The sequence below is a fragment of the Alnus glutinosa genome, chromosome 6 (genome assembly GCF_958979055.1).
Source record: "Alnus glutinosa chromosome 6, dhAlnGlut1.1, whole genome shotgun sequence".
Taxonomy (NCBI): Eukaryota; Viridiplantae; Streptophyta; class Magnoliopsida; order Fagales; family Betulaceae; genus Alnus; species Alnus glutinosa.
In genome coordinates this window covers 7345209-7489387 of record NC_084891.1, presented here as the reverse complement: position 1 = coordinate 7489387, position 144179 = coordinate 7345209, and the positions used below count along the sequence as shown (strand labels likewise).

The 144179-nt window shown below is 36.0% G+C and overlaps 9 protein-coding genes, 1 long non-coding RNA gene, 5 other non-coding genes and 3 pseudogenes across 19 annotated transcripts; 7 read left to right on the top strand and 11 right to left on the bottom strand.

Annotated features, from left to right (window-relative positions):
- Window positions 1-6389: 6389 nt before the first annotated feature.
- LOC133871472 (disease resistance protein RUN1-like) lies at window positions 6390-14449 on the top strand. Its single transcript, XM_062308915.1, has 5 exons — window positions 6390-7106; window positions 10475-11573; window positions 12134-12391; window positions 12564-13430; window positions 13739-14449. Exons 1-5 carry the CDS (start codon window positions 6688-6690, stop codon window positions 14327-14329), a joined length of 3234 nt encoding a protein of 1077 aa, XP_062164899.1. The 5' UTR covers window positions 6390-6687; the 3' UTR covers window positions 14330-14449.
- A 1721-nt stretch (window positions 14450-16170) lies between these two features.
- Window positions 16171-16764, bottom strand: LOC133871470 (uncharacterized mitochondrial protein AtMg00810-like). Its single transcript, XM_062308914.1, has one exon. The coding sequence runs from the start codon at window positions 16762-16764 to the stop codon at window positions 16171-16173; it is 594 nt and encodes a 197-aa protein (XP_062164898.1).
- A 4368-nt stretch (window positions 16765-21132) lies between these two features.
- On the bottom strand, window positions 21133-21818 carry LOC133871469 (blue copper protein 1b-like). Its single transcript, XM_062308913.1, has 2 exons — window positions 21656-21818; window positions 21133-21452 (listed from the first exon to the last, which is right to left on the bottom strand). Exons 1-2 carry the CDS (start codon window positions 21816-21818, stop codon window positions 21133-21135), a joined length of 483 nt encoding a protein of 160 aa, XP_062164897.1.
- Window positions 21819-39315: 17497 nt separating this feature from the next.
- On the bottom strand, window positions 39316-40934 carry LOC133871468 (probable plastid-lipid-associated protein 8, chloroplastic; annotated as a pseudogene).
- A 1968-nt stretch (window positions 40935-42902) lies between these two features.
- Window positions 42903-45176, top strand: LOC133871125 (uncharacterized). Of its 4 annotated transcripts, none has more exons than XR_009900824.1 (4): window positions 42903-43028; window positions 43311-43705; window positions 44369-44570; window positions 44682-45176. XR_009900824.1 is itself a non-coding variant. In XM_062308501.1 (3 exons), exons 2-3 carry the CDS (start codon window positions 43400-43402, stop codon window positions 44964-44966), a joined length of 591 nt encoding a protein of 196 aa, XP_062164485.1. In that variant the 5' UTR covers window positions 42903-43028; window positions 43311-43399; the 3' UTR covers window positions 44967-45176. The 4 variants fall into 4 exon arrangements, 1 of the variants encoding a protein (XP_062164485.1); XR_009900823.1 differs by having other exon boundaries at window positions 44369-44589; XR_009900822.1 differs by having other exon boundaries at window positions 44369-45176.
- Window positions 45177-60137: 14961 nt separating this feature from the next.
- LOC133871467 (uncharacterized) lies at window positions 60138-63485 on the bottom strand. The gene is made up of 4 exons (XM_062308912.1): window positions 63421-63485; window positions 61847-62286; window positions 61617-61705; window positions 60138-61460 (listed from the first exon to the last, which is right to left on the bottom strand). Exons 1-4 carry the CDS (start codon window positions 63483-63485, stop codon window positions 60138-60140), a joined length of 1917 nt encoding a protein of 638 aa, XP_062164896.1.
- Window positions 63486-66401: 2916 nt separating this feature from the next.
- Window positions 66402-66614, top strand: LOC133872142 (small nucleolar RNA U3). The gene has a single exon (XR_009900985.1). It is a non-coding gene; the product is annotated as a small nucleolar RNA U3 (small nucleolar RNA).
- A 4748-nt stretch (window positions 66615-71362) lies between these two features.
- Window positions 71363-71433, bottom strand: TRNAC-ACA (transfer RNA cysteine (anticodon ACA)). Its single transcript has one exon. It is a non-coding gene; the product is annotated as a tRNA-Cys (tRNA).
- A 9286-nt stretch (window positions 71434-80719) lies between these two features.
- On the top strand, window positions 80720-83764 carry LOC133870986 (probable plastid-lipid-associated protein 8, chloroplastic). Its single transcript, XM_062308308.1, has 4 exons — window positions 80720-81009; window positions 82063-82186; window positions 82812-82991; window positions 83405-83764. The coding sequence occupies exons 1-4, from the start codon at window positions 80782-80784 to the stop codon at window positions 83593-83595; spliced, it is 723 nt and encodes a 240-aa protein (XP_062164292.1). The 5' UTR covers window positions 80720-80781; the 3' UTR covers window positions 83596-83764.
- A 3384-nt stretch (window positions 83765-87148) lies between these two features.
- Window positions 87149-87309, top strand: LOC133872082 (U1 spliceosomal RNA). The gene has a single exon (XR_009900932.1). It is a non-coding gene; the product is annotated as a U1 spliceosomal RNA (small nuclear RNA).
- Window positions 87310-90361: 3052 nt separating this feature from the next.
- LOC133872139 (small nucleolar RNA U3) lies at window positions 90362-90573 on the bottom strand. Its single transcript, XR_009900982.1, has one exon. It is a non-coding gene; the product is annotated as a small nucleolar RNA U3 (small nucleolar RNA).
- Window positions 90574-94221: 3648 nt separating this feature from the next.
- LOC133871058 (uncharacterized) lies at window positions 94222-97804 on the bottom strand. 2 transcript variants are annotated; one of them, XR_009900819.1, is made up of 4 exons: window positions 97613-97804; window positions 96937-97339; window positions 95030-95157; window positions 94222-94847 (listed from the first exon to the last, which is right to left on the bottom strand). It is a non-coding gene; the product is annotated as an uncharacterized LOC133871058 (long non-coding RNA). The 2 variants fall into 2 exon arrangements; XR_009900818.1 differs by having other exon boundaries at window positions 94222-95157; window positions 97613-97803.
- Window positions 97805-102755: 4951 nt separating this feature from the next.
- Window positions 102756-106858, top strand: LOC133871466 (protein FAR1-RELATED SEQUENCE 5-like). Its single transcript, XM_062308911.1, has 11 exons — window positions 102756-102834; window positions 102928-103946; window positions 104043-104238; window positions 104290-105113; window positions 105220-105306; window positions 105394-105462; window positions 105739-105800; window positions 106289-106350; window positions 106458-106477; window positions 106609-106759; window positions 106842-106858. The coding sequence occupies exons 1-11, from the start codon at window positions 102756-102758 to the stop codon at window positions 106856-106858; spliced, it is 2586 nt and encodes an 861-aa protein (XP_062164895.1).
- An 11505-nt stretch (window positions 106859-118363) lies between these two features.
- On the bottom strand, window positions 118364-118574 carry LOC133872140 (small nucleolar RNA U3). The gene has a single exon (XR_009900983.1). It is a non-coding gene; the product is annotated as a small nucleolar RNA U3 (small nucleolar RNA).
- Window positions 118575-120692: 2118 nt separating this feature from the next.
- On the top strand, window positions 120693-125325 carry LOC133870279 (putative RNA methyltransferase At5g10620; annotated as a pseudogene).
- On the bottom strand, window positions 122035-123186 carry LOC133871465 (uncharacterized). The gene is made up of 2 exons (XM_062308910.1): window positions 122940-123186; window positions 122035-122801 (listed from the first exon to the last, which is right to left on the bottom strand). The coding sequence occupies exons 1-2, from the start codon at window positions 123184-123186 to the stop codon at window positions 122035-122037; spliced, it is 1014 nt and encodes a 337-aa protein (XP_062164894.1).
- Window positions 125326-125412: 87 nt separating the features above from the next.
- LOC133871463 (uncharacterized) lies at window positions 125413-140773 on the bottom strand (annotated as a pseudogene).
- Window positions 125460-126907, bottom strand: LOC133871464 (uncharacterized). The gene is made up of 5 exons (XM_062308908.1): window positions 126830-126907; window positions 126612-126746; window positions 126373-126457; window positions 125678-125802; window positions 125460-125492 (listed from the first exon to the last, which is right to left on the bottom strand). The coding sequence occupies exons 1-5, from the start codon at window positions 126905-126907 to the stop codon at window positions 125460-125462; spliced, it is 456 nt and encodes a 151-aa protein (XP_062164892.1).
- Window positions 140774-144179: the final 3406 nt, after the last annotated feature.

The window sequence follows — 144179 nt, the reverse complement described above, 5'->3', positions numbered from 1 at the left end:
TTGGAAAACAGACTTTGTCACAAGCAACCTTAGCTTTAGCACTAGTATCCTTCCCACTCCACAAAAATCTGTTAATTTTCTGTTCAATAAGCTAGATAACTTTCTTAGGGAGAATGAACACTCTAGCCCAAAAAACTTGAAGGCTAAAGAGGATAGAAGAGATGAGCTGAAGTATCCCTGCAAAAGATAAATGCCGCACCAACCAAGAATCGATACGACCCGCAATCTTAGCCACCAAAGCATCACAGTCCATAGCCGATAGTCTTTTAGTAATTAGAGGAACTCCCAAATACCGGACTAGCAAAGACCCCTCAGGCATCTGTAGGACCCCTAAGAAAGCTAGCTTATCATCTCTATGAATTCCAGCACAAAAGAAAGCACTTTTGGCAGGGTTAGCTTTGAGACTAGATAAAACTTCAAACTTAGCAAGGACATCTTGGACAGTTTGAATAGACCCCATATCAGCTTTAGAGAAGATGAGTAAATCATCTGCAAAGCACAGATGAGTTAATTTCAGCTTGCTGCACTTATGATGAAATCTGAACCTCTCTGGATTAGAGGAAGCTTCCGTAAGTAGCCTGGACAAGATCTCCATGGTAAGCACAAAAGGTAAGGTGAGATCGGGTCACCCTGTCTCAAACCTTTCTTGCCTTTAATATAACCCACTAAAGAACCATTAAGAGCCACTAAAAAGAGGGGCTAGTGATACAAGCTTTAACCCAAGAAACATACTTCTTTGGGGCACCAAAACAGACCAGGTAGTGGAGGATAAAATCCCAACTTATTGAATCATAAGCTTTCATTAGATCAATCTTCAAAGCACATCTAGAAGTCCCCTTACTTTTATGATAATCATGCACAATTTCCTGGGCCAGCAGAATATTTTCTGCAACGCTTCTCTTTGGAATGAAGGCTCCTTGGTTATTGCTAATTATATCAGGAAGCCCCAGCAGCAACCGATTAGCAAGAATCTTCGTGATGGTCTTGTAGATAAGATTGCAATAGGAAATAGGCATGTAGTCACCCATGACAGACGGGTTCCTTTTCTTAGGCACAAGAGTGATGATGGTGGAGTTAACTTCCTTAAGGAGAATACCAGAAGAGAAGAATTCCAACACTGCCTCAGTAACCCCATCACATATAATAGGCCAAAGCCTTATGGAAAAACCTTGCAGAAAATCCATCAGGGCCGGGAGCTTTATTAGGCTTCATAGAGAAAATAGTTCTACGAACTTCATCTCTAGATACAGTAGCTCCCATACCTTCAATGCATGTAGCAGAAAACTGTCACTGAATGAGTTGTGCAACTCTATCAGCTTGAGTTTTAGAGAAAACGTGAGTAGAGCAACCAAGAAGGTTCTTGTAGAAGTCAATAGCCATCTCCTTAATAAGCTTTGGATCTGATATAGAATTCCCCTGGTCATCCTTCAACATTTTCACAAGATTGGAAGCATTACGAGCTTTGACAATCTTGTGGAAAAAAACAGAGTTGCTGTCCCCAAGATTAAGCCACTGATTTCGTGACTTTTGTTTAATAAAGTTCTCTTCAACTGTCATAAGAGAAAGGAATTGATGCATACACTCCTTTTCCTTCAGATACCACTCCCTACTACCACAAGAGTTTAAAAACCCTCTCTGAGTTAAAGCAAGATCCTGTCTGGCCCTCTCTACCTTCAGCCCTAAGCCACCAAAAACTTCAACATTCTTTTTTTTTGTATTTTTCTACTAATTGCGTTTGGGTATCGAATATTTCGAATATAAATAATATTCTGAATCTGATCACGAATTTCAAGGCAATGAAAATGTGTTTGGATGTTGAATATAATTTAGATTCTTTTGAATATGTGTTTGGGTGTTGAATTTGGAAGATTGGAAAAAAGTGTTTTATAATAATATAAAGTGATTGGAAATGATTGGATTGTATGAAAAGTTGTGTATAATGATTGGTATGGTAAAAAATAATAATAAAAAATATATGATGGGTTTTAAAAAAGTGTTTTATAATAGTATAAAATGATTGGAAATGATTGGATTGTATGAAAAGTTGTGTATAATGATTGGTATGGTAAAAAATAATAATAAAAAATATATGGTGGGTTTATTCAAACTTTATTAAAGTGACCCATGGGTTTTATTCAACTTGGATCCGGGTATGGGTTTTTGAATAAAAACCCGGTTCGAATATTGAATAATCTTACGAACCAAACGCACCATTAAATACAAACAGTAATTTTGATTTTTCAATGATTAAAATAAGGTATTTTTGAAATATTTTAGTCAAATTTGATTTTTCATCTAACATAATGGTCAAGACTAACGGATGAAACTAAGTTGTAATAAATTAGTAATTTGAAAGGTTAAAACATAACATTTGTCTGATCTTAATACCTTCATATAAAAATGACTCTTAGTTGAAAAGGCTAAATTATATTTAACCCATATAAAAATTTTGAGAGCTGGTTGTGGTATTCAAAAATAACCATTAATTGTGCTCTAACTCATATGATATTAATTAGAAAAGAAAAAAAAAAAATCCAATGATATCACCGATTTTTCCACATCTATTACCTAAGTTTGACTGATGCCAAGAAAAGAGAGAGTTCTCAATGAAGACATTGAAGATCAACACTTGTCTGTTTATTTCAGCTTTTTGCTTCTTGGTCTGTTCAACGTGATAAAACTGAAGCAAAACGGGTTCATCGCTCTTGGGTCTGGCGAAGAAAAGAAGTCAAAAAGATTGGAGGCCACCATGACTTTACAGAATTACAGGTGAAATACAAGTCACACATCATAAAAGTATATATATCTTTACTTCTACTTGAATTTCCATCGTGTCTTTGCTGTTGGGTTTGTTTGATAAAGTACTATGCGGTAGAGGATAGTAAATTATTAATTTTGAAGTTAGTAAAAAATGATAAATGTGATATAAAGTAAAATGAATTTATATAAAAAGGTGAAAAAAATTTATATTGTAGTAAATTTTTTTATTTGAATAGTAATAAAAAAAATTAATGATGTGATATAAAAAATGAAAAATGTTAAAATGCTTTGATGTTAATTGTTTTTGAAAAATGTAAAAATAAAGTGAAATTTTTTATGTTGTTTGCCAAACGCTTGCTATAAATTTTCTCATAACGTCTCTCCCAACATTTTTAAGGATAAGTACAAACTACAAACACCAATTAAGCCCAGACAATATTTAAACTTGGAAATAGAAACTAGCTTAATCAACATGTTCATTTGATTTTCGGCGATAGGAATCTTCTTCAATGTGATATTTTCATGTGTGGTAACATGTATTGTGCTTTGGCTATCACAAAACACAATAGTCTCATTGTACTGCAAACCTAGATCATTGACCAAACTTGTAACGACACAGAAAAAAGCACTAGCCACATTTACTATCAGCAAAAAAGAACTAGTCAATTTAAAATTTCTTTATAATTCCTAACAAAACCTAGTTTTTCATATGGGACCAATATGTAACAAACTTCTCTCTTTAAATTTCTGACGTTTCGTCAAGGCTCTAGTACTATTTGTAATGATCCATGAAAAAACAATAACTACATTTGCATTATCATCCGTAAAGAACTAGTCAATTGAAAGTTTTCTTAAAATTCTCTATAAATTCAAGTTTTACTTAGCAACTAGGCAATGTGAGACTTAACACTTATGTGTATATTTATAAACTACTTACTCTATGTGGGCTACTCCTTATCTTCTTAATATGGGATCAAGGTATTACAAAACCTCTCAGCCAAATTGCGTCTTTCACTTCTTCAGCCGTTGCCATATACTTTGTCTCCGTAGTGGACAAAGCAACTATTGACTGTATTATCGCCCTCTAACTAATGGCACACACTAGAAAGTGAAAACATAACATGTCGGAGATTTTCTTTTATTAGATGACGACCATATGACCAATATAATCTGAATCGGCATACTCAATGCAACCAAAATGCTGACAGATTTCATTAATATATCACATTATATTCAATTATATAACAACACATATCACCCATAATAAAAATTATATAAATACATAAAATATATTATTATTTTTTTAAAAGATGGTGGCCGAGCTACCCTTTAAACAAATGGCGGGTCAACCATTTTACCACCACCAAAACCACAATGCTAAAAAAAATTCAGCATTATAAACCAAGTGGTGAGGGCAGGGACATGAACCGGCCAACGCCTAAAGGACAGATAATTAATTCAACAAATGTTTTGTTTTTATCTTTTGTTTATTTTCATATAAAAAATGAGCAAATTCATCTTTGAATAAATTAATTTACAAAAATAAAATAAAATATAATTTATTTTATTTTATTTTTAAAATAAAAAAAGAAAAAGAAAAAGAAAAAGAAGAAGAAGAAGATGAATATGTGTCATATGTGAAAATGAGTATCACTATTAAAAATGGTATCCGCATCCCATTTACAAGACCCGAAATCTACATCCAAGTCCACCGAAAAATATCGCCAAAATATCCTTTTAAACCCGTGGCTGGGCACGCTCATGTGATGTCATCCAAAAATATCGGAGGAGGACTTTGAGAATCAAAATGATCCTCCAAAAGCGGTGGATCCATCCAACAACGCAAAATCATCTTGTCCTTCTTATATTTTAAAATTTGATAATAGAGAATTTATTTATTATTTTTGCATACCATAAGAAGCTCTTAGAACATTTTTATATCATATCAAACTTGTTGGCTTATTGTAAATCAATGTGATCACATGGACTAATTTCAAATATTATTTTTTAAAAAAAAATAAAAAGAAAAAAGAAAAAGAAGAAGAGCAAGTTGAATTCTATTGCGTTTTTTCTTTGCAATTCCAATCCCTTTAACATATGAAAGTCATTAAATCATCTTACAAAAAATTTAATTAAAAAAAAAACCCAAAAGCTAAAAACGTACACCGACAAATTAAACACATTAACAAATTAAATCATTATAACTGGAATCTTATTATAAAATTACGGTCTCAGTTTGTTTAAGTAAGACGTAAAATAATTAAATTATTCCTTTAAATGACAAAGGGTTTTACAAATAATAATAATAAAAAAATTATCAACCCTATTCTCAAGTATTTCTTTTATCTATTTTTAACATTTTTATATCTAAACAAAAGAGAGTCCTTGCTGTTAAAATATGGAAGTTTTCCACATTAAGTTTGTCTTTACCATTTAGGCTTGATCGTTCATTATCATTCTTGTATTTTCTGTACTTACCACAGTTTTTCTATAAATATATATAAGTAATTTATACTGTAAACACATCATATAATAAATGCACAAATGTACAATATAACCCTTACGAAAAATTTAATTGATTGTGGAAATATGCCGCAAGGCACTCTAATTATTACTTTTTTAAGGAAAAATTACAGTTGAGCCCTCTAATCTGTCAGCTGTTTTGCAAGTAGCCATATGAACTATCAACACTTGGACTCTGGCTCTCCAAACTACAAAAAAGTTTAAAAAAAAACTTATTTTATTGAAATATGCATATAATACTCCTATCACGTGTCATTTTTTAATTAAAAATAATAATAAAATTTTAAAAATAAAAAAAAAAACTAAAATTTTATTTTTTATTATTATTTTACTTTTTAAAAAAAAGATGGGTTTTTGGGGGTGGCTGCCATTTCTTCATTTTATTTTTTATTTTTAAATTTAAATTTTATTATTTTTAATTGAAAAATGACACGTGGCAGGGGTATTATAGGCATATTTCGATAAAATGGGCATTTTTGAAATATTTTGGTAGTTTAGGAAACTAAAATCTAAGCGTTGATAATTCGTGAGATTACTTAAAAAACAACCGACAGTTTGAGGGGCTAGTTGCAAAAATGATGGCGGAAGAAAAATTGATGGAAGTGCAAAATGGCAAGGATAGGTTTGAGTGTCAATCACGTCAACAACTTTGATGACTTTCTTATTAATCACAAAGGATTTATGTGTGCATGCTTTGAAAAAATGCAATGAAGGAATTGAGAGTGCTTGTCTTTTCTCTAGCTAACGTCTTAAGTCTTAACACGGCCACAAACTTTTGACTTTCTTGACATAAATGAATTCAAATTGATCAGAGACGCGTTAAAGAATTGAAAGAAATTCATTTTTTATTTCCCATTTAGCTTTCTTTGTGATAAATGAAATTTTGCTCCCATAAGCTGTCAGCAATTTATTGGTCCAATCTGAACACAGGAAGAAACCGTGTTGAGATTGGATCAATAATGATGATGTGTTAAGGGATGATCGCACCATAACAATTGTGATCACCCACACTATTTATTTTCATGGAAAGTGAAAACTTTCATGAAAATTAAAGGAAATTTGGTGCAACTCTCTATCTATATATAAATAGTCAAGGGGTTGGAGGCTGAAATTCATTCAGTTGTTCTTTAACTATTTCTCTTTTTGTTTTCCTCATAAATTTCCACCTTAACAGGATAAATCCTTCCAAACACTTGCATTCATTTTACATTGAAATTCCTTCAAATAAATGATCTGCAGGATAAAAAATCAAGTCTTTGGGAGTTGATTTTCCAATTCTCACCTTCTCCCCCTTGGGCCATAGCTGTTGGAACATCGAGATCTCCTAAACCCTTCTTCTCTTCATCTTCTTCCTCCCATTCCAACTGCATTTACGACGTGTTCTTGTGTTTTAGAGGTGAAGATATGCGTAAGAACTTCACTGACCACCTCTACTTCGCTTTGAGAGATGCCGGAATTAAAATCTTCAAAGATGACCATGAGCTCCAAAGAGGTGAATATCTTGCATCTGAACTGTTACGGGCAATCCAAGGATCCAAAATCTCTATCATTTTTTTTTCAAGGAACTATGCAGCTTCGAGGTGGTGCCTAGAGGAACTTGTGGAGATCATGGAGTGCCAAAGAAGTATGACGCAACTATTTCTGCCTATATTCTATGATGTTGAACCCTCGGATGTGAGAAACCAGACGGGTAGTTTTGCAGAAGCATTCGCAAAACATGAAGAGCATTACTTGTTGGACATGGACAAAGTTCTTAGGTGGAGAAGAGCTATGTGTGAGGCTGCTAATTTGTCAGGATGGGATCTAAGAAAAACTGCAAACGGGTAAGTTCGTATACGCAATAGTTTTTTCTTTAACCTACAATATTCTATTTTAGTACATTTATAGTATCACATTACAATATGTTTTCTATAAGGGAAAAATATAAAAAAGCCCCATGAACTAACAACCGGTTTTAGAATAACCCCCTTAATTTTCAAGTGCGCTAACGTAACTCATCAAAGTAACCAAAGTGTGCCAAAAATGCCACTTTTGTCGAAATATTCCTATAATAACATTTATTCTCTTAAAACCTAAAATAAAAAAATTAATTAAAAAAAGTATTCTTTTTTTAAAAAAATTTTAAAAAATATTAACATAAAACTAAAAAGTTCAAGAAATTAAAAACTTAAAAAAATATGTTTTTCAATTAAAAATTAAAAATAAAAAACAACAAGAAAAGGGGTGGCTCGGCAGCCGCCCCAATTAAAATTTTTTAAACTTTAAAGTTTTTAATTTCTTTTAATTTTTAGTTTTATATATATATATATATTTGACAATGACACGTGTCGTCATTTTATTGATGATAACGTGGCACACTAACGGAATCCATCAAGTGTTTTTACAGAATTTGACTGCAGGGAGTAATTTAGTTTTATAAATGTATATTTTTAATATATTGATATTTTTTTAGTAAGAGTAACACATGTCATTATTTTATTGGTGTTGATGTTAATACTAACAGAATCTATCAAGTATTTTGACAGAATTTGACTACAATGACTAAATTGTTATTTTTTGCCTACCTTGAAGACTTTTGAATTATTTTTTAGGAAAAAGTATAAAAAGCCCCCTGAATTCTCAAGTGTACTAATTTGACCCAACAAACTACCAAAGTGTGCCAAAAAAGCCACTTTTGTCGAAATATTCCTATAATACCCTTATTCTCTTAAAAACTAAAATAAAAAATTAATAAAAAAACTATTTAAAAAAATAAAGAAATTTTAAAAAACTATTAATGTAAAACAAAAAAGTTAAAGAAATTAAAAACTTAAAAATTAAATTTTTTTAATTAAAAAAAAAAAAAGAAAATAAAAAGGAGAAAAAACAAGAAGAAAAGGAGTGCCTCGACAGCCACCCCAATTAAAAAATTATAGTTTTTTATTTTTTTTAATTTCTTTAACTTTTTAGTTGTATAAATTTTTATTAATAGTGGCATGTGTTGTCATTTTATTAATACTAACGTGGCATACTAATAGAATCTGTTAAGTGTTTAAAAGGAATTTGACTGGAAATAATAGTTTAGTTTTATAAATGTATATTTTTAATGTATTGATATTTTTTTAAGTAAGACTGACATATGTCATCATTTTATTGGTATTGATTTTGACACTAATTGAATCCGTTAAGTATTTTGACAGAATTTTACTACAATGACAAAAAAAAAAAATTTTCCTACCTTGAAGACGTTTGTATTATTTTTTAGGGTTAAATACTCCATTGGTACCTGAGTTTTAAGAGTTTTTAAGTTTAGTATTTGACTTTTCATTTGTATCATAGGTGGTACCTGAGTTAGAGGAAAAAGTTCATTTGGTGCCTCTGTTAGATTTTTTGTCAAAATTTTAACAGCTCGCCACGTGTCAACTGCTGAGGTTGACACGTGGCACTATATAAAAATAAAATCTTTAACAAAAATAATAAAATTAAAAATAAAAATTAAAAATAAAAAAAGAAAGAAAGAGGAGAGGGGTGGCCGGCCACTCCCATTTTAAAGGGGAGTGGATGAGCCACCCCCTTGGCCGATCTGGGTTTAGGGTGGTTCGGCCACCCCATGGCAGAAAAGAAAAAGAAAAAAAATGATGGGTTTTGGACCTTGGGGGTGGTCGAACCACCCCCATGGGCAAACCCTCAAATATTTTTTGATGGGCTTTGGCCCATAGGGGTCACCGAATCATCCCCTAGGGCCACGAGAGTGGTTTGGCCACCCCCAGACCTGCCGACCAAGGGGTGGCCGAACCACCCCGTGGCCTATGGGGCTGGTTCGGCCACCCCCAAGGGCCAAAACCCATAATATTTTATTTTTATTTTTTATTTTATTTTTTCTGCCACAGGGTGGCCAAACCACCCCCCATACTGGCCAAGGGTTGGCTTAGTCACCCCTCTTCCTTTTTTTTTTTCAATTTTATTATTTTTAATTATTTTTTAAAGATTTTTATTTATTTTTTATTTTTTATATAGTACCACATGTCAACCTCAGCAATTGACACGTGGCAAGCCGTTAAAATTTGGACAAAAAATCTAACAAATGTACCAAATGAGTTTTTACCTCTAACTCAGGTACCACCTATGATGCAAATTAAACTCAGGTATTAAATTTAAAAATGCTTAAAATTCAGGTATCAATGAGGTATTTGACCCTATTTTTTGTTCCGTAATGAGCGATTTATAATTTAGGTCAACCACATGGATTGATTTTGCATTTAATATTTAGTTTAGTTTTTAAGAGAATAGGGGTATTATAGGAATATTTTGACAAAAGTAGCATTTTTGGCACACTTTGCTAGTTTGATGGGTTACGTTAGTATACTTGAAAATTTATGGGGCTATTCTAAAATCGGTTGTTAGTTCAGGGGGCATTTTGATATCTTTCCCTTAATTTTAACAGTAAAGTGGTAGAGGGACTAATTTAAAACTTGTGTAAAACTTAAGGACTAAATTCTTAAAAATGAAATTTCAAGGACTAAATTCAAATAAGATGAAAACTTAGTGGTTAAACAAGGCCTAGAGTCGTTGTACTAGAGAAAAGGAAAATGAAGAAAACCTTTTGCAATTGTGACACAGAAAAAAAAAAAAAAAATCTTACTTTGGTAGCTGTACTACAGGGTTGAAAAGAGTGTTACTTAGAAGAAAAACACTACTTTTTGCCATAGAATTAAAAGCAAGAGTAATTCCTTTGGTCTTGTGTGAGAGAATGAGGTTTTGAGTGTATTGCATTTTGGGTTTGAAAGATATTTCATTGCCACTCTTTTGTACTCCAATTCTTTGGGTAATTGATTTTTTTTTTCTAGTCTTCTCTCATGGACATACCTTAAATCGAGAGCATCATGAAATTCTCTTGTACTATTGTGTGTGATCATTTTGTATTATTTATTGTGATCATGATCTGTTGCACAATATAAACTTTATTGGCTAATTAACCAAGTGATACTCACTTATTTTTTTTATGGATTCACGTACTTATAACATAATTCTATGGTACAAAAATTTAGTTTATTCAAACTTTGCCCTAGTAGTATTGTAAATGCTAATGAGTTAAGGATAATGGCCAAAACTAATGTGTTCTATGTTTTTACATATTCGTGTATATGAAACTTATATTTCAATTCTCTCTTGTATAATGTGACTCTACCTAACTTCTGAAAATAATTTCTAGGCATGAAGCAAAGTTTATCAGGAAAATTGTTAAAGAGATTACAAGAGAATTGAACAGCAACCACTTGTTTATAGCACTCTACCCAGTTGGAGTAGATTCTCGTGTTCAAGACATAACTTTTTTGTTAAATGTCGGAGTTAGTGATGTTTGCCTGGTAGGAATCTTGGGTATGGGCGGAATTGGAAAAATAACCATTGCTAAAGCTATTTATAACCAATATTTCCATGGATTTGAAGGTAAAAGTTTCCTTGCAAATGTTAGGGAAACTTCCAAGGAACCTAGGGGCCAAGTTCATCTCCAACAACTTCTTTCTGACATCTTGAAGACAAGCGAGATAAAGATAAGTAGTGTTGACAGAGGAATCAATATGATTAAAGAAAGACTTTGTAATAAAGCAATACTTGTGATACTTGATGATGTAGACCATATGGAGCAACTGAATGCCATATGTAGAAGGCGTGATTGGTTTGGTTCGGGAAGTAGAATTATTATAACAACAAGAGATGAGCACTTGCTAAAGGAGCTAGAAGTGAATAATGTATATACAGTTTCAACAATGAATGATAGTGAATCTCTTGAGCTCTTTAGTTGGCATGCCTTTAGGAATAGCTATCCTACTGAAGATTATACTGATTTGTCAAGAAGTGGCATTGCTTACTGTGGAGGATTGCCACTAGCTCTTGAAGTTTTGGGCTCATTCCTTTTCTCTAGGAGCATGCTAGAATGGAAAAGTGCATTAGATAAATTGAAGAGGATTCCTCATGAGCAAATTCAAAATAAACTTAGAATAAGTTTCGATGGACTAAGTGACAATACTGAAAAGGATATATTCATTGACATCGCATGTTTCTTCATCGGAATGGACACAAAGTATGTTGTAAAAATATTGGATGGTTGTGGTTTTTTTCTAAAGATTGGAATTAGTGTCCTTATTCAACGGTGTCTTCTTAAAGTTAGTGGGAGAAACACGTTTACCATGCATGATTTGTTGCGAGACATGGGAAGAGAAATCGTTCGTGAAAAACACCCAAACGAACCTGGGAAATGGAGTAGATTATGGCGGCATGAGGATGCATTTGATATATTGACAAAGCGCGAGGTAATAAGAACTTTCTCAATTGAAAAAATTGAAAGAAAAATAGAGCAATTTATTTTCTAATACATGTGTTATTTGGGAAGCAAATGCATATATACCAATTCATGCTGATTACATGCCTTGAGAGTGTAAATCTTATATTTCTTATTTGAAAATAGGAATAGTTGTTTTCTTTGCTAACATCATTCTTTTGTTTTTGTAGTTGCAAACATGATTACATTATATTAAGCAAGGCGAAATAAATGAAATAATTAATTAACAAGAAAGCATGTTGGTTGACCAAAATTGTTAACGCCACCACCACTTATAAGAAATAATGAATTTAATCACTTAATTAATATTCTAAGACTTTAATATGTGAGCCAATACATCGAATATGTAATAGAAATGGGAGGTGAATTACGAAGACAAGGTTCAAGCTCAGAACCTTTGCTGTCATACCATATTAGATCATCAATTGCCCCAAATGCTTGATACTGTGTTAAATCATCAATTATCCTAAAAGCTTATGTAATAAATCTGGATATTCACTTGTCTCATGCAATTTTTTATTTTTTTTACAGGGAACAAATGCAGTTGAAGGACTTACTTTAGAATTGCCAAGTCTAAGTAAGGTGAATTTCAATTCAAAAGCATTTAGAAAGATGCAGAGATTAAGATTACTCCAACTTGATCACGTACAATTCACTGGAGCCTATAAATATCTTTCCAAAGAATTAAGGTGGATTCGCTGGCATGGATTCCCTCTAAATTTTATGCCCAATGACTTTTATCCAAAAAACCTAGTTGTGTTGGACTTACAATATAGCAATCTCAAAAGAGTATGGAAAGTTCCTCACGTACAATAATCAATAATTTTTTTTTTTTTTTTTTTAATGTTCTAGGCTCTAATATTGTGATTTCCTTCATTTTTCATTGTTTATTTTTCTCATTTGTTTAGCAGTTGCTTGAGAAGATGAAAATTCTAAATCTTAATCACTCTCATTATCTGAGGCAGACCCTGACTTTTATAAACTCTCCAATCTTGAGCAATTAATACTCGAGGATTGTACGAGTTTGTTTGAGGTTCACCACTCCATTGGAGATCTTAGTAATCTTGTTTTGGTGAATTTGAAAGATTGCAAATTTCTTAAGAGTTTGCCAAGGAGTTTCTATAAGTTGAAGTCTTTGGAAACTCTTATTCTTTCTGGGTGTTCTAAAATAGACAATTTGGCTGAAAACTTAGGGGAGATGGAATCATTGACAATTCTTCTTGCGGACAGAACTGCTATAAGGCAAGTGCCTTTTAGTTTAGTGCAACTAAAGAACCTCAAATATTTATCTCTATATGGGTGTAAAGGATCATTGTCCGAGCCATTGCCTTCACTCTTTTGGTCCTGGATATCACCAAGGAAAAGTCTCAAGTCAGTCAATCTACTGCCAATAGTGCTACAAGGCTTGAACTCACTAACACACTTATGTCTCTGGGAGTGCAATTTATCAGACGATGCAATTCCTGCAGATCTTTGGAATTTATGTTCTCTTCAAATTTTAGATTTAAGATGCAATAGTTTTGAAAGTCTATCAGCAAGCTTAGGAGGTCTTTCGAGGCTTCAAGATCTCAGATTGGATCGTTGCAAAAACCTTAAATCAATTCCAAATTTACCAGAAAGCTTGATTTTTTTAGATGTAAAACAATGCACGACGCTAGAAAGAATGTCGGATTTATCAAAGCTTTCAAAGATGAACGGTCTATACCTTACTAACTGCCACAAATTAGTGGAAATTCCAGGTCTGGATAAGCGGTCAAATCCCATTGTATCTGTTGGTATGGAAGGGTGCATAAATCTGACAAATACTTTTAAGCAAAACTTCCTACAGGTACATGTTTCTCTCTCTATGATATAGGACCTCTTCTATGATATTTGATTAAATCTATGAGTAATGTTATAAGGAGGACTATACTCCTTGAGTCCTCTCAAAATTGATGTTGCTTTTAAAATTATCATTCGATTTTGATCCAATGGTGATTTATCACACATCTAATGGTAATTAGACCACATCAATTTTGGGAGGACTCAAGGAAGACATGAGTCGTCCTTGAATAGAGCATTACTTTAAATCTCCACTTCTCTCGCATTATTTAATTAATACTTTAACACACATCATCCTCCTTCCTTATGTAACAGGAATGGGCTACGCGTGGAGTTGGTAGTGTGTTTGGCATTTTCCTCCCTGGCAATCAAATTCCTGATTGGTTCACATATCAGTGTGAGGGACCCTCGGTACATTTTGAAATACCTATTGGTGATCCCATATTGAAAGAGTTTGGTGTATGCGTTGTCTGTTCATCACATGTTTCGATATTATCTTCATATAAAGGTAGCATGTCATTTATCAACCATACCAAGAATACTATTTTGACCAATCTGGCAGAAACAGCCGGTGGCCCATTCCCTCTTGGAGATCACTTATTGCTACGCAATATTGTTCTTACCAATGATTTTAAGTATGGTGACGAAGCGGAGGTTGTTGTAGATTGGGGACCTGAAATCATTGTTAAGAAGATAGAGGTCTATCTAGTATACGAAGGGGTTGTTGATGAAAAAATTATTCATTACGCCTCTACATCAAATGAGGATGCCATTGTTGTCAGTGACGATGAGGATGCCAATAACAATAGACAAAGGAAAATGAAGGATGCACATATTTTGCTGCAAGAGAAAAAGCTCAAAAAGCTTACTACAGAGGAAAATGAGTATTCTTTTACTCTTTTATGACGAGATCTCAAAAGTTTCATTTTGGATAGTTCTAAGATATATGTAATCTTGTCTCACATGTATTGTATAATTATTGAAATATGTCATTGCCCCAAGCGAATGTCAATGCAAGTTTCCTCATCTATAGTCTCCATATGCTCTCATGCTAAATTCTCCTAGCAAAATATTTATCTCCAAGTTGAAGTTTCGTATCTGAGGGAGTTTTTGCAGTTGGGTTATTAGTGTTTTTCTATCAGATATTGATATTGTGTTGCATAATCCTTTTCAATCTCTATCGGGATTCAAATGTGGAGTCCATGACTGATGGTCATGATAACATGACAGCTTATGGCTGCAATGATGTCATTGATGAACCTACAATGGGATGGGCTCGATATGCTCATATGATGCAAATTTTGATTGTGTACCAATCGAGTTTATAGGGAGCCAAACTCTGGTATCAGACAGTTTTTCATGAGGAACTAGTCTATTTTAGGTTTACCTTTCACATCCTGCAGGGTAATGCATGATGGGCTTCACACTTCAAGAGTGTGAGGCAAGATGCTAATTGACCTGATCGAGCAAATTCAAACCAGTAATTATTAATCATGCAAATTACCAGCAAGAATGAAGGCCATTGTGGAATTTTATGTTAATGGGAAGAAAGATGCATTGAAACCCTTCCCTAATGGTTCAGTTTTGTTTGTATAGGGATTATTAAGCTTTAGTGTTTTACTATAACTTTTCTTTGTAAAGTTTTCAATTGTTTTGTTCAATGAAGGTTACTCATTCATATAAAAAAGAAAAAAAAATGGAAAAATAAAAGAAAAATAAGAGAATTGATATGCAGAGGAAACTATTAGCTTAATTTTATTCCAATGCTGAAACCATGAATATATACTGATATACATGAGCAGAAAAAGGCAAGTCTAATTTACAATCACATAACACTAATTGGCAAATGACTCCTTTATTCTTTCCTTAGATGTAGTGTAATCCCTTTATGTGCGGCTGTTGTTGCTCATCAGCAATGTGCTTGATGAGCACGGCAAGCATTGACTTCCTGATTGAAGCAATGCTTGCCTTGCACGATTATTTGGATTGCCTTTGATGGCATGTAGGCTTAATGAGTATCTTGGAATGCCTTTGATGATATGTGGACTTGATGAGGATCCTGTGTATGGTTGGACTTTATTGATCATGAAAGAATCAACAATGCAAGGCAAATATTGATTTCCTAATTCATGCAATATTTGCCTTGCATAGAACATTTGTTGTTGGGGTAAGTTTCCTTTGATGGTATGCAGCCTTGCTGATTGACATGACAAATTAGTTCGGCTTGAGTGATTTGTTGCAGTCAACTTTATTGGCAAGTATTCCTTGTCAATAGCTGTCGTTGCAGCTGTATTACACATGACATCAGTCATGTCATGCATAGCATTCTTGCTGGCAGTCTTAGACACGTCCTTGGCATGCATGGCATGCTTAGTAGCTGCTTGAGCAGCATCCGTGGCAGTGAGTGACACATCACTATGTGATATGTTACTAGGTAGTTTAACATCCCCTCTCAAGTTGATAGGGGATGGAATCACCTTCAACTTGGACTTTAGGAAGTGAAAGCTGGAAGTAGAGAGCCCTTTGGTAAAGACATCTGCAACCTGATCAGTAGTGGAGATGGATGATATCAGGATTTCCCGGTTGAGAACCTTCACTTGCACAAAGTGGTAATCAACCTCAATGTGTATAGTATTGGCATGGAAGACTGGATTTGACGCAAAGGCAAGGGCACTGACATTATCACACCACACCACAGGAGCAACCGGAAGAGGAGCTTGAAGTTCACAAAAGAGCATCCGTATCCACTACAACTTAGCAGTAACAATAGCTAATGAGCGATATTCAGCTTCGGTACTGGATCTAGACACCACTAGTTGCTTCTTGGCACTCCAAGAGATCAAGCAATCACCAAGAAAAACAGCATAGCCGGAAGTGGAGTGGTGATCATTCGGATTGCCAGCCCAATCAGAGTCATAGAATGCATTGAGTTGAAGTGTGTTCTTGGAGTTATATAGGCCATGGTCAATAGTTTGCTTGAGGAATCGTAAAACTCCCTTGGCAGCAGTCCGGTGAGTAGAAGTAAGGTGATGGAGATGCTGACACAATTGATTCACTGAGTAAGCAAAATCAGGATGGGTGAGAGTACAATACTGCAGGACACCAACAAGGCTCCTATACTCATTGGAATCGGGCAAAGGTTCACCATTCAAACGCGAGAGTTTGGAACCAAAAACACATGGAGACTTGGCAGGTCTGGCTCTTGTCATGTGGGTTCGAGCTAGAATATCATGCACATATTTAGATTGACACAAGTGGAGGCCTGCTGATGTACGTGTAACCTGAATACCAAGGAAGTAACTCCGAGGGCCTAAGTCTTTGACTAGGAATTCCTGCTGCATTTTGTGAATAAGGGAGCTGATAATGGAAGAGTGAGTGCCTGTAACAATAATATCATCCACATAGATGAGTAAAAACACCCGAATGTGACCAGAGATATGATAGAATAATGAGGTATCTACAAGAGATGCCTTAAAGCCAATTTCAAGCAGAAATGTGGATAATCTGGTATACTAGGCCTGAGGGGCCTACTTCAAGCCATAGATAGCTTTATGAAGCTTGCACACATAATCGGATTTCTGCTTGTCAACAAAGCCCTTAGGTTGTTCCATGTAAACTTCTTCAGTTAAGGATCCATGAAGAAAAGCATTTGAGATATCAAGTTGCCGGATGGGCCAATCTCTAAACATAGCAATAGCAAGAATGAGCCGAATGGTAGAGGGTTTGATAATTGGACTAAAGGTCTCAGTAAAGTCAGTGCCTAATTGTCGTTCAAACCCTTTAGCAACCAAGCGAGCTTTAAACCTTTCCACTGAGCCATCAGCCTTTCTTTTGATCTTATAGACCCATTTATTGTGAATCACATGTTGATTGTGAGGTCTAGGACAGAGATTCCATGTGCCATTGGATATGAGAGCTAAAAGTTCAGTACTCATAGCAGCCTGCCATCTAGGATCAGGAGAAGCCATTCGGTAGCTGGAAGGTTCAATTTTTGGTGCAACTGAGAGACACCCAAGTAATGGATACTTGGTATGGAAGAACTGGTAACCAGGAAACTACTTAGGATGAAGGCTTCCAGTTTTAGACCTGGTAAGCATAGGATGACTAGGAACAGGAGAGGCTGGATTGATAGCAGATGAAAGGGAAGTGTTTGGGGTATCGGCAGAGAGGTTAAGAGGCAGGGCTACCAAGGAATCAGACTCGTGAAGTGGGTGAGAGGTTTGCATAGTTGGAATTGAAGAAGACTCAGCTGGGAGTGATTCTGTCAAGGTGGGAGATGGTGGAACAGTAAAGGGATCCTGCACAGAAGTGTGAGGTGGAGTACCAAGGGGTGATGCAGCAGTCGAGTCTGAAGGAGGCAAGTTAGAAGGTGTTGTAGAGGATAGAGATGAAGTTCTTGAAATAGAAGATAACAAAGGTAAAGGAAAAGAGACATCACCTGTAGATGGAAGCTGAGAAGATAAGAGAGAAGTAGCATGATCCTTGGCGGGGAAGGAGGTCTCATCAAACACAACATGTCGAGATAAATACACCTTGCAGCTAGTCGGATCTAGGCATTTATAGCCTACATATTGGTACCCCAAGAAGATACAAGGTTTGGACCTATATTCAAGCTTATGTAGACCATAAGGACGCAAGAGAGGGTAGCACAAACATCCAAATACCCTAAGTCTTTGGTAGTCAAGAAGTTGGTTATAAAGTTTCTCAAAATGAGACATGTGATTAAGGGTGGCAGTAGGTAACCTGTTGATAACATGGACAGCAATGGGGAAGGAATCATGCCAATATTTGTTGGATAGATGTACATGGGGTAGCAGGGTCAAACCGGTTTCAAGTATATGTCTCAGTTTTCTTTCAGCAACCCCATTTTGGGGAGAAGTGTATGGGCAGGTCTTTCTATAAGCAATGCCATGATTGGTGAGAAAGGATTGAAATTGGAGAGATGTAAATTCACCTCCTCCATCAGATTGTAGTTGTTTGATATTGGTGGAGAGAGTATTTTCAACAAGACATTTAAATTTAACAAAAGTCTCAAACGTTTCTAACTTGGTGTGAAGTGGATATATCCAACTGAATCTTGAGTAGCCATCAACAAAAACAACATAGTACTTGTATCCACTCATGGATAGGACAGGAGAGGTCCAAACGTCTGTGTGAATTACTTCTAAGGGACATGTAGAGATGTGGGTGGATGCATGGAATGGAGGTTTCTTCCCTTTGCCCAATTGACAGGAACCACAAACAACATTTTTATTAAAATCAAATTGAGAAAGAGGCAGTTTATTTCCCTGCACTACTCGGGTTACAACATCGGAGGAAGGGTGTCTTAGTCTAAAATGCCACACTAGAGAGGAGGTCTTTATTCCTAGCATTGTTGTGAATGCTTTGCTACCTTTGTGAGACTTCTTCTCAAATCTGAGAGTATACATGCCATTTTCACTCCTCCCTTCCAACAAAGCTTGTGAGTCTGGAGATCAAAGACATAGAAGTGAGTGGCAGTTAAGATAAAATAGTAGTCATTATTAAAAAGCTTACTATAGAGGAAAATGAGTATTCTTTTTACTCTTTAATGATGAGATCTCAAAAGTTTCATTTTGGATAGTTCTAAGATATATGTAATCTTGTCTCACATGTATTGTATAACTTTTGAAATATGTCATTCCCCCAAGCGAATGTCAATGCAAGTTTCCTCCTCTATAGTCTCCATATGCTCTCGTGCTAAATTCTCCTAGCAAATAATCTGTCTCGAGGTTAAAGTTCTGTATCTAAGGAAGTTTTTGCAGTTGGGTTATTAGTGTTTTTCTATCAGATGTTGATATTGTGTTGCATAATCCTTTTCAATCTCTATCGGGATTTGAATGTGGAGTCCATGACTAATGGTCATGATAACACGACAGCTTATGGCTGCAATGATGTCTTTGATGAACCTACAATGGGATGGGCTCGATATGCTCATATGATGCAGATTTTGATTGTGTACCAATCAACTTTCTAGGGAGCCAAACTCTTGGGATCAGACAATTTTTCATGAGGAACTAAATTGTTTTAGTTTTACCCTTCACATCCTGCAGGGTAATGCATGATGGGCTTCACACTTCAAGAGTGTGAGGCACGATGCTAACCTAATCGAGCAAGTTCAAACCAATAATCATTGATCATGCAAATTATCACCAAGAATGAAAGAAAGAAAGATGCACTAAAACCCTTCCCAAATAATTGAGATTGGTAACATGTTTCTGCTCCTTAGAAGCGCGCATTTTGGTGCTTAATGATGAGTTCAACCGAAATGTAGTATAAATGTTCCAAGGCACACGTGGAAGTTACAATTAAGAGAGATTTCATCTTTTGTGAGCAATGTGAGTTATGCTCTTTTTCCCATAGTTAAAATAAAGTAATAAAGAATAAGAAAACTTAGATAAAATTCTCAATTTCTCTGTGTATTAAACCGTGTATAGAAATGACCTATTTATAGTTGAATACGACCAGTTAAAATATGGAAAACATTCAAGAAATTAAAGGAAAATATTACAAAATAAAATCAACTTACACAAGAAAATATAAATCAGCAAAACAAAAACGGTGAATTACGGTAAATATCAGAATATCATAATATATTCTAAATATATCCTAACGGCCATATTTTAAATCCGTGAATTACTTTGGAATATCTTCCCTCTGCCATAGGAACTGTGATGATATTGTGTGATCGATGTCTACTTTTTCCAAGATAGCATCCAATACAACTTTTTATGAACTTCTTTTTCTAGGAAGTGAGTTCTTTTTCTAGCAGTTTGATTAGTATTGGTCCTATTGGACTAGCTAAAAAACTTTATTTATATGTTAATTATCCACTTTTCAAAAATGCCTTCCACTCTCTAAATTTTTCTTTACTCTATTAAAATATTCTTTTTAATAATTTTATATTTATTCTTTATTTTAAAATGATTAGAAAGATGATAAAGACGTTGAATGTAGATTTGATAGGAAAATCATTACCCTTTCATGAATATTATGTGATTAGAATCTTCATTCAAGTTGCCAAAGTTTATCCCATTAATTTTGGATTGGAATTTCAAATTTCAACCGGTCCGACCCTGCATGAGAGAAGGCCTCAATAGAGTTTACCTATTTAAGTAAATGCTCGGATAGCCTAAGATTTGTTCGGGCACATGAACTTTATTGGGCCATTTTCTCAACTACCTGTCCAAATTAGCTACAATCCGGATAAATGGCACTAAGGAATCACAATCTATCAATTTTAGGTGCTTAATTGACTAGGTAGGATTTTAGTGCCGCTTATGTTTTAAATAGGAATTGAGATTCACTAAAATTAATTTATTCAAATTTCACTGAAATTCGAACAATCCAAGAGAGAAAGGTTGTGCATGGGATTGAGTAGGGAATCTATACCTTAGGTTGTCCGAAGAAGGTGAGCTCTGCAGCCTCTTCTAAAATTTAGATAGCCTATTTATATTGGATTCTCCTCCTTTTAACTAAAAGCAAACATTTGTAATTTTATATATATATACGCTCAAACATAGTATTTGGGTACTAATAGTCTAATATATAATAGAGCACAAGTGGTTTATAATTCAGAACGTAATTACTACTATAAATCAAATAAATTCAGATCCAATACAATGCAAACAATAAATTAAATACACTCCACAAACATAAAAAGAGAATTTAACTGTAGTACTGATCTAACTTTAAACCGCGACCATCACAAAGATGCCAAAAATAGTCATCATCCACCCATAACATATAGGTGTAATGCTTCTCTTAGCTGCTGAAACTGGAGAAGGTGTTGGAGACATTGTTTGAGGCAGCACTGTTATGACAAGCTTTTGGTTTCCAATCTCACATTGTTTGGCAACACCACAAATGTACCATTTTCTTCCGAGAGTTGATAGGCTAATCACATCATTTCCACTAATCAGGGCCTCAGTTCCGGCCAGTGCCGCACATTGTTGGAAGTCAGTTCCATTGACTTTAAAAATATTGTGGGCACCCTCTTTATACTTGAAAACTGCACAAAGAAGATGATTTTTCCATCATCAATCAAACTAAAAAATAATTATATTTACAAGAAATTTATTGAAAACTCAATGAGAAACAACCCCTTAAAAACAAGACGGCCTCAAAGTCGGACAGAACTTATACAAGCAAGCGTCTTCAAGAAAACAAACACGGGCAAATAAAACTAAAAGATTAGAAAAGAAATATATATACCAAGTGTGTCACCCACATGGAACTCCTTTCCCTGAGCCCAAGCTTGGTAATCAAGGTTAATGGTCCAACCCTTGTCATCACCAACCCCAAACTTTGTGGCCGAAACTGAAGGGACAAGAATTGCTACGATTGGAAGGATGAAGAAATATTGGGAAGAAGGCATTATAATCAGATTGATTTTCTTTTGTTGTTGGCCTTGTGGAAGTGTTTAATTGTCTCAAAAACTAGAAATCGTGCCTATTTATACATATTGATCACCGTCTATGCACGGCAACGCCGAATGGCAGAATTAATTTTAGTTGTTGGAGATGTTGAATAGGCCTTTTCTTATACAGTTTGGACCGCTGTCCGACTTTAAGTTTCAAATTATTGCTGCCCTTTGTGTTAAAATATTAATTATATATAATTTTTTTTTTGTTGAGAAACAGTACACATACCCTTCTCAAACTATCACCTAATTGTGAATGTCCCCCTAAACTACCAAAAAATATCAACGTCCACCCCAATGACAAAAATACCCTTCATAAAATTATAAAAAAAAATTAAAATAGAACGAAAAAATAAATTTAAAAAACGGTTTTTCATTTTTTTTTTTCCTTTTTTTCTTTTAAAAAAGATAGATTTTTTAATATAATTTTCAGATTTTTTTTTCATTTTTTTATCAAAATTTTAATTCTTTTTTTTATTAAAATTTTTATTTCTTTTTTTAAAAAAAAAAAAAATTAGTTTAATTTTTTTTTTTCGAACTTATAAGGACGTTTTTGTCTTATTGAAAAAAAAATTAGGGTCATTTTTTGTCTTTTTGTTGGTCTTGAGGGACATGGACATTTTTTAGTAGTTTATGGGAGACAACAATTGGGTAGTAGTTTGAATCAGGGGGATATATGTAGTTTTTTTTCAATTTTTTAGATAGTGGTAATTTAAGGTAATATTAGAGATCATGAGTTCAAATCCTAACTTAATTTGTGTGTTTCCCTACAATTCAATTAAATATTCAAAGTATTTTGTTTTTTAGTTTCTTTGATTTGGTTTATAGTTTGTAAATAAGTTTGCATCGTGTGATAATTAGGCTATTAATTCTACAATATGATAGTGAAATTTGAACTTTGTGTTAACGGTAGGTGAATATAAGGTTCCTATAAAATGAGAAGATGATGAGCTTGAGAATCACCTATTTCAAATCAAGATCTATACTAAATTGATGAGGAATTGAAGCATAGAATAATATGGCTATTAATATCGGATTAGGAGAAATTGAAAGGATTCATTTCATGATTAAAATAAAAAAAATTCACATCTAGTAATGCAAATGGCGTGTCACTATAAACATTGTTAGATGCAACAAAAAATAAAAATAAAAATAAATGTTGATCGTGAAATGGATTTGAATCTCATTCCATTTATATCACGCAAAAATTTCTATTAAATAAATGAAAATTTGGTTCAATCCCATAAGGGTAAGCCCTAATTAGGGCTAATCTCCAAGATAGTTTAGGCAGTTAAAACTAGAATAATGTAAAACTAGCCGGGAGAGGTTTTTGGTAGTTATTTCATCTTGTTAGTCCTTTATACAACATTAGGAAATTAAGCCCTTAAAGGATGCCATTACATCTAACCCTCGACGGATGCCATAACACACCGTGACATGGCAATTTTTAATATAACTCATGAACTTGATATAAAATCAACACGAAATTAGTAGGTTAGGGTTGAGGAGTCAAGGATGATCTATATATTCTTATACCCATTCCTCAACAAGACCCGAACTCGACACGCAACACTAGGGTTGTCAATTTTTGTTAAGAACCGCGAATTAAACACGAACCCAACACAAGATTATGGGGTTAAGATTGAGGGGTTTGACCTGTTTAATTAAATGGATTTATTTAGGATTGACATATATAATCTTATATACATGCTTCGACATAATCCGAATCCGAGACGCGAACAAGAATTACCACCACTACAACCAACCTATCAACCCACGTGATATTTCCCAGCTATACATGTAGATGACCTCTGCTTTTTATGAGGAAGGATGCCTTTGAGAGAAGTGTTAATTATTCCATAAAATTTTCCTTTCCAAAATAGGAGAAAGCAAGCTTGGGCACAACACACATTGGCAAATGGCAAGAAATCTATAATTGTGCAGTTCCATATGATAGGCAGGAGTAATGCTAAAAGAAATATTTATGTCTTTTTTGAGTCTTCTTAAAATTGATGTGGCTTTTAAAATCATTATTAGATGTGTAATAGATCACTATTGCATTTTGATCCAATGGTGATTTTAAAAGCTCATAAGTTTTGGAAGAACTCAAGAAGGACATGGGGATTTCTTTTAACATTTCTCGATAGGCTGATAGCCAACTACTACTTAAAAGCTGTGAATGACAGGGATCGAAATAAGAAATTAACTCTAGAAGAGCGGACTGCATTGAAATTGTTTTTAAGGGCCAATAAAGAATGATATTTTGGTTTCCAAATTTCATTGAAAATTGTTGGGAATAATCCCAGCCAAACCAACCTATCCAGAGTGCCATGGGCTTTCGGGTTAGAACCAGCCTAATAAGAGTTAGCGGTTGTAAAGCCAAGACAGTGGTGTTCCTGGGTTGTCCTGTCCCGGGAGAAAGGTGCCGAGTCAGTAGGGCCCAGGACAAGCGCGTCCCTGGAACTCAAGAAGCATATTGCAATGCTTTGTGCAAAGCGCCAGTGACAGTGCAAAAAGGAGTAGGCACTACAATGTCTCGTGCAGAGCGCCAAGAATATCTTGTCTCGTGCAGAGCGCCAAGAATATTTTTCTCATACAAAGCGCCATAAATATCACTTTCTGGTACAGTACAATGACAAGACATTAAGATGCCTTTCTTAGTAGGAAATGAAGGCTGGAAACAATGAGTCATCCCCGGGTGTGGATCCCAAGGGGTGACTCATTACTAAGTAAAGTCAAGGCTATAAATACATCATATACCCCAATTAAGTATGAATGGGACACTCATTTTAGCATAAAAAGATTACATTTAGTTCACCCTAGCTGACTTAAGCGTCGGAGGGAGGAACTCTGGCCAATCCTCGGTGTACCCTCTTCACCTAGCAGGTATTGCAGCACCCTGACAACAAGTCCACTGAGGAGCAAGAGTGAGAACCCTGGAAGGGTTTTGCTGACTCTACTTGTCTTGTAGGATCTTTGAGGAAAGCTTGAAGAACACTCGAAGGACGTGCTGATTCACACCATACCGAAAACTGTACCAACAGTTTGACCCCATCTATGGGAACGATCATTAATTTCTCATGAAAAAGAAATATGTCATGGTGGTGAACAAGCATTCTGGAAGCCAAGCCAATCGGCTAGGGAGGTCCTTGCCGAGGCAGACTGTTCAGTACAACCCGAATCCAGGAGTTCAGAACAATCCACAGCCTCCACCATTCCCTCCCCCAGGGAGTGGAGACCAGGATCGCCGGGAAGGCGAGCCCCCAGAGTTACGCTACGATAGGGATAATCGAAGAAAGGGCCCAAGAGGAGCTACCATTTCCTTCGCAGAGCCGCCTAACAACTTGGACAGGAAGGTAACTAAATTGGAAGGAGGTGTGCCAACATGGATCGGGAGATGAAAATGAAGGACAAGGGCAAAGCTGCTGAAGTGGACAAACTCCTACCGGGTACCGATACCCCGTTCACCCAACGAGTGATCGAGTACTGCCTGCCCGAGAAATTCAAAGTCCCCCAAATCCAATATTATAACGGGACTGGGGATCCTGTGGAACATCAAGAAAACTTTCGAGTCCATCTGGACCTCCACGGAACCCCGAGAAAGGTTGCTTGTCGGGCTTTCCATTGACTCTGACAGGGAATGCCCAGGATTGGTTCAGAAGGCAACCTCCGGGATCGGTTGACTCATTTGAGGAACTGGGCAGAGAATTCTTGGGGCAATTTGTGGCGGCACAAGTGCACAAGAAACCTTTAGGGTACGTGCTCACGTTGCAACAGGGAAGCGGTGAGATTCTCAAGGACTTAGTGGCCCGCTTCAATTCAGAGAGAAATGACCAAAGAGGATCTGACCGACGATATGGTCTACGTAGCCCTCTATCAAGAGTTGTCACCAGAAGAGGCACTTATGAAGAATTTGGCCAGGAAACAACCGAGCACCCTACGAGGCTTGATGGATAAAGTGGAGGAATTTATCAATCAAAAGGAGACGCTGAGGGCGATGGCCAATTTGAGGTCATCCCAGGAGGGATCCCTAGAAAGGAAAAAAAAAAGAGAGTTCAGGAAGTAAAAGTCTCTTGGCTAGTCTCACACTAGGAGCAAGAAGAAAAGTCTCTTGGTTAGTCCTACACTGGGAGCAAGAAGACGAGTCTCCCAGATCAGTCCTCGCCGTGAGCCAAGGAGACAACCTTGGAAAAAAACCAGACAGGACAGCAAGACCCTCAAGTGGTGCTTTAACAACGGGGGGACACAGTAGCAAGACCCCCTAAGTGGTGCTTTAGTAACAGGGGGTAGCAGTAACAAGACCCCCTGGTGTTGCTTTAGCAACCGAGGTGACTTAGTAGCAACACCCCCCAAGTGGTGCTTTAGCAATCGGAGGAACATGGTAGCAAGACCCCCCTAGTGGTGCTTTAGCAACCAGGGGGACACAGTAGCAAGACCCCCCGAGTGGTGCTTTAGCAACCGAGGGCACATAGTAACAAGACCCCCAGGTGGTGCTTTGGTAACTAGGGAACATGGTTAGACTGTAAACCTCTATAAAAAAAAATAATAATAATAATAATAATAAAAAAAAGGCTAGAGGGAAAACCCTGCGGAAAAAATAAGAAATTTCTCCCAGTTAGTCCTACAACGGGAGCAAGAAGCTAGTCTTTCAGGCAATCTAAACCCGGGAGCCAGGGAGACAACGCTGCGGAGAAAACAAGAAGGAATGGGGGGTCGGAGCTGACCCCCGAGTTTGCGGTTTTCAAAGTTTTAGGAACCACAAAGACATCATGCAATTCTAGAAGGAGCCAAGGCTCGGGTTTTCCGGAACACAGAATTCCCATTTTCTGAGTAAGCCTCAAAAAAGGGAATTGCGGGGTAATCCTAGCCAAACCGGCCCTCCAGAGGGCCCTGGGCCTTCGGGTTAAAATCAGCCCAAGAAGAGTTGGCAGTTGTAAAGCCAAGACATCGGTGCTCTTGGACAATCCTGTCCAGGGAGAAAGGTGCCTAGTCAGCAGGGCCCGGGACAAGCGTGTTCTGGGAATTCAAGAAGCATATTGCATTGCTTTGTGCAGAGCGCTAGTGACGGTGCAGAAAGGATGTAGGCGCTGCAATGTACAAGTCCACTGAGGAGGAAGAGTGAGACCCTCGGAAGGGTTTCCTGACTCTACTTGTCTTGTAGGATCTTTGAGGAAAGCTTGAAGAACACTCGAATGACATGCTGATTCACACCATATCGGAAACTGTACCAACAAAAATAATGGCATTAGCTATAAAATTCACCATGAATTTAATCATCCCCGTGCGAAAAACATAGCCAAAGAGACTTGGAATTCTCATTTTGATCAAGCAATTCCATTCAAAATCAACACCCAATTGAGAACCAAGAAGTACCTCACTAAATTAGAAGAAAAGCCAAGAGCTACTAGATCTTATAGAAAGGTCAATCACAAAAAACCCAGCAATGAGAAAATAAAACCAAAAGTTACATAAAGTAATTGATGCTTTCACTCTTTGATCTACAACCTTTTATAGAGAGAAGTGCAGCTTTGTAATTTTCTTTCTTTCTTTTTTTTCAATAGATAAGTAAGAACAAATACAAATGAACGACTGCTAAGCGTTGAATGTTGCACATTCAAGCCCCTTAACATATATATGTTAATTCCTTAGCATTGTTATTTGTTTGATTTTGTGTTGTTTTAATGTTTTCAGGTTTTAAATAAAGATGCAATTAATTCCATTAATTTTGGCCTTAAAACACACTTTGAGAAGACCTATAAGATATGTTTAAGCTTAACCAATCATAATAGAAGACCTATATGATGTGGTTAAGTTTAATCAAATCAAGCGAAGGATTAAATCAAAATTTCTTCACTAAGAGTCAAAATCGGATTGGGTTCAAATTTGGATTCTGCACATGTCTCAGTGTTTTGATCATAACTTTTGGCTCAGATATTAGATTGAAATAAAATTGGTGGTTTGGAAAGCTAATACAAAATGCAACAAATATGTCAGAAATAGATTTTCCCTAATTCTAACGTTTACTATGCCAAAATTGTCTCGCAATAAAAGACCGCAATTCTAGACGAATTTGGGATCCCTTTCCTACTTGGATTGAAGTCTCAATCTCTTACTTGAACTAAGAAGACTCAAGAGACGATTTTTCTGGAATTCCAAGAGCTTCTAGGCCTCTCCTAGTCTCTATAAATAGACCCCTAAGCTTCAAAAGAAGGTGTGCTTGTATTTGTGCTTAGTTTTAGACATAAAATTCTTCTTAAAGGCTTGAAGAGTTGAAGAGAAGTAATCATGACAGGAGGCCATTGCAACAACGTCATGAGCAGCTAAAAACCTTTGTAGGGTATTGATATAGCCCTATCCAAGCACAATGGTTTGATTCTATTTTAATTTAGAGAATTTTAGTTTATGCATGTTGGTTGTATAATTATGAGAATTGCTACAATTTGATATTGTTATTCATCTTTTAATGCAATTGTTCTTCAATTCATAATCAATATTGGTAGAATTCTCCTCTTGTCTTAGAAAGCTTTTTACCTTTATTGAACTCAAATCATTCTTATTTTCTGTGATTATGAGAATGATGATTATACAATGGGTTTAATTGACATATGATCAAGAGGATTAGATAGGCCATGCCTAGGGAAGACGAATCGTACTACACCCTAGTTTAGTGTAATTTAGGTAGACGATTCGTACCAACCGAAGATGGGTTATATTTTTCCATTGATTGTATGTATCCTATTAAAGACGTAGCTAATCCATGCCTAGGGAGGACGGGTCGTACCGCATCTTAGTGGTTAGGTGGACGGTCCGTGCCAACCGAAGATGGATTATACTTATTCTTTAAGATGGTAACTTCTCGTTTATTTATAGCATGCATAGAATGGATTTCTCTAATTAAATATGATTAACCATTGATGTGCAGATAGCGGTAAAGTCAATACTCTACTCTTTCTCTCTCTTATATTTCAATTCTCTTTTACGTTTATTTTATGCACTTTAGTTAATTTCAAGTTCAACAATCTTTTCTTTAGTTATTTTTAATCTTCACAAACTTGATAGCAATACCCCTGCAGTCCTTGAGGTTCAACACCCTCTTTATAGCCTTATTCTACAAATATTCGTCCTATTGCGAGTGGTTATTTATTATTGATATATTTTGGTAAACAAAAGACCACATCAATTTTTGTATGATAAGCGTCGAATGTTGCACATTCAAGCCCCTTAACTTATATTTGTTAATTCCTTAGCATTGTTATTTGTTTGATTTTGTGTTGTTTTCAAGTTTTCAAGTTTTAAATAAAGATGCAATTAATTCCATTAATTTTGGGCTTAAAACACACTTTGAGAAGACCTAGAAGATATGTTTAAGCTTAACCAATCATAATAGAAGACCTATATGATGTGGTTAAGTTTAATCAAATCAAGTAAAGGATTAAATTGGAATTTCTCCACTAAGAGTCAAATTCGGATTGGGTTCAAATTTGGATTCTGCACATGTCTCAGTGTTTTGATTATAACTTTTGGCTCAGATATTGGATTGCAATAAAATTTTTGGCTTTGGAAAGCTAATACAAAATACAACAAATATGTCATAAATAGCTTTTCCCTAATTCTTACGTTTACTATACCAAAATTGTCTCGCAATAAAAGACTGCAATTCTAGATAGGGCTACATCAATACCCTACAAAAGGTTTTTAGTCGCTCATGACGTTGCTGCAAATGGCCTCCTGCCATGATTACTTCTCTCTTCAACTCTTTAAGCCTCCAAGAAGAATTTTCTGTCTAACGCTAAGCACAAGCACAAGCACACATTCTCTTGAAACTTAGGGGTCTATTTATAGAGACTAGGAGAGGCCTAGAAGCTCTTGAAATTCCAGAAAAATTGTCTCTTGAATCTTCTTAATTCAAGTAAGAGATTGAAACTTCAATCCAAGTAGGAAAGGGATTCTAAATTCGTCCAGAATTGTGGTCTTTTATTACGAGACAATTTTAGCATAGTAAATGTCAGAATTAGAGAAAAACTATTTCTGACATATTTGTTTCATTTTGTATTAGCTTTCCAAAGCCACCAATTTTATTGCAATCCAATATCTGAGCAAAACGTTATAATCAAAACACTGAGACATGTGCAGAGTCCAAATTTGAACCCAACCCGATTTTGACTCTTATTGGAGAAATTCCAATTTAATCATTCACTTGATTTGATTAAACTTAACCACATCATATAGGTCTTCTATTATGATTGGTTAAGCTTAAACATATCTTCTAGATCTTCTCAAAGTGTGCTTTAAGCCCAAAATTAATGGAATTAATTGCATCTTTATTTAAAACCTGAAAACATTAAAACAACACAAAATCAAACAAATAACAATGCTAAATAATTAACATATATAAGTTAAGGGGTTTGAATGTGCAACATTCGACGCTTATCAACGACATTGTTGGAAAAACAAAAATTACAGAATCAAAATGCAAAGACCAAAAAGAAAACTCAATCTTGACAGTAGTCCAGGCTCCAGCCACAGCTCCAAAGTGGATCAGAAGAAGGCAATTGAAAATGCTGCCAGCAAAGTTGATTATAGTCGTCCATGATGGAGAAAAGTGCAGCTTATTCTAACAAAATTGTCCTAGGCCGATCAAGCACCCGAACTTTCAATCTCATGTAATCCTCATACAGATGGCTTCCATAACAGTTTGTCAATTCTTTTAAGTAGCCTTGAAAGCTTTGTCATCTCTCTGTGTTTACCACCAACTTTCTTCAGTCGGTGTTCACCACCATCAACTGTAGAGAAAAAGAGAAGTCGAACACGAAGTGAAAAGGGATGGAGAGGAGAAGGGGGCATCTGGGGAGCAAAAAAGGGAAGCGGGCGGTCCTCTACATGCTTCAGAACTAGAAAAAGTGTCACTAATAACATCATCATCACCATAATTCCCCTCTTACCATTTTCATCCATTGTTCTTCTCCCTCTCTTAAGATTGCTTATTTTTTGGAACTTCGGGATGAATCCATGCATGATCTATAATATATCAAGCTCTTATATACAGGAGTTATCAAATATTTTGAAATTATAAAAAATTCGTTTGAACTTAAAAAAATAAATAAATAAATAAAAAATTGATTTTATTTATCTTTTAAGCATGGTGACCTCGAAAAGGTTTAATACCTTTCGGCTAACTGATAAGCTACAATTAGATAGATAGAAGGGTTGTGAATGAAAGTAGAAGCGAAATGACGAATGTGATTGATAAGTTTTCCACTTGAGGTAGGAAAGCACTATACACACCAATTTGTTTGTTTATATCTTTGATACTCTTCCCTTGGCTATTCCCTTCCTTAAATAGATGACTACTCCTACTGGGCATGAACAACCCATCTGCTGTGAAACACTACTCTTAACAGAATGCTAAACCTATCCAATCACAAAGAAACAGAATCTTAAACATAGCCTATCCAACAACAATGAAACATAATGATAAACATATTTAACTAGCTACCCAACTGAGAAGTGACAAGGATCAGCTTCTCAGTTTTATTCTTGTCCACGTGGAAGCTTAATCCAAGTAACTTGGGTTAGGCTTCCTATTCCTATGGACACGATTCCTATCACTAACATAATTTTTGTTAAGGTCATGTCTCCCAACTCTTGATTTTTTATTGAAGTATTCATCTAATAATTTGTAAGAGTTCTTTTTTTTTTTTTTTTTTGGCAAAAGTCATATCTAATCCAGCATGGAAATTGTATTTGAATTTAGGGAAAAATGTCAAATTGGTCCCTCTCATTTAAGGTTTTGGCCAATAGGTCCTTGAGGTTTATAAAGTTATTGAACACTCTTAGGGTAAGCAGGGAAAAAAAAAAAAAAAAACATCAGAAAAAAGCACAATGTGACATATGTCACTTACAATAAAAAAAAAATGAGGGGTGGTAGTATTTTTTTTTTTTTTGGGGGGGGGGGGGGGGGGGTGGGGGAGGGGAGTCATATGGGAGTGGCCAAACAACCCTCATGGCCATTATGGGTGGCTCGGCTACCCCCCCCCCCCCCCCCTTTTTTGTCCATTTAGGGGTGACCAAACCACCCCAAGGTTTAGGGTTTATTTGGCCACCCCCAACTAGCCAAAAAGGGTGACTCGACTATCCCCTCTGTTTTTTTTTTTTTTTTTTTTTTTTTAATTTTCTTATATATTTTTATATTTGTGTTTTTAAATATTTTTTTATTGTAAGTGACATGTTTCACAATGTGATTAGTATTGATGTTGCTAATTAACAGATTCTGACAACTTTTTTTAACAACATGGACCTTTTTTCTTTTCTTTTTTGCTTACACCCAATAGGGTGTTTAGTCACTTTTTAAACCTTAGGAAGCTATTTGTCAAAACTTTATATTTTTCCCTTGAATTTATTTAAGAGGAGAGTCTTTTAAGCATGGTGACCTTGAAAATGTTTGATAGCTTTTGACTAACGTAAATTTTGGCTAAGGTCATGTGTCCTAACTCTTGAAATTTTATTATATTCATCAGTAGTTTCTAAGATTTATTTCTTGGCAAAATTCAAGTCTAATCGAGCATGAAAGTTGTATTTGAATTTGTTTAAGCTAAGAGTTATTTAAGCAGGGTAACCTTGGAAACATTTGATGACTTTTTACAAATGTGAATTTTGGTTAAGGTCATGTTTCTTGACTCTTGAGTTTTTATTATAGTCATCAGGGAACCTTTTTTTTTTTTTTTTCTGCAAAAGTCCTATCTAATCGATCATGAAAGTTGTATTTGAATTTGTAGGAGAGGATGTGGCTTTAGGTGAAAAGTTGTAGTCTAATTGTTTAATTTCATATACATTTTTAAAGGATACGTGAAAAAAAAAAATGTTGGCTTCAAAAAAGAGATATAAAAAGGGGTATCAAATTATTTGAATAGCAAGCTATGACATAGAAATATGAAAAAAGACATGTCATGATTAAAGTCTCACATAAAATTGACTTTAAGAATTATGAATCGAGTTATATAAATTGTAATGCCCAAGATGTTAATTAGGTATTAAAAAAATGAATTAGACTAATTAAGTGAGAAATTAGGAAAAATATGAGAAAAACACTAAGAAAACGTTCATAGGTGACTTTCTGAGTAGCGCGTCCGGATGGACCAAAACGTGTGTCCGAACGGACTTGGCAGAAACCTTGTGTCCATTGTCGTGCCCGAACTGGCCTGCAGACAGAACTCCCAATGAGTTCTAATTCATGTGTGTATCCGGACGAACCATTTTCGTGTTCGGATGTCTTCCAGAAAGTACATATCTGTGATTTTACATGCGCGTGTCCGGACGAACCATTTTCGTGTCCAGATAGGTTGCATTTTAAGACACCAATGAGCTCATTTATCCGGTTTTTCTCTCACACAATTTTTCTCTTCTCTCTCCTAGGGTTTTGAGACAAAACCCTAGATCCTAGTATATTGAAGCTTCCAAACTCAAATCCGACTTCGGAAACGTGATCCTCGATGCAAGATCTATGTTTTCACCTATTGGTTTGAGGAAAATCTGAAAATCCTAGTTCCTCTAGATTTTGTGTTATTTTTGGGAGTTTAAGTCTAATCTTTCAATTTTCTCTAAGTATTGTGTGTTTTAGAGTGTTCTTGATCAACTCCAAGCATTGGGTTTTATTTTTGGTGAGAAATCAATGTAAATCCCTAAACCCTAGTTTTTGTCTAAGTGTTGTAATTTGGTAGTTTTTCTATCTAACCCTAAGATAATCTTATGGGTTATTATTGTGAGTTAATGGGTTGTCAAATGGAGCCCTAGAAATTTATGAATTTTCCATGGGTCTTAATTCTTGAACAATTCAAGAGTTAAGTTGGAATTTCGAGTTAGAAAATATTATATGCTAGTATTAATTGTCATCACAATGTATTGTACAGTGATACATTGCACGACTTACAAAAATGATTCCTTCATAGCCAAATTGTCAAACAGTCAAAGTGAGTATTCTACTCACTGAGAAAAGATATTAAACTTTCGATGATTTTGTTGGCACAAAACGATATAGAATTCTAAATTCGAGCCAATGTTATTTTATAAGGATATATGCTTGTGAATACTTTCAATTATGTTGAGAAATATTTTGAGGATGATTTATGTGTTTTGAGATATGTTTATAAAGTGATGTAGTGAGATATGTTTTTATGGGCTTTATGAGAAGTTAAGTTTTCATGGTATGTTTGAAAAGAGTCTATGAAGAACATGATGTTATTTGAGTATAAGAGTATGAAAGCATGAAGCATGAGGATGGTTATATATAAAGAGATTAAGGAGCCTAATTTGCCTCCATAGTAAAAGTAAAGGGAGCCGAAATTGTCTCCATAATGAAAGTATAGGAACCAAAGTTGCCTTTATAGTAAATAATATGAACCAAAGTTGCCTCCTATTATGATGAAGTGCATTATATGAGTTTATGAAAAATTTTGATGATTTTTATGAGATATTTCGTGCTAGTCGTATTAATATGCCTATGAGTCTTAATGGGAAAGAACATATGTCTATTTCTATCGACTAGATTGCATATGATGATTTAAGTAATATCATGGTTGGTGTGCCTGTATACCTATATTCTCCGAATTAGTGAAATATGTGTATGCTTATATAACCAGGTTATAATGTCAATGGTTTTCGTATTTGATTGAGCGATATCAAATTTGGACGTGCATGTATACCTATATTCTCCAACCTATATTCTTGTAAGTAGTGGAATATTTGTATGCTTGTATAACCAAATTTTGGATGTCATTGATTTTCATGTTTGGATGAGCATGTATACTTGTCTTCTCCGAGGTAGTAGAATATATGTATGCTTATATAACCAAGCTATGAGGTCACTAATTTTTATACTTAGAGATGCATGTATGCTTGTGTTCCCCGAAGTTGTGGAATGCATGTATACGAGTATAGCTGAGTCACTTGATATACATGTATAGTGTATAACGTAGTAAGAATTCTCCTGTTTATATGTGCATGTGTTTACCCTTATCAGTTACGGAACGTTTTAAAAACAGAAACTTCATGATTATAAGTGAGAGTCACAAAACTACCTCTCATTCAGGCAATTGCTGACTGGAGGAGGACTCATGGAGCTTCTAAATACATCTCTAGCGCCACTTTCTCTCCCCTTACTCATTCCCTTAAGAATACCAAAGATTTATGAATAGAAGTCTTATTACTTATGAAATTTGTACATAAAGCTATGGTAAACCAAGATATAATGGTTAATATTTTTATTTTATTTTTACAAAAATGATTAGCAAAGAATTATAAATAGATTATCCAACAATGTATAACTCATAAAAGATGTTGCATTGTATTATCATCTGGTAACATGGTGTTGGGTACTTCAGGCCAAGTGTGGAAGCTTTTGAGATATTTGAATTTCCTTAAAATCATGTGTCTTTGCTTGTGTTATTAGTTTTTCTTATTAATTTAAAATTTTAGAAAAATTGATTATTTATTGTAAACAAGAAAGTTAATGAGTACAATGTAGCCCTTATGACTAATTCATAGTGGTAAACGTAGGTGTCTAATACCAAACCACCCGTAAATTTTGTGTCATTTTCTCTTTATTGCTTCTGCTATTATTCCACTTTTATTCTCATACATTAGATTTATACACAAATCTCAACATGGTATCAAAGCCACTTTCTTATGGCATTCAATAAACGTCCATTAACGTTTTCCAATCTCCTTCGCGTGGTGACCCTCCAGAGTTCCTACCGGTCCATTCATCCACTACTTTACACAAATTTCTACCATCCAAGCCTTTGGTCACACTGTTCAACACATGTACGGAAAACTTGGAGGCCAATCTACACAACCCTGCCAAAATCAGCAAAAACGGCCATATCACGTGCTCCAAGAAGGTTTTGCTCAACAAGCCATGCACTGTCAAATCCCTACCACGCGCCTACACGTGCCGCCACACGCCTCCATGCTCCCAAGCTCATATGTCTTGCTTCTTGCGCGTCAAACACTACTCGCAGTTGCACCAGTGTGTGCATCACACCGGATTGCAGCCTGCAGGTCTATCCTCCTTCTACTGTGCGCGCCTCATTGGATCACAGCCTTGGGATCCTACTCTCCTTTTGATGGACTCACCCACACTAGATCATGCCCATTAACCATGCTCACAAGCTCTTATGCACTCGCCCACACCACATCAAAACCCAAATCAGCCAAGCTCGCAAGAATTATAGTGTACCTGCATGCACCAAATCTGAAACCACCTGGTGGATTCGAAAAGAAAAAGAGGAAGAAGAGAGAAGAGAATAATATGTGGATCGCATCCTGCGCGAGTCAAGTTTGGTGTGCCAACTTGACAACAGCCCAGGTAAGGCACACTCATTTTTTTCCTTAGGCCCGCAGTAGGCCCCTTTTTGGTTCTTGGCCCACAGTGCCTACCAATTAAGGGTGTACAACCGGTTAGGGTTGCGGTTATTTCCTCATAACCACAACTGCAACCGGGGTACCTGATTATTCACTTCTAAATAATCGCAACATACCCCAGTTGCAGTTATTAGCAACTGGCAGTTATCCAGTTATTAACTGGTAACTAGTTTTGGGAATTTTGTATAGTACTATGATCTATTTTATGGGTTCAACTAATCGATTAGGGTATGCGGAGTACTAACCTTATATTGTACCAGCTGCCACATCTGTACATTCCTTTTATTCAGTACTACCTGGGGAAAGTGAATATACTCATACTGGAGCAGGATTTTGTTGATGTGATCCATTTCCTTGCGGGCTTGATCCTCCAGTTAGATTCATAGGACAACTCCTCTGGTCGTGACCAAACTCACCACACTTATAACAGATCGAGTTTGCCTTCCTACATTCTCCTTTATACAGTTTTCCACACGTTTTATAGGGAGGTATCTACTTCCTTGATGCTAGCAGATATCTTATGCCTATGGTTGGCTTGGAATTGCTTCATATTGCTGGCCTTTTTGACGGTTGCGACATTTGCTGCATTGATTCATTATCGCTATTTTCATAGCGATGTGTCTCTTGGTTGACATCGCATAGGAGGCGGCGTCTAGGTGGCATGGTTAGTTATGTACCAAAGCATCTAAACTTTATTAAAGAATGTGTATTCACTCTTTTCTTAATAATCCAATATCCAGTCACTTATCCAATGATTTAAGAAGAGTAAATAAATACAATCATTTATAAGATTACAAGTCACATATACATAAATCAAATATGTTTATTTAATAACATAATCTAGAGTAGCACTACGCATTATTTTACACATTTCAACATGTATAATATTAGTACATATTTTTAAAAGTTTCTACTCGCATTAAATGCTTTTATCGTATCTAGACATTATCTTACAAGCGTTGTATTTAAAAGTTTATACTCAAAATATTTTTCTAACTTCAAAATCATTCTTTCTTTTGTAGTACTATCTTTTATTTAACACACAAAGCACGTCAATATGTTTTCTATCATGCATAACAAAGAAACATATAATCATTTTAAAAATTAAAAAATAAAAAATCATCTAGTGCACATATTCATAAAAGTATAGATAACCATATTTAAAAAATCATAACTGTAATTAACAGTTAATAATTTCATCAGTTATAAAAATTCACACAAAGTCTTTTATGGAGTTTATAAAAAGTTATTTAGATTACCTATATCTCTTGTGTTATTTCTAGACTTCTAATGTCAAGTCTTAAGGTTATCAAAGCAAACCGCTCTGATACCAAATTGTAACACCCCGCTTTTTACAAAAAAAGTGTAAGTGAAAATTTCAATTTTCACGTGACATTACGACATCATCAGAATTGAGAATTGACAGCGGAATATATTTTTTTATCAAAAACTTGAGAATATAACACATCAGAGCTGACTGAATTACCTCAATGCATAATTAATATAATTTTGTTTTCTCTCATAGTAAATACAAACAAAGCATAAACATATGTGCCACATGCGGCACTGATAATACATAACCATTGTTTTAAACCTAATAACCATAGAATATTACATATTAAAAACATCATATAAAAGTCTCATTCATAAATATCAGCATAATAATCCTAGAGGTTCAGATCTTCCTCCCATCCTGCATAAACACATATGTGATTGTGATTATCACCACAATCACATACTGTAATAAAGTGATTCAACTGACTTCAATAATATAATGAAATATTGATCTATTTAAAAGTACACTATGCAAAACAATATGATGACATTTACATATACTTATGCACAATCTCATTAACAATTCCATTTGTATAGTCTCATTTATTCGTGTAGATGAATAGATAGATGTCATAAGATTTTAACTCATAATACGGTCTTATCATTGTCATGGGTATTTTTACCATCTACGGTCTTACCATATATAGATGGATTGATAGATGTTGTGGGATTTTAACTCATGATACGGTCTTATCATTGTCGTGGGTCTTTTACCATCTCCGGTCTTATTTATATTGTTTTGTGAACTTTAACCACCAATTTTCCCTTAATTGGTGCCGTGGGTCTCTAACCAAACCGGTCTTATCCAGGGTTTATTTATTCATTGGTGCCAAGGGCCTCTAACCGAGGGCCTTTGTCTTATTACTTTAACCTTCGATCTTACTGATTGCTTAATAGATTCATAATCCATGACAGTAAAATATGCAATGTCAATTTAGCAGCAAGTTCATAATCCATGATAGTAAAATTGGCAAGGTTCCAAACCAAACATGTTCCAAACAACTCACATATAATTAAATAAAGCAGAAATCACAACATTATAGAAGTCAACCACGTATTATCCTCAGTGAGTAGAATACTCACAATTCTTTCTTGCTTCAGAAAGTAATCACACACAAATATTTACCGCAATATAATTTAGTACAAGTGATATTGAATTAGTATGATTCACTAAAAATTCATCTTAACACTATTCTCATTTTTGAATTCTAAACCTTAATATAATTTCCTAACATTGCTTAGACATAATGACATATAAAATTAGCTTATTTTATTAGCACATATATTTTATGTAGACATTATTACGATATTTATTAATGTCCTTAAATATTAAAACAAACCTCATAATAGCATTAATATGCTGAAAGCATAATATCCATTTTATAAAATAGATATAACAGTTAAAATTACTGAACTCACAATAAAGTTTTGCAACCCAAAATAACTGAATCTTTAATTAGATACTTTTAAAGCAAGTATTGTTTCAATTATTCTAACTAAAACAATGAGATATCAAAATAGGTTTAAGCCAACATATGGCTTATTTTTATATTAAATAAACATAATAACTCTTATTTTGTTTATTATGTTTAATTATTTAATATCAAAATAGGTTTAAGCCTACAAAGAAGCTTGCTCATGGTGGAAAACCATTGATCTTACATTAGGTAGTGAAGGAGAAAAATGTTCCCCTTCATGGCAAACATTTCATACAGTTTAATTGAGTCTTTGGAAAACAAATAGAGAACCTCTCGAGCCCTTCCCCAACCTTATCTTGTCATCTATGTATGTGATTTGGAGTTTAACCTCACTCTGACCACCATATCTGAAATCCAATACTCCTACCTTCAGTTCAGGTGCCTCAAATACAACTTGCATATACCCATTTATCATCCAGAGCCTTCAGTGTTCCTGTTCATGTACATGTGAAGATACAAAGCAAAGCTATATATATATATATATATATATATATATATATATATATATATATATATATTATTTTATTTTAAGGGGTACAAAGCAAAATTATTGGCATTGAAAAGATGAAATAACTGTAGATAGAAAATACCAACAAATTAAATAACTTGTTCATGGTAGGCCAAGCCATAGACAGCCCGTACTTACGAAATGATAAGGTTTTAATTTCATTACAAAGAAGATATGTACAATGGTACGATTATGGCTTCTTCTTTTTTTTTTTTAAATGATGTGGAACCTTCAACGTAAAGCCACTTTATGACCCATCCTTGTTGAGTAAACCCCAGGACACGACCATCCATGAAAGAATCATGTATTAGTTGAGTGAGGACTCGAACAGCCGATCTCGTAATATAATTAACCAAATCGAGCTGACTTTCACAGGCAGTACAAACGATTATGACTTTTCCCTTTCAAACAATAAAATTGCTGATGGCATACCTTTCAAAGAGACCTCTCCATCCAGAAACCCAAAAGCAGAAAAGGAGACCTTGTTCCTAACAATGTCGGGAGCTTCAACAACCTGTATCATTTCCTTTGTTCTAAAAACAAGGCGGCCCAATGCACTCCGGTAGCCACCCCCAGGTGATGTTGGATTTGAACAGTACACCACATCCCACTCTGAAAAGCACTTCTATTGTCAGCCCATGATACAATGAACAATAAAAACCATCTTAGAAGCAGCAAGGAGCAAAGAACTACTCCCAAATAGATGACTGTCACAGGGAGGCTCTCCTGTAAGCCATTGGCATAAACTATGGTACTACAATTCAGCCAAAAAAAAAAAAAAAAGCATGTAATTTGCTATCTCCAGGCACCAATGGTGGATTTATTGTAAACATGAAGTAAAATAGAACATCTCTGGGATCCAAACTTCTGGTTTAGGAAGCATTGTTCATATCTCATGCACCTTGTGGATAGATGGAGACATAAAACATAATGAAACATGATAAATTGTTTTTTGATTGGTAAGTTACAGAAGCATCCAGTGGCTCTTGAACCTAAAATCTCAACTTCCAACCTACTCTTTTGCCAAGAGAAGAAGGTACCATTTAAGCTAAAGCTCATTGGCATTAAACAAGATAAATTGTTTCAAGATGTTGACAAGGTTATTTTCAAATTTATTCTTTCAACTAATCGACTTTATTCAACAAAAGAAAATAAGAGAACATGTGAAGAAGAACTGGATTGGTGCAAGGAAGTTATCAGAATCAATCAGGAAGCTTGAGCAGAATTATGGGCTTTACCTCCAAATATTAGAGGGCATTTCACCTCCACCGCCAGACTCTCCTCCTCCGAGTGCGAGAAAATGCGCCACAGATTGGAGAGATCCTCTGCCATTACTCCCCAACGAAAGTAAACTCCAAAGGAGAAAACCACGAAAATAGACAGAAATCTTCTTCTCAATCCCAAAACAGGACTAGAAAAAACTACTTTCTCCTCTAAGGTTTCTACGTCGCCCTAGAGAGAAACTCCATACCGGTTTCTGATGCAAAGCTTCCCTCCTATCAATTTTTCTCTTTTGGATGTCTCTTCTCTCCCGACGAAAGAGAGAAAGTTTCCTTATTTAAACCAAAAAACATTTGCAATGCCGCATTTGTATCAAGCTCTCCAAATTTTTTCTAAATTTTGGCTTAAGAAACTACTTTTTTGATTTTATCTATCACTTTTAAAAAGTTTCCTACATCATACTCTCTAAAAATTTCTCCATTTTAACTAGATATTAGTTTTTATTAGTTTTGAGACCAACCACTTTAACAATCCCTCCCTCTTAATCTCATTCCCAATCCACTCCATCACGAACAAACCCATCTTTCTCATAAACCAAACAGGAAAACATGAATCAACAAACAGAAACCAAAATTAAACATAGAATCAACATAAAAACATCTTTCATATCAAACCCATTTCCGATCAAAATTTAAAAGCTTCACTCTCCCAGTCAGACCCATTTCCGATCAAACCCATCTTTCCCAGTCAGACCCATGAATTAACAAAGAGGAAGTAACACGGACCTTCCATTACTCCTTTCGAGAACGTAAAGAGCAGCTGCACTCAAACAGCAACTGAGTCCACCCCACGGAATCACCATCTTCAACCAGCTCCACCACAAACCAAGAAACCCTAATTTCCAGCACTTTCTGTAAAACTTTTCATTGCAGGTAAAAAAACGAACAGCAGAGAAGCACCAAGAAGGATTGAGAAAATCCAATCTTGAAGAAGCTCAATAACAATGAAAATGGCGGAGAGAGAGAGAGAGAGAGACAGACAGACAGACAGACAGAGACAGAGAGGTCTATGGGAAACAAAGGTTCGGGAATAGAAGAAATAAAACTCGTTGTTCCACTCCGAGGCATCCACTGTCATCACTGGCGGGTCACAGAAAAGGAAAAAGAAAAGGAAAGGGAAAGGGGGCGCCAGGGAATATAGGGAAGAAGCGAGAGAATGAAAGAAAATGATAAAAAATAAATAAAAAAAAAAATGGCTTAACAAATTTTGGGGTCAAATTTGGAGAGGATTTTGGTTCTAACTTATTTCAGAGAAACTTTAAAGAATTTGATGAATCAAGAATTTTAGGGTTTTTCTCTAAAATTTACTGAAACTTTTAAGTTGTTAAGCTCAGTAAGGTTAAAAAGGGATAGATCATGTCAAAATCAATCATAGTTTTTTTTTTTAATCAATATGTAGAATATTTATTCTCATAAATTCGTAGATGTGAATAGATAATTCTTTTTAAAATAAAAAAAATTAATATATTTAATAATTAGTTTTTAAAAAGAATTATCTATTCACAGCTACTAATTATGAGATTAAAAAAATTGATGCCAAACATTGATTTAGTAAAATGTTATACAACAGTCATACGACTGAGATGACGTGTCAGTAGCAATTAGCTATTGACGCTTTATTTTTTTTATAAATGTTGATTCAATTATTAATTTTTACTGTCACATTATCAAGTCGTATGACAATTATACACTAATCTACTAAATAACATTAGTCTTATCATAAAGTTGCTTTTATTTTGAGAAAGGATGAGGCCTTTTTTATTTTTTATTTTTATTTTTTTAAATCTTATATCTTTTGCTAATCAACAAATGGAACTTATGGAAGCACCGTTAGTTCCCTTAATTAAACTAAAAATATTTGCAATGCTAAAAAAAAAAAAAAGTGCAAAGGGTTAAAACTAATAAAACGGATAGATTATGTCGAAGTAATAATATTGAAGCAGGCCGGGCCGGGCCGGGCCGAGCCCATAAAAGTATCATTGGTCTTATATATCAAAATTCTCGAACTCTCGCTCCATTCACTCATTTGGCAATACTGTGTGTGTTTGGCGCTCTTTCTCTTGCTCTGGCTCTGGCTCTCGCTCTCGCTCTCTCTTGTGTGAAATCGATCTCGGGCAGTGATTCCGCCTCTCTCTGCGCGCCTCAGGTATGCCTGTCCACCGATAAATTTATCTGGGATTTATTTTGCTTAGGGTTTTCTTTAAAAAAGTTTCAGATCAAGGATGTGATCGGAATTAGGAAATTAAACCCAGATCTTGAGATTCCGAAGGATTTAGGGTTTCATTTCGTCCAGAATACCCAAGCCCCACTCTTGTCCTCCATTAGTGGGTCATCGATTCAACTTCAACATATTTTTGTTTGTTTTTTTTTTTTATTTCCTGGATGATGTAATTTCAACATATATATATATATATTTTTGTTTTCTCAGAATCCTTAACCCTAACATTCTCGGTAAACAAACACCCCGCTGAATCCTTGCAACCACTGCCATCCCAGTTCATTCGAATCCATACCCTCATGGAATCCAACAAGTCCAGATTAAAAAACAAGAACAACAAGAATAGGTTCTTGCTGTGCTTTAGACTGGTCACCAAGGACGGTCGGAGTCCGTTTAAAAGGTTTCGGCGTCCGGACGGACCGGGCCAACCAGCTTTCACTTACATCGCTATGGGAGAGACGGAGGGCATAGTGTTCCCGAAGATATTGCCGCCGGATTTGGCAGCGGATATAGATAAAGAAGAAGGCGACGGTGGCCGAAGAGGGAAAAGATCGAACGGCAGGCTATCGAGAATTTTGAAATCGGTTTTGTCCGGGACGTCCTCGGTTAGTACTTCGATTGTAATCTTGGTGGTTCCTTTCTCTGTTTACTCTGTTTTATGGATGATTTTTATTTTTTAGTCTCTTTCTGTTTCTTCGCTTTCTTGATTATATTGTTGTTTTCAGACTTTCCACTTTGCATAAAAGAGAAGATCTACACTTGATCACAAAAGTACGCTAATTTGATGTTAGTTTGACTTAGATTAGTTGATTTATATATCTTTCTTTCTTCGTTTGGAGTTAATTGTGTTGAAGTTTGTGGGAAAACCTAAATTATGGGAATTATAGGAATAACAGTGGAAATATCACAAGAAACTGATATTGGATTAAACATATTTATAGGGTTTAGAGTAAATACAAGTATGGTAATCAAGTTGCCATGATTTCATTACAATCCCAATATATGATTACAATTAACCTGTAAATTAAGAAGATTTCATTATCAACCAAACATAGAATAAACGGAAAATGTTATATATTTTTCGTATATTCTAACAAGTTGATTAATAAATATTTGGTCCTTAATTTTCTATTGAATGCAACGCATCTTAATTTTTTATTTTCTATTTATGGTTTTTGTTTTTTTGGGGTGTGTTTGTGATACACCGACTGCTTGATACATACTTTATTTACTTTTTTTTTTAATGACGAGAAACCCTTCTATGGCAGGGTTACTTCGTGTATTCACCCTTGTCAGGAAAATTTCGAACTATGTAAAGCGCCCCCTCTTCACGGATCGGATAATAGTGTACTTCGGCTTTGCCCATAGGCTGGCCCCAAAGAATTGTTTGCACTTAAAGAGATTCGAACTTTAGACCTCATGGACTACCACAAAGACCAAGGCTCTTACCACTTAAGCCAACCCCAAGGGGTTTATACTTTATTTACTTGTCAATACCACTCCATGCGTTTTATTGTACTCTGCTTTCTTTCCTGCTTGCTCTCTGTTAAACTGATAATCCATTGCATACATTGTCTTCAGAGGGCGAAGAGGAGTAGTAGAAGAAATCCTGGACAAAGATCTTTCGGGTTAGAGACATCGAAATATCCAACGAAGAAGCAAAGTTTGTCCGATAATGAAAAGCTGAGAGTTAATTCAAATGATTCTGATACGAGGCGGCCTTTGCCAGAAACATGCAACTCGTTTAAACCGAGGCGGGATAATGCCCAAAAGCACGGAAGTGAAGATGGAGGTTGTTGTTTTAATGCTGGCTTGTGTTTGCTTGTTTTTTGTCTTTTGCTTTTGCTTTTATTTTTTAATTTTTAATTTTTTTAATTTTATTTCTTTTATTCTTTTATTCGTTTATTCTTTTCCCGATCCTTGGGATTATCCCACACATGGCATCTCTCTTTGACGAGAAGATCAGTTTAGTTTTCTTTTCAATGTATGCATGTACGTTTCAATTTTCAAGAAATGGAGTTGTATAAATATATTTCTCTATTGAAATCTAAGAATGAATTTGTTAACAACAACAAAGATGTTGCAGTTGCATACCTTAATTGATATGTAGACTAGACATTCCTCATGGGCAGCCTCTTTATGGTGGGTTTAAGAATGAAGATCCAGGTGTCCGATTTCACAAACTTGGCTCCATTAACCAGTGGCGAGCATGGATTCTTATCGATAGATAATATGGATTCGTATCGATTTGACAAACTTAGCTAAATGATATTTTTTAAAAACAAATTAATTCCAAGTTTGGTACCCTTAAACAGTTTCTCTTAAGTTTGTAGACGAGAAAAATAACTTCAGAAAGTAATTTATAATTTTTACCTTTCACAAAGACTTTATAATTAATTTTTATACCATTGAGAGTAATTTGTAATTTAGGTCAACCACATAAACCAATAATATAATTTTTTCAAAATTTAACAAAAAACCCCCCAAAACAATCTCGTTGCACCCAACAAAATACCTTGGCATTTTACCAAACAACTTTCCTGCAAACTAAACATGAGCAACTTCTTCCGAAGCTACTGATGCTAGCAAACGCAAGCCCCATTACTACAAATTATGACGTGGCTCCGCCACGTTGGGCAGACGTTAGAGCAGCACCCCTCCGAAGTGCACTGGAGGTCACTGACCTAGGCCAAGGTCCTTCTGGATCAGCCATAAACCCTGTAGTAAGTAGGACAATGCTCTTATCTTGTTTTATGTACAAGAGCCTCCGTGCTATACCTTTCACTCGCTTCCGGTATGGGACTCACGTGTGCACTAAAATATTTGCCTTCTAGTTGTGAAGAATAGATGATCAGTTCGGTTTGATAACTACTTTGATTAATGAAACAAAAGTGCCAATAAATATAAGAAACATCAAACGTTTTTCTTCTTTATTTAAAGTATTGGTGAAACATCTTTAAACGTCTTTCTTCTTCATTAAACTTCGAATAATTGACGTCAAAGAGTACTAGCACCGGTTTCTTTAAATCTCATTCCATTTTCTAAATGTAGGAAAAACTTGTAAAAACTCCATTGAATCATATTCCCTTGTATTCCCTAAACTAAGGAAACATCAAGAGAACTAAAAGTTATACCCTAAATCTAGGGAAGCAAAAATTGTTCCATTAACTTTATTTTAATATATTAAAAAAAAAATCTCCTTCATCTTTCATTCCTCTAGTATTTATTTAAAACAATATTTAAATAATTTATCTTTCATCTCTCTTTCTCCAAGTATTTAATTTAAAGAATATTTGAATAGGACAAGGAAAGGATAAATGAAGTTATTGTGAAGTTTATTTAAATAAGGAAGCAAAAAGTAGTTTAGTTCCTTACATTAAAGAAAAATTTTAAAGAATCTACTGCTAGTACTCTAAAACTTTATAATCCAAAGTTATGCTGTAAATATCATGAAATGCATTGTTGCTGTATGAAATGTGTTTAGAGAGCATAGGAACATGGAAGAAAGGAGCCCTTGACTGGCACAGGACGAGACAACCAATGGTGAGATGAGAATAAGTGAGTGAGAGAAAGGAGAAAATGCTATGGATAGTGTTAGTATATCAGCAACATTCTGGTTGACAAAAATACTTTATGTAACGGTTGCTTTTTAACAGGATTATCGGTTCTATTCAGAATCTCCATGTATTCAGACAATATTCAAATCAAAGCATGTGATTGACCACAAGCTTCTAGAAGATATCCATGAAGAGTCTTTGCAAATTCCAAAGGCAAATCAATCGGTTCCCGTGCAACCGTCCAGACGAGCCTTTGAAGGCATTTGAATGTCCCGCAGTGTCCTACAGATAACGATGAAGACGTCCGGACGTCAGACCAACACCGTCCGGACGCTAGGTCAATCAGTATTCAACAAGGAGTTGGATTTCAAAAGTCGACACTGTTAGGGAGTCTCTACAAGCCGTCCAAACGACGTGGCAACACGTCCGGACGCTGTCCAGCATTTCAAAATATTCCAGTGTTCCGTTCGAATGCTACAAGGAGTTATAGCGAAGACCGTCCGGACGCTCAGTCAAGCCGTCTGGAGCGTCCGGACGTGGACCTGATAAGGATAGAATTGTGCTATTTCTGAAAAGATATCGTAGAAAACCGTCTGGACGTGGCTAACTTCCGTCCAGACGCTCGACAGCTAAAGTCCGTTTTTCAGAAGATTTAGGGTTTCTTTGAGCCTATAAATAGGGGGCTCTAGGCTTGTAAATTGTATAGAATTCAACAGTGAATTCTCTTAGCTTTGAGAGGGTGTTTAGGGAGAATCGAAGATCCGCTAGATCTCAAACCATTGCCAGTGTGTGCTCAACAATTCGTGTGAAGTCTATCTTAGGGGTCGGCCATAAGGTAGAGGAATCCATAGAAGACCCCTTCAAGAAGGAGACTTGGTTGCGAGGCGTTCACGTTAGGTTACGTGTCAGAGTGCTAGATATGATCGCTGCATAGGGTATGTAAGTGTTACTATCTATGTACTAGCTTTGTCTTCTGATAGTGGATTTCCTGAGTTTGGCTGCCCCGGAGTGATTTTTTCTCTTCACAAAGTTTCCTCTTCGTAACAAATGTCTTGTCTTATTTAAATTTCGCATTTAAGATATTTTGTTGCACACAAACACACACACTTGGTTAAATTAGAAGTCAATATTTATTATCAATTGGTATCAGAGCAGGTTACACTTGTGTTTTAGAATTTTTTTTTATAGTGTGATCTATGACTTCTTCTAACATAAATCTTTCTGAGTTCTCTGAAGATGATTTTTATGATTTCTCTAAAGATACCCTTTTGATAGGTAAACTCTTTAAGAAATCCAATAAAGAACTCAAGAAGATTAAGCAAGAAAAAGAGTCTTTGTTTTTACAATTACCTGAATCACATGTTTTGATTGACTCTTTGAAATCTGAAAATACCATGCTTTTTGATATTGTTGATGCACTAGAGAATAAATTAAAAGAATCATAGGATCTCTTGGAAAAATTCTCTAGTAATAATTTAAAAAGCATGCTTTGTATTCATACAGATATTTCTAACAAGCCTGATTTAATTGTAATGATTTAAGTACTACTTCACATACTTCTGATTCTGAATTAGATTCTATTGATATTAAGCCTGTGATAGAAGATACAGCTTGTTTAGATAATTCATGCTTAACTAATCATGTGATGCCTAACTCCAAGTAATCAGGAATATAAGGTAAGTTTATTCCTAAGTGTCATAATTGTGGGAAGATTGGTCATATTAAGCCAAATTGTTATTTGTTGAAATCTCACAGGCCTTGGATTAAGCAGGATGCTCTGAGGAAAAGTGGAGTTGAAGATTCTTCCTCATCAAAATATGTCCATCCGCATAGGAGACATAAAAGGTAAGGCAATATTGTTTGTAAGAATGCTAACCATATTTCTGCAGAGAAAGTCAAGCAGCATTCCAACAAAAGAAGCATGCCCACCTGTCATCACTACGGCATCACCGGTCACATCCGACCCAAATGTCCATATCTTCAGGCTCAGAAGTCAAAGGTTCAGAAGGAGCTGCCAACAAAAGCTACACCAAGTACTCTACCTCCGACTACATTCCAGGCTCCACGGCATAAGCAGCGACAGCTAAAGTTTGTTCCTGCCAATCAGAGTGGCAAATCAAAGAATAACAAATCAAGGCACTACAAGAAAAAGCCACAAAAGCCCATTAGCAACCATGGCTATGAAGGGTTGTTAAGCCTAATGCAATGTATGCTAAGAAGAATGGACAACATGAACAAGACCTACAAACCACCACCACGGATCAAGCAGGTATGGGTCAGGAATGATGAGACCATTCACCCCTTGAGGGGGAGTGGACTCACATAGTAGAGGTGAAGTCTTACCATGCCTAAGATTTTGGTTCCTAAATCCTAGTGCATGTCAGGTATGTTTTGCATTGCATAATTTATCATGTCATATCCTATTCGTGCCTTTCATTCTATTTTAGGAACCATTTATTCTATCCCCATATTTTCTCTTGTTGTCTTGAGAAACTTCTGCATATATTTTTAAGGATAACAGTTAAAGCATGTCGGGCGGCTGCTTTTCTGTCTTGATATTTCTAAACCTCTCTCCTTGAGGACAGGTTTGATTTTACCTTACATGCTGGGACTAGATGTTATTTCCTTTTCCATAAGCATGTCCTTGTTGTTTTTCTATTTTATTATTTTCAAAAAAAAAAAAATGAGGGAGAAGATTCAGAATTTTTATTTTTTTAAGAGTTGCTTTTCAGATATTATATGTGTTTTTGTCTGATATCTCAGTTCATTGTACATTAATTAAGTATGCTTATATATGATTGGGATTTTATGTCTGATATCTGCTAAGTTTTCCTGTGCATCTTAATACTAGATAGTTGTTTTTCTCATGCGATGAAAAATTGTGCACTATCCAAAGCTCCCCTAAGGTACATTTTTTCTCTGACTTTTAGCTTCTGAAAATTCTAATGAGAGAGATTTTTTTTGCCAAGATGGTCAAGTTAACCAACTCACTAGTTGAACCTAGAACTCATAAATTCTGGCATTCTTTCTAGGTTGCAGCACCAAGTGATAAAAAAACATTCAAAATTGAAAAAAAAAAAAAAAAAAAAGGATAAATAAAAAGATCCACTACTTTTGTGCTATAAATCTATTCTTAAACTTGTCCCTATAGAAACAGTCAATGACCAAATCATTGTGGAAATAGACGGTCACTAAAGGACGAAGTAAAAGAAAAGTGCTACAACTTAAGGGGAATGTATCAGATGAGGGTGGCTAAGCCCTAGTAAAATAAGGTTTGACGTTTGACTGATCTAACATTGATTTTCTCTCTTATTTAGAAAATCCGGTTGCTTTAAGTCATATCAGTAAACTTCATACCTTATTGAGAAAGCTTTTATACACACACACACGCATTGCATGAGTTAAGTTTACTATTGAAAAATTTCTATCTGCAGGGAAATTTTTATGCTCTTAACTCTCAATTATATCTTGGTATATTTTTGAAATGCTATTTGACTATTTTATCAATTATTTATACATGTGTGTTCTGAAACTAACGTTAAGAAATTTTTTTCTTCATATTTCCCTATGTTTTTCAGCTTCTAGTGTGAAGCGTCCGGATGAACATGTTCTTGCGTCCGGACGTGCTCGGCTCTGTCGATCTCTTATCTGACAGCATGCTATCCGGACAAGTATGTACCACGTCTGAACGCAAGCTTTTTACTTTCTCTGCCAAACACACACACACTACTTTTTGCATGTTCTATCATGTTGTGTTGTGTTGTGTTGTGTTGTGTGTGTTTTCTCTCGAACTGATCCCGAGATTTTGGCATTCTCTGCACATCTTTTCTCATTCCTAGGTATTTCCTTTGACTTTCCTAATTCTTTTAAGCTTTGGTTCTTTTTAGAATATTGAAACCTTTAATTGATTATGATTTGAGAGATTGTGCATGAATATCTTTTTTTGTCTTTATGCTGGATGGATATTACTAATGTGTGACTTTTGGATTACTATATCTACTTTTATATTTCTTTATGCATCCAATTGATAGCCATCATAATACCACATTCTTTTTGAAACTAGCAGGATCTAATATTTCTTTGTGGTGTTATTTTTGGATAGATTTCAATATAAATATTTTCAGGAATATGTTGTCCTGTGGCTTCCAGCATAGTGTCAGACATATGGCTCTTTAGAAAACAGACCAGTGTTGAAATCATATGTTCCAGAGATCTCAAATTTTAGATGAGCTCATTCCCCCTACTCATACAGAGTCTTCCGTAACATTTTCCTCTAAGATCTGCACCAACTAAAGATTCAGTGGTGAATCTTTTTATCATCTTCCAGACCATTTGTCTAGAGGATTTCCTTCTGTGAATGATCAATTTCAAGCTAGAAGACTCAAGTGACTGAAAATTTTCAGTCTATGGTTTCCCGGCTTCAGGAGCAAGAAGCCGAAGTGACTCAAATTTAGGAAATATGATATCTTGAGGTTTTGGTTTTCTCTTGTCAATTTGAGCTTTTGATGAGACACTTTACTATTATTTTTGTTGTTTTGAATTTTAGTAATTGTGGTTTTCTCTTATACTCTGTTTACCCTTTGTCCTTTTGAGACAAAAATGGGGAGTATTTTTTGTTTTGGACCGGGAATGTATTTCCAAACCGGTCAAGTGTTTTTTTTTTCCCTAAATAGCCAAAGGGGGAGTTTGTTAGTATTTTATAATGGCAACATTCTGGTTGACAAAAACTTTTTATGTAATGGTTGCTTTTTAACAGGATTATCAGTTCTATTCAGAATCTTCATGTATTCAGACAATATTCAAATCAAAGCATGTGACTGACCACAAGCTTCTAGAAGATATCCATGAAGAGTCATTGCGAATTCCAAAGGCAAATCGACTGGTTTCTGTGCAACCATTCAGACGAGCCTTTGAAGGCGTCTGGACGCCCCGCAGTGTCCTACAGATAACGATGAAGACGTCCGGACGTCAGAGCAACACCGTTCGGACACTAGGTCAATCAATATTCAACAAGGAGTTGGATTTCAGAAGTTGACACTGTTAGGGAGTCTCTGCAAGCCGTCCAGATGACGTGGCAACACGTCTGGACGCTATCCAGCATTTCAGAATATTCCAGTGTTCCGTTCGAACGCTACAAGGAGTTATAGCGAAGACCGTCCGAACGCTTGGTCAAGTCGTCCGAACGTAGATCTAATAAGGATAGAATTGCGATGTTTCTGAAAGGATATCGCAGAAAACCATCCGGATGTGGCTAACTTCCGTCCGGACGCTCAACAGTCAGAGTCCGTTTTTCAGCAAATTTAGAGTTTCGTTAAGTCTATAAATAGGGGGCTTTAGGCTTGTAAATTGTACAGAATTCGACAATAAAATCTCTTAGCTTTGAGAGGGTATTTAGGGAGAATTGAAGGTCCGCTAGCTCTAAAACCGTTGCCGGTGTGTGCTCAACAGTTCATGTGAAGTCTATCTTAGGAGTCAGCCCTAAGGTAAAGGAATCCATAGAAGACCCCTTCAAGTAGGAGACTTGGTTGGGAGGCGTTCACGTTGGGTTACGTGTCAGAGTGCTAGATATGATCGTTGCATCAGGTATGTGAGTGTTACTGTCTATGTACTAGCTTTGTCTTCTGATAGTGGATTTCTTGGGTTTGGTTGCCTCGGAGTGGTTTTTTCTCTTCACAGAGTTTTCACTTCGTAACAAGTATCTTATCTTATTTAAATTCCGCATTTAAGATATTTTGTTGCACACAAACACACACACTTTTCATATATTTTTGTTTTTAGGTTTAATATTTTTTATTAAATTATTTTTTTTAGGGTATTTCTGTCTTTAAACGAAATATAATGTCTAAAAATAGAATATTCTATCTGATTTAACAAGATTCCCTATCTACGGGTAGTTTTGGTAAGTAAATGGTAGTTCGATGCTGTCAGGTGGTGAGAGTGTCAGTTCATGGGGGCATATTGACAAAGGCTGGTAGTTTATGGGGGGAATAGGTAATTACCACTAAGTTTAAACTCAAATGTTTAAAATATCAAAAGTGAAATTGTTTTGAAACCATGCATTGTTTTATAACTTACAATCTCAATCAGATATTCCTCAAACACTTACGGAAAACTTTCAAAAACGATATGGTATTATGAAAAGTCATTTTGAGTCTATCAATGGCTTATTTCATGGTTTACTTTCATTTAATGTTTACTAAGTCGTGAACTTATGTAGTTGCTACGATTTCCACCTATGAAACACCTTGATGTTTTGCAGTTTAGCAAGTTCTAGATCGATTTGGAGCTTAGAGTCTTTCATCACGCTTGGATGTGGAGCGTGAGCCGTAGAAAGTTTGATTTTATTTCGGTATTCATGGATCTTAGTATTGTATTTTGTGATAAGTTGTTGTTATCTTTTATGGATTTTGGGTTGTAATTGTTAAGAGATTTTATAATGAGGTATTAATTAATTATAGCTCAGGTCATTTTTTTTTGTTTTCTGCTATTCTATTCACTTTGATAGCTATTAAATGGTATTTTTTCAATTAATTACAAGTTAATTAGTTTGGGAAGAACTACGGCAACTTTCCATGTCAATTATTCTTATTAATTAAAGAGTTAAGTACCTTATTGGTACCTATGGTAAGGTTTATAATCAAACGAGTGCCTCGGTTTCAAAAACTATCATAGGTGATACATGTCGTTAATCGAAGTACCTATTTGGTACTTTCTTTCAAATTTTATCAATTTTTTTATAGCCATCCACGTCACCCCCTTAAAATGGTGACACCTATCCCGGTTGCCATATATTTTAGCCAGGTCAAAATGTCCTCCTGCGTGGTCGTGCATCACAAGTGATACTTATAATTTTAAGGCAAGTATATTTTGTAAAATAAGATTTTAATACATGTTAACTACCAATATTGCAAATTGCATTTTATTTTTTTATTATTTTAAAATTATGGGTTTTTTTTTTTTTTGGTTATTACACTACTATTCTTAAAAAATTCACAATTTAAATAAAAGGGTAAAATATACTTTAACCCCCCAAACTATTACCCATTTTGCAATTACGTCCCTAACTTTAAAAAGTGACACTGAGTCGCCACGTACAACCATTGTGTGTCAAATTACACACTTTTGTATTTTTCTCCCCAAAATACTCATGATTTTGGTAAAAAATAAAATTAAAACAATAAAATTATAAAAAAAAAAAAAAAAAAAAAAAAAAAGATATAACTTTAAAGGTATTTTGGGAATAAAAATACAAAAGTGTCTAATTTGACACGAGGTGGTAGTATGGAAGGCTCCAATGTCACTTTTTAAAGTTTGAAGGTGTATGTACAAAATGGGTGATAGTTTTGGGAGCTATAGTATATTTTTTCCTAAATAAAACTTTTTAGAAGGCAATACTCACACAAACAACAATTGAACCTTTCGAGTGTAGACGAAATCTTATAAGAATTACTCATTTGGAAGCTTATGAAACCTAGACTAAGGGAAAACATTCCCTTTCCTAACTAAGAAAGAACAAGCCATACCACTTAACTTATTATTTATCACACTCGATGAAAAGTTACTATTTTATAACATCTCTCCATTTAAATAAAGGGAATATATATATATATATATCCCTCAACCAACAACCGATTTTAAAATAGTCCCCTAAATTTTTAAGTGTGCTAAAGTGACCCATCAAACTACCAAGGTGTGCCAAAACATTTGTTTTTTTAAAAAAAAAAAATAAATGTGGGGGGGGGGAAACTTTTTTTTTCGGATCAATGCAAAATCAGTTCATGTAATTGGCTTAAATTACAAATCGCTCCCTGCAGTATTCAAATAAGGAAAAAATTCAAAATCAGCCCCTATGGTTGACCTAATTTAAAAATCGCTCCATGTGGTATTAAAGTTAATTCAGAAATCCCTGTGGTTAGCCTAATTTATAAATCGCTCCCTAAAGTCAAATCCATTTAAAAATTTGACAAATTCTGTTAGTTGCCACGTCAACGCCAATAAGATGACAACATGTGGCATTCTTAATAAAAAAAAAACTATAAATATATTAAATAAAAATATAAAAAACTAAACAAATAATTAATAATTTAAAAAAAATTGAAAAAACAAAAGAGGTGGCTGCCCAACGCAGCCACCCCTTAGGGGATGGCTTGGCCACCCACTGTCAATAGAGGTACCACGCGCCACCCCCAAGACATTGCCAGGGGTGACATGCGGTCACCCCCAAAGGGATCTAGGTGTGGCCTAAAGGCCACCTCCATGGTGTTGGGGTGGCTTGTAGGCCACCCCCAAAGGTGGGGTGGCGTTCAGGCCACCCCTAGATTCCCTTGGGATGGCCTACCGGCCACCCCTAGATCCCTTTAGGGGTGGCCGCGTGCCACGATCGGTCACCTCTAAGGTGGCACATGGCGACCCCCATTGGTTAGGGGTGGCCATAGGTAATAGTCACCCCCCCCCCCCCCCCCTTCTTTTCTTTTTTCTTTTTTTTTTTAATTAAGAAATTTTAATTTTTCAAAGTTTTTTTTATTTCTTTAACTTTTCAGATTTTTTTTTTTTTAAAAAAAAAAAAACATTAATTAATTTTTTATTTTAGTTTTTAAGATAAGAAGGGTATTATCAAAGAAAAAACAAGTGGTCTTTTTGGCACGTACACCTTAGTAGTCTCATGGGTCACAATAGGGCACTTGAAAATTCAGGGGGGCTATTTTAAAATCGGTTATTAGTTCTAATGGCTTTTTTATATTTTTCTCTTAAATAAAACTTTTTTAATGCTGTTTTCCAAAACAAAATGTTTATGTTGCATGAGCACTGGACTAATACATTTTTCCCAATCCAACGTATGTCAAGTATCTTACTTCGTCCATGTTGATTTATTCTATTTGTTTCAATGTCTCTTTCTGGTTTGCAAAACTCCATAGTCTTCTATAGTTTTTATTTTCAATAAATATAGGCTTTTGAGTAGTATCTTTAATATAAAGTACCTTTCTAGATTATTCAAATTTGATATATTCTTGTATGACGTGCTTCACATGCTTCTCAAGCTAACATTTCCAAACCTTTTGAATGTGTTCTTTGACATAATATATCATAATTCTTTAATCATCCCTCTTCACTTGTATATTGAAAGTAATTGAATTCATACAAGTATACTTTCGTTTGGCTAAAACTCACATATTAACACAAATATTGCTTTGAACCTTTTGATATAACCAATAGTCACTTTACTCTAGACTGGCCATACTAGTAAATATAAGAACTATTAACTAACACTTTTTTCAATAAAAGTACTTTACAAATAAGTCAATTCATAACTATTAAAACTTTTTCTCTAACCAAAAGTCACTTAATTGCATATATATATATATATATATAATGTAATTATCATTTTGAATTAAACTTACAATAAAGAAGTTTTTAAAGCTTGAGAAAATCAATGGCTACAAAATGTATTAGAAAACTTATGTTGGGGATTATGGAACTGCTTATACTTATTCTTCTTGGTGTGCAAGCTAATAACCTTGCCCCTACCTCATTATCTCTATCTTCATCTCTCATCATGTCTCCTCATTCCTTTGAACTTGATAATCATGGAGAGATACACTTGTGCCTTACACTTGGAATTTGTCGTTGTTCACATCTTAAAACCACATGGCCTCGCCCTGACGCTACATATGATCCTTGTACTGCTACTGCTTTTTTTCACTGCTTCAAACTTATCAAGATTTCTGAAGACCCAATTATGATTCCTATCATTTTTAATTGTGTCAAAACCAAGTGCGAACCATTACATGAGAAAATGACCCATATGGTGCGTTGTTTGTTGAAGTGTTTCTATAAGCATGTCGCGAGCCCTTCAGATGTCATTTACCTACAGAATCCTTAAGTTTCAACTTTTGATATGGTAAAGAAGTTCTAACTACTCTCTCTCTCTCTCTCTCTCTCTCTCTCTATATATATATATATATATATATATATATATATCTTAATTGAAGCAATGCAGATCAAGATCTGATAAGCGTTGAATGTTTACATTCAAAGCCCTTGAATTCACATATGTTAAACCTTAGTTTGTATTGTAAATATAATGTTTTGTTATTTTTAGTGTTTTATCTTATTTTTAGGTCCTAATGGAAAACACAAGCAAAATCATTGAAATTAGGCCTAAAATACATCAATGAAGCTAAAGAATATCAAGTGTAGACCAAACTGAAGAAATCAAACGCGATCGAGCCAAAAAATGTGTCGACGTTAGATTTCCACCGCACAAACAAATGTCGTCATTTGTTCAGATATTTGACGCTTCTAGAAGATAAGGTGGCTATCAATCGCCACCTTTTGGCAATCGATCACAGGGACGATCAATCGACCACTTTAGGCGCTTGATCGACTACAATTTGGCAGTGATCAATCTCTAGCTTTCCTTAATGCATTTAAGGCCTAACTTCAATGATTTTGCTTATGTTTTCCATTAGGACCTAAAAATAAGATAAAACACTAAAACATAACAAAACATTATATTACAACACAAACTAAGGTTTAACTTATGTGAATTAAGGGGCTTTGAATGTAAACATTCAACGCTTATCAACTTTTAATTTTCAATTTATAGGAACTTGGGGACTCACTTGTTTGTTTGTGTAAACATGACAATGACATCATCTTTACACAGACCATGATACAAGAATAGAGGCGAAAATCATTTCACTAGTTTTAATGGTTTATGAATCGTCTGCTGGGAGCTTAATGCTTGACTCTGGGAGAGCAAGCCTTATCTTTATATTTGTTTCTGTGTGTTTGTTTTTATAGTATATTATTGACAATGTTTAATTATGTGTGAATTTTGTGCCGCTTGTGGCACATATATTTGGTACACCTAGTGTGTACATGGTATGTATAATTAAACCATACTCTAAATTATCTTTATCATTATGAGATAATTCAGTCAGCCCAGTAGTGCTATGTGGTTTATTCCTAATATTTAAAAGAAAAAATATATATATATTCCGTTGTGAGATTGTATATCTGATGTAGTAGTGTCACGTGAAACTTAGAGGTTTCCACTTACAGTTTTGCTAGTTCAAAATATGGGGCGTTACAGTAGTACCCCGAACCTTAATTAGGGTTAAGTACACTCTAATTATAACTTAAAGATGCTAGGGTTTGTTCTCAATCGGTAAAGTGTGAGATTTTCGTTTTAGCAATTTTTGTGCTTCCGAATGTTCAAGTATGACATTATACGCTCGATGTCGAATGCTCTAGTAGGATGTCGAACATTCGCTTGTATCCCTAGACCCAAGTGTTCGATAGTACAACCAAACGTTTGATTAAAACCCTAAGATTGTTGATCTAATTGTAGCCTGAACATTCGATGCTTGCAGTAATTGAAAATCAGATGGTTTAGTCTTATCCTCAACTTCTCACGCCTATAAATAGGACCCTTACAACCCCTAAGCCCCATTTCGGTTTTCTCTAGTTTTAAAACCATAGTAAGAGTGAGAGAGTGATTTGGAGAGAGAATGAGCTCTCTTAGTCCATTGTTATTCAAGGAGGTAACTTTCTTAGTCAAACTTTGTTTTCATTAGTGTTATTAGTTTTTTATCTCCCTATTTAACTACTGTTTAGATCCATTTTCGTAGCTTAGTCCATTAGCTTGAGGTTTAGCTAGGACTTTTGGTTTGAGATAGGTTTCTACGAGTGACCAAACATTCTAACTTATGCCGAACGATCGACGATGACACCGAACGTTCGATGTCTTCGAACATTCGATACTCTAATAGAATGCCTAATCTTGCCAAGTTAGGGTTTTAAAATACTTGATTAAGGTTTCATTAGGATTTTTAGTGTGGGCTATATCTAATATTAGAGTGTGGCTTGTAGAATCGTGAAGTTGAGCTTTGAGATGTCTGGGTTTGAGGATAAGTGTTCAAGGTAAGTAAAAATCACTATGGAATTATAAATAAAATTGTATGCATGATGCTGCAAATAAAAAATGAAGATATTCTTATGGCATATGAGGTTTTATATTTTTCATATATTTGTAATTTTAGGTTTAATATTTTTTTATTAAATTATTTTTTATGGGTATTTCTGTCTTTAAACGAAATTTAATGTCTAAAAATAGAATATGTCATCCAATTTAACGAGATTCCCAAACTGCGGGGGGTTTTGGTAAGTAAATTGTAGTTCGATGCGGTCAGATGGTTAGAATCTCAGTTCGTTGGGGCATATTGACAAAGGTTGATAGTTCATGCGGGAAAAAGGAATTACCCCTAAGTTTAAACTCAAATGTTTTAAATACCTAAAAGTGAAATTGTTCTAAAACCATGCATTGTTTTATAACTTACAATCTCAATCAAATATTCCTCAAACACTTACGAAAACCTTCAAAAAGGGTATGGTATTATGAAAAGTCATTTTGAGTCTGTCAATGGCTTATTTCATGATTTACTTTCATTTGATTGTTTATTTTTTTGATGTTTACTTATTAAGTCGTGAACTTATGTAATTGCTACGATTTCTACCTATGAAACACCTTAATGTTTTGCAATTTAGCAGGTTCTAGATCTAGTTGGAGCTTAGAGTCTTTCATCACGTTTGGATGTGGAGCGTAAGTTGTAGGCAGTTTGATTGTATTTCGGTATTCATGAATCTTAGTATTGTATTTTGTGATAAGTCAGCTGGTGTTATCTTTTATTGATTTTGGGTTGTAATTGTTAAGAGATATTATAATAAGGTATTAATTATAGCTCAGGTCATTGTTTTCTGTTTTCCACCATTTTATTCACTTTGATAGATGTTAGATGGTATTATTCCCAGTTAATTACAAGTTAATTAGTTTGGGAATAACTGCAACAACTTTCCAAGTCAATTATTCTTATTAATTAAAGGGTAAATACCTTATTGATACCTATGGTAAGGGCCATAATTAAACGCCTGCCTCGGTTTCAAAAACTATCATAGGTGGTACATGTCGTTAATCGAAATACCTACTTGGCACTTCTATCTAGATTCCATCCTTTTTTTATAATCATCCACACCACCCCTTTAAAATGATGACACCTGTCCTGATTGCCACATATTTTAGCTAAGTCAAAATATCTTCCTATGTGGCCATGCATCATAGGGGATACTTATGCTTTTAATCAGGGGCGGAGCCAGGAATTAGTTGGTGGGGGGGGGGGGCCGAACCTAAATAAATATATATATATATATATATATATATATATATATATATATATATATATATATATATATATAGTCCTTCAATATGTGCGCCCCCTTGTAAAATAAAAGAAAACAATTCTTAAACAGTTAAACTTAACTTCATAATAAATCATAAGTTATAACTGTATACAAAAGTTACATGTCTATAAAATCATATTTAAAAATAACTTTTCTTCCGAATACAAAAGCGTTCTAGTTTGCTATAGACGTGTATAAAAAAAAATCCAAAAAAGAACTTCATATTTCCTTCGAATTGTGCTCAACGTCGACGGTCTTTCATGGAATAAAACTCATCCATTATCATCTCTGTCGTGAAATCCTTAGCAATTTCTTTCTCGATATAAACTACCAAATTATCTGCTAGAAACTCATCTTCCATTCTACTACGCAATCTAGTGTTTACAAGTTTCATGGCAGAAAATGCTCGTTCAGTAGTAGCGGTAGAAACAAGGAGAGCCAGTACTAGACGAATCAACCTATCAATCAAATTATAAATCTTCGATTTTCCTGAAATTTCTAATCCTCTGCACAACTCAGATAAAGTGGACATATTCTGCAAATCTGAATGTTTTGGCACATCAAGCCTATAATGATCCAATTGAAATCTCAAAATGATTTTCTCTTGCTTAGTAAAATCTTGAGGATAGAACTTCTCAACTAAGCTGCATATATCATCGATCTTAAATGATTTGTCTGCATCTTGAGGGCTTAAAGAGGCACTAAGACGAAGAAGTTCCACTGCATGCTCACTAAATCTATTATCCAATTCTTGCAATTGAAAGTCTATTGCAGCAACAAATTCATCAATTCTAAAATGATGCTCCATTGTCATGGAAGATTCTTCATTTTGGCGACATGATCTACCTCGAGCTCTAGTGTAACGAGCATTCATATCAGGAACATCAATTTCATTTTTTTCACAAAATGATTGAACAATATCAAGGAAAGGCTCCCACTTTTCATTTCTCAAATTTTGAAGAAGTAATTTTGTAGTTGAAACCACTTTCATGGCATTTAAAATGTCTTGAGAATTTTGTTGCAAAGCTTGACAAAGACAATGAGTAAATCCCATAATCTCTTTCATCAAATGCAAAATCAAAACAAATTCAAAGGATGTTAATACCGTATAAGCCGCTTCAGAATCACCGCGTTGAGAATAGTTGGTTCCTTCCTTTGAGATTGTGTCGAGAACTGAACAACTTGCACAAAACATTTTTATCAAGCTACAAACAGAATTAAAATGAGAAGACCATCGAATATCTCCAGGTCGTTGCAAAGTACCAATTTGGTTTGCCCCCCTTCCAGTCTCAATTTCATTAGAAGCAATCATACTTTCAATCTCATCAACTTGAACAGATTGCAATTCATCATTGCGTTTTGAAGAACCAACAACAATGTTGATAATAAAATTCAAATTCTCAAAGAACTGATGAACAGATTTTGCTTCTCTAGATGCTGCAACCAAAGCTGATTGTAGCTTATGAGCAAAGTAATGCACATAATATGCATATGGGCATTCTCTAAGAAATAAAGCATGTAGCCCATTCCATTCACCACGCATATTACTACCTCCATCATATCCCTGACCTCAAATATTCTGAATTTTGAGGTCATTACAAGAAAGGACATCACATATCTTCTTTTTTAAAGTTAATGCAATAGTATCTTTGACATGAACAATATGAAAGAATCTCTCTCGAATAAAACCATCTTTATTAACAAATCTCAAAATGATTACCATTTGCTCCCTTTTTGACTCATCCCGAGCTTCATCAACAAGAATGCAAAATTTAGCATCCTCAATTTCTTTGCGAATCACATCTAGCACTTTAGTTGCAAAGATATGCAAAATTTCTTTTTGAATTTAGGGTGATGTATATTTGGCATTCCGTGGAGCATTTGTCAACACAACTCCATCAACTTTATCATTAAAAGTTGCTAAAAACTTTATCAATTCAATGAAGTTACCTTGATTTTTTGAGTCGGAGCTTTCATCATGACCTCTGAATGCACATGCTTGGAATGCTAGCCATCGAACACTATCTATTGAGGTTTTGAGCTGCAATCGATTATTCTCTATTTCTTGTGATGACTGTTTTTCAATCAACTTGCCAATATGCCGTGAATAATTCTTCAGATCTTCACAACATTTCACAGCAATTTTATGTGGTGAATTTTGATCTGTCCCCACATGCCCCAGTAAAGGACAATTCATTCCATCGTTCACCTTTTTCCAATTCTTAAAACCTTTCACTGTAAATGCATCTGATCCTGGACGGCCTGTTGATTTCTTAGAAAAATATAACATGGATGACAAAAGATAGCATCCTTTGATTCCGAATACTCCAACCAAGTTTAGTATGTCTGAAACCAAGAAGCTTGAAATCGACGACGATGATTCTCCGATCCTGAAACTGGGTATTCTGTAGGTTTAAGAATACGTTGACATGGGACAGCTCTAAGATAAGCACGTCGCATTTCATCTTGTAAGTTTACAGGAAATTCCCATATTTGCTGACGTTTTCCTGGATCACGTTGCAAAGAGGTGGCATCAATTTTTTCAAGAAGGATTCTTGAACATTTGGAAGGCCGTTCATCAGTCACTGAAGCATTAAGATCCGTTGCGCGCTAACGGTCTATTTAAAGGTGTATCACTATTAACCTCTAAATGACTCGCATATTTTTTCTTAAAGAATGAATCGATTGTTTTTGGTCTGCTCATATTTTTCTAAGCTGTAAGAAAAATTTATAGATTAATAAATTAACCAAAAAGTACCTAGAAATATAAGATTTTTATTAGAATTTTTTTACTTATAATAGTTCTTATTAGCATTAACAACCAAAAAAGCAATGTAAAATTAACTAAATCAAAAAACCCATCAAATTAGAAGAAAAAAAAAATCAATAATCAAAGCAACTATTAAAAATCTTAATCTAGCCAAAATAGTAAACACAAAAAAATATAAAATACTTGACAAATAAACTAAGTACAATTAATAGAGTACGAGAAAAATGAGTACCTTTCAGTGAAGCAATGTTATCTTGAGCTTAAGGAGTTTCTTGAAAACAAATCAAAGACAATAATGTGTTAGTTGAATGCTGCAAACCAATAATAATAAAAAAAAATAAAAAATTAGAAAAAAAATTATGGAACACAATAAAAGAAAAAAAAATGCATACTTAATTTTCTTTTTCTTTTTTGTATTTATTTTGTAAGCTTCTTAAGAATTTTATCTAGACTAAATACTGAAAAAAAAAAATAATAATAATAATAAAAACAAATATAAAAAAAAATTTATCATTCAAAGATAAATATTAACAAAGCATTTTTTATTAATTGATTATTTTCTTACATTAATCACATAATCATATTTGAAATTTTAATAATTTGATTCCTAAAAAAATAAAAAATAAATCTCAACTCTAAAATCAAAACGTTCTAGAACTTCTAACAAGTTCATTGGTCTCTTTTGAAAAGAATGAATCTTTTCATCAAAAAAAAAAACTTCCACCACATGTCCACAACAAACAAAATACATTACCATTTGGCATTTACCACATTTCTCAATTCTCTTCCGGTCTCCCCAGTCCCCACGATCCCACCCATGGTCTGATAGTCCCACATGGCCACACATCAAAACATTGAAGTCAAAGTGGGTTTTTAATTTTTCTGATTCACACTTTCTAGGACCTTCTAAGTTCTATCATGCAGCTTCCACAAATGACAATATTCCTAATTTCATTATCCTCATTTCCTCAATTTCATTTCTCCCCTCATGCCTCCCTCAAAGTCTCAGACTATCAGCCTCAGTGTCAATCAAAAAAATTCTTCATCTCACGCCTCTCTCAAACACAGGCTACACAACATAGAAAAAAAATGGCATAGAGCAGATAACTCACGTTCAGTATCTCACGGTGACAGAAGCCAGTGTCTCGAGGCTAGATGGACAGCTTGGGCCAGACGCTGGTGGTGGTGCGACGCAGCGTTGGGTGCGTGGAAGACGGTGGATGCACAGCCTCTCATATCTCAGTTCTCTCCCCTCTGACCTCTCGGTATTTTCGGGACTGAACTACAGCATTTTTTTTTTCTTTTTCTTGGAGTTTGGGTGATACTTGACAGAGAGTTGGTGAGAAAAATTTGAGTGAGTTGAAAACTGAAAAGCAGATGAATTTGCCCCCTTTTCTCTTGTGAAGTGTGAATTTTTTTGATTGACATTTCAGTGATTTCATTTGCCGTGTGGAGAGGATTTGATTGCTGTCTCATGTCTGCGGCGTCTGTTGATATTATTTTTTTTTTCCTAGGACCTATCTGCTGCGCACTGCGTAGCTGTGGTTTTTTTTTTTTTTTTTTTTTTCCTTGTTTTTGGTATGGTTTGCTGCTGTTGTTGGGTTTTTTTTTTTCTTTAATTATTATTATTATGATTTTTTTTTTTTTTGTAAGATTTAAGTGCCTGAAATACAACACTGAGGTTTGAGGATAATTTTTTTTTTTTTTAAGAAAAAAAATTAGGGGGGGTTGAATTATTTTTTTGTAGGGGCCATCAGTGTATTAACCCAAAAAAAAAAAAAAAAATTAGAAATCAATTTTTTTTGGGGGGGGGGGCCATGGCCCCCCCACCCTCCAACATGCCTCCGCCCCTGCTTTTAATGCCACGTAGGTTGCAACAAATAATAAAAATAAAATAAATAAATAACCTAAATTATATATATATATATATAAGAACAGGAACAAGAAATTGGGAGTGGCCGGTCACCCCAGTTTTGGCATAGGGGTAGCTCAAGCTACCTCCTATGGCTAGCCAAGAGGTGGCCGAATGTAGCACCCCGCACAAATACCAAAAAATTTACAAAATTAAACCAAAAGAGAATCAACCCAAAATTCTTAGAAGTCAATATTTATTATCAGATAGTGACCCCAGACTGAATATTGTTATGATCGAATGGGTTGGTAACTGGGTCAATGGTTGGGCCGACATCATATAACATAATATTGTCAAACATTTAAAAGAGTAATGTTATATACTATATTTGTATTTCATAATTATCTTACAAAAAAAATGGTGTTCAAATCTTATCAAATTTTCGGATTTTTTTTTAGCAATGATTGATCTAAGGGTTGGATGGGACTCCCACATCATTTTTGTGATATAACTGTGAAATAAAACTGTAGTTTATGGCATTACTCATTCAAATACATTGATGATAAAGAGAAATATGTATAAATATAAGTGTTTTATTATTATTATTATTATTATTGCTGCCATTCATAAGATATTCTAGGTGGATATAAATGTGTTTATTTTAGTTTAGTATATGTTTAAGTATTCTGTACATCAAGAAGCAAGTCGGGCCTCAGTAAACACCTCGCAATGCATGATTCTTTCTTTGAGAACTTAGGCCCATGAAAACAATGTGTTTAGAGAGAGAGTTCTTTTTTGGTTTGATGTTCGCCGGGAAGGGAGGTTCTACGCCTCCCTTCCCCGGTGGTGGGGCCTCCTAGCCTTCTAGGGCTATGGAGTTTTTTGTTCCTCCATAGTGTGTACCAGTGGAGGTAGATTTCTCCCGGCCATTAGGGTTGTGGAGCTTTTGTTTTCTCCGAGTCTTTTATGGGCTTTGGAGTTTGTGTTGGTTTTAGTTGGTTTTTCTTCTTCTTCTTCTCATTTCTCTGACAGGAGGTTCATCTTGAGGCGTCCAGTGGGGAGATTTTATTATCGTTCGTGTCGCTGGTGGAGCGTTTCCGGACTTTGTGTTTTAGCTAATTTTGATGCTAGATCTACGCTTATCCATCGGCTTCTGAGAGACACGCGCCACTCAGATGGGTCCACCGGTGTTTTCTAGTTCTGCCGTTGATTGCTTCGGCCGTGGGGGTTACTAGTGACCGGCGCGTGGCTGTCATGAGCCAGGGAAGTCTTCTCTTTGAGCTGCGCATGACGGTCACGCTCCGCCTCTTTTCGCCGTGCAAAGGTGGCACCCGGACACAGGAGGGCCGATCTGTTGTTTGGTAGCTCCAGTGGAGGCGCATGCCGTACACGCACCGGACTCCGGCGATGACAATGCCCTTCCGCTGACTTGGGTTGATTTTTCTGTTAGATGTGGTGTATTCCTTAGTTTCTATGTACAATTTGTTTATGTATGACTCAAATTTTATTAAAATTTTCTTTGTAATGGGAGCTTTATTGTAATTTTAGTAAAATTTGGAATTCTGCATAGGCAGCTGTTTTTTAAGTCAAATCCTTTTGGCTTAAGAGTGTTGGGGGTCTGTCCCTCATTTCTCACTATGTAAGCCTTTGGCTTTTAGAATTTATAATAGCACATGCTATTAATTCCCAAAAAAAAGACAAAAAAAAAAAAACAATGTGTTTAGATGAGGAAATAGTCATCCGTCCCACATCGGTAACAAAAGGAGGAGAAGAAAGTAACATTAGGAAAGCGCGTACAAGTCTAAGTGTCTTGATGCGTCCCGCATCGGAAAATGATGAAATAGGAAAGCTGTTTATATACCTCGGTTGTTATGCAAGAGGATACGACCTTACTTGAACAGGATCTGTTCTATAGGCTCGTACCTCTGTATCCTTGAGTTCTAAGGAGACAGGAACCTAAGTCTGGTTGACGAATCATGGCTGTGCGATCAGAGCGTGATTGACAGCGTCGTGGCCCTTGGGCCATTAATGCAGTAGAGGATCGCGTACTCAGCCATGATCGTGGCTGGGATGGTCGCACGTCTGTCTGACAGACTTCCGACTACCTACTTTTTTTTTTTTATCTTTTTTCTTTTTTTTTTCTCATGTGTGTTCTTGAAACTAAACCACTATGGAAAGTGAAGGCCTATTCGGAAATCCCTCTTTCAAATGACTCTCATCGTCGATGAATACAGACTATACAGTGGACTTTTTTCATCATTGAAATTTACCAGGCTTCTCAAGTCTATTTAAACATAAAAATTACCCCCCTCCATTGGACAGCTAAGGTTTCTCAAGAACCTCTCCATCCCTTGCCATTTGTTAGTTTATTTCATTAAAATAAGTAGGGATAATTACACCATTGATTTTTTGGGTTGGCCTAAATTACAAATCACTCTCTATGGTATAAAAAGTTCATGGAGGATCTATGTGGTAAACTACAATTACGAACCACTCTCTAGACCCGTTTTTCATCCACCAAATTAACAGATTCCGTTAGTTTGCTATGCCATACCCAATAAGAAATTGACACGTGTTAATTACAATAAAAAAATATGAATAAATAAAACTTAAAAAATATTTTATTTTTTAAAAAAAATTTAGAAAATAGCAAAGGGGTGGCTACCGGGGGTGGCTAGGCCACGTCTGGGGGTGGCGCACAGCCTCCCTAGGCCTAGGGTGGCCACGTGTCGATTTTCTATTAGGTATGACTTGACAAACTAACAGAATCTGTTAACTTGGTGGACGGAAAACGGGTTCAGGGAGTGATTCATAATTAAATATTTTACCACAGGGACCCTCTATGAACTTTTTGTATCACAGGGAGTGATTTGTAATTTAGGCCAATCCCAATTATCAGTGATGCAATTATCCTAAATGAGTATCCCAACATTTGAATATTTTCAACTTTTCCTTCACTTTTGATTTTATCCATATTGAAAAGATTTGAGAACTTCCGGTGCTTGTAAGTAGGAAAAACAATGCAAAGTTAGCCCACATGGTTTACCTGATTTGTAATTAGCCCACGTCGCAAATCGTTGTGCTGTGGGTCTTGGGCAGCGGTGGCTCTATGCAAGATTGGAGCTGGAGCGTGGACGGATATGGGTCTTGGGTAGCAATGGTTATGCGGTGGTTCTGGCAGGTCTTGTGTGGCGACTCTATGGTGGTTTTGGTTCTTGGGGTCTAGTTGCGGTTCTAGAATGAGAGAGGAGAAGACAAAATGGAAAACAACTTTGGGTTTTTTTTTTTTTTTGTTTCTTTGAGAACACGTGGCTCATTTTTTGCTTTGGATCTCTTTAAAGAGATTCAAGCCATCAACCAGCTACTACAAACTGGAGAGGATCCGAATTCCTATCGGGTCCTATAAAGATCGTCCCTTATTTAGTGAGAGAGGTCACTCCCTCACAAAGGGAGGTTATATTCATGAGGGTGGCCTCCCCACATAACTTTATGAGAGGCAACTCCCTTCAAATGGAAACAAATCATCTCCCGTTAATTATAAATGTAGGGACATTTTTGTCTTTTTATATTTTTTTTTACAAAAATAACCCTACACTATAACTAACTGAATACTCTCCAATTCAACTGAACTGGAGAGGATCCTAATACCCCTTAAATGGGGCTATCGACTAACTCTCATGTAGTTAGGGGGGGGCTGTCGACTACCTCTCATATGGTTAGGGTGATGTCCTCTCCTTACATAGGGACGGCCTCCTCTAATTGGGTAGCTCGAACCCTCCTTTTTTTTTTCTTTTTTTTTTTCCCTTTAAGCAATAAAACTATAGCTCTTCAATGACAGTAAGAGTACGTAATAAATCATGCTACATGAAACTTAATTGGTTGTAACATTGATGTACTTGTGCATCTAATTACAATTTCCATCAAACTAGACGACAGAACTATTTTTATAGTGTTTACCTCATTAATCAATTTGGAACAACTTCAAATCCTTTCGAATTATGTGAACAATTTTGCCTCTATCAAATGGGCGTAATTATAATTAGTAGAGCTACAATGGCATTGATTCAAATTTTTGATCTTCGAATTGTGTCTACGACAAATAATGATCTGACTTCGGAGGTAAAAATATCAATGCAAGAAAAGAAAACATTTGGCATGAAGAGAGCTGTTTATATTAATAGTATGTAGCCTCTTGAAGCTCCTCTTACTCAGGATTCAACTTCCAATTTCATTGATAAATAAATCTATGAATAAAACAACCAAACTTCACATTCAAAGATGATAGATAAATCCCCTATCATCTTTATGCTCCGTTTGTTTCGGCGTAAAATGATTTCCGAAAAATGATTTCGGTATTTTACGGTGTTTGGTAGGGGTGAAAATAACGGTCAAAGAAAACCATTTTCGGTTTGACCGTAAAACCTTCTTTAATTTTTGGAAAACGATTTACGGTTTTTAAAACCGTAAATCGTTTTCCAAAATTATATTCTTCGTCTTTACACGCACGTTTGATATTTGACTGGTCGAATCCGGCAATAGTCGGTCGTTCGAAAATAGGCAGCACCGGAATCCGGCATCATCAAGTCACTGGAATAATGCCGGCGTTGGAATCCAACCACCGGAATACTGCCGAAATCCGGCAGCCGGAATACTGTCGGTCGCCGGAATCCGCCGAATGCCGGCAGAATCTGGCCGGAATCCGGCCATGGACAGAAACCGGCCAGAATCCGGCCTGATTTGACCGGATCCGGCCGGATCTGGCCAAAATGGCCGGAATCCGGCCTGATCTGACCGGATCCGGACACTGATCCGGCCGGATCTGGCCAAAATGGCCGGAATCCGGCCGGATATGACCGGATCCGGCTACTGACCCGGCCGGATCTGGCCAAAATGGCCGGAATTCGGCCTGATCTGACCGGATCCGGCCGGATCTGACCGGGCCCGGAGTTGTCCTGCTGGAATCCGGCTATTTTGGCCGGATTCGGCCAAACTTGCTCGCCGGATTCCGGCGACGGCGACCGGTCGTTGCCGGATTCCAGCAACAGTTGCATTTTCACTTTACGTAATTTTTTCGTGCGAACCAAACACCGAAAAATATTTTCGAGAAAATAATTTTTTTTAAAATTGATTTCATCGAAAATATTTTACGACGGAAACCATTTTACGTCAAAACAAACGGAGCATTAATTGCATAAACCAAGAAAGAAAATAAAAAGGAAAATAACAAAAACTCAATTAAGTTTTATCCAAAATTATTAGAACAAATATGATTCCAACAATAGAAAGCTAAGTCTTTCTCAGCTCAATCACACCAAAATCCCATCTTTCGGATAAGAAAAATCTACAACTTTGTGTGTTCTTGAAACTGTAAAAGGATTTACTACTTCTTTTGTTGACAGAAGGATCTGCTGTCTAACTTCAAACATTCTCAGTAAAAATTTCCTCAATTTCACAGTAAACGGCAATAAGGAAACAATTTTATAATTCGTGTTGGGATGACAAAATTAATACACAGAAAGGAAGATAATTATAGGATGGATAACAGAAACCTTTGAGCTTGAATTCAAACCATGAACAATCTGTTATTTAACTTTTGGAATCAGCAATTACCTTTAAATCTTAACATTTCAGCTTGGGAAGAACAAGTCAGAACAACATATAAACTTTAAATCGTCAATGACTGCAACCTTAAACATTGCCAACTGTGTTTTATATAATATCAACAACAAATTTATTAATTCCCAATATTTTTTGTAAACACTAAACACAGATTTGTAAGCATTTCTCCTAAACTGAAATGAAGTAATTAATATTTCAATCTTCTTCTAATTTTATGATTACCAGTCATTTAATTGGGTGAAACTATAAAAGGTTCAATTGCTCAAACGTACCATAACTTCTGGCAGTTCAATGAATAATCGATATTCAAAAGTCTGCTTGGTAATTTGTTAGCAGCAAAAGCATACCAAAAATGGATTAACTGAATAGGCTCAACTTCAAAAATTATACCCACATTATTAAACAGCTTGCAGGCTTTAGTTTCAAACCTTCAACTTGAATAAAAACAATTCCTAGTTTAAGCAGACAGCAGGAGTTGTTTACTCAGATCAAGTCGAGGCCCTCCAGGTTGGGTAACTCCTGCTGAGCTCATATGTACAAACCTACAAGCAACACAACCAGAAGAAATAATCTAAAGCAAAAGTGCACCAAGCAGACCAATTACATTCAAGCATATATATATATATATAGTGATAACAAAAAGATCCAAATGGAAAGAATTGTCAAACCTCAGACTTGCGGGATCCTCTATATTATTCCAGATGTTTGATATTGGAAACTGAAATATAGAGAAAAAGCAAACCAAAAGATCGATCGAAACACTTGCCTTCTCTTGTATACTTTTCATGTACGAGAGCTTTGCTTCTATCCTCTTAATAAAAATTATTATTCACCAAAAAAAAAGGTACGAAATGCTTGCAGATCTGAAATGCAAATTTTATTAATTTCAAAGTTCATTTGATTAACAACTGTAAGAAAAAGCATATCAAAACTCAAATACCAACTCCATAATCCATATTATATTTACATCAGAAATCACAACCCCCAATTTTTAAGTAAACATCAATACAAAAGGAAATATACATAGACAGAGAGCCAAAAAAAAAAAAAAGAAAGAAGCTAAACATGAGTGAATGAAATTACCTTTTTGTTGATTAGGCGACACCCGCAGCACCCTAGCTTACCACTTGGCCATATCACCAAAATGATACAAAAATAATATATGAAATATATATTCTCTTGGGGGGGGGGTTTATAATTCATTCATAGTGCAGCCTACATGATTAGGCAACACCCAGATTTGAACTGGGAAAAGGAGATTTGTAGTCCCCTGCCTTACCACTTGGCCATGTCGCCAAAAAAAATACAAAATAAAAAACAAAAGAAAAAAAAAATCATTTTTGACATGTTCTAAAATAATAATAATAAAAAAGTGAAATATCCTTTACTCTTTGGGGGGAGGGGCTAGAAATCGTTTATGGTGTGACCTACATGCAAATACAAGAATGAACAAAAATTTAAAAAAAGAAAAAGGAATGAATGAATGATTCATAGCATGCTCTACATGCAGCAAGAGAGTCCTTTTTTGAGCCGGGGAAAAAATAATAATAATAAGCCACTAAAATGAATGAATGAATGAATCTTTTAAAACGGAAATAATAATTTTTTAGCCAAAAGAAAGAGAAATAATTATGGATGAATGAATCATGGATGATTCATTGCTGGCTATGGACCATCTTAGATAGGTACCACAGAGCGTGGTCCAAAGCCAGCGATGGAGTTTTTGGCCCTGCAGATCTTAAACCTTCTCCCCCTTGCTTGAGCAGCCATGGCCTTATTCAGATCGAAGTCTTGGGCCAATGACTCGTAAGGGATGTTAGCCACCTTCATATCCAATCCGGGAGCCAGGAAGTCAAAATGGACGAGGTGATCAAGAACTCTGCGTGGACCCAGACAATTATCCGGTTTCCTTGCTTTCAAACCCAAGTTGAAAGCCTCCATGTGGTCAGAATCATCCGTCAAATCCCCCGACTCCCACTTCCTTTTCAAGGTCTCCTTCCTTCTCATATTCTCTTGGGATTCGGTCAGCGAGGAAGAAACCTGGGTTGCATCTTTGAAAGGTTTAGGAAGTGGGTTTGATCTCTTTCTCCAGATGCCCCACTTAACTCTTAAGCAATTGCGGCAAGGCTCCAATTTAGAGGATGGAGCAGAAAGCTGGAGAAGGATGTCAAACACTTCCATTTCATCTTCAGTGAACGCAACCATAGAAGATCTCTTTCTTTGGATGCCCCAACTAACTCTGAAACAATAACTGCCAGACTCTGAAGCAGAGAGTTGGCGCGGGATTTGAGAGACTTCAATCTCATCAGCGCCCAAAGCAAGAGCAGGCTTGCATTTATCCACTTCCATGCTTTGTCTGATCAAATCGGAAATGTTTCTGAATTTCAAAATTCCAATCACACTGATATTCTTCAGCAATCCCGAAAATTACTGAAAACCCCTAAAAAATAAAGCCTAAACTCAATCAATGTCTCTAACACTAAACCCCCTATATCCTTCGGGATTTCAAGATTAGGGTTTCATTTAGCTGAATTCCAATCAAACCCTTGACCTTAATTCCTTTCAGAATTTTCAACGTCGGATCAAAATGTTGTTGAAATTACATCATCCAGGAAATAATAATAATAAAAAGGGACAACTTCACAAAAGGGTATCGAACTATACCGCGTTTTGACAAAAGGGTACTGAATTATCATTTCTCTCGAACTCGGGATTTTAACTATCAAAATGAGTCCTAGAAGGACATTTCATCTGGTTTCAGCGTTAAATCCTCAAGGAAGTGGAGTCACATGACTTCCACGTGACTTTTTTAATGCCATTTGTTTGTTTTGCTCCTCACTTTCATGCATGTAAACTTGCCATGCGATATCTCCACCCGGTGCCAATGATCCCCATTCTTCTCCTCTTCCCTCTTCCTCTCTCCGCTTACTCTCGCCACCCGGTTCTCCAGTTCGATCTTTAGCTCCTCCTCTTTCAACCCCAACGCGTCCAGCATGATAACGTGACCTTCTGGTGTCTCCTTCCAGTCGAACTTGTCGCCCCTATGGAGCCAAAATGGGATATTTTCCAACACTCGGAATGGGTCTGCCCAGAAATCAGCCAACATACTCCCCACACGATCTACGAGTGGCAGCAAAGACTCGTTTGAGAACCCAACATTAAGAAAGAGTAGGAGAAACAAAACGGGGACAACTTGTTATGCTTGTTCTCTGATTTCTCTCTCTTTTTTGTTTTAGAGGTTTCAGTAAGTGGAAGAACGCTGATATTTCGGTGTTGAGCTTGAGCGTTGTAGGTTTGTAGCATGCTCTGTGATTCTCACTTGTGAAGAGCGAGGGGGTGCTACGCTAGCTGTTTATATATGGAAAGGGAAAAGTAAAAGACGTGGCGGAATTTGGAGAGCTCCAACCAAAAGGGCTTCTTGGGGTACAAACCATGTTAAATTGGAAACTCAGAATTTGGAAGCCACATCTAGTGAGGATTACCAGTAATATCACATTGAATGACTTTTTAATTAGCTTTGATCTGAAATTTGAAGTTCATGTATTCTTACAGGAAACTGTTTGAGTGGGTCACATGCAAAGTGGAAGTCACTTGACTCATGAAACAATTTCCCCTGTTTTAGCTTCACAAAACAGAGTGTTTAAGCCAATGGGGTTCGGCTCATGAAAAAGCCACTTAATCAGAGGCATGGGCTTCGCATTCAGGGAAGAAGAAGATTTACAATGTTTCTTGTAAGAGGTATTTTGGATTTGGCTGTGAGATTGACTAGGAGACCTCTAACAAGCTTGAAGGCCTGTCTTCATGTTCTGGATCCCACGGCGCTCCTCCAGGCTCGCCTTCCACGTCTCAGCTATTTCCTTGGTTCGGTCCTTCACTCTCGGCGTCACCAGCAGCCTCGACTTCCCAATCATCGGATCCACCACCACCGGTATCAGCAACTTCAGCACCAGAACGCAGGCCCAGCCTAAATCATTCACTCTATCGCTCTTCTCCACTCTTGCCCACCAGAAACACCTCCAATATCGATTCCAGCACGAACCTTAGCGGATCCACGCACTCAGCCAGAGCTAGAGGCATCTAAGCCGTCAACGCGTCTAACTCTTTCTTCTTCCCAGTGATGAACCTCCAAAACCCAAGAGCGTCCATTTTCAAGCAAAATGACTTCAGACTTAGAAGTAAGCCCTCGCCGTTGTCGACCTCTCCGTTCTCATCCTCTTGGGATGCCCTACGGAGAGCCGTGAGTGCAGCCTCCGTTTTCGCCTCCACTTTCTCCAGTACGATCTCGACGCTGCCTTGGATGGTGACCTTGCGCTTCTTGAGATCGTTGAGGGAGGCCTTGGTCTGGTGGTCTAGGGTCTGGATTTTGTTCCTGAGGGCCTTGGAATTCTTCAGGATGTTTTGCTCCAAGGACAAGAAGTGGCCCGAGAGCTCCTTCCAGAGGAGCGTGCAGCTTGTCATCGACACCACGCGGCATTTTCCGTTCACTAAACCAGTTTCGTTTGCCGGTCTCCTCCTGGCCGGTTCATCTCTCTAACGTCGTCATGCATGTCGGTTCTTCCACTCCTCAAAGGACCGTTCAGAGCTTCTCTCCGAGTTGATGATGACGACTACAATTTGCATGTGTGAGTGGAGAGTGGGTCCAACTTGAGGAGTTGTGTTTACATGCATTAAAGTGAGGGGCAAAATGGACAAATGGCATTAAAAAAGTCACGTGACTCCACTTTCGTGAGGATTTAACACCGAAACCAGACGGAATGCCCTTTTGGGACTCATTTTGATAGTTAAAACCTCGGCTTCGAGAGAAATGATAATTCAGTACCCTTCTGTCAAAACGCGGTATAGTTCGATACTATTTTGTGAAGTTGTCCAAAAAAAAAAAACAAAATAAATATGTTGAAGTTGAATCGATGACCCACTAATGGAGGACAAGAGTGGGGCTCGGGTATTCTCGAAGAAATGGAACCCTAAATCCTTCGGAATCTCAAGATCTGGGTTTAATTTCCTAACTCTGATCACACCCTTGATCTGAAATTTTTTTATAGAAAATCCTAAGCAAATAAATTCCAGATAAATTTATCGGTGGGCAGGCATACCTGAGACGCAGAGAGAGATGCAAAATCAGATCAAATCACTGCCCGAGATCAATTTCACCGATTTGTGTGAGACAGCGAGAGCGAAAGAGCCAAAGCCAGAGCAAGAGAAAGAGCGCCAAACACACAGTATTGCCAAATGAGTGAATGGAGCGTTCGATGATGCTTTTAAGGGCTCGGACAGGCCCGACCCGGCCCGCTTTAATGTTATTACTTTTATTAGGGGTAAAAAAGAAAGAATTATTGCGGAATTGATTGTTGCCAAATTTCATGGATATTATAATTTAATGTATAAGGTTTGATGTTTTAAAATAGTGTTTTTGCACCTATGCAAATGCGTGGGATTATAGTCTAAATCAATGTTTGGCATCAATTTTTTTAATCTCATAATTAGTAGCTGTGAATAGACAATTTTTTTAAAAAACTAATTATTCAACATATTAATATTGTTTTATTTTAAAAAGAATTATCTATTCACATCTATGAATTTATGAGAAAAAAATGTCTATATATTGATTAAAAAAAACTATGATTGAATTTGACATGATCTACCCATTTTTACCCTTTGCACTTTATCTTCTTTTCTTTTTTTTTTTTTTTTTTTTGGCTCTTTTTATAGCATTGCAAATGTTTTTAGTTTAATTTAGGGAACTACTGGTGCTTCCATTTGTTGGTTAGCAAAAGATATAAGATTAAAAAATAAAATAAAAAGGCCTCATCCTTGCTCAAAATGAAAGCAGCTTTATGATAAGACTAATGATTTAGTAGATTAGTGTACAACTGTCATACAACTTGATAATGTGACAGTGAAAATTAATAATTGAATTAACATTTGTAAAAAAATAAAGCGTTAATAGCTGATTGTCACTGACATGTCATCTCAGTCGTATGATTATTGTATAACATTTTACTAAATAGCATTACTCTTATAGTAATAATTTCAATAATGATGTTCTTTTTATTATTATTTTTTTTCCCGATGAATAAAATATTTCATTGAACAACTCTCAGTTTACACTCCAGAAAGAAAACAAACTAGAACACAATCTCTAAACAAAGAAAACAAATAGAGGCCAGAAATACAAGCCTAAGAAAACCAACGAAAACACCCCTCAAGAACAAGAGGAATAAGACACCCGCTCAAAGCCACAAGACTTACAACAGAGCAGCCTGAAGAAGCACAAACAGAACACCACAAACCTGTCACAGTGTCAACAAAAGCATAAAACAACAAAAAACCAAACACTATTTACAAACTCAAACCAAACCAATAGAGGAGTGTAGATTCCAACGAAAGACTAAGCTATGGTTGAGATGCTTGAATTGCCCATTAGCCACTAGCCTAGAACGAACTTCCCATCTAATACAATCCATAAGAGCTTCTACTATTTTGGGTGAAGAGTTATGCAGAAGAGCATTCCTCTGTTTCCAAAGATTATACACAGTAGAACCCAAACATAGCCTCCCCAAGTTTGCTTTAATACCTTTGCCCTTTAAATCCTTCAATCCCCAATCTTCAATAGCATCCCAATCCAAAGGAGCATTTGAAATGGAACACCTGGCCATGATATTAGACCAGATTCGACTACTGAAGCTACACCTAAAGAAAATGTGTTCTCGGGTCTCTTGGGCACCACGACAAAATAAACACAAAGTGCTTCCAATGTAACCCCATCCACACATTTTTTCCTTAGTGATCAATGCATTCCGGAAGACAAGCTACAGAAAAAAGGAATGCTTAGGGATACAGGATGGAAACCAGACCAATTTCCACCATCCTACAGTTGGGCACACCTCTCTTAACTTGTCCCAAGCATCAGCACATGTATATTGTCCATGTTTAGCATTCCAAACAGCTGAATCAATATCCCCAAGTTCAACCTCAAAGAGTTTACTTTGAATTTCAACCAAAGCGTCAGAACGTGTAGGAGGCCAACTCCACTCTCCATTTTTTATGGCAACTTCAAGTTTAGACCATAAATGGAAGCTAGAATCATGAACAATACGGTGGCCAAACTTTTTCAAAAGATACCCTGCAGGGTGCTAGTGATCAAACCATAAAAACACCCTAATTCCATTGCCAACTTTAAAGCTAATATAACGCTTGGCTATATCACGAAGCTTTAGGATTTTTTACCAACTCCATGAACAAGAGTTCGGGATAGAGATTTCCCACAAACATCTACCATTAAGCCTATTTGCATTAATCCAAGCAACCCATAAGGATCCAGCCTTAGTGAATAAGTTCCAGATATGATTGAGCATAGAGGCTTTATTCCATACTTCAATTCTTTTGATCCCAAGACCTCCTTTCTGTTTTGAAACACAAAGCTTACTCCGAGCCACCTTAGCATGCGCTTTAGTGTCCCTTCCACTCCAAAGAAACCAGTTGAGTTTCTGCTCAATCAACTGGATCACTTTTTAGGCAAGATAAAGACTTTAGCCCAAAAAACCTGCATGCTGAGGAGGACAGAAGAAATCAGTTGAAGCCGCCCAACAAAAGTAAGCTTTTTGACAAGCCAAGAGTTTACCCGGACAGTAATCTTGTTCACCAATACCTCACACTCAATAGAAGTAAGTCTTTTGGTGATGAGGGGAACTCCAGCAAGAAAAATGGAACTTTTCTGCTTCACTTCCTGCATGTGCAGAATGTTTAAGATATTCTGCTTCACTTCCTGAGCAACTACAGCAAGAAAAATGGAACTTTTGGAAGGATTAGCCTTCAAACCCCGTAAGATGCTCAAACTCAGCAAGGGCTCCAATAATGGTGGTCACAGAGGAGGCATATGCTACTGAAAAAACCAATAAGTCATATGTAAAACACAGATGAGTTAAATTGACAGCAGCACATTTCGGATGGTAACCAAAATGAGGAGATGCAATAGCTTCCTCCATCAAAAGAGTCAAACTTTCCATGGCTAGAACAAAAAGATAAGGGGAAATGGGATCCCTTTGTCTTAGCCCCTTCTTCCCTTGAAAAAACCCAACCAAAGTGCCACTCAAAGCAATAGTAAAACTGGGACTAGTTATAAAAGCACTAACCCAAGAAATGAATTTACCGGGGGCACCAAAACACTTAAGGTAGTGCAGCACATACTCCCAATCCAGAGAGTCATAAGCCTTCATCAAGTCTACTTTGAGTGTACATCTAGGAGCACCTTTAGTCTTATGATAATCACATACAACCTCTTGGGCTAAGAGGATATTTTCTGCAATGCCCCTTTTAGGGATAAAGGCTCCTTGATTGGAACTAATCACTTCATCCAACCCTTGGATCATTCTATTAGCAAGGATTTTGGTGATACATTTATACACTACATTGCAGCAAGCAATGGGCCTGTATTCACTCATATAAGAAGCATTTTTCTTTTTAGGGATAAGAGTGAGTATAGTAGCATTCGTTTCCTTCAATAACTTCCCAAAGGTGAAAAATTCCAGAATAACATCATAAAGATCATCTCCAACTACAGCCTAGGCCTTCTGAAAAAACTCTGTAGAAAAACCATCTGGCCCTGGAGCCTTACTTGGATTCATAGAAAACACAACATTCTTAATCTCAACTCTAGTGACAGGAGCTTCCATTTTAGCAACACAGCCAGCTGAAAATTTCTTTTTGATGAGATTCGCAACCCTCTCAGCCTTCTCTGGAGTGAAATCATGGGAAGAATGGCCTAACAAGTTCTTATAGAAAGAAACAGCCAACCATTTAATCTCACGAAACTCATGATAACTATGGTCATGCTCATCCTTAACCATCTTGATTAGGTTGGAAGAATTCCGAGCCGTAACAAAATTATGAAAGAATGAGGTGTTGCCATCCCCAAGGTTAAGCCATTTCACTCTAGACTTTTGTTTGAGGAAATTTTCTTCAGCAAATAAAAGAGAAGTCAAAAGATGAAGGCATTCCCTCTCCTTCACCTGACAATTTGCACTTCCCCAGGAAGCAATAAAATCTGCTTGGGCTGACTCTAAATTATCCCTAGCCTGCTTTACCTTTAGCCACAATCCTCCAAAACACTTTCTATTTTTTACTTTCAAGACAGTTTTGGTAGACTTCAGTTTTGAGTGAAACCTAAACATGGAAAACCCATCTACCTCAGTCCTCCAGCCATCTTCAACCCATTGCAGAAAGTTCTTATGGTCAAACCAAAAGTTAAAATATTTGAAAGGCTTAGGGCCATAGCTAATCTGCTTAGCAACAGTCACAAGAGCAGATGAATGGTCAGAAACCCACCTTTCAAGAAACTCCACAGCCGTGTTGCTAAAAGAAGCCAACCAGTCACCATTAGCCAACACCCTATCCAATTTTTTGGAAACAAAATCAGCTCCGATCTGCTTGTTTGTCCAAGTATGAAAGCATCCGGTGTAGGCAATATCATCAACTTCTAAATTCTGGATACAATCAACAAATTCTTTTTCATAGCAGGAAAAACCCTCCTTACCCCATTTCTCATTCAGAAACCTAATAACATTGAAATCTCCGGTGATCAACCAAGGTTTCCTGCCCATAGCAACCTTTACCTCATTTAATTCCTTAAAAAGACTTCTTCTATCAGGCCCATGAGTAGCTCCATAAACTGCTGAGATCATCCAAGAACCACTAGAATCTGGAAATGTCACACTACAAGTTATAACTTGAGCATGAACATTGACAACATTAATCCGAACTCCACCTGGATCCCAGCATATCCATATCTTCCCTAAACAATATTTAGAGTAATTGTTGATAACTTTCCAGCTTTGAATCATACAATTAGCTACCTTAGAAAAATTCTCCAGTTTCACTGAGAATAGATGAAATTTCATAAATGATTCACATTTTAATAAAATAAACTATTGATACAATGAACACAAATTAAGCGTCGTGTGGAAGAGATATGCAAAAAAACCAAGATCAATAGGGTTTGTCAAGTGTGTCAGCATGGGTTGCCTTAATATATAAGCCAAGGGAAAGAATAAACGTACCTTGTAGTGCATGTCTCCTCTCGATATACAGGTTGTGATTTCCCGCCTCTTCTTTGCAAAATGCTCACGTGACATTAACGGTTTACAGAAAAATTGGGTGGAACATTCACGAAAGGATCCATTTCAAATAAGTAAACTTTCAACAGGTCAATTTTAAAAATTAAAAAATGAATGAACAGATTTTAAATCGCGAGTTTATTTAAAGATTTATCATACATTTGTTGTCCTAAATAAAAATCACACGAATTTTCAAAAAATAAATTTATATTTTTCCTTCCACGTATCACAGTCACACTTATTTCCATGAACCTAACACCCTTCGATAAACTCTCATTTCCCACGCATCACATTTGTCATTTGGGCCATTTGGCTAATATCATAAATAATATAAACACTGTTCCACTTAAGATAAGGCAGAAAATCAGATTGTCGACGTGGCAGCATATAGACCGGTACATCAATGGCACGTGGGTCCTACTGTTGATATTCATCCAACAAGTTGCCTGAAAGCCTCGTCTACAAACAGCAATAAGCAATAATCTCTAAAACAAAACAAAAGGTTCTGACTTCTGAGTGCGCTTCCGACTCCATGGCTGCGCATTCTTCAGCTCTATCAACACCCTCATTCAGAGGCGCCGAGAATTCTAAACCCAATCTTCTAAACTCTTGCTCGCTTCCCTCCAATTCACCTCTCATAGTTTCACTTCCTTATCGCCAGCGCCAGCGCAAGACATTGAGAATTTCGGCCTCGGTTTCGGTCTCCAACCCAGAGGTGCGAACCGGTCCCTCTGACCTTGTTGCGTCTATCCTCTCCAAGGTGCGTCCATTTCCATTATCTTTAATTGCGCTGTGATTTTTGCCTTAGAAAATTTCATATGTATGACGTTTTTGTTACTTAGAAAGTTTCTGAATACGGTCAAGCAGTGTTCGTTATTGTCCCACATGGGAAAAATGCAAGGAATTCTTTTTTATTTATAAGTCATTGCATTTAGCCTAAGTATCGTTGAGCTTGGTAACGCGAGCTTGTAACCAAGTGGGATATTAACGTGGCTGGAGGTATTGGGCGGGCACAGGTGGGGTGAAATATGGTGTCATTGGTTTGCTCTCCTTTGAAGTCATTAGGCACGCACCCTGACCACCATGGTTGGGTAGCCAACTATATTCAGAAAAATCTGCCTCGATTGAGTGCTGGTCGCGCCCACACCCACAGATCAATTGATGCCCATCCCAGCGTGCTGCTGCCTGTGTTTCCCTTGTACCAACAACCACTTCTTTTTTTTGCCAGAGAAAGGTTGCTTTCTCAACCCAGTTTTTCTAAAGCAAAATCTTTATAAAGATGAGAAAATACATATGAAAAATATTCTAACAATATTGGAGAGCCTTTAGCACGTGCTTATTACATGCTTTTTTTTATTAACATTAATAGGTTTGCACATGTTTTAGGGACATATGTCACTTTATTAGACTGATTTGTAGGAATTTCAATTCCTGTCCAACAATATTTAAACCGCATATTGGAGAAGTTGTTTGACAGGATATTTTAAGAGTTCGGCCTTTTAACATGTTTTGACCTGTTGGCTACCAATAACACTTTTATTGTTATTGAAAAACATGGTTGAATTTGAATTCTAAGTTATCTTCCTCAACAAAAATCCATGGCCTGATGGATCTGATTAACAATATAATCTTTCTTTCTTTTTTTCGCATTTCTTTCATATATTGAATTTGTATTTGCTCATCACTAAAGGAAGGCATTCACCTAAATTGCACCCAATAGGCATTTTTTTAGCCCTTATGCCACATCTCGAGTATACTGTGTTAGAATATATGGATTGGTTGATTGGGAAACTGAGTTATATCTCTGGATCAGGTAATACAAACAGATAGAGGAGTTTCGCTAAAAAAAGAAGAACACAAAGAGGTAGCTGCAGTGGCTGAAGAATTGCAGAAATATTGTGTTAATGAGCCTGTCAAATGCCCTCTTATATTTGGAGGTAAAACCCATAATTCTGCTCAAGCTTCCTGATTGATTCTGATAACTTCCATGCACCAATCTAGTTCTTCACATATTCTCTTTCTTTCTTTTGTTGAATAAAGTCGATTAGTTGAAAGAATAAATTTGAAAATAACCTTGCCAACATCGTGAAACAATTTATCTTGTTTAATGCCAATGAGCTTTAGCTTAAATGGTACCTCCTTCTCTTGGCAAAAGAGTAGGTTGGAAGTTGAGATTTTAGGTTCAAGAGCCACTGGATGCTTCTATAACTTACCAATCAAAAAACAATTTATCATGTTTCATTATGTTTTATGTCTTCATATATCCACAAGGTGCATGAGATACGTACAATGCTTCCTAAACAAGAAGTTTGGATCCCGGCCATAGATGTTCTGTTTTACTTAATGTTTACAATAAATCCACCATTGGTGCCTGGAGATAGCAAATTACATGCTTAATTTTTTTTTGTACTGAATCGTAGTCCCATAGTTTATGCCAATGGCTTACAGGAGAGCCTCCCTGTGACAGTCATCTATTTGGGAGTTGTTCTTTGCTCCTTGCTGCTTCTAAGTTGGTTTTTATTGTTGATTGTATCATGGGCTGACAATAGAAGTGCTTTTCAGAGTGGGATGTGGTGTACTGTTCAAATCCAACATCACCTGGGGGTGGCTACCGGAGTGCATTGGGCCGCCTTGTTTTCAGAACAAAGGAAATGATACAGGTTGTTGAAGCTCCCGACATTGTTAGGAACAAGGTCTCCTTTTCTGCTTTTGGGTTTCTGGATGGAGAGGTCTCTTTGAAAGGTATGCCATCAGCAATTTTATTGTATGAAAGGGAAAAGTCATATTCGTTTGTACTGCCTGTGAAAGTCAGCTCGATTTGGTTAATACCACGAGATTGGCTGTTCGAGTCCTCGCTCAACTAATACACAATTCTTTCGTGGATGGTCGTGTCCTGGGGTTTACTTCTTGGGTCACAAAGTGGCATTGCCTTGAAGGGTTCCACATCTTAAAAAGAAAAAAAAAAAAAAAAAAAAAAGCCCTAATCGTACCATTATACATATCTTCTTTGTAATGAAATTAAAACCTTATCATTTCATGAGTATTCTATGGCTTGACCTGCAAGTTATTTAATTTGTTGGTATTTTCTATCTACTGTTATTTCATCTTTTCAATGCCAATAGTTTTGCTTTGTATCTTCACATGTACATGAACAGGAACACTGAAGGCTCTGGATGATAAATGGATACAAGTTGTATTTGAGGCACCTGAACTGAAGGTAGGAGCATTGGATTTCAGATATGGTGGTCAGAGTGAGGTCAAACTCCAAATCACATACGTAGATGACAAGATAAGGTTGGGGAAGGGCTCGAGAGGTTCTCTATTTGTTTTTCAAAGACTCAATTAAACTGTATGAAATGTTTGTCACGGGGAACATTTTTCTCCTTCACTACCTAATGTAATATCAGTGGTTTTGCACCATAAGCAAGCTTCTTTGCAGGGTCTGTTATGATAATTATGACGGCACCTCATGTAATGATGTTAATATATGTAATATCAGTGGTTTTGCACCATAAGCAAGCTTCTTTGCAGGGTCTGTTTTGATAATTATGACAGCACCTCATGTAGTGATGTTAATATACTTTGGATGAAACTCTGTACATCTTCCCCCAAAAAAAGAAAATGGATTGCATTCGATTGATTTTCCAAGCTTTTTATCCCAGGGATATTTATCGATAGGTAATTAAGCCACTGCAAAAACAGTAGCAAATCCTTTTGTGGTTGTCTATTTTTGGTTCTTGCTTGGGAAGAAGTTGCTTCTGTTTTGCTTGCAGTGAAGATATTTGATAAAATGTCTATGTATTCATAAAAAGAGGGGGGGCTGCAAAACAAGGTGAAGTGGGTAATATACAACTGAATTATGCAAAACAATGACATGGTTTTCTTTCAAATTAGATAGGAAGAATTTTCTCTAACACAATCTATTAAACGTATGTGTTTAAAATGCAGGTGAAAATTACTCGCTCTATTAAAAATATATGTGAGAATCACGTGCATTTTGAACACAAGTTTAATAGATTGCATTTGAAGAAATTCTTCAAACCTAAATTTTAAATTGGAGGAATATTTTGTCCTATAATGTGTTAATAATATCAGACCCAGTTCGATATCCACAATATTTCCTCTTTGCCCTCCTAATGTGGCAATTTTGTACAAAGGGTTCAACTCCTCTTTCTGGTCCTGGTCCTTAGAGCATGTACAATGGATTCTTTCAAAATTCCTTTAAATTTTGGAGAAAAACCTTACTTTTTTCTATTTTGAAGAAACACTTTTAAAAAACACTCTACATCTCATTCTTTTTTTGGAAAATGACTCATTTTTTATTCTCTTATTCTTTCTTTTAGGGTTTTTTTTTTTTTATTTAAAAAAAAAAACAATAATTAAAGAGAGAAGTAGAGTTTGGAAAGAAAAATGAATAAAATAGGAGAAAAATGATGATCATTGTAACATATCCTTTAAAATGAATGATGAGGAAAAATCAGATGGAGGATGATTTTAAGGTGTGGTTCTTCAAAATTTAAACGCAGGGCTATTTTAAGGATCTATTGCGGATGTTCTTACACTCTTTATCCAAGATGCAATAAACTATATATTGGTTTTTGGAGAATTGATTGTCAAGCATCTCATCATGTAAGAGTAACCAATGTTTATATATTGTGTATATATTGCTATGCTCAGTCACATATGGAGTCGGTTTGCACAATCAGGTTGAGTTTGTTTGCACAATCAGGTTCACTTTGGGTTGCTTGGTTAGAAACTAATTGGCTTAAAAGGAAGAGTTTATGGCATATTCCAACTCCAAAGAGTTGTTCTTGGAGTTGGAAAAAACTACTCAAGCTCCGAGATGTGAATAGGAATTTTCTAAGTTTTAAAGTTGGGAATGGACAGGATATTTCGCTTTAGTTTGATGATTGGCACTCGGATGGAAGATTGATTGATTCCTATGGGTTCCGAATCGTTTATGACTTCGGTATTGGCCTTGATGCTAGAGTGTCTTCTATTTTGCAGAATGGTAATTGGGTCTAGCCCCCTACTCGTTCTGATCACTTAATAGCTATACAAAGTATGCTACCGGATATTGAATTTGGAGATGTTGATTTGCATGTGCCTATATGGAAATCTAAGAGTGGGGTTTACTCTTGTGCTGATACTTGGAACTTACTTAGAGATCACTCTCCTAAGGTTTCATGGTTGCATGTTGTGTGGTTTCCACAGGCTATACCTCGTCATGCTTTTTTGTTATGGCTTGTTTTTAGAATGAGAAATGATCCATACACTCATTTCTCACAACAACCCCACAACAAGCTGACGTGGCGGGTAATATTTTTTTATTTTTTTTGTTTTGTTTTGTTTTCTTTTTGTAAAAAATAATAAAATATTACCCGCCACGTCAGCTTGTTGTGGGGCTGTTGTGAGAAATGAGTATAGGGATCATTTCTCTTGAGCACCTTTTTTTCCCAGTGTAGTTTCTACCGTCGGATCTAGATGAATTTGATGGAGGCGTGTTTGATATCTAATGTGAGTATTAATTGGGATGATCTTGTTGATTAGAGCTGCAAGTTGAAAAGGAAGAATCTGCAGATTATTGTTTGCAAACTTTGTTTAGCTTTTGCTGTGTATCATATGTGGTGGTTGCGGAATGATATTTGTTTTGGTAATATTCCTTTGTCGGAAGAGGTCTTGGTTGCCCGTATCAAATGGGAGGTTAGGGCTCGAGCTATGTACAACAGAAGGTTTAAAAAATCGTCTATTTCTGTTAGGCTTGTAGATATGTGGAGATTATGTGTTTGGCAAGGTTTTTTCTAAAACCCACCCACCCGCATAAAAACCCGAATTTTGAGTCCACTCAAGGCTGTCTTTCAGATTAATGGTGGGACCCACACTCAGGAAAAGTTGACTAAAAAAACGCGTGAGTCCCACATTTAAATAATAAAATATTAATAATTTAAATAAAAAAAAAACAAAAGAAATTAAAAAAAAAAAACAGAGGGGTGGCTGCGGGTGAGGCTGCGCGGCCTCCCCGAGTACTGGGGGTGGCGCGCAGCCACCCCTTCCTTCATTTTTTATTTTATTTTTTTAATTTTTAATTTTGATTTCAATTATTTTTTTTAAAAAAAAAATTATTTATTTTTTTTAATTAAATAATCAATATATAATAAATTATTATTATTTAAATTATTATTTCACACAACTTTTCAAAATACCAATCATTATACACAACTTTTTAAACTTCCAATCATTTCTTACCATTAAAATATAATATTTTTCAATCTCAAAATTCAACACCCAAACACAATTTTTTACCTCGATATTTGTAAATAGAATTAGAATTCAATTCTAATTCTAAAAATTCAATACCCAAACAAACCATTAAATCTGTTAGGTGTTTTGAGTTGTTGGGGGGTTTTTGAGCTTTCTCTTGCTGTTTTGTTTGCTTGAGTTGTAAGCTCTTGTTGTGTTCTTGTGTTGTTCCCGGTTTGTATGGGGTGTATCTAGTGTTTATTGTAGTGATTGTGTTTGGTTGTACTTGGTTATAAAAGTATTAATTCATAAAAAAAAAAAACAAAAAAATTCTCATCATGACTATGAACAAGAAATCGCTCTAATTTAAGCTGCCACGTACAATGATAAATTGAACCTCTTTTAATGTTTGATATTCTTATATTCAATGATAAATTCAACCTCTTTTTAACTTTTGACATTTCTTATAATATTTATTGGCACTTTTGTTGCATTAATCAAAGCAGTTATCAAACCCAACCAATCTATTCAATAAACGCGTGGGCTTCACAACTAGAACGCAAATTGTTTAGAGCAGACGCGAGTCCCATACCGGAAGCGAGTGAAAGGTTTAATGCGGAGGCTCTTGTACATAAAGCAAGATAAGAAAATTGTTAGACATACTTACCTGGACGGGGTCTATGGGTGGTCAAGACGGCCCATGGCCTAGGTCAGTGACCTCCATTGCACTCTGGAGGGGTGCTGCCCTAAGGTCTGTCCAACGTGGCAGAGCCTACGTCATAATTTGTGGTAGTGGGGGCCTGCGTTCGCGCGGCCCTCGTTCCAAAACAATGTGAAATTTTATGTGCTTCTACGCGTTGGAAGAAGTTGCTTCTGTTTAGGTTGCAGTCAAATAATTCGATAAAATGCCAATGTTGGGTCAGAACATCCTTCTAACTCTATAAAACACAAGTTTGGCCAAAAATCTCTTCAGATTTCTTCTATTATTTTGGAATTTTCTTTCTGGGTTGTCTTCGTTTGAGTGCTGAGAGGCTAAAAGAACTGATTTTGGGGGGCAAAATGGAAAATTTGAGGAAAATGAAGCAGAAAACGATGAAGGATTTGAGGGAAAGATATGCTGTTAAGTTTTTTTCTCGGTTTTGTTGTGTTTATCAGCCAAATCTTAGCAACCAATTTCTCATTTCTCCCTCATTTGAGAGTGAGCACGGAGAAAAAGCGAGAGTTGCAGACCAGAAAACGGGAGAGAGAATGATAGGTATCCAAGGTTGGGTAGTGACCGGAGATGGGATTTGATAGCTCCTTTCGGATAGGAGATACAACAATCCTTCACTTAGGGTAAAAGAACACCACAATTCTTCATTTAGGGTAGGAGAAGACCACAATTTTTCTAATTCATTCTCTACCTTTCATTAACAACAAAATGGTCTTTAAATAGAAATACAAGTAGATAATACATAAAGTGACAACACCTAAAGTTCGAATATTCAAATTCAAATAAGTTCTAATCCTAATATTTAATAATCTAATCCTAATAAGTTGGATTTCCATTCCAACTCAACTATTAAATCTATCTAACCCTAATCTTATCCCTATTAGAGAAATTGAAGGCAAAAAAAGAACTTGCGGGCTGTGTTTGAAAGTATGAAGCTCTTTCCATATTGCTGCTGAACTCTAGTTGGAGGAGAGAGTTTGTTTTGTTGTTGGGCTTTCTTGTAGCTCAGTAGCTGGATTGTTTTGTTGGTTTCTTCATTCTTGTGGTGCTTATTTATTGCACTTCTTGTTGATTTCTGTCATGTTCTTCTGGCTGTTGGTGTTTCTGTTCTAAAATGCTGTGCAAAATATCACTCTTTCATAGAGTTAGTTTCAAGCTACTAAAACCAATAAAAAAATAATAATATTTAGTTAAAGAGCTTGATATTTGGACAAATATTTGGTGCTTGTGAAAAGTAGCTAGATATAATAACAAAAACAAATTTTTTAATTAAAATTTAGCTAAACTTTAAAGAACGATCGTTGGTGATGCCTCAACTGATAGAGTAGACGTTTTCACGCCTTCCCAATTCCCACTCTCCTATAAAATTGTCATCGTTTCACAAATCTTTTCAAGTAATTCATTTTCCTTGTGCTTCCTGAGAAAATTTGCTGAGTTGTTCTGCTGATTGTGAATAGCTTTCAAATTTAGAATGTTATTTCTGATGCAAAATGTATTCCCTCAAATATGTCGATAATCTTGTCATGGTGTTGTGACTGAAGATGAGAAATTTAAAGTGAGAAGAAAATAGTGCAAAAACTGTATGGGAATAGCTAGGGACAAAACCATAAATTTTTATCGAGAGGGACCAAAGCATAATGATAATAATTCTGTAGTCTAAGGCTTTGCAGTAATATTGAAGCTTCTCTTCTTTTGTGAATTATTTTTTTTAAGATTTTTTTTTTTTTTTTAATAATTCTCAATTGTTTGGTTTTTATTTGTTTATTTTTTAGTTCATGGGAAACAAGTAGAAGACATTATAGAAAACAAACAATTGATCGGCGACCCCCATTTGATTGTTTTGGTTTATCTAAAGTTCTTTTGTTTTGGTGACTTAAGTTACATAAGTTGATACGATATGATTACATTATCATTAATTGACTTTAAGAGTACTCTGTATAACTTTTGCATTATTGTCCGATTATAGTGTGTAGATCGTAAATACTAAAAATTATACTAAACTAGAAATTGTGTGATAGCATAAGAGAAAAGAAGTGTATCCGAATTAATTAAAAAAAATCGGTTTTATAGAAGTAAAATACAAGTTATTAGTGTTATCATTCGAACCGAAACACAAGATTGTCGGGGTTAAAAAAAAAAAAAAAAATCAGAATTCGCACGGAAATGAGCTTGTGCCTTTGCATTGGGTGACACCATTGGAATCCAAAAGCCAAACATCTATTTTGGGGATCCCTCTTGAAACATTTTTCAAATACAATAAGAGTTCAGTCTCTTCCCACGAATTAGTGAATTAGGCAGGATTTTCATTTTTCTTTTCTTCTTTTTTTTTTTTTTTTTTTTTTTTTTTTTTACATTTTTGTTTTACATAATAACAAACAACCGGTCAATAATTTTCATAAATTTCATCGTAAATGTATTTAGTCCGTGAAACACATTTAGTTATTTATGAGAAAAAAAAATGAAAAAACAGTCTCTATGGTTTACATAATTTTCAATTGGTTTTATGTGGTATCAAAACAAATTCAGATATCCTTGAGGTATGCACAATCAAATTATGTTCACGGAATTAACAGATTCTGATAGTGTGACGCGTCAGAGCTAACAAAATTAAGATACATGTCATATTTAAGTCAGTATCATACTAACATAAAATATTAAGTTAATGGACGAAATTTGACTATAGAGAGTATATTTTTATTTTATTTTATTTTATTTTATTTTTTGCATACATCAAGAACCTCCGAGTTAATTTTGATATCACAATGAGCTAATTACAAATCAGGTAAACCACGTGTACTGATTTTGCATTTTTTTTCCTACTTATATAAAGCACCAGAATTTCTCAAATCTTTTTAGGTAAAATCCGAAGAGAAGGAAAAGTTGAAAATATTCAAATGTTGGGAAACTTATTTTAATGAAGTAAACTAACAAATGGTGATGGAGAGGTTCTTGAGAAACCTTAAAAGCTGTCCGATTGAGGGGGTAATTCTTGTGCTTAAATAGACTTGAGAAGCCAGGTAAATTTCAATGACGAAAAAAGCCTACTGTATTCATCAACGATGAGAGTCATTTGAAGAGGGATTTCCGAATAGCCCTTCACTTTCCAAAGTGGTTTAGGTTCAACAACACACATGCAAAAAAAGAAAAAAGAGCAGTTGGAAGTCTGTCAGACAGTCGTGCGACCATCCCAGCCACGATCATGGCTGAGAACGATCCTCTACTGCATTAATGGCCCAAGGGGCCACGACGCTGTCAATCACGCTCTGATCGCACGGCCATAATTCGTCAACCAGACTTAGGTTCCTGTCTCCTTAGAACTCAAGGATACAGAGGTACGAGCCTATAGAACAGATCCTGTTCAAGTAAGGTCGTATCCTCTGGTATGACAACCGAGGTATATAAACAGCTTTCCTATTTCATTATTTTCCGATGCGGGATGCATCAAGACACTTTGACTCGTACGCGCTATCCTAATGTTACTCCTTCTCCTCCTTTGTTACCGATGTGGGACGGATGACTATTTCCTCATCTAAACATTTGTTTCATGGGCTTAAGTTCTCCAGCAAGAATCATGCATTAATTGCGAGGTGTTTTCTGAGGCTCGACTTGCTTCTTGATGTACAGAATACTTAAACATATACTAAACTAAAATAAACACATTTATATCCAACTAGAATATCTTATGAATGGCAGCAATAAAAAACAACTTATATTTATATTTATATTTCTCTTTATCATCAATATATTTGAATGAGTAATGCTATAAACTACTTTTTTATTTCACAACTATGTCACAAAAATGATGTAGTAATTCCATCCAACCCTTGGATCAGTTATTGTTAAAAAAAAAAAAAATCCGAAAATTTGATAAGATTTGAAAATCATTTTTTTGTGAGATAATTATGAAATACAAATATAGTATATAGCATTACTCTTTAAATGTTTGACAATATTATGTTAAATAGTACGCACTTCGATCGGGTCGATATTCGCCCTGGGGTCAATATCCATAGCATTGTCTCCTCTCTCTCTCTCTCTCTCTCTCTCTCATACTCACTCACTCACTCATTCATTCCCTCTCACCCTTATTCTCATCTCACCATTGGCTGTCTCGTCCTGTGCCAGTCAAGGGCTCCTCTCTTTCATGTTCTTACGCTTTCTAAACGCATTTCATACAGCAACAACGCATTTTATGATATTTACAGCATAACTTTGGATTATAAAGGTTTAGAATACTAACAGTAGATTCCTTAAAAAATTTCTTTAAGGTAAAGAACTAAACTATTTTTTGTTTTTTTATTTAAATAAACTCCACAATAACTTCTTTTATCATTTTCTTATACTATTTAAATATTCTTTAAATTAAATGTTTGGAAAAAGAGAGAGAAAAGATAAATCATTTAAATATTGTTTTCTTAGTTTCCACTATTCAATTTGGAATGTCCTCCAAACTAAATATAACATTAGCATCCCCAAATTATCAAAAAAAAAAGAAAAAATTCATTAGTTTAAAAAATTCAAGAAAAAAAAAAAAAAAGAGTTGGGGCCACCACTTTGGCAAATGGGGGGTGGCCAAACCTCCCTCTAGCCGATCTTGGGCCAAAACTATTAAGAGTCTCATATTACCAATGTATATCTAGGTTGTGGGTTTTATAAGCCTTGAACAAACTTCTTTCCTTAAGGTGTCGTTTGTGAAAGATTAAAGTTCAATGAATTTTATCATAATATCAGAGTTTCAAGGCCTTGGACAATATTGAGCATTCCATCTCGTTGTACACGTGTTTGGACAAGGAGGCGTGGCGTGTTAAGAGTCCTAAATTACTAATGTTTACCTAGGCGGCTAGGCTGTAAGTTTTATAAGCATTGAGAAAATGTCTTCCGTGAAAGAATAAAGTTAAGTTAACTTTATCAAAAACCACCTCATATGGCTGAAGGGTGTCAAGTTCTGCTCTTTCAGTCGTTGCCACATTAGTCAAATCCAATGTTTTTGGACAACACTAGAAAGACACCTCTTTCACAATTGAGCCACAAGGCGGCTTTCTTGTTAATTTATTTCTTTTTCATTTTATTATTAAAAAAAAAAAAAAAAAAAAAAAAAAAACAACAACAACAACAACAATATAAAACATTCCTAATTATTTAACATATATGTCACACTAAAATACTCTTTTAAAATTAAAAATAAAAAAATAAAAAAAGCACTCAAACTTATTCAAAATATTTAAAAGCACTGGGAATTTACTTAAAGAATTAATACATAATAGCATTGAATTAACTGAGAGTGAGTGTGTGCGTGCGTTAAAAATAAAAATAAATAAAATAAAATAAAAAATTTGTAAAAAGTCTCTCGTATCATAAGTGACACAATTGATCTGAACTTGAGTTTTATATTTCAAATTGAAATTTGAACTGAATTTTTAAAAAAACCGAGGCAATTCACTTACTTGTAGTCAGTGCAAATCAGTTTAAGCTTGACCCCTGTATGAGTTTTGAGTCTAATGAGGTGAGCTCCAGGCATATTCATTAGTTTAGACCAATTTTTCTACTGCATTCACTTGAAAATTGAATGGAAAACTTCATTGGGGTGGAAGATGTAAAACAAATTATTCTGTGTAGAGTTCTTTAGTGACATTTTAAAAAGCTACTTACCTTTTGTCTTTTGATGTGTATCCTCTATTGTTTTTACAGGGAAAAGTGCAGTGATTTATCGCTGGTGTGGAATCAATAGCAAGTTTGTTGTGATCACCACTTGTAATGAGTCCATTAACTTGTGAGTGAAGTAAGTCATCTTTGTTAAGTGAATGTTACAACTATTTGGTCTGTATTTCTAACTAGTTAAGTTGTTTATCTCAGCATAGTTCCTATCTACTAGTGCTCCATGCCTCCATTCAACTGCAAAGGTTTCAGCATCATATGTGCATCATATGTGCAACTAATGTATACTTAGGTTGTGGGTTTTGTAAGCCTTGAACAAACCTTTTATCTTAAAGGTGCCTTTTGTAGAAGAGTAAGGCTCAATAGACTATATCACAATAACTTTTGGTTCTCTTGATGTTTCCTTAGTTTAGGGAACGCAATAGAATATGATTCAATGGAGTTTTAAAAGTTTTTCCTACATTTAGAAAAAAGAATGAGATTTAAAGATGCTGCCAATGCTCGATCTTTGACGTCAATTATTCAAAGTTTAAAGAAAAAGAAAGACGTTTAAAGGTGTTTCACCAATACTTTAAAGAAGAAAAGTGTTTGATGTTTCATATATTTTGATGTAATCCTAATTTGTAAGGATTACATCTTTATCTAAATAGTTATCTAGTCTAAATAGAAGTAGTAGTTTGAATAAAAGTATAATCTCGTCTGGTGAGAGAATACAAGTAGTAGTTGTTGTTTTCATTTAAAGCTCTTTTTGAATAGCAGTAGGGTTATCTAGGTAAATGAATGTGATAGAAGTAGTGAAACTCTATCTAGAATAGAGTTACATTCCTACGTGAGTTTGCTAGCCTAATTGTATATTACTATATTTAAAGAAACGAACTATAGAATAATATTATGTTGGTTATTGTGATGTGAAATACAGTTTACTGTGTTTTTAAGAAGATCGGGCTTTCTCGAATTAGCCATTGAAGGTTACGTTTCCTTCAAACGAGTCAATCTATCATTTTTCTTGTTTTGTATTAATTGGTTCACATCATAAAAGCATTGTCAAACTTACTTACCTGGACGGGATCTTAAAAAAAAAAAAAAAAAAAAGTGTGACCTACTTATTTTCTTTTTGGTTTTAAAATACTTTTAAAAAGTAGATACTTAGAATAAATTTGTTTTTAAAAAATATTATCTATCGAGACCAATCCATGCTCGCCACCGGTGGTTTATGGAGCCAAGTTTGTGACATCCGACACCTGGATCTTCATTCTTCAACCCAAACATAAAGAGGCTGACCATGACGAATGTCTGGTCTACATATCCATTAAGGCATGCAAGTGCAACATCTTTGTTGTTAACAAATTCATTCTTAGATTTCAATAGAGAAATATATTTATACACTTCCATTTCTTGAAAATTGAAACGTACATGCATACATTGAAAAGAAAACTAAACTGATCTTCTCGTCAAAGAGAGATGACATATGTGGGATAATCCCAAGGATCGGAAAAAAAATGAAAAAATAAAAAAAAATAAAAATTGCATTATTGTTTTTGAAAGGGGTTGACTCGGCGAGCGGGGTTCCTTTCTAACCGTCCTTCCATGATGAGCTTCTTCTTATACTCCTCAAAGTCAAGACCATCTCCTGCAGATACGTAGTATCTAGCTCTCCGAGGAATCAAGCAAAACCAAATTGAAGTACATAAAGTAGCGAAACTCTGGCCCCAAAAAAGCAAAAGCAAAAGACAAATAACAAACAAACACAAGCCAGCATCAAAACAACCACCTCCATCTTCATTTCCATGCTTTTGGGCATTATCCCGCCTCGGTTTAAACGAGTTGCATGTTTCGGGCAAAGGCCTCCTCGTATCAGAATCATTTGAATTAACCCTCAGCTTTTCATCATCGGACAAACTTTGTTTCTTCGTTGGATATTTCCTCATCGAGTTCGATGTCTCTAACCCGAAAGATCTTTGTCCAAGATTTCTTCTACTACTCTTCGCCCGCTGAAGACAATGTATGCATGGATTATCAGTTTAACAGATAGCAAGCAGGAAAGAAAGCAGAGTACAATAAAACGTATGGAGTGGGATTGACAAGTATATAAAGTATAAACCCCAAGGGATTGGCTCAAGTGGTAAGGGCCTTAGTCTTTGTGATAGTCTATGAGGTCTAAGGTTCGAATCACCTTGAGTGCAAACAATTATTTGGGGCCAGCCTGCAGGCGAAGCCGAAGTACTATTACCCGATCCGTGTAGAGGGGGCGCTTTACATAGTCCGAAGTTTACCTGACAGGGGTGAATACACGAAGTAGCCCTGCCATGGAGGGGTTTCTCGTCATTAAAATAAATAAATAAATAAATAAAGTATGTATCAAGCGACGTTGGTGTATCACAAACATACCCCAAAAAAAAAAAAAAACTATAAATAGAAAATATAAAATTAAGAAGCGTTGCATTCAATAGAAAATTAGGGACCTGGTATTTATTAAACAACTTGTTAGAATATATCAAAAATATATGGATCCGGCTTCAGTGTTGTAGTTTAAAACTACAGCACTTGTGCTGTAATTTAATAACGGGTCCAGATTGTAGCACATCTTCTGTATTTTAATGAAGGGCCCAGATTGTTCCAAAGTTAACGGCGTCGTTTTTGGTAAACTCAAAACTTCTAAAACAAGCCTACACTTGACGCTGTTTGGGGGTAGGGAATGTGAAATCCTTCTCTCTTTCGACCCCTTAAAACCACGTACCCCACCGCTTCCCCCTGCTACCACCACCGGCCACCACACCCAGACAAGTACAATATCACCACCAAGTCATTCATTGGTATGAAAGGATTCATTGTTAAACAAGTAAAGCTTAATTTTTGGCACGACTACATGAGGTCTGTTTTAGGGTTTTCGAATTAGGTGTTGAATTTTCATCTTTCCTTCACACAGGAAAAGTATATATTTCTTCCTGTTTTTGTTTCGGAATTCCAACCACAGGTTCTCGGCACAAAAGATAGCAAGAGCCTAAACAATCATGGGTTAAAAAAAAAAAAGTTAAAGAACAAAAAGCATATCCTATAATCCTAAGATCTTATTCCCTGGCACCATTACCAACATTGACAGAATCTAAGCTTCTCTTTATCCCAGCTGTAACATTAGATCTGCTTGATGAAGAATTAGAACAAGAAGAAGAGGATGATGAAGAAGTTGAGGCTGAAGCTAAAGAATTCTTGGCCATCAAAATTCTAGCATATTGACCCGTGGACCTTGCTGGGTCCTGCAAGCACCACTAAGACTCAACCCAAGACCCAACTCAAGTTCAGACTCATCTGGGCAAGAAGACGAAAATTACAATGGCAGACCAAGAGGGCATGAGCAAGTGCGAGACGGTCATGGAGCGTGGCCTCCGTTGCTGGGTTTGCGCCAAGAACCAGTTTGCACAGATGTGGACTCTTAAACGGCGTCAAACACAAGACCACAAGAAACGTTTGCTTCAATCAAGTTTGAGTTTACTAAAAACGAAACGGTTAACTTTGGAACAATCTGGGCCCTTTATTAAAATATAGAAGATGTGTTACAATCTGGGCCCTTTATTAAATTACAGCACAGAAGCTGTAGTTTTAAACTATAGCACTGAAGCAGGATCCAAAATATATAACGTTTTCCGTTTATTCTATATTTGGTTGATATTGAAATCTTCTTAATTTATAGGTTAATTGTAATCAAATCATGGCAACTTGATTACCATGCTTGTATCTACTCTAAACCCTATACATATGTTTAATCCAATATCAGTTTCTTGTGATATTTCCACTGTTATTCCTATAATTCCCAGAATTTAGGTTTTCCCACAAACTTCACACAACTTACTCCAAACGAAGAAAGAAAGATATATAAATCAACTAATCTAAGTCAAACTAACATCAAATTAGCCTACTTTTGTGATCAAGTGCACATCTTCTCTTTTATGCAAAGTGGATAGTCTGAAAACAACAACATAATCAAGAAAGCCAAGAAACAGAAAGAGACTAAAAAATAAAAATCATACATAAAACAGAGTAAACAGAGAAAGGAACCACCAAGATTACAATCGAAGTACTAACCGAGGACGTCCCGGACAAAACCGATTTCAAAATTCTCGATAGCCTGCCGTTCGATCTTTTCCCTCTCCGGCCACCGTCACCTTCTTCTTTATCTATAGCCGCTGCCAAATCCGGCGGCAATATCTTCGGGAACACTATGCCCTCCATCTCTCCCATAGCGATGTACGTGAAAGCTGGTTGGCCCGGTCCGTCCGGACGCCGAAACCTTTTAAAGGGACTCCGACCGTCCTTGGTGACCGGTCTAAAGCACAGCAAGAACCTGTTCTTGTTGTTCTTGTTTTTTAATCTGGTCTTGTTGGATTCCATGAGGGTATCTGGGTATGGATTCGAATGAACTGGGGTGGCGGTGGTTGCAAGGATTCAGCGGGGTGTTTGTTTACCGAGAATGTTAGGGTTAAGGATTCTGAGAAAACAAAAAAAAAAAATGTGTTGAAATTACATCATCCAGGAAATAAAAAAACAAACAAACAAAAATATGTTGAAGTTGAATCGATGACCCACTAATGGAGGACAAGAGTGGGGCTTGGGTATTCTCGGAGAAATGAAACCCTAAATCCTTCAATCTCATGATTTGGGTTTAATTTCCTAATTCCGATCACACCCTTGATCTGAAAAGTTTTTAAAGAAAACCCTAAGCAAATAAATCCCAGATAAATTTATTGGTGGGGAGGCATACCTGAGACGCAGAGAGAGAGACAGGCGGAATCAGATCAAATCACTTCCCCGAGATCGATTTCACTGATTTGTGTGAGAGAGCGAGAGCCAGAGCGAGAGCGACAGAAAGAGCGCCAAACACACACAATCTTGCCAAATGGTGAAGAGAAGAAAGAGCTTTGCAAAAACTACGCTTTTGTTTCGTGGCGTGGGCTCTAAGGGAATAAGAAGGGGAGAGAGGCTTGCGTGGGTGAAAGAGAAGCTGAGCCCTAGTTTGATTAGTGGGGCTTTGGCCCATTTAGCATTCTGTAATTAGTTAGCCCAAATCTTCATGAACACCCATGCCACGTGGTTTTGTTTGCCATAAGGGGTGCTGAGGTGGGATATAAATGGTCCCACGCCTTTTCTTTCTTCTTTGTTTTTTTAATATTTTTTTTTAAGAAAAATGATAGAAATACATCACTTTTACAACAAGTGTACAACAACCCTCTCACAGGGGGTGGCCCCCACACACTGTGGAGTCCACCTCATGTGAGAGGGCTGTTGTACACTTGTTGTAAAAGTGTTGTACAGAAATCAGTTCTCTTTTTTTAAAGGCCTTTTTGTTAATAGATAAATGCTATTTTTTTCATCTCATGTCCAATTTTTATTCATTAACATTCATATTTTTTTCAAATTTATATGTGTGTCATACAAATCTAATGGTGAATTTAAAAAATATATATATGAAAAATGAAGGAGCAGCAAGTCTCTTCTTTATATTACACAGCAAAATATGATTAGCTTTATATCTTTGAAAATTATGTTTACATAGTATAATAGGTTAAGGTATTAATAGTCTTGCAGATATTGTAGGCTAACGTATGACAAGGAGCCTCTTCATTTCAAAAATGTCTTAATATTGATTTTATATATATTGTTAGAATACACCAAGTTTAAGTCTTGACCATGAAATAATACTATCTATTTTATTTAAAATTGAAAAGATCTAAAATTGCAAATGTTCTTTTGTTTTGCCTAAAAATATAAAACGTTTAGAAAAGGATTGTCAAACAGAGCCTAAAGTTTCAGACATAGTTCACCGAGTCAAACAACCTAAGAGCATTCACAGTGGGTTATGTACAACCCACTGTGAATGTATAATAGATAATCAAAGCAAAAAAAAAAGCCCTCCATCCGATTATGTAAACCATCGCTAAAGTAGATTTTCCTTATATTCGTGAACAGTGCAACTCTACATGTAGAGTTGCACTGTTCACGCATGTATCTTTATTTTATTGTTTCTTTCAGCTGTCTTATTTTTTTCTTTCAGTTTTCTTCTTCTTTCATCTTTCTTTTTCTGTGTCTTCGCGTCTCTCTGTGTCATCGTCTCCTACCCCTTCCTCCTCTCCTAAATCTCCCAAACCTTAATAAACTTACTCGCAGGGCCGTCTTCCAAACTCCCATGTCTCTCACCAAATCCTCTGAACTTCCAAACTTTGTATGTTTGTGGGATGGGTTTGTGGGAAACGAAGATGCAGTGGAGATGGTTTTTTTTTTTTTTTTAAGAAAAAAAAAATTAATAATTTAAAAATGATTATTTTAATAAAATAGAGATAAATTTAAATAATCGGATGGAGGATAATTTTGAGAGTGGTTAGCTAAATTAGCAAAAATGGTGTTTTAATTATCTAAAATAGATAAAATTTTACATCACCCGGTGTGAGTGCTCTAAGTGCCAGAAGGCTTAAAAAGAATTTACTTGTTGCCAAATGACTCTTTTACTTTTCTTCTTTCTTTTTTTTTTTTTTTTTTTTTTTTTTCTTCTTTTTTTTTTCGTTTTTGCTTCCCATAAGTTTTGGGAACTTGGAATATATGGCGTGTGGAAAAGAGAAGTTTATTATACTTATTTTAAATCAAAAAAAAAAAATTGGAAAAAATGCGAAATCATTGTCTGATTTATTATTTTATTTTTTGTTGACATGTCCACACAAAAGAGAAGATGAAGAATTCGAATTGGTGACCTCCGCTTCATGAAGTGAGGTTTCCAGCCGATTAGCTATCCCTCGAGAACAAATCATTGCCTGAAATGGAATATTGGCCAACAACCCTCATTAATTATAAATTCTAGCATGTCCATAATATCGAAAATAAAAATAAAAAATTAGGCTTTGTTTATTAAAATTTTGTTTTTAATTTTATCTTTTCCAAAAAAAAAAAAAAAAAAAGATAGGAAACAACTTAAGTACTAAATACTCATAAAAATGCAAAATCAGTTTTCACATTTATATCCCAATATAATACTTTTTCAAACAAAAAAACAAAAAATACTCTCAAAACACATTAACAAATAGAGCGTTGTAAGTTTTTTTGTCTTTTGTTTTCTCCTGTCAAAACAAAAATATTAACAAATAATAAAAAAAAATCTTAAATACACAAAAACAATTCACATCATAACACTTTTCAAATCTTAAAATATATATATCAACAATTAGTTAAAAAAAAAAAAAAAATTATTTGGTCTCAATTGATGTTGTCACTTGTCAGATTGATTTTCAAGCCCCAAGAATCGTTGTGTCCTTTCTTAAAAAAAAAAAAAAAGTACATATATATTATAAGCTGTGTCCTTTTGAGTTTTGATGATGACAAGGTTACTTTTGGTTTGAGAAATGATACTGGTACACATATTTTACAACAATGTTACAACAGCTTACGTGGAAATCCTTTTTTTTCATTTTTTTTTTTCCATCAAAACTGGTTGGAGGGGGAAATGAAATTTCATTTCCCCCCAAAGCTGAACGCACCCACCCTCTCTCTCTCTGAAGTTTGTCCGTACAGTCCCCAAATCGCCCTCCGGCGTCCTTCACCGGAGTTCCGCCCCCAGCCCCTCTGTCTCTCCCACTCGCTCCGGACCGCCGCCGCCAGCCCCTTTGTCTCTCCCACTCGCTCCGGACCGCCGCCCCCAGCCCCTGTGTCTCTCCCACTCGCTCCGGACCGCAGCCCGCAGCCCCTCTGTCTCTCCCGCTCGCTCCGGACCAAGGATTAATCCAATTTTGTAAGACCCTCTTTTTCTTTCTTTCAGTGCCCTGTTAGTGTAGTCAAGCATTACGAACATCTACTTGCTGTTCTTAAGTATGTATTTGCATGGTTTTGGATCAACTAAACTTCAGATTTTGTCGCAATTTTTTCAATTTTTGCTAAATAGCTTGAGACATTCTTTTACTATAAAATTGGAAAATGTTTAACTTCGCAATTTCTAAGCTAAATCTGCTAAAATCAATCAAAATTGGAAAATGTAGCAATTTCTTTGGTGATGCACAATTCCGACAAATGAGAAACATTTTTTTTGAGTTTGTAAAGCAAATAAAATATCCAGATTCTGGAATCTATGAAGTGATCCTTATCACATGGGCAAGACATGCATACCTTTCCTAGAGTTATGAAGATAACTAGAAACTCAATTTTTAATTTTCTCGCTTATAGATTGATCGACTCATCTTTTTCATCCACTTCATGTGGTTCTTAGTTCTTTCTTTTGCCTGGGTTACTTTCAAGATTTATTACTGTACTTTTTATCCAAGTAAATAACAATATTTGAATATTTGGAATTCTTGTTTCTTCTCTGACAGCTTCTTGAAGCGCAAAGTTAAGCTATTATCCATTGTGGATAATGATCTATTTTATAGCTATTACAAAATTGGTTTACAAAATAAAGAAAGTTATTAGAACATATTTGTTTTAATTGTTAGCATGTTCTAGCGTCATAACTGTGTCTTTTTTTTTTGTCCATGTTTGCCCATTTCCAATAATTGTGAGGGTTGATTGAGTTAGGAGACCTTATTAGGATTCATTTTCTGCTTTGATGCATTGCATCGCATTCCAGAAAGAGGATTGATCTTAGACTCCTTTCCACTAAAAGGCTTGGCTTTTTTTTTTTTGATAAATGAGAAAACTTTCATTAACAAAACAACTTAACACTTTACAATGAAAAGCTATAGTAAAACACTAAAGCTTAATAACCCCTGTATAAAGAAAAATATAACCAACAAAAAACCCCTCTACAAAACTAAACTAAAGTCCCATCCATTCCCCAAGCATTACAAAGTATAACATTTCCGTGTGTCTTCCTAAATTTACCTTTAGTAGTAAACCGTATTTTCATTTTCCACTTAAACAGTCGTAAAAGCTTTTCTTCAGTCCAAGGATTATAACCATGCCTTAGAGCAAGAACCAAACACTACCACTAACTTGCAAATACAGGCTTTCATAGTTTTCCCCTTCCATGCAAACCCAAAGAAACTACATCATCCCAACAAGTGGGTGGATTCAACACACCACATGACCCCATGACATTTTTCCAAATTTTGCCACTAAACCCACAAGAGAAAAATAAATGATCTCTATCTTCAATCCCAAATATGCAAAAAATACATTTCACATACCCTTGAAAGCCCCAACCCAAAAGCTTCTTACTAGTCGATAACGCATCCCTCATTGCCAACCAAGTGACAAAAGCTTGCTTAGGAATGGAAGAATGAAACCAAACCAAAGACCACCAATCCACAATTTGTCGCTTAACACGAATAGCATACTAAGTATGTGTGAGCAAGAATACATACCATTTTTTGAAGCAAACCAATGCAGAATGTCTTTATCACCAAAAGAAACCAAACTTAGCTTACTCTGAATATTTACAATCTGATCAAAACGAGCGGGCCTCCAATTTCATTGACCATCTTTAATGGCTGAATCAAAATGGGCCTCTGGCTTACTATGACTTTTTCGGAAACCAAAATTTTATCTTTTTTTTTTTTTTTTTTGGTTTAGGCATCATATGTGACTTTGCCTGGATCCTTGTCTATTTAAGTTTGAGTAGATCCTAAACAATTTTTTTTTTTTTTCTATTTTTTATAAACAATTGTTGTATCAGTTGTTCAATGTCATTATATGTCTAGTGAAAAGTGCCCCATCTTTTGTACAATGAGGAAAACATACTCGTGATTTCTATGGTTTTTTATTGTCAAACTTCCATGAGGAAAAATGAAGGCATTAAAAAGCTAGTGCTATGACTGCCTTTATGTAGTTTAATTTGTATAATATTGTCAAATTACATGCTTTTAAGGTTATGTAGTTTAGTTTTTTCATTCAATTAACTTATATTACTTTTTAATATAGCACTTTTCTAAATGGACTCTTCAAGTTCACGATTGGATAATGATGGTGAATTTGACGATGATCTAACCCATCAAGATGACCGTCAAAATGGTTAGTTTTTTCACTTTTGTTTGAGTTATAGTTTTTTCTTTATTATTATTCTAGGCTTTTTTATAAACACATTTTGTATACTTTTTTGGATAGATATGGGTGAAAAATTTGAGAAGTCGAAGGATTTAATGACATTTATTTCTGATGAAGAGTTGAATGATGAGGAAGAAAATGTGGTACTACCTGTGGTGTTAAAGGATGATGAGAAAGTTGAAGAGCCGAAAGAATCAATGACATTTAGTTCATTAGACGAAGTCTGCTCTTATTATAGGAAGTATGCTAAGCAAGCTGGGTTTGGTATAGCGCAGAGAAGCTCGAGAAAAAAGAAGGGTATAAAAGGTTACGTAATGCTTATATGTACTCGTGGAGGTGCAGAGCGACCTAAAACAAGTGATTGTTCGAAGCCAATTCCAATTTCAAATAAAACAGGGTGTGGTGCTAGGATTTGTACAAATTTATGTGATGATGGAACGTGGTTTTTGAGTAAAGTTGAGTTGATGCATAATCATTCGTTAAGCCCGGGCAAGGCGAGATTTTTTAGAAGCAATAAGAAAATTAGTGACGCTGCGAAAAGAAGACTTGAGCTAAATGACAGAGCAGGAATACGTTTGTGTAAAAATTTCAATTCATTAGTTGTTGAAAGTGGAGGGTTTGAGAATCTTTCCTTTGGAGAGAGAGATTGTCGGAATTATATTAACAAGGCAAGAGAACTCAATCTTGGTAAAGGTGGTGCTCAAGCACTTTGTGATTACTTCAGAAGAATGCAAAAGCAGAATAGTGGCTTCTACTACGTAATAGATGTGGACGATGATTGTAGGTTAAGAAATGTTTTTTGGGCTGATGCACGGAGTAGGGCAGCGTATGATTTCTTTGGAGATGTTATTACGTTTGACACAACGTATTTGACCAATAAATATGACATGCCATTTGCTCCTTTTGTAGGAGTGAATCATCATGGTCAATCTATACTTTTGGGGGCAGGACTAATTTCAAGAGAGGATACAGACACATTTGTGTGGTTGTTTAAATGTTGGTTGGAGTGCATGAATGGTCAAGCCCCTAAAGCAATTATGACAGACCAGGATAGAGCTATGAAAAATGCAATCGCTATTGTTTTTCCTGAAAGTCGTCATAGATATTGTATGTGGCACATTTTAAAAAAATTGCCTGAAAAGTTTGGATCACATGCTAATTTTGATGGCATTAAGGGTGCCATTAATAAATGTTTGTATGACTCTCAAACATGTGAAGAATATGAGGAAAATTGGAAAGATCTTCTGGAGAAGTATAATCTTCATGATAATGCATGGTTGAATGGGTTATATATGGATAAGACATTTTGGGTGCCGGCATACATGAAAGATACGTTTTGGGTGGGAATGAGTACTACACAGCGAAGTGAAAGTATGAACGCATTTTTTGATGGTTATGTGCACTCACGAACCACATTGAAAGAATTTGTTGATGAATATGATAACGCTTTAAGGAGAATGGTCGAGAGTGAGGCACGTGCTGATTTCGATTCTTTCAATCGCACAATCCCATGTATAAGTGCCTTGCAATTAGAGAAACAGTTTCAAGTTGTTTACACAAATGCGAAGTTCAAAGAAATACATGAGCAATTTGTGAAAATGATGTCTTGTAATAACGCTCTTCTCAAAAGTGAAGGTGCGATTTCTACCTTCGAAGTTGTTGAATATGTTGCAGTTGGAGATCACTTAATAGAAAAGACATTTCTTGTTTACTTCAATGAAAATGAACTCGAAGTGAAGTGCACATGTGCAATGTTTGAAGTAAAAGGCATCCTATGTAGGCATTCGCTTTCCGTGTTACGTACAAAGAAAGTGACAACTCTGCCACAAAGATATGTTCTTGACAGATGGAGGAAAGATATTAAGCGAGAGTACTCGAAGGTTAAGAGTAGTTATGATGCCATTAGTGATAATCCACATGCCCAAATACATGACAAAGTGAGAAACAATTTGGAAGAATTACTGTCGCTCACGTCGGTAAACACGGAGAAACGTTGCATGGAACTAATGGAAAAAATTGATCAATTAAAAGAGTTGTGGCGTTGCGAAAATCAATCTTTTGGCAGCATTTCAGCTACCCCATCTTCTAGCTGCAAAAATGTGCTTAGTCCTGTGAAGATTGACTGTAAAGGGAGACCACGAACAAAGAGAAAGGTGTCTGTTATAGAAACAGCGGTGAAGAAATCCAAAGCATCGAGCAAGCCACCAAGAAACAACAATGATAAAACGAAGAAACGAAAAAATCAAGTTAGTGAATTTATTATTTATTTTTTTTATTACTTCTGTCCACATTTTACTTACTTAAAAAACATGTGTACTTCTCCACATTGCATAAACCATTTTTTAATTGTAGGCCTCCAAATCAACGAAAAATCAAGACAACACTAGTCAATCTCCATTGCCTTCTGTGCCTTCTGCAGCTCGCGATCATAGTACTCAGGTGATTAGCCAACATCTCTTTATTTATTAATTGGTTTTTGACAATTATTTGATATTTCACGTACTTATTCAATGTCTGTTTTTGCAGGATTCTGTCGCTTCGTCATCGACAGTTGCTCACACTTTCAGTGGTCACCATCATTCTATTCTTTCTCAGGTATAATTTGCGTTTTTCAAATTTTGTGTTGGCATTCATTCATATGCGTACAATAAGGGAAACGAATCATGTGTGTATCAGGTGAATTTGTCAATGGACCCCATAAATTTGTTATCTACATTGATAAGCCAACACAAATACCAAGAAGCTTTCAGTACAGCCTTACAAATGCGTGATGTGTCAATTGTGAATTGGCTATGCTCAATCAATTGATATTTTTGATGGTTATTAAAATGCATCCAATTTAGATGTCTGAATATTAACGTTGATTTTCAGGTTGATATACGGTGGGTCTTGACTATGGATCCTTTGCCTTTGAGTCAAGAAGTATTACTCCAGTTGTTCTGGCTTTTACCCTATTGTTTCAATACCAACCCAGCCGAAATAATTGCTTGGATGACAGACGTTTTTAATTCCATAATTCCAACTGATCCGGCAATTGAAATGCATGTGCGGCCCATCTTCAATCAAGTCTATGCCGCACTCAACCATATAAGTGTCCTGCCGACAATTACTGATGCTATGCGGTCAACTATACGTCTTCTGATGAATGGTTTACTTCCACCTTGAGGCCAATATGATAGTTAATGGTATTTGTGATGGAGTTGTAATGGAGCTAATGGACTCCTGGATGTACTGGAAAATATTGACGACTCTATTTTATTTTATTGTAATTTTTTTTTTTTTTTTGGTTCTTATATGATGTTCATATATGTTGTGTACTAGCTAAAGAGATGTAGGTCAATTTTGGATGGTGTATGCTATTTTCTTTTTTATGTTATTTTTTTTTTCTTTACATTTTGGTTGGTTGATTTTGAATATACAGTGGGTTTTCAGATACGAACTACACCCAATTGATCGAGCTTTACAACAGATACATGGACAAAGGTTTGTGTTCATAATATTGCCTTCTGTGCACCGCAACTAGATCATTTATATTAGTTTTTATTTAAATTTGTTTGCTTGTAGTTGATGATTGTCTTGGGTGATTGCAGGTTTTGGGTGGTGCAGCAAGGTTTGCACCAATGGACAGTTTATGTGTATAGAATGCGGAATATGTTGATTAATTAGTGCAATGATCGTTTGTAGAAAATTTTAAAGCAAGTTAATAAGTGGTTTATTGATATTTTGATTGCTTCAATGCAGGTTAGGAGATGTGCTCAAGATTATCAGGAGAGCATGGAAGCAAGCACAATTAAATCGATATGTGCTGTCTTTGAGAATGCCCTCAGTGCTCATAATGGAACTCCAAATGAGCATATTTTAGGGGTCATATCTGTTTTGTTCATCAAACTTGGTATGTACATGTTTATTCCCATATTCTCTAGTAAAATCTTTTGTCTTTTGTCTTTTTTTTTTTTTTTTTTTGCCTTTTTCAGTTAGAAAATTTCACTGAGTTCAGTTAATAGATTGTGAAATAGAGAAATAATGCATATATAGATTCTTGTTGATCTACTGCTTCAGTCCTCTGAGTTCATTGAAGTAATTGCTGAATTGTTAGTTGCACACTCTAGGCATTCAATATTGGTTGATCTACTTGCACAATTCATCAGGTTTTTACATGAGTTAAAGTTTGTTTGTTTGTTCATGAGAGCTGGATATCTTGTATTCTCTTGAGCTGTAAGTTTCCTACTCTGTAAGTGTTAGCTGTGTAATATATATTATTCCTATGTAATATATATTATTCCTTTTTGGTTGTGGCCTTTATATCACATTTACGGTGTTTACTACGTTTATTATTTTTTCAATAAACATATACGGCATTATTTAATACATGAATTGAGGAATATATATTTTAAATTTATATTGTTTAAATATAAATTGTTTGATGCCTAGACCTAAGAATAATTAACAATACTATATATACTGGTGTGTTTACAGTAATATCTAAGAATGCAATGTCGGGGAAAGTTCTGGCAAGGAAAGTCTTGGGATTTAAGTGTGTCCGGTGTGACCCCCCTCACTTTCCTGGGAGCTCATCTGCTTGCACCTTGGAAAATGCTGTTTACCCCATTTAAGTATTGGTTTGTTATATTCCTAAGGCCATTAAGGGGGCATCTATAAAGTTGTTAGATGTTAATGAAGTAGCAATTATCATGATAATTTTGGGAGAGCCACAGCATCCCAATTTTGAATGACAATTGCATCAAGATTACACACACGTAATTATCATAATAATTATGGGAGAGCCAAAGCATCCCATTTTTGTATGATAATTACATCAGGATCACACGCATGAACCTCATAAAGATTTATTAGATGTTCATGAATTACAGCGTGATTATTATGATTTTGGGAGAGCCAAAGCATCCTAATTTTGTAATAATTGCATAAGGATCGTACACATGAACTTCATATAGAAAAAAAATTAACATCGTATTGTAATTAACTCATAAATTTAATTACCTATCCCCAAAGGGAAGTTTTTATTTTTATGACTTAATTAGAATGAGATAACAAATTTAGTATTAAAAGTAAAATTTCTTTCGGTTGCCCAAAGGTACGAAGAATTTTATTTATTAATATTTAAATTTATTAGTCTTATCAATAAAGAGTAAATTTCATGCGTGATGCAACCTTTGCCCAAAGGTAGGTTGAAATTTACTATTTAAATTGGCATTGGCTAATTTAAAATAAAGTTACTTCATAGCATTAAAGTATTTATTTTAATTTTGGGTTATTGCAGCTATTCCTGTTACTCTACCTTTTGGTGGTTTTATATTCCAATACATTATGATAATATTTTTCTGACTGGAAAAATTATTGATATGCTTTTTCATTTGGGGTGTTATAAATTTTGGTACTCCGTGTGGACAAACCACCTACTCCCGCGGAATTAAGTACGCCACGTGAGATTATTAAGCATGAACGGTGGGAGTGATTTAATCACTTAAGTTAGATGTTCATGAAATCTCATGTCACTAAAGTCATCAGGGATTTATTCCTGAATGTTTTAGAGCCAAAGTTTTATAAAGGTTGTTTATGAACATTTAGTAAGTTCAAACAAAACTTGGCCAGCACCCTAATAGAAAAAGCTTTAAAGACAAACCTTTTACAGTTTCTGAAGTGTTTATAATCCCATTATGAGAATGAAGGATATTATAGATTAGCTTAAGTCCCTAAAGATTGAGATTTTTGAGTAATTGTTGGTCTATTTCAATTTTTTGAATTCTCTCTTCTAAGTGTAGAATTTTATCTTGTAACACACGTAAGGATAAATGGTTAGTAAATAAACTTCTAACCATGTGTGTTCAAGGATATGAGAGAATTTATAAAGTGTTCACATGATTATTCATGTCAAATGAAGGACCAATAAATGCAATCATGTCCAACACTTAAAGCATGAGAATAAGGTGCCAATAAAGTATTATTGGCAATCAAGATACATATTTCTCATGAAATAAGGAAAATTAAGGGCATATAAAGAAAGATTGCATGAAGTATAAGAAATGACTTAAAATAAAGATAATCTCCATATCTAGTATGTCGTGAATCTCTTTTAGTGACTCAATCAAATATATTGTGGATTGATTATGGTTTAACAATCCACATTGTCAACGCAAATGCAGAGTCCTTTTTAAAATGGACAACACGTGTTTATAATTTGAGCTTGTTGGGATCTATAGGTTAATTTTAAAATTCAGTTATAATTTTGACCTCAAAAAATGATTTATATTCCATAATCTTTTTGAAATCTATTTTCTAGTTTGGCTTATTAAAAATTTCAATTTTAAACTTGAAATTTTTCTTATTTTTTGGTGGAATATTGGTTGAGGTTTATTTAAAGTCTATTTAAAATTGACCTACGTCCCAATTTTTGAAACAAAATTATTTGTTTATTTCTGCATAGTGATGTTGACGTAAAGTAGAGTCTTTAAGAATTTAAAAATGCTCTTGTTATAGCTTTGGAGATTGAAATATATCTCCATACAGAAAATAAAAGTCGGTGATTTACTGACTTTGGTACTTGTGTGGATTGCATAAGGGAAAGCATACCAACAAAACCATTAGAGGTGCCAAAGAGAGCCTTTTAAAATTCTTGAGATCATGTACATTGAAATATGTTAACCTTTCCATACTCATTGCCTAAATGGTCAGAGATATTTTTATCTCTTTCAGTGATGACCATATAAAGTTTATGTATGTCTATCTTCTAAATATTAAAGCTGGGGTATTGAATGCTTTCAATATCTATAAGGAAGAAGAAGAGAAACAATATGAAGATCATAAGATCTAATATAGGCATAGAGTATTAAGGTAGGTACACACAAAGGGAAATGATTAGTAATACTAATCTGCTATTACCCTTATAGAGTAAAGCTTTGAAGACCATTGTGTATATGTTAAACAGTATTCCATCTAAGGTTGTCTTTAAGACACCTTTTAAAGTATGAAATAGATGAAAGCTTGGTTTACATTATTTACACATATGGGGTTGCCTTGCTAAAGAAAGGATTTATAATCCTCGCCTTAGGAAATTAGATTCAAGGACAACCAGTGGATCTTTTATAAGCTATCTAGTAAACTTTAAAGGGTTTTGATGTTTTATTGTCCTTCATATAAGCCTAGAGTTGTTGATTGTAAAATTTCTAGAGGATACGGAACCTAGTGGGAGTGCTCATTCATATAAATTGGAATTTGAGGAAGCACTAGAGTTGGCTAAGTCTCCTCCTCATAGAGGATGAATGATTGAATTCAGGAAAAATCAGATTGATTATCCTGAGCCACAATCATTTCTAGAACAACCAACTCATACAGAACAGGTTCAAAAGTCTATTCTCCCATTGCAAAATGCAGAGGAAGTAGAATTAAGAAAATCCTATAGAATAAATAGATCAACAATTCTTAGTGATCATGTTGTATATCTCCCAGAGTCTGATGTTGACATTGGACATAAAGATGATCCAAATTTGTTTTCACATGCTATGAATGGAGAAAACTCCGCATTGAGATTCAGTGCCATGAAGTAAGAGATAAATCCATTGCTCAAAAGTCAAACTAGACTCGTAGCCAATGGTTTTACTCATAAGGAAGGCATTGATTATCGTGAAACATTCTCTCCAGTGTCTAAGAATGGTTCATCAAGATAATCATAGCATTAGTAGCTCATTTTGATCTAGAGCTGCATCAAATCGATGCGAAAACAACCTTTCTGAATAGGGATCTTAAAGACGAGGTTTACATGAAACAATCAAAAGGTTTTATAAGTAACAGTCAGAAAAGCTTGCAAATGAAAGAATTCTATTTATGGGCTGTGATAGATCTCTCAATGGTAAGATACTTTTTACAAGGTTATTGTTTATAGAAAACCTTGTTGATTAGTATATATACCTTAAGGTCAGTGGGAGTACAGTAATCTTTCTAGTCCTATATTTGCAAGTGGTGATTTAGGTTTGCTACATAAAGTTCACAAAACTTTGAAATGAAGGATTTGGGTGAAACCTCTTATGTCTTTTGACATAGAGATTCATAGAGACATAAAGAATATTAACATTGTCTCGGAAGACCTACATTGAAAAAAGTTTTGAAAAAAATTTAGAATGAAGGATTTGCATCTTCAGTAGCAATTAAGAGGGACTAATTAAATACAGATTAATGTCCCAAAAGGTATTGGAATAAGGGCAGATGAAAAGTTTTAAGCGTCTGCATTATACATAACCATATGACTGACAATAAGTATATTGAGTCAATAAAGTGCTGCAAATAAAGTCTTGCGGTATATGCAAGGAACCAAGAAGTACAACTTAACCTAAGGATACACTTTCCATTTGAAGGTGGTTAGTTGTTCAGATTTGAGTTTTGCTGATTGTGTAGATAGTAGAAAGTCTACTTTAGGGTATATATCTTTTTATTGAAGGATATATCCTAGAGATGCAGTATGCAGGCTATAGTTGCTACGTCTACCAAGAAAGCTAAAAGTCTAGCGTGCTATGAATTCAGTACACAGGCATGATGGTTGAGACATTTTGTTGAAAGTCTCAATATTGTCGATTATACAGTTAGACCATAAAGATACTCTGCGGTAATTCTACTATAATCTTCTTTTATAAGAATAAAGAGTAGAAGCAGAAGTAAATCGACATCAAGTATCTCAGTACGAGAGATAACATTAAGAGACATAAAGGGTCTATTGAGCATATAAGTACTGAATTAATGATTGCGGATCCCATGACTTAAAGTTTACCGGTAAAGAAAGAATAAAGTCATGCGGAATATATGAGACTCATTAATTCATTTTCGCTTGGTTTGTCTCTTTTTGGTCTATAGACATAAAGTTATTGTAATAAAGATTTTTTGTGCACATTTGTTATTTTATCCATGAGGATAAATAAAGTTGGACCCGAATGACTTATAAGAAGTTCATTCATAAAGCTTGATTATCCATAAGGTACTCATGTAAGGAGTGTTTTACATTGTGATACATGGAAGGGACGACCTACTTTTATAATGGTTTTACCGCCATGATTCGTGTGAAACACTTCTTAACTGAGTTGGAGGATTCCATAAAAGATTGGCCAAAACTAAAGAACCTAATACCATATGGTCATGTGTTATAAAGTCCAAGTGGGAGAATGTAATATATATTATTCCTATGTAATATATATTATTCCTTTTTGGTTGTGGCCTTTATATCACATTTACGGTGTTTACTATGTTTATTATTTTAATAATAAACATATACGGTATTATGGATATTTCTATTAATTTAGATTACCGTAAATATGGAATCGGTATTATGGTTATTTCTATTAATTTAGATTACCGTAAATATGGAATCGGTTAATTGATTTTAAAATCAATTAACGATATTGTTTCCTTGATGGAAGGAAACAAATACGGTGTTTACCATTTTGAGGGTCCCTAACCTAGCCTATAAATAGAGTGCCTGTGTACACCATCAGTACAGCCATCAAGCAATAGGCATAGGTTAGAAGATCCCTCAAATAATTTTTCCTTGTTCTTCAGATGGATCGTGGAAAAGCTTGAGCAAATATGGCTAGAGGTAAGCCTAAATCCTGTCTTATTCGTTTTCCGCTGCGGTTAGCTTAAGTAATATGTTGAATATTTCTAACAAGCTGTACCTATGGCCTCTGCATTATGACATCCAGTTCTGAGTCTTTATTTCACCTATCGGATTTGGCTTAGATTCTCTAAAAAAACCTACAACATATGTGCTGTAATATTTTTACTTTCTTCTCGGTTAATAATCATGATATTACTTTGTTCCTGTATGGGATTTATTCTTCTACCTTGTACTCTATAGATTAGAGAACTATAGTTAATCCCTCAGGTGAAGCTTTTAAAAAATTTAATGTTGTTCTTAAATCTTGAACAACATTTGTCTTTTTGCTATTGTCTAGGCAAAAGAAATGGCCCTCTGACTCTATATGTAACTTAATAGACATGAAAGTTGCATTTGTGGTAGAATAAATGCATGGCCCTGTTGTAACTAGTTCATTTGTATTCCTGGTGTTGTTTTTTTCATTTTCACAGGATTACGAGTATGCAAGTTACAACCCCGTTGCCTATGACTTTGCAAACCATTTCTGTGAAATGGCAGCAGATTACCATTCTGAGACACCTCATGTTTTAGACTATAGTAAATATCCAGGTAAATGTTGCTACTTCTGTCGTTCTGTGGATTTCACTGCATCCAAAATTACCTTTTCCTTACTTCATTGAATTTGGTATCAGGTCTGGAGGAGCGCCAAAGATTCGTCCGCATGTATTTGAGTTCAACAGGTTAGCTCATTAGTTTCCTATTCTGTCCAATGATTTTTGTGAACAACAAGGATCTGGGAATTGTGCTTAGTTTTTGCTGGTCAAAACTCCTATTGCTTTGGTTTGGGATGAGTTCCACCCAATTATTTGGTTATGACTTGATAACATTGATTGATCTTTTTCTTTTCCTTGTGGACTCAGTATTATATGCATAAGAGGCTTAATTTTCCTATGCAGGGAGTATTTTGCTCAGTGCACATTGCAGCTGTCCTCACATTTCAAAGGTACATGCAATTGATGGTTGCCATGTACATTGGGAGCATCCTATGGAGGGGATTTGAGTCTGACTTGAAGCTTTTGTGGAAATACTGCATAGCATTTTCATTTCTTTTTGTGTCACGTGTGGCATATTTTTGCTTCATCATTAAGCTAATGAGTTGCAGTAGATTTCAACTTTTGAGTATAAACAATTGATAAGATATTGTATCATATTTTATGATATGATAGTGGATTTTTCTTGAAAGTATTCTATTTGAATATTGATTTTCTTTATGATTGGATTGTGTTCTTGATTACCTTGAGAATTTTGCTCAGAATAATTTTTTGGGAATGGCTTGAAATTGTTCGGTTGGAATTTCTTTTCTTTTTTTTTTTTTATTTTATTCACAGAAGACAGCTGCGGTGTGACCATAGTTCTAAATATGCAGATTCTGCATCCTTATACAGTAATATTAGACGTACTTGGTGGAATAAGGATGCAGAATCTGCCAAGTGGAGCATGACGATGTAATTATGTAATTAGAAAAGGACCAAATGAAAAAGACAATTTCCAGGAAATGATGAAATCGAGTGGAGCATGACTAGATGGGTGATGAAGGACCACGTTATGCTCTATGTTGGATAGTTGATCATAATGTGCAATTATGTCTTGAATAAAGAAAAATAAGGTTCCTTTATATTAGCTAATAAGATCAGGAGTACTTCTTTTATTTATCATCAATACAGTTTACTTGGCAGTGGTCTTTTGTACCGCAAAGGGACGTATCATTCATGTTCAATTGGGTCTGGGCGGTGGAAGTAGTCTTTTGGGTGTACGTAGCTCAATCTGACCCTATCCCATTTATGTACATCACATGATGCATCAGAAACAGGTGGCCTTCTATTTTCCTTCCTTTCCTGAGTAAGCCTTAATTGAGAGCAAGACCTAAAAGTTGAGATATGGGCTATTTCATGCCAGAGAATATATCGGATGGGGAGTTTCAATTCCTATGTGTTGGTGACCCCATGACATATAAATGAATTAAGAGTTAATCCTAAACCACAAAATTTAGTCCCTGAAAACCAAATGCCTCTAAAATTCCTGCACTTTACTATGAGATTAAATTGTAAGGTAGTTAGTCGTTAAATTTTATGATCACATTGTAAATTTTATGATCACATTGTAATACAATATTGAGCTACTCTAAAGGGCAAACATAAGCCAAGTAAAAATATCAAGCTAGTATAAAGAGCTAACTTAAGCCCAGTAAAATGACAGAGTTATTGACACGAAAGATATATTATCAACTCCATTATGTAAACAGTTTGAAGAATTCAAATACCTGGGATTTTAAAATTCAACCAAAATCAAACTCAAAGAAAAGAAAAAATTAACTATGGATTTTAAGATTTTCAGCTATTTGCACAGTGCTTACCATTTTTGAAACTAATAAGAAAGTAAAATATCTGACAATGACAATTTTTAACCTAATAATGTTTTCATCCTTTCATTCTAACATCAAGTAACTAACTTTAGAACCGCTATAACCATTGAAATAAATTACAATGCCCAAAATGATTACGACTATTGCTGTCCAAAACCAAAACATCTTTCTATTAAGACCTAACTCCAACCGAAGTCTCTCATATTGTTCCTTGTGTCTTGTTTCAATTAGTTTCTCAAGTCTGTCAATATTGGACATTGTCACCTTCTCAACTTTCTCAATATCGGCCCGTCTCCCTTCCTCAATGTCTCTCATATGATCCTCCAATCTCTTCTCATAAGAAGTCATTTGGTTATCCGCCCACTTAAAAAAGTCACAATCTCCAGCTTTCTGCGTGAAAACATAAGAATAAATGTCATAAACTACTAACGAAAAAATAAATCACAATTAATTAATTTTAAAATTACCTTATACTTTATACAGCCGTACCACTTTCTTCCGGGGTTGTCACTAGTCCATGAGTACCTTAAACGTGCATGCACTCCACAGTAACATAATGGAGGGGTACTAGACGCATCACTATTTACCGACATTTTTTCGGGCCTACGCAAAAATAATAATAATAATAATATCATTCATCTAATCAGCAGGAGCCCAGACTCACCAGGTCAACCTCCAATCAAAAGAAATAAGACAAGAAGAAAAGCAACTAAACTGAACAATAAGACAGGACTAACTTTAACTCAGCTTCATAATTTCTCCTACCAGACTCGGTTTAATGCTATAAATTTTGTAAGAAAACACTACATCCTTTGGTTTTCTTACAGGATTTCAAAACCTTAAAGGAAAAAAAAAAAAAAAAAAAAAAGGATTGCAAAGAGGGGAAAAGAATTCACGATTAACAGATCTTTCTTGCATGTTAGCACTTCAAAAAATGTAGTAAGTTAGCATTTGTAGTAGTAATAAGAATTTGAAAATTCCAGGATCCTTGAAGAACTAGATAAGACAAATGTATTTTTAAAAACTGATTTTCAAAAATTTATTGCCTAGACATGAAACACTATACTCATATATGGCCAGTATGTGGGAAACAATGATTGTGTGTAAGATTTTTTTTTTTTTTTTTTTTTTGGGTCAGAAGGCATACAATTTTGCTTTAATAGCATTTTATATACGCATTAAAAGGAATTGGTTCTAAAACTAATACTTTTGTTTTGACAAGGCTACAGAATTGGTTCTAAAAACTAAGGTACAAAAAGTCTCTAACCAAGGGCAGTAAAGACTAAAATGCATATCATAACATACAAGGAACAAGAACTCCATAATATTAATTGACGTTTAAATCCTAACACAATGAACATTAAATCCTAGCTCTAGGCTCTAGGCTCTAGCTGTACTGCACAAAAATGGTGCGAGAAGAACCAAATCCAAGAAACCTCAATCCCTCTCATTGATTAACACAATTAGTTGTATATTCTCTGTATTAATATCGTTAGTTTAATTTGTTACTAATTCTAATATTTTTTTGTTAATTACATCAAAATCACTGACTCATATATATCTCTAGCATATCAAAGGTGCTGCATGTGGACATTTAATGTAAATAAAATACTCAATTCATTTTTTATTTTTTTGTGGTAATTTGAAGATTTCTCCTTCCTTTTTTATGATATTTGCTGATAACCAATTAATATATAGGATAAAAAAAAAAAGGGACATGAATATTGAGTAATACTAAAAGAAAAATTCATGTGCGTTTTCTTTGAGTCATTTCAAAAATCAAAATTAATGTCACTTTTGGAGTCAAAATTAACCGCAAGCATTTCAACATAAAGTATTTGTTAATGCATCAAAGCACTCAACAGATAGTACTGTACATATATAAATAAAGCACAAAAGGCAAGCAATAAGCATAACCATATATCTCCAGAATTGTCTTGTTGATGAAGCACATTTCCCTCATTGATCTGTTTAGTAAAACTAGGGTCTACGTGAAACTAACAGCCTGAAAGGAGTTTTCATAAATATTATCAGGAAAATATTTCGCATCCGCAACAGCCATTGAGAAGAAGTGATATCATTTATGCATTCAAAATGAGAATAACTTGTACAGACCCAGATTCACCTGAAATACCCAGATTTTCAACGACCCACAAAGTAAAACCCCCTCCCTTGCAACATGTAGCAAAAGACCTACTGTACCAAAACAAATCTTAGTTTTTTCTTCTTTTTTTTCCCCCATAAAACCGAATCAGTATTTTCAAACAATAATTTCAGAGAGAGAAAGAGAGTTACCGGAGGGACAGGGACTACCGGCACCGGAGCGAGCAGGAGAGACAGAGGGCTGCGGTTTCCGACGGACGGAGCAGGCAGATCCAGCCAGAGAGAGAGAGAATGTGCGTAGGAGGCAGATCCGGCCAGAGAGAGAGAGAGGGGCTGCGGGCGGCGGTTTCCGATGGACAGAGCAGGCAGATCCGGCCAGAGAGAGAGAGAGAGAGAGGTGCGTAGGAGGCAGATCTGGCCAGAGAGAGACGGAGGGGCTGGGGGCGGTGGTCCGGAGCGAGCGGGAGAGAGAGAGGGGCTGGGGGCGGCAGATCCGGCGGGAGAGAGAGCGGCGCTGGGCGCGGCAGATCCGGCGGGAGAGAGCGGGAGAGACCGGGGACGGACGCCGGAGGCCGATTTGGGCTGGGGGCTGGGGGCGGAACTCCGGTGAAGGACCGGGGACGGACGCCGGAGGCGGATTTGGGCTGGGGGCGGAACTCCGGTGAAGGACCGGGGACGGACGCCGGAGGCCGATTTGGGCTGGGGGCGGCAGTCCGGAGCGAGCGGGAGAGAGAGCTGGGCTGGGGGCGGAACTCCGGTGAAGGACCAATTTGGGGACTGTACGGAGAGAATTCAGAGAGAGAGAGGGGGGGTGCGTTCGTTCAGCGTTGGGGGGAAATGAATTTTTCATTTCCCCCCAACCTCTTTTGACGAACGCTGTGTGCTGTGTGATATTAAAAAAATGAGAAAAAAGGTTTAAATTCACTTTCCACGTAAGACTGTTGTAACATTGTTGTAAACATTTTGTACCAGTATCATTTCTCTTTTGGTTTAGCTTTTACTTAGCAACTGACAACGGCCTCATCTATAGATTACTTGGCACGCAACGTTTTGGTTGAGTTGTGTAACTCGAGGCTCAAGCATCGTTTTGGTCATTTTCATTTAAACGGAGCGTTTTGATGTTATTTTAAACGAGCGTTTTGGACCATCGTCTATTCGTCTTCCTTCTTTTGTTCATCATCTAAACTAGAGTTCTGAAACAGTGAGAAGGAAATAAAATACAGATCAGTCGTCGGCGTGAGTCTTGAGGGTGTCTAGTCTCCGGTCGTCCTAAAAAAGATTTGCCCCTTTGAGTAGCTGAAGGTGGTTTAGGTTCAAGAAAACACACATAATAAAAATAAAAAAATAAAAAAAAAATAAAAAAGGTAGGTGGAAGTCTGTCAGACAGACGTGCGACCATCCCAGCCACGATTATGGCTGAGAACGATCCTCTACTGCATTAATGGCCTAAGGGCCACGACGCTGTCAATCACGCTCTGATCGCACGGCCATGATTCGTCAACCAGACTTAGGTTCCTGTCTCCTTAGAACTCAAGGATACAGAGGTACGAGCCTATAGAACAGATCCTGTTCAAGTAAGGTCGTATCCTCTGGTTTAACAACGGAGGTATATAAACAGCTTTCCTTATTCATCATTTTCCGATGCGGGACGCATTGCGACTAGTACGCTCTTTCCTGATGTTACTTCTTCTCCTCCTTTATTATCGATGTGGGATGAAGCGCGAGTCTATTTCTGTGGGCTGCAGTGGATAGATACCTCTTGTCCTCATAACCGTTGTTTTCATGGGTTTATGTTCTCAAAGCAAGAATCATGCGAGGTGTTTACTGTGTACTGAGGCGCGACTTGCTTCTTAAACTCTCCCTTGTTTGCTAGATTATGTTAATTCTTATTTTTTTTTCTCAATTGTAATATCCTCAACATGCATGGAATGATAAATTGACATAAATAAGCTTCCGTTGGTTTAACGTTTCACAAAATAGTGATTTTAAAAAACAATTAACGAAAATGTGATTTTTTAAAAAAATAAATAAATAAATAATAATATAAACTATATTTTTACTTCGTTACTATCTTATAATGATGATGTGGTAGTCATCATCAATTCCTAGATCAATCATTAAAAAAAAATTCAAATTTAGCCCTTAAATTTTATCTTATTTGAATTTAATCATTGAGCTTCTATTTCAATAATATGGTCTTTATGTTTTGCCCAAATTTTAAATAGGTCATTCTGTTATTTTTTCGTCAAAATTAATTATTTGTCATATGTCATATATGTCTCAATTGACATGTCAACGTTTATATCAGCATCTAATATCAATGACATATTATAAAGTGTGAAATCATCCATAGAAAAAAAAATAAAATAAAATAACAACTCCAAAAACAAAAATTATCTTTTTCTTTATCTTAATCGATCTTCAAAATGTGTAACATAAGAGGGAAAACTGTTAACTTTGATGCTAACATGGACATCGACATAGATATTAGGTGTTGTCATGGACCATAGCGTGTCAAATAAAACGCATGTGACAAATGAAAGATCGTTAACTTTGATTGTAAAATAATAGAGGGACCAATTTAAAACTTTAACAAAATCTAAGGACCTTATTTTTTAAATTGAAAACCTAATAACTAAATCCAAATTAGGTAAAAACTTATGGGCTAAATATGATTTTTTCTAAAAATAAAATTCAAAGGTTAGTTATAACTGCCACATCAACATTGTGGAATAATTATAGGATAAAAACGTGAAATATAACATTACTCTTTTAAAAATGCACTTATTATTTGATAAAATCGCGGTTTGATCTTTAAATTCATGAGCTTTAAACAAAATCACCCCTTTTTTGCGACGTTTTGAAACTGTCATCTTCTTCAAACACATTTCTATAAAGAACATTTTTTACAATTTTGTTTAAAATGCACTTTTAGCCGGCAAAATCTTAAGGAGTAATATTTCTTACACAATTTTCGTACAATTTTTGTACAAATCTAACAATTTTTTTTAAGATCAACCATTAAATATTTAAGGTCCACATGTAGGAAAACAGATCCAATGATTAATCAATAAAAAAACAAAGTTGTTAAAATTGCACAAAAATTATACAAAATATTGTACAACAATCTTTCTCTTTCATCAAATAGAGTGAAAACATTTATTTATAATTAATATCATGCAAATCGGTAGTAATTACTGATTAGAAGGCTTCCAAGGTCAACCGTTCATATCTTCTAATCCTATAAATTAGAAAGTACCGCTGTTAAATTAAATAAATAAATATTAAATAAATAAATTGAAAACTTGACCCTTAATTTCAAAAAAGATCAAAGCATAGGTAGTAGTATTTTGATATTTTTCCTTAATTTTAAATCAAGGTCATTTCACACACATATTCTAGTTACCATCAATATAATATTAAACTTCACTTCTTCTTTTTTGAGTAATAAGAAATTTTTCATTCATGAGGAAACTGCATTTTGCTCCGCAAGTATAATATGCTGAATAACATATGGGCAAACCTCTATTTAGACTTTATCAAGCTAACGAGAGAAAGCAAATTTAGCCAAACAATAGGTCCAACCTTCTTCAAGTCTGATATCACCTGTAGGGAATCATCTTCTAGAAGCATGTGTTGAAGTCCCAGGTCACGTACAAACTGAGCAGCATGCCACACAGCGACCATTTCAGCAAGGAGAGGATCAATAATGAAAGGAACAGCCTTTGTCAAGGCTGCCACGAAATCCCCTTTCCTCATTCCGAATAACAGCACCAACTTCCATAGTCTTCATCTCTTTATTCACAGCAGTGTCCTAGTTAAGCTTCAAAACACCTAAGGGAGGCATTTGCCACCTGATTTGTGGGTGACCCGGAGGTCTCTGTTCAACTGCCAGGGGGGTGATAGCTGCTTCAAAAGCAACTATCATAGATTTTGCCTAATTCAACACCAACAAAGGAGACAAAAAGAGGTTCTCAAAAACAAAGGTATTTCTTCTATTCCAGATCTGCCTTGCTACGGTGAGAACAAGAATTAGCTCGTCCCCTTCCAACCTTGCCATCCAACTTTGAACCAGCCCCCACCCATCTATTATTTCAATAGCCATCTTCTGGATTCTCCTATAGCATTCCTGCCAAACTGCCGTAGAGGAGGGGCAAGACCATAAGATGTCTTTAAATTTCGCCCTAGTATTTTTACTGAAATAAATCGAGGTCTTGGACAATTTTCTTTGAGAACAAATTAGCCTTTGTCGGAAGTATGTTTTGACAAACCTTCCAAGCAAAGTTCTTTAGAACCGGTGGCACACTCAAAGTCCAGATTGTTTTCCACACTCCTTCATTCTGTCGTCGCGTAGAGCTTTCCCCCTTAGAGCAGTTTCTGTGTTGCATCTCCATATAGTAGGCACTTTGACTGTGAAATATCTATTTTTTGTACCCTGCCAAATAATCTGATCCGGCTGACCAAGGGGACTAAGTGGGAGACTACAAATCTGACCTGCTTCCTAGGGATCAAAGTTTGCTCGAATAAGGTCAAAATTCAACCATCGAGTATGGGGATCTATCAGCTCTATGACCCGGGAATCAACGGCCAATAATTGTTGTGGAAGATGAACCAAGATGGAATTGGGTGGTGGAAGCCACTTGTCCCCCCAAATGCGGATACGTGCGCCATCTCCCACCCTCCACTCAAGACCCCGCTCCAAGACCTCTCGAGCATGGACAATACTTCGCCAGGCATAGGACGACCGTCTCCCCAATGGAGCTTTTAAGAAATCTCCCCCTGGAAAATACTTTTCCTGCAGTATTTTAGCCACCAAAGAATTTGGAAATTTTAATATTCACCAACCTTGCTTGGCTAGTAAGGCCTTATTGAAGATTTCCAGGTCACGAAACCCCATACCGCCATGGAATTTGGATACACCCATGCGCTGCCAACTCATCCAAAGAACTCTTTTACGTTCTGAATTTTTGCCCCACCAAAATTGGCTTGTCATCGAATTTATTGAATTGCATAATGTCCTCGGCAATTGGAATACACTCATAGTTTAGGTGGGAATGGCTTGAACCACCGCTTTGATGAGAATCTCTTTGCTCGCCTGTGAAAGGAATTTTTCTTTCCACCCATCTAGTTTCTTGCGTACCCTGCTTTCAATCCCAGCAAAAGTCTTTGTCTTTGACCTCCCAACCAAGGATGGGAGTCCCAAATACTTCTCATATCTAGAGGTTGCAGAAATTCCAGCAGAGGAGGGCAGGAATTCTTTAAATTTCGCCCTAGTATTTTTACTGAAATAAATCAAGGTCTTGGCCGCATTGAGCTTTTGACCTGATGCTTCCTCATACACTTTCAGGATCCCCAAAATGTTCCCCCATTCGTTAAAATTTGCCCGGCAAAAGAGTAAGCTGTCGTCAACAAAAAATAAATGGCTGATTCGAGTCCCCCTAAAAGAGAAGGGAAACCTTATAATTCTGCCTTCCATCTCTGCTCGGACAAGCAACGAACTAAGTCCCTCTGCCACCAATAGAAAAAGATAAGGAGATAGCAGATCCCCCTGTTGTAAACCCCGGGAAGGGATAATGTTACCATGAGGTGCTCCATTCACCAAAACTGAATAGGTCACACTACGAACACCTGTCATGATTATGGCAATCCAACCCTCTGCAAAACCTAGGCGCTTCATCATTGCTTCAAGAAACGACCATTTCACACGGTCATATGCTTTACTCATATCCAACTTCACAGTCATGTAATCCTTTCTACCCTTCATACGAGTATCCATGAAGTGAAGAGCTTCGTACATGACCAAAATGTTGTCTGTTATAAGGCAACCAGGTACAAAAGTGCTTTGGCATTGAGAAATGATGGAGGGCAACACCTATTTAAACCAATTTGCTAGGACTTTTGTAATAAACTTATAAAGTACATTACAAAGGTTTATAGGTCTAAACTCACTAACACAAGAAGCATTAGAAGTTTTAGGGATTAGGGCAATAAAAGTAGAATTTATGGCATGATCAAGAACACCAAAATTTAGGAAATCCAAAACAGCCTTTCTAACCTCATCACCAACAATCTGCCAATGTGTCTGATAGAAGCTTGCTCTAAAGCCGTCTGGTCCAAGTGATTTTAATGGATGCATCTGAAATAAGGCTTGGTTTACTTCTTCGGGCGTGAAGGCTGCAGTCAAAAGAGCATTCATCTCTAATGTTACTCGGGGAGTTATCGTGAGAATACATTATTCAGTTCCTGGAGCTCCCTCAGAGGTAAAAAGCTGCTGGAAATAAGATGTAAAAGCATTGCCAATCCCGCATTGATCTGACCAAACTACTCCTGATAAGTCTTTTATAAAGCTGATAGCATTAGAATGTCGTCTTTGGTTTGCCCAGGCATGGAAAAATTACGTATTCCAATCACCCATACAATACCAATTCCTTTTTGCCCGTTGCTTCCATTTTATATCTTCCATTTCCAGCATCTTATTAATCTCCCTAATTGTCGCTGTTTTTACAATTACTATCATAAATTTCAAAAACTCTAAATTTATTGTATCCATCTTTTAATTTTTTTTTTTATTCAATTTCACTCATTCGTTAGGATTTTTTGTTAAGTCATGTCAAAAATTTTAAAATACTCATTTTAAAATATATATATATATATAATTTCAAAGATTTATGCATGAGTATTTTTACAAAATCCGTTAAATCCTAGCCAACACCTAAACCCTTGCAATTTTTTTCTTTTTCTTTTTTCCTAAAAAAATGAGGCTATTTTGAGAATTTTGGCATTCTTCCTCACGAATTGGTGAAATTGAAAAAAAAAAAAAAAAACCAAAGATTGATATATTAAATTGAGAATTTTTTAAATTTAGTGAGTAATTGTTTTAAATGTGATGGAAGTTGAGGGAATTAAGTGAAGTTGTCTTATATTTTAATATTTGATATATTATGTTACATGATGTCGGCCCAACCATTGAACCATAGAACGAATGATCCAGTGGCCAACCATTGACCCCTTGAGGCTTGAACGAATGATCCAGTTACGAAATCCTTCAATCGGGTCGATATGCGGTCCGGGTTCGCTATCCATAGCATATCCGCTCTCTCTCTCTCTGCTCCCCCAAGGGCCCCAATGGCTATCTCGTCCAGTGCCAATCTTCACACAAAGGGCTCCATTCCTCTTCCAGGTTCTTACGCTCTCTATACACATTTCATTTCAGCAACACCGCATTTTCACTCATATTTGATGAACAAAATTTCAGGAGCTGGAGCTGGACATTGCAAATACACGGGCCAATCAGTGGTGCACCATCTCCACTCTATAAATTAACTTCCTTTTTATGATGTTTACAGCATAAGTTTGGAGTATGAATTGACAAAATTTCACCAATAATTTTGGGCAGAGAGCTCTTCCTATACGGATATTAACGGTTGGGAAAAAGCGTTCCCGTGGGTGCAACTCCTAGTCGATGAGTACATCGGAAAACTCAAGAACTACAGCATTATTGATGATGTTCAAATACGTTCCAATCCTAGAAATGCACGGTATGGCCCCTTTATTTTATATATATTAATTAAATTATGAAATTCATCATTTTCTATTAATTTAATTTAATTTTTTAGATAATTAGTGATTTATTATAGGATCACAAGGCAGTGATCTTGAGTTCAAACTCTGTTTTCATAATTTGCTACTCATTTTATGTGTTAGGCGTCACATATTATTAAGAGAGTTTGAGCCTACACGATTGAGGAATGATAAAATAATTAAATCTATCTTTTCTTATCGACCTAAACTTTTGGGATAATCGTTGATTTAACATTATGATTTTGAGCTGAAGTGAATTTTAAACTTGTTCAATTGCTACACTATGAGTCCATTCGATTAAGTGGTTTTAAAATGTGTGGTTTGAAAAAATAATGATTTTAAAATATAGCTAATGAAAACATTATTAAATGTTTGGTAAAATCACTATTTAATCTTTAAAATAGTGGATTTTTAAAAACACTTATTTGTATGCAATTTGAAAACGTAATTCCAAATGGGACACTTTCCACGATTTTGTTTTAAAACACACTTTTGACCTCACAAAATCAAAAGGCCAAATGGTATCTATAACTTGTATTTAGGTTTCTTATAGGCAAAGTGGAAAATGACAAATCAGTGCCTTTTGTTGTAGTGATGTGAAGGCTCAGGTCGATGACGAGGACGCGGCTGTCATGAACCTTATCAGGTCTGACGACTGGGTACAGTCTCAAGCAAAATTGAACAATATAGATTGCATGGAGTGACTTCAACCTGCCTGTTATGTATGCACTTATGCATATAATTGGAGCAAGATTTTGTTTGGTATTTTAAATGCTTATATTTTGTCATTATGTTACAAATTGGGGTACACGGAATCCATCCCCACAAAAAAAGATGGTGGTACCGAGGAAAAACCTGTTTGCCCATTGTTTAATGAAGGATCTTATCCTATGTAAAATGACAGAAAAAGAAATCATCTAACTGACACAAAGTATGTGAGAAACTGTATACCAGAGCAATATTCTGTGAGCCAACATTCTTACAACAACTTGCAAGTTGTTTATTAATAGAGAATTACTTGTACTATAGGTAAAGTTTAAAATATGAAATGATATATATATATATATAGTGAGCCTGTAAAACACCACAATGTCATCGGCCATTACCTCAACAAGCACCCTTGCTCTCTTCTTCAATTTTGCACCAGGTTCATCTTTATCAAGCTTTCCTGAAGCCAAGCCAGTTTCCTTTCTCACTCTCTTGCCAGCAACTGGTTCAACCTCTTCCTCATCTGCATCCATTCCAACTGCATCATTAAACTCTTTTTTCTTATTCCAGATGGGATGGACACTTGAGCACATTTGATAATTCTCTCATGCACTTGTCCCATTATCATATACGCTAGTAAAACCAAAGGCCACAACTTATGCCTAACTAAAATTAAAAATATCCCGTGTAAACTGAAAATAGACAGGTTTTACATGGTACAAGTTAATACTCCCTTCGTCCAAATCTAAATGCCTCTTTTTATTGGTTTCATGACTTGATTTCAAATTGTACGACTATTAACAATATTGTCCTCTTCCTAAAATGTCCTTCACTTTAAATTAGAGATGAAATAACCTTTAATAAGAATCTTTAAGAAAAAAGGTGAGACTAATAGGAAATTGAAGATGGAAGAACTTCCACTTTTAAAAAGTGGACATATATTTACAACGTCCGAAAGAGACAAGTAAGACACTGAAATTGGAACAGGAGTATATTAATTATATATGTGCAACCACAGGTATGCATGAGGTAATAAAAAATTAAGTCAACATTAAAAAAATGCTCAACAATAAATATCTAGTGACACCTTTACCATTGTCATAATCCGCATGAGACTGAGTAATTGAAAAATCACCAAAATCTTCTATATCATCTTCCTCTTCAAGTTCATCATAACCCTAAACATATTCTATCTCAGCTTCCTGCTTATTCCAAGAACCAATCAAAGGGCATTTAATTATCTAAAAGTAGCATCTAAGTGAGCACAAAAGCAAATCACTTGTTTTTAAAACAATATTAATAAGTTCAAGAAAAAAGGATTTCACAAATTACCATCTCATCTTCATCTTCACTAACAGCCTGCCCCTCTTCAATATGAAGAACTTTGTTGTACTCTTTAACAGGATAGTTGTATATGTCACCATAAACTCCTTGCTGAAGGCGTTTCAAGAGTTCTTTTTTAATACTCTGCAGAAAAGCTAGAAAGTCTTAGTCAAGCTGTAGGGACAACACATAGTCATATACATCAATAGTATGAGCTCATGTATAACCTTATCCAGTGCTGCTGCCCTTTCGGCCTTCTCTTCACTTCTAGCCTCTCTTTTTTTCTCCTTCCTCGGTGTTGTCATTATTTTCTCCCTGTTAGGCAGCAGAAACAATTGCCAATACAACAGACCAAGTTAATGTGGGTTGACACTATTTAACCTATAAAGGTAACAACTACAACCCTTTTCAGCATCACAACACAGTCCAGGGTTGCCAATTCTGTGTACAAGTCCAATTAAAATTTTCACATTTTACTCCTTTCTTTCTGCTTTTATACTAAATATCTCACAGTGAATACTATTGACACAATACTCCCTTGAAAGAGTATTTGGCGACCTAGCCCTCTCTCTCTCTCTCTCTCCTTTCCTTCGCTAGCGGTGGCGCGTGTTGGCGCGTCCCGTTAGATTTTCGCTTAGGTTAGTCAGTTCTGCTGGGTTCTGGTTTTCTCAGAGTTTGCTCAGTGCTGGGTGGTTGTTGGCGGTTCTGAGGGTCCGGTTCGTAGGTATGTCGCCAGGGTTCTTCCTCTCCTAAATCTCGACGTTTGCCAAGGATGGAGCGGAGCTTCTCTGTGGAAGCCAAACGGTTTTCATTCTCGGCGAAGTCAGAAGGGTCGGTTCTCCGTTTGGAGGAGAGGAGAAAGGGGTTCTGCAAGGTCATTTTTTTGAGTCTTCAAGGATTAGCCTGGCTGTTGGCTACTATCGAGGAGGCTTCATCGAAAGACTTCGTCAGGTACTTACGGGAGGATGTGAAGGTTTTGATGGTTCGAGGGGAAGAGAACAAGTCTGGCCGATTCCTAGAGGTGACCGTCTTTGATGAGGGTGGTCGAAAAGGGGCTATTTGGCTCCCTGAAGGCCGTAAAGGTGGGGGCTGGGCTCGGGTTGCGGGTGAGCTGCGGAAGATGATCAACTTCCGGGACCGAAGGTTCAGTTGGTGGATTCTAAGACGTTTGCTTCTGAGGGGGAACAGTTAAGGGGTGCTTTGTCCGGTCGGCTGGGTGAAACTTGTACTTCTTATGCGGCCGTGGTTCAGGGGGAATCTATCTCTCATTTCAAGCTTAATGGGCCGCCGGTCTCGGACGTTGGGACGCGTGGTTTGGATTTGTTTCCCGAGTCGTGGTGTAGGGTGGCCGAAGACAGGAGAATGGCAGTGAATCGTTTCGATCTGGGGGTGAATCTGCACAGGTCGTCAGTGGGTTCCTCGCTTCCAGCATGTTCTCCAGGCTTCGCGGTTGATCCCGTGGACAAGGTTTTGAGTTTTTGTCCGCTGGGTAAGAACACTAGTGTCTCCCTCCCTATATTGGTTCCCTTCCCTATATATAGAGAAAATTTCAAAAAACTCACAAAAATCACCCCACAGTAAATACCCCAAATTTACATTTTTTGTTGGGTAGCTACAGTGCTACCCAATACATTGGGTAGCACTGTAGCTTCCCAATCACTTTTTTTAATGAAAAAAAATTCCTCTCTGACTCTCTCTGTCCTTCACGGCAAGGCTCTCTCCTCTCTCCCCCCACGTCTCCCACTTTCTTCTTCTTCTTTCTTTTGCCACCAAGGGGAGCAAGCCATGAAACTCCAATAGATTGAACAAAAGCCATCCTTGAACAACGGCTATAGCACCAGCTCATTCCCTTTCTTCTCGCGCACCCCAAAAATTCAAGTCATAAACACCGAAAGAAAAGATCAAGTCATAAACACCCAAAAAATTCAACCCAAAGAAAATCAGCATCAAACAACCCAATAACATCAACACCCGTAGACAGATTCGAGAAAGAGAGTTCAGAAAAGAAAAAGGATGAACTTAATAACATCAACACTTGCAGACATACTCCGATCCCCCAAATTCAAGAAGACCCAAAACCATAATCAAAGGCTTCAAAAATGTTCTCTCTATGGTTGGTGTCAAAGAGGAAGTTAAAGAGATGAAAATTTACAAAGAAAAAAAGCAAAAGAGACGAAGACAGTGGTTGGTGTCAAAGAGGAAGTGAAAGAGACGAAGAAAATTTACAAAGAAAAAAAGAGAAAGAGACGAAGACAGAGATGAGAGAGAGAAGTCAGGAGAAGGAAGACGATGGAGACTTGGAGAGAGAGATTGTGAGGAAAGAAAAGAAATAATAAAGAAAGAAAAAAGTAAAAGGAAAAATAATATTTTAATTGTTTAGGGTGAAATTAAGGGAAGTTATTGTGGAGTGTTTTTAAATAAGGAAGTAAAAAGTAGTTTTGTTCCTTAAATTTAGGAAAAATGGTTGAGTGTCTACTGCTAGTGCTCTAAAAAGAAGAGTCAGAAGACCCATGTCGTTCACTCTGCTCGAGGTGCGAAAGCAGGTCATTTGAATTCAAATCCAGGTTCGTGGGTACGGTTGCTCGTCAGTTTCAATGTGGCCATGGGCCGGGTTGCTAGGTCCGGTTGGTACGTCAAGCGGAAAGGGGTCCATTTGACTGTTTGAGCTGGTCCATACCGAAACTTAAAAACAAGTCAAATGTGCCTCGTTTTGAGGATACGGGTCTAGGGTTCTCGTTGGTTCCTGAAGCTGGTATGGAATGCTCTGTGGGGGTTGGGTCTATTGCCGGTCTTCAACAGCCGGAGGTGAAGGAGCCGGTTCCACGTATTGATCTCACTGTCTCCAAGGGACCTGCAAAACGGGCATCTTCTGGGTTCACTTTCTCTGCCTTTGGGTGCTCGGATTTGGATTCTAAGGGAAGCTCTGTTGGTTTTGCGCCACCGGTTGCTTTTGGCCTATCTGGGGAGCTGGTTTTTTACCTCTCTGGCTGCTTGTCTGATAAGAACCCACGACTAATTAAATAGAAATAGATAGATAATGACTCCTTTCCTACCCGAAAAGACCACAAATGAATTCAATTAGGACCGAATATAAATCAGAATGACAAATGTCAATACAATATTCAATACCCTCTTCTCCACATTCTAGATCCCATCTTATACTAGAGCTACGTAATTGAGAATAAAACTACCCACTAACATATTAACTACCCATGCACTAAATAACTACCCATGAATAACTGCAGCACACCACTACCCATGTCTAGATAGACTATCACGTGGCCATGAACTGCAACTGTTCAACTACCCACGTCTAGAGTCTTCCACGTTTCCATCATTGTCATCCGAACATGCGAAGGAAAGGATAGGTTTAGGTGGTGGAGTATGTTCCGTGTGGTTTTTGGGTTCTAGGTCTTTGGTTATTGTGGGTTTGGTTGGGTTTCATTAGTGTAGCTGTGAGTGCTCTTTGTGGGTTTCTTGATCCGGGTTTGCGTTTGTGGTTCTTTGGTTGTTGAGGGTTGGTTGGGTTTCTTTGTTTTTTTGGGGCTGTTTCGTTTTTGCTTTCTTGCTGGGTAATTCATTTGTATACTCCCGATGAATTTAGTGGCGCCTTATGCATTTGATAAAACTAGTTTATTACTTTAAAAAAAAAATATATATATATATATATATATATATATATATACTCTATTTCACACTACAAGTTACAACACCCAGCCCTCAATTCTGTGTCAACCAACCATCCTGGAGCAAATTTAAGTACTGAACACCGATAATGCATTACCAACCTAAGATCTAGATCCTTGCAAATCTAATTGCTTTGGTCACTAAGTGAACCTAACTTTTTATGCTAATTAATTACTGGTTCTCATTGCATAAAGGGATCCTATGGCAAATTTATCAAAAGAATTATTCATAGAATATTTTGATGAAAGAGAAATTGATCTATTATTGAAACCCATAGGCAAATCTGGATTAGGCAACGCACCACTTTATGCTTATAGTTGGGAGGTAAGGAAAGCATAGTTTTAAGATGAATTACCCAATTGGCTGTATAGCCACGAGTACCACACCCTCCAACCATTCATACAAGGGGAGGAAGTGTCATAGAGCTAAAGCTAACTGGAAAAAAAACATAAGTCTTCAAAGATCAATGTAAGATCCTAACATTCGAACGTCTGCCATACTCCATGCCCTCAAATTTTCTGGCTCATGTTCTTTTCTTTTTCTTTTCTTTTTTTTTTTTTTCAAAAAAAAAACAAAACAAAACAAAAAAACAAATAAATAAGTAACACGTTCTCTTTAAAACGCAACCAATAGTGGTTCTCGTTATAACATCATTGATCTCCCAAAAGTAACCAAGTAGTTTTTTTTTTTTTTTTGATAAATAAGTAAAAGTTTATTGACAAGTAGTGTACCAAAGACAATCTTGTAGCACATCAGAAAACATTATACGCACATGAGTAAGCATTTCTGGTAGTTCAATAAAAACAAATGCAAGCAAGAGTAAAAATGTGCTATGCAGCCAAAATAGAAAACAAATAAATCACAAAAAGAAATGTAGCTAACCATCCTTTCATCGAACACTCAGCAAGTAATATAATTTGAAAAGGCGGTGGCAAACTTCATACTAAATGCAACCAACCAGTACAATAAAGTCACTTAAAGACCAACAACCATAATCGAACAACCACTGAATATTTGGGTGGAATAAACCGATAACACAAAGTTCATCCAATTCAAAGAATATCATCATCGCAACAAACTATCATGACAAAAGCTAACAAAGACAACAATATGTATTGGCGACAAACCTTCAGGTGAGCAGCAGCCTTTTCCTTGTCAGTGAAAACTCCAGTGGACTCCACAATGAACTCAGCTCCAGTCTCGCCCAAGGGATCTCCTCCAGGTTCCTACAAATTACGCAAATCACATTACCAGAACAACCCAGCAACACATTTACTCAAATATAACATATATCCTCACAGCCGTATGTCGATTGCAACTATAATTGTGGAGTAAAATCAAACAATAGGTATAATACCTGACACCAAACACAGTGACGGGCTTCTTGCCAAAGAGAAGGGTCTTCGAGTCCTTAACCTTGACTTCATGATGCTTCCACTGACCGTGAACTGTATGAAAGAGTAGGTCAAGGTATAAAAGGAGAGGTGAGCCCATAGATAGAAATCATGGGCTCATAAAATTCCCAAACATAGAAATCTTATACTGCTTCATAAAATTCCCATCCTTTCTTAACGCACACCCAAACTCAACATAGGAACCCAAATTCACAATTTTCTTGGCAAGTAGCTCAGTACAATATATATATATATATGATGCTCATCATGCCCATCAAAATGATAAGCTCAGGCCAGCACATACATACTTTTCCTTACACAAACACGAAGTTCGTTAGTGTAATGTTGGAGACATGCTTGGTTCCCTGTGTTATGTATCACTATAATAGTTAACATTATAATTTTAATATCATACATATATTATATAATTGAATAGGTTTAATATCTAGATTATTGGACAAGTATATATTGAATTTTTTAAACAAATAAAGTAAAACTATAAAATTGAGTAAACAATAAATATGATATATCAAAAGAAAACGAAAAAGAATTAATTTAGATAGCACACATATGTTGTTACTTCACATCAAAGGGTATTTGAAAATATATAGCACATTCATGTTCATGGTGTTTATCTCAACCAACCTATAGGTACATAAAATTATAGCGGAGCACCCTAACAATGTTTCCCTGGAATTTCTGTCAAGGACTGATAATTTTATTAAAAAGAAATGTCTGTCATTATGTTACAAATTGGGGTACACGGAATCCATCCCCACAAAAAAAGATAGTGGTACCGAGGAAAAACCTGTTTGCCCATTGTTTAATGAAGGATCTTATCCTATGTAAAATGACAGAAAAAGAAATCATCTAACTGACACAAAGTATGTGAGAAACTGTTTACCAGAGCAATATTCTGTGAGCCAACATTCTTACAACAAGTTGCAAGTTGTTTATTAATAGAGAATTACTTGTACTATAGGTAAAGTTTAAAATATGAAATGATATATATATATATATATATATATATATATATATATATATGTATATATATATAGTGAGCCTGTAAAACACCACAATGTCATCGGCCATTACCTCAACAAGCACCCTTGCTCTCTTCTTCAATTTTGCACCAGGTTCATCTTTATCAAGCTTTCCTGAAGCCAAGCCAGTTTCCTTTCTCACTCTCTTGCCAGCAACTGGTTCAACCTCTTCCTCATCTGCATCCATTCCAACTGCATCATTAAACTCTTTTTTCTTATTCCAGATGGGATGGACACTTGAGCACATTTGATAATTCTCTCATGCACTCGTCCCATTATCATATACGCTAGTAAAACCAAAGGCCACAACTTATGCCTAACTAAAATTAAAAATATCCCGTGTAAACTGAAAATAGACAGGTTTTACATGGTACAAGTTAATACTCCCTTCGTCCAAATCTAAATGCCTCTTTTTATTGGTTTCATGACTTGATTTCAAATTGTACGACTATTAACAATATTGTCCTCTTCCTAAAATGTCCTTCACTTTAAATTAGAGATGAAATAACCTTTAATAAGAATCTTTAAGAAAAAAGGTGAGACTAATAGGAAATTGAAGATGGAAGAACTTCCACTTTTAAAAAGTGGACATATATTTTACAACGTCCGAAAGAGACAAGTAAGACACTGAAATTGAAACAGGAGTATATTAATTATATATGTGCAACCACAGGTAAGCATGAGGTAATAAAAAATTAAGTCAACATTAAAAAAATGCTCAACAATAAATATCTAGTGACACCTTTACCATTGTCATAATCCGCATGAGACTGAGTAATTGAAAAATCACCAAAATCTTCTATATCATCTTCCTCTTCAAGTTCATCATAACCCTAAACATATTCTATCTCAGCTTCCTGCTTATTCCAAGAACCAATCAAAGGGCATTTAATTATCTAAAAGTAGCATCTAAGTGAGCACAAAAGCAAATCACTTGTTTTTAAAACAATATTAATAAGTTCAAGAAAAAAGGATTTCACAAATTACCATCTCATCTTCATCTTCACTAACAGCCTGCCCCTCTTCAATATGAAGAACTTTGTTGTACTCTTTAACAGGATAGTTGTATATGTCACCATAAACTCCATGCTGAAGGCATTTCAAGAGTTCTTTTTCAATACTCTGCAGAAAAGCTAGAAAGTCTTGGTCAAGCTGTAGGGACAACACATAGTCATATACATCAATAGTATGAGCTCATGTATAACCTTATCCAGTGCTGCTGCCCTTTCGGCCTTCTCTTCACTTCTAGCCTCTCTTTTTTTCTCCTTCCTCGGTGTTGTCATTATTTTCTCCCTGTTAGGCAGCAGAAACAATTGCCAATAGAACAGACCAAGTTAATGTGGGTTGACACTATTTAACCTATAAAGGTAACAACTACAACCCTCTTCAGCATCACAACACAGTCCAGGGTTGCCAATTCTGTGTACAAGTCCAATTAAAATTTTCACATTTTACTCCTTTCTTTCTGCTTTTATACTAAATATCTCACAGTGAATACTATTGACACAATACTCCCTTGAAAGAGTATTTGGCGACCTAGCCCTCTCTCTCTCTCTCTCTCTCTCTCTCTCTCTCTCTCTCTCTCTCTCTCTCTCTCTCTCTCTCTCTCTCTCTCTCTCCTTTCCTTCACTAGCGGTGGCGCGTGTTGGCGCGTCCCGTTAGATTTTCGCTTAGGTTAGTCGGTTCTGCTGGGTTCTGGTTTTCTCAGAGTTTGCTCGGTGCTGGGTGGTGGTTGGCGGTTCTGAGGGTCCGGTTCGTAGGTATGTCGCCAGGGTTCTTCCTCTCCTAAATCTCGACGTTTGCCAAGGATGGAGCGGAGCTTCTCTGTGGAAGCCAAACAGTTTTCATTCCTGGTGAAGTCAGAAGGGTCGGTTCTCAGTTTGGAGGAGAGGAGAAAGGGGTTCCGTGGGGTCATTTTTTTGAGTCTTCAAGGATTAGCCTGGCTGTTGGCTACTGTCGAGGAGGCTTCATCGAAAGACTTCGTCAGGTACTTACGGGAGGATGTGAAGGTTTTGATGGTTCGAGGGGGAGAGAACAAGTCCGGCCGGTTCCTAGAGGTGACCATCTTTGATGAGGGTGGTTGAAAAGGGGCTATTTGGCTCCCTGAAGGCCGTAAAGGTGGGGGCTGGGCTCGGGTTACGGGTGAGCTGCGGAAGATGATCAACTTCCGGGACCTAAGGTTCGGTTGGTGGATTTTGAGATGTTTGCTTCCGAGGGAAAACAGTTAAGGGGTGCTTCGTCCGGTCGGCTGGGTGAAACTTGTCCTTCTTATGCGACGGTGGTTCGGGGGGAATCTATCTCTCATTTCAAGCTTAATGGGCTGCCGGTCTCGGACGTTGAGATGCGTGGTTTGGATTTGTTTCCCGAGTCGTGGTGTAGGGTGGCCGAAGACAGGAGAATGGCGGTGAATCGTTTCGATCTAGGGGTGAATCTGCACAGGTCGTCAGTGGGTTCCTCGCTTCTAGCATGTTCTCCAGGCTTCGCGGTTGATCCCGTGGACAAGGTTTTGAATTGTTGTTCGCTAGGTAAGAACACTAGTGTCTCCCTCCCTATATTGGTTCCCTTCCCTATATATAGGGAAAATTTCAAAAAACTCACAAAAATCACCTCACAATAGATACCCCAAATTTACATTTTTTGTTGGGTAGCTACAGTGCTACCCAATACATTGGGTAGCACTGTAGCTTCCCAATCACTTTTTTTAATGAAAAAAAATCCGTCTTTGACTCTCTCTGTCCTTCACGGCAAGGCTCTCTCCCCTCACGTCTCCCACTTTCTTCTTCTTCTTTCTTTTGCCACCGAGGGGAGCAAGCCATGAAACTCCAATAGATTGAACAAAAGCCATTCTTGAACAACGGCTATAGCACCAGCTCATTCCCTTTCTTCTCACGCACCCCAAAAATTCAAGTCATAAACACCGAAAGAATAGATCAAGTCATAAACACCCCAAAATTCAACCCAAAGAAAATCAGCATCAAACAACCCAATAACATCAACACCCGTAGACAGATTCGAAAAAGAGAGTTAAGAAAAGAAAAAGGATGAACTGAATAACACCAACACCTGCAAACAGACTCCGATCCCCCAAATTCAAGAAGACCCAAAACCATAATCAAAGGCTTCAAAAATGTTCTCTCTACGGTTGGTGTCAAAGAGGAAGTTAAAGAGATGAAAATTTACAAAGAAAAAAAGAGAAAGAGACGAAGACAGAGATGAGAGAGAGAAGCCAGGAGAAGGAAGACGATGGAGACTTGGAGAGAGAGATTGTGAGGAAAGAAAAGAAATAATAAAGAAAGAAAAAAGTAAAAGCAAAAATAATATTTTAATTGTTTAGGGTCAAATTAAGGGAAGTTATTGTGGAGTGTTTTTAAATAAGGAAGTAAAAAGTAGTTTTGTTCCTTAAATTTAGGAAAAATGGTTGGGTGTCTACTGCTAGTGCTCTAAGAAGAAGAGTCAGAAGACCCATGTCGTTCACTCTGCTCGAGGTGCGAAAGCATGTCATTTGAATTCAAATCCAGGTTCGTGGGTACGGTTGCACGTCAGTTTTAATGTGGCCATGGGCTGGGTTGCTAGGTCCGGTTGGTGCGTCAAGCAGAAAGGGGTCCGTTTGACTGTTTGAGCTGGTCCATACCGAAACTTAAAAACAAGTCAAATGTGCCTCGTTTTGAGGATACGGGTCTAGGGTTCTCGTTGGTTCCTGAAGCTGGTATGGAATGCTCTGTGGGAGTTGGGTCTATTGCCGGTCTTCAACAGCCGGAGGTGAAGGAGCCAATTCCACGTACTGATCTCACTGTCTCCAAGGGACCAGCAAAACGGGCGTCTTCTGGGTTCACTTTCTCTGCCTTTGGGTGCTCGGATTTGGATTCTAAGGGGAGCTCTGTTGGTTTTGCGCCGCCGGTTGCTTTTGGCCTATCTGGGGAGCTGGTTTTTTACCTCCCTGGCTGCTTGTCTGATAAGAACCCACGACTAATTAAATAGAAATAGATAGATAATGACTCCTTTCCTACCCGAAAAGACCACAAATGAATTCAATTAGGACCGAATATAAATCAGAATGACAAATGTCAATACAATATTCAATACCCTCTTCTCCACATTCTAGATCCCATCTTATACTAGAGCTACGTAATTGAGAATAAAACTACCCACTAACATATTAACTACCCATGCACTAAATAACTACCCATGAATAACTGCAGCACACCACTACCCATGTCTAGATAGTCTATCACGTGGCCATGAACTGCAACTGTTCAACTACCCACGTCTAGAGTCCTCCACGTTTCCATCATTGTCATCCGGACATGCGAAGGAAAGGATAGGTTTAGGTGGTGGAGTATGTTCCGTGTGGTTTTTGGGTTCTAGGTCTTTGGTTATTGTGGGTTTGGTTGGGTTTCGTTAGTGTAGCTGTGAGTGCTCTTTGTGGGTTTCTTGATCCGGGTTTGCGTTTGTGGTTCTTTGGTTGTTGAGGGTTGGTTGGGTTTCTTTGTTTTTTTGGGGCTGTTTCGTTTTTGCTTTCTTGCTGAGTAATTCATCTGTATACTCCCGATGAATTTAGTGGCGCCTTATGCATTTGATAAAACTAGTTTATTACTTTTAAAAATATATATATATATATATACTCTATTTCACACTACAAGTTACAACACCCAGCCCTCAATTCTGTGTCAACCAACCATCCTGGAGCAAATTTAAGTACTGAACACCGATAATGCATTACCAACCTAAGATCTAGATCCTTGCAAATCTAATTGCTTTGGTCACTAAGTGAACCTAACTTTTTATGCTAATTAATTACTGGTTCTCATTGCATAAAGGGATCCTATGGCAAATTTATCAAAAGAATTATTCATAGAATATTTTGATGAAAGAGAAATTGATCTATTATTGAAACCCATAGGCAAATCTGGATTAGGCAACGCACCACTTTATGCTTATAGTTGGGAGGTAAGGAAAGCATAGTTTTAAGATGAATTACCCAATTGGCTGTATAGCCACGAGTACCACACCCTCCAACCATTCATACAAGGGGAGGAAGTGTCATAGAGCTAAAGCTAACTGGAAAAAAAACATAATTCTTCAAAGATCAATGTAAGATCCTAACATTCGAACGTCTGCCATACTCCAAGCCCTCAAATTTTCTGGCTCATGTTCTTTTCTTTTTCTTTTCTTTTTTTTCTTTTTTTTTTTTTCAAAAAAAAAACAAAACAAAACAAAAAAACAAATAAATAAGTAACACGTTCTCTTTAAAACGCAACCAATAGTGGTTCTCGTTATAACATCATTGATCTCCCAAAAGTAACCAAGTAGTTTTTTTTTTTTTTTTTGATAAATAAGTAAAAGTTTATTGACAAGTAGTGTACCAAAGACAATCTTGTAGCACATCAGAAAACATTATACGCACATGAGTAACCATTAATAAAAACAAATGCAAGCAAGAGTAAAAATGAACCTTGTTTTCAAAGCAAGCTTCATCATGCATATCCGCATTTGAGTCATCTTGGTTAATCGTTACTTTGTTTTGTGCACAAGAAAACTTAGGCCAATACATCTGTCAAATCAAAAGCTAGTGCAAATTAACCTTTCTAGAACTGATGAGCAAAATCATATCTTATCAAATAATCTTAAAGTTCAAATATATATATATATAATTGTTCAATACCAGGTTTTTGTCTATAATCTCAAGTGCCTTCTCATAATTCCTGGGCAACTTAACTCTCTCCCACAATTCTATCACACTCATCATTCGTTAATATATACAAATATTAATTGACATGTGACAGCAACTCAATTCACAAATACAAATACCAATGCACAGATAAGCAGCCTAAGATCCACCAAGATCAACCAAAGCTGTGCTTTTGATGTGGGAGAAAATCTAAACCATTCTTTTGAATATGGGAGAAAATCTAAACCTCAAACCATTCTCAGAACCCAAAAAACCAAAAGAGTGATATGAAAGTAAGAATAAGATTTACCACGCCTCCTTCGGCTTCCTGTTCATTGGCAAGGTCTTGAAAAAACCAGACAGCACTCCCATCGTCTCCAACATCATGCTTGAACTCTAAGAACTCGAAGATCAGGCTCTCGTCCCGGGTAGGGTCCACATACACCTCCTTTAACCCATCACAAAACACTTATGTAAGAAAACGATTCAGACCATTCCAGAAATAACAAAGCACAACTATACATTCTAACATATAGTACATTTCAACTCTCTAATCACGCAAAACACATAATTGCACACATACACAAACCATGTATAGAGAGTAGAGAACTACACCGACATTGTCTTAATCGCTTCCGAGAACCAAAGCCAGAGCGCTTTGAACTGTTGCAAGTCTTTACGAAAGAAAATGAGCAGAGGGAAACAAAACGCACGATTTCTTGATGTGTTTGGTAGAAGAAATCGTCCTTGGGTATGGTTGGTGTCAGAGTAGAAGAAAATTCACAGCCTGAGCCAAACCCATTTGCTCTCTGTCGAGGGAGAAGAAGAATCAAGAAGATTCGAGAAAAAAGAAAAAAACAAAAACAAAATTACCAAAAAAACCGCAAAAGATTTGATTCATGTAAAGTCAACAAAGGGAAAAAAGTAAATTCATCAGGTAACCAAAAAAGTCAAACGACAAAAAAGACCCCTGAGAAAAAAAAAAATAAAAAATCCTTTAACAACCAAAAGGATTCTAAAGTAATTTCAATCAAAAAGACCAAAAACCCCATATTATTTTTTCAAGTCAAAGGATTTAGAGGCACAACAGGTAAAACTAATAGGCGACTGAAAAGACCAAAACATTCCCTATAAAAACAAATTTAGAGGGTAAAAAAGTAATTTTGATTAAAAAGACAAAAATATCCCGCAGATTTCTTTACCAGCTGAAGGATAACAGGGGCAAAATAGTAATTTTAAAATCTAAGGAAATAAACAAATAAATATATATATATATATTTATTTATTTATTTATATATATATATATATTTGCTTGATTTAGGTCCACCGAAGAAAAGAGAAGGGCAAACAAGCACCATCAAAGAAAATAACACTGTGCACACGTTCAAAGAAAAAATGGATAATTGCACTACTAGTCAGTGTAGTCACTGAAGTATACCATAAATCTCTATAGCTTAAAATGTTCATGAGAGGCTCTTATGGTAAATTATAATTACAAATCGATCCCTAGAGTTAAATTCCGTTAAAATTTTTGACAGATTTTGTTAAATGTCACATCAGCGCCACATCAAACCAATAAAATTGCGACACATGTCTATCTTAATAAATAAAAAATTATTAAAAAATAAATAAAAAAAATTATTTAAAAAAAAAAAAAAAAAAAAAAAAAAAGGGAAGGGGTGGCCTTTGGGGGTGGCTGCGAGTGGCCTAGGGGTGGCCCGATGGCCACGCGTGGCCACACCCATTGGTTGGGGGCGGCCCAGCCACCCCTTCATTTTTTTGTTTTTTTTTTTGTTTTTTGAATTTGAATTTGAATTTTTTTTAAAAAAAAAAATTATTTATTTTTTTATTAAGATGGACACGTGTCGCCATTTTATTGGTTTGATGTGGCAGTTAACAAAATATGTCAAAAAATTTAACGGAATTTGACTCTAGTAATCGATTTGTAATTATAGTTTACCACAAGGACCACCCATAAACTTTTTGAACCATAGAGAGTGATTTGTAATTATGGCATACCCCAATAACCAATGGTGCAATTATTCCAAGAAAAAATTACTGTGCAAACTTCTTTGACACTTTTTATAATATTCTAAAGTATAGATATATATACTTTAAGTAAATATACTCTAAAGATAGATATCATGGACGGGCTAGAATTTATAATTAGTGAGGCTTTTTTTTTTATCAATATCCATTTTAAACATTTTTCTTCACTCTAATTATATGTTTTTTTTTCTAAGCAAAATAGCAGTGGGGAGACCAACTGTAATTATTTGATTTAGACTTGTTCATAGTAGTACCTACTCGCTGGGAGCTGCACAAGAGGAACCTAGACGATGGGAACTGCAGGCGCTCCCTTAAGTCCAATTGAGCCATAACCTGACATAATCCATTAGGACATCTATGGGAACCAGAGTGGTTTAGACTAATCAGACGTAAAAATATATGATTCGAACCCATGCTCTAATGTGTACCTTAAAACTTCTAAAAAAAAAAAAGAAAAAGAAAAAAAAAAAGAAAAAAAAAAAGATTAGGCAATTGAATCACCACCCTAGATGGTCTTTACTCTCATTATTGTTTATTTACTTCTCCTTCTATCGCATCAAGTTAAAGACACGGACACAACTATTCCAAGTCGCTAAGACTAAACCATTGTACTATTTTATGTTTTTTTATGAAATAGTGTTACGTTTCTTTTAACAAAAACTTAAATTAATATTAGGCAAATGAAAGGATACTAGTCCATTTAAAGGAACATACATGCACAAATTTATTAAGAATTTTACTCTAGAATTTAATAGGTAAAGAGAAGGTTTTAGACCTGAACTATTAGTATTAAATCTCCCTTAGACTTTTGGTTATATTTATCCATCAACCTTAAACAATTGAAGCCAACCAGAGTTCCGGTTAAGAAGATCAAGAAGAATAACAATTGGGTTACTTGCTGTAATTCAAAAGTGTGATGCTTGCAAAGGTTTTGTGAGTATTAACATTTTGTAATTCGTTGATTTTTAGTTATTGAATTGATTTTTTGGGTTGGCTAGTGCGAAGTGGTTTTTCTCTTTGAGTTCAGAGAGTTTCTACTTTACTACCAAATATATCTGTCAATTGCTTTATTACTTTCCATTTCTGATGATTGTTTGTTTGTGGTTGATTAAATTTTTAATTCCGCATTATATTATCATACACCTATTCAACTCTCTTTTTAGGTGTTGTTTGGAGTCTGGTTTAATTTATATTTTCAATGATAAAAAAGCGCAATTTGAAAAGCATGTAAGGAAAATGGGTGAATTCAACAACTTAATAAATACACACAGAACAAAACGTTGAAACATATAAATATAATTTAATGGAAATTTGAGTCACAAATAGGCCAATATTCGAAATATAACAAATACCTTTAAGTGCAATAATAACCTTTACAAGACAAAAGATATTGAGTAATTTTTTTTTTTTTTTTTTTTTTTTTTTTTGACATGTCCACATAAGAGGAGGAATGGAGATTCTAACTAATGACCTCCACTTAATGAGCCGTGGTCCCAGCCGATTGAGCTACCTCTTGAGGACTAAATTGAGTAATTCTAAATGTCATATAAATGTCAATCAAGTGTTCATCAAATAATGAGGTAGCTTTTAAAATCACCATTTGATCAAATTCATCATTTGATCAATCACACGTTCAATGGTGATTTTAAAAGCTACCTCATTATTTAATGGACACTTAATGTCATATAAATATCCATCAAGTGTCCATCAAATAATGCCGTGGCTTTTAAAATCACAATTTGATCGAATTTACAATTTGATTAATCGCACGTCCAACGGTGATTTTAAAAGACACTTCATTATTTGATGCACACTTGATGAACATTTATATGACATTTATAATTACTCCTTTTGTAAGTAACCAAGGTGGAGTTATGTATTCTCAATTGCACAATATTTAAGTCATCAGTAAATCCATAACAATAGTTCTACAATCTCATGTTTTATCTCTATGAACTAACACCACATGGAATAAAGTTTTTCTTCCTTCTCGTTTTCTCTCTGAAAAACAAGAAGTGAAGCTGTCGGTCTCTAGTCCTTTCAAGGGCTTGGAGTTTTTTATAATTTTGTCCTCTCGTAAGGTGGAGTCCTGGTTATCGGATACTTCTCGGGAATGGCGGATGAACTTACGGCCATGTGGGGAAATTTCTCGTTGCTGGAGGAGGAAAACTTGGGGGTCTCTGTGGAATCCACAGAGATGGTGCCCTTGGAGTCCCGTGGGAAGGATTGTCTCGTGGGAAAGTTGATATCGGACAGAATTGTTCCGAAGGAGTTTTTGCGAGTTCCTTTGATAAGGGCCTGGAGGCCGAAAGGAATTGTCAAATTCAGTATGCTTGGGGAGAATAAATTTGTTGTGGAGTTTGAAGTTTCGGGGGACAAAGCAAGAGTTATGGCTGGGAGACCTTGGCTATTTGATGGCTATTTAGTGTCGTTGGCAGATTTTGATGGGTTAAGGCCACCGTCTGAGTGGAGTTTCGACCATGAATCCTTCTGGGTTCGGATGTACAACCCTCCTTTAGCTTGTATGGGGAAGGCTATGGGGTGGAAGATTGGATCAACAGTGGGGAAGGTTGAGGAGGTAGACGTAGATGATGAAGAAGCTGGGTGGGGGGAATATCTAAGAGTGAAAATAAATATGGATCTTTCAAAGCCTTTGGCTCGAGGTCGATTACTCCATCTCCAATCTGGGTCTACGTGGGTTGGCTTCAAATATGAGAAGCTTCCGAAATTCTGTTTCCAATGTGGAGTTATTTGTCATGGGCGCCATGGTTGTATAAGAATTGGAGAGAAAATGCAAGGATCAAAATGGGGAGAGACACCATATGGTCATTGGTTGAGGGCAAATTTCCCGATGAGAAAGGGACTAGGTGGTGGTTTCAATATACTCAGAACTGAAGAAGGGAAGTTAGACAAGGAAGGTTCTCACCATGAAGACGCTTGTTCCGGCACCAGAAAACGACCGGCGACAAATCAGAAGGCTGACTCTCTGTCATCAGAAGGTGATGAGTCAACAGGAGCGGCGTCCATGCATACGTTTCGGAATTCAAATCCATTGATTACAGAGAAGGCTAATATGGAAACCACGCCTACGTTACGGAGCAATAATGAAGGGCAACAAATGAAGAATGAAAACTGGCGTGGAAATGTTAGGAAGGAAACACGTAATAAAGGAAAGAAGGCACGAGTTGGGGGAAAGGAATTAAAGACAACGGTTTGGAAGGCTGTCGAAAAAGACGTTTCCAATCATTCAGAACAGCTAGGATCCCGGGATCAGCATAGTAAAAATGTTTCTATGGGAAACATGGGTTCGGCTGCCACTTACCCAAATCAGTCAGTGCCTAAGACAAGCGTTTCTGTATAAGAAAAAGGGGAGACAAGTGGCAAAACACCTTCTAAATATCTGGGCCAATGGGACGCGACTTTGGGCTGCATGGTATGGGAATTTGTTGAGGAGGAGCTTTTGGACTTGGCCAAAGATCCAATAACAGGTAATTACTTTCCACGTGTTGTCAAGCCTAAAGTGAACTTATCCACTACAGCTCCTAAAAGTGGATTATCACCATCTACCTCGAAGGTTCTGGCAAACTCGGGGCCTCCAAAAACAGAGTTTAAGCAGAACGTTACTACGCCTGGTGTTTACACTCGGTGGAAGAAATGTGCTCGCCAGCTTCAGTCAAGCAATAATCAGGCATGTTTTGATGGCCCAGTGGAAGGAAAACAGAAGGCACAAACTCGA

Coding starts and splice junctions, on each gene's coding strand:
- LOC133871465 (XM_062308910.1), bottom strand. CDS start 123,186: ATGAATGCTCTTTTGACTGCAGCCTTCACGCCCGAAGAAGTAAACCAA. Junction 122,802..122,939: donor TTCTAATGCTTCTTGTGTTA/GTGAGTTTAGAC, acceptor GCCTTATAACAG/ACAACATTTTGGTCATGTAC.
- LOC133870986 (XM_062308308.1), top strand. CDS start 80,782: ATGGCTGCGCATTCTTCAGCTCTATCAACACCCTCATTCAGAGGCGCC. Junction 81,010..82,062: donor TTGCGTCTATCCTCTCCAAG/GTGCGTCCATTT, acceptor TCTCTGGATCAG/GTAATACAAACAGATAGAGG. Junction 82,992..83,404: donor TGGAGAGGTCTCTTTGAAAG/GTATGCCATCAG, acceptor GTACATGAACAG/GAACACTGAAGGCTCTGGAT.
- LOC133871472 (XM_062308915.1), top strand. CDS start 6,688: ATGCGTAAGAACTTCACTGACCACCTCTACTTCGCTTTGAGAGATGCC. Junction 11,574..12,133: donor ATATATTGACAAAGCGCGAG/GTAATAAGAACT, acceptor TTTTTTTTACAG/GGAACAAATGCAGTTGAAGG. Junction 13,431..13,738: donor TTAAGCAAAACTTCCTACAG/GTACATGTTTCT, acceptor CTTATGTAACAG/GAATGGGCTACGCGTGGAGT.
- LOC133871466 (XM_062308911.1), top strand. CDS start 102,756: ATGGACTCTTCAAGTTCACGATTGGATAATGATGGTGAATTTGACGAT. Junction 104,239..104,289: donor TACTACACAGCGAAGTGAAA/GTATGAACGCAT, acceptor CCACATTGAAAG/AATTTGTTGATGAATATGAT. Junction 105,801..106,288: donor AGTCAAGAAGTATTACTCCA/GTTGTTCTGGCT, acceptor TTGAATATACAG/TGGGTTTTCAGATACGAACT.
- LOC133871125 (XM_062308501.1), top strand. CDS start 43,400: ATGGAATCCAACAAGTCCAGATTAAAAAACAAGAACAACAAGAATAGG. Junction 43,706..44,681: donor TTTTGTCCGGGACGTCCTCG/GTTAGTACTTCG, acceptor CATTGTCTTCAG/AGGGCGAAGAGGAGTAGTAG.
- LOC133871467 (XM_062308912.1), bottom strand. CDS start 63,485: ATGGGTGGGATCGTGGGGACTGGGGAGACCGGAAGAGAATTGAGAAAT. Junction 61,706..61,846: donor CTCCGACTCAAAAAATCAAG/GTAACTTCATTG, acceptor TTGCAACTAAAG/TGCTAGATGTGATTCGCAAA. Junction 61,461..61,616: donor AGTCAAAAAGGGAGCAAATG/GTAATCATTTTG, acceptor ATTTGAGGTCAG/GGATATGATGGAGGTAGTAA.
- LOC133871469 (XM_062308913.1), bottom strand. CDS start 21,818: ATGCCTTCTTCCCAATATTTCTTCATCCTTCCAATCGTAGCAATTCTT. Junction 21,453..21,655: donor CCATGTGGGTGACACACTTG/GTATATATATTT, acceptor TTCTTTGTGCAG/TTTTCAAGTATAAAGAGGGT.
- LOC133871464 (XM_062308908.1), bottom strand. CDS start 126,907: ATGACAACACCGAGGAAGGAGAAAAAAAGAGAGGCTAGAAGTGAAGAG. Junction 126,458..126,611: donor GTGAAGATGAAGATGAGATG/GTAATTTGTGAA, acceptor GAATATGTTTAG/GGTTATGATGAACTTGAAGA. Junction 125,803..126,372: donor TCATGCGGATTATGACAATG/GTAAAGGTGTCA, acceptor GAATGGATGCAG/ATGAGGAAGAGGTTGAACCA.
- LOC133871470 (XM_062308914.1), bottom strand. CDS start 16,764: ATGCAGCAGGAATTCCTAGTCAAAGACTTAGGCCCTCGGAGTTACTTC.